Below are 106,903 nucleotides of genomic sequence, written 5' to 3'. Positions count from 1 at the left end.
GGCGGGCCGGCGGGGGGTGGGGGGGGAACGACGACGACAGCGTGGTGGGAGAAAAACACCCAGAGAGGACAAACAAAAGCACAACCGAGGGTGCCTGCGACCATGAGCGGCTCGCGCTATTCACCAGAGCCGCTGCCGCTCCGCCCGCGGACCATGGCGTGAGGCGTGGCTCGGAAACGCTCCGGGAAAAGCTGTCAGCCGAAACGACTCGCCGAGGAGGAGAAGGAGGAGGTGGTGGGGAGGTGGAGGTGGTGGTGGTGGTGGTGGTGGAAAAGATGTCCGCCTCGGTGGGGCCCCAGGGTGGCCCTCGCCCACCCACCGCGCCGCCATCCATGCCGGATCTGCCGGACCTTAGCCATCTCACCGAGGAGGAGAGGAAGATCATCATGGCAGTGATGGCTCGGCAAAAGGAGGAAGAGGATAAAGAACAAGCCATGCTAAAGTAAGGACAACATTTTCTTTTCTTCTTCTCCTTTTCTGTGGAAGTTATAATAACGCATAGCAAAGCCCCCGTTAGAAAGATGTCAGTCGAACGTTACCAACAGCCCAGTGTTACCACCGTAGTGGTCAACACCACACACCCATACCACCATCACACCCAGGAACCAGTAGCCGATGCACTTGTCGAGGTGGTTGGGTGCTCCCCAAAAAAAAACGTGGCCGGCAACATAAAGGCACAGCAGAGCAGGAAGAGCTCAGGATGGGTTTGTAAAAGAAGTCAGCAGCAGAGATACAGCCGGAAGCTGCTGCTGGAATCAATCAATACATTAGGCTAAACAATCTAGTCCCAGTGAATGGAGATGACCCGAAACAGGGTCAAACAGGGTTACAGGTGCAGATAGGACCGTGAGGATGGGGTGTGACAGTGCTGCTGCTGCTGCTGCTGCTGTGTGTGTGTGTATGTGTGTGTGTATGTATGTGTGTGTGTGTGTGTGTGGGAGGGGAGGGGGGAGAAGATGAATCATAGCATTTTCCACCCTTCACCCACTTGTTTTCATCAATGGGGACAGCACCCCATCCCTCAGTTTACACATCCAACACCGCTCTGATTTCCCTTTTACGCACGCTGGAGTGGCTTTATTGGTGTAGATTTTTGCAGCCGCGGAGTGAATGTGTGTGTGTTTGTGCGCGTCTATTTGTATGTGTGTGTGTGTGTGTGTGTGTGTGTGTGTGTATGTGTGTGTGTGAGAGAGAGAGAGAGAGAGAGAGAGATCGCTTTGACAATAATAGGAACAACAATGACATTATAGCTCACTGGGCCTGGAGCGACACAGACCGTTTCATAAGCCCGACAGACGGACGGTGGTGAGGCGGTGTGTGTTCGATCATTTGTGCTCCCCTCAGCGGAGAGAAGACGATGGGGTGTGGTTGGGATTCTTAGCAGCCTGGAACCAGACACGATACAGCTAGATGAGAAAAGAGACCGGATATATTGTACAGGAGCACCTTTGAAAACCCTCTGTATACTAGACCAAATGGCGATCCATCGTCAAATACTAAGAACCTGAGCTGTGTAGGAATAGGAAGAAAAAAAAAAAACAGTGATACATTTCAGAAGGATGCTATAGGCTATAACTGTAAAAGCCACTAAAGGAGCATTATGGGAAAATGATAAGTGATAGCTATAGGTCGCTGTAAACTTACTGTCTGTTAGACAGACATTACAGTGTTCCGTGATGAGGGCTGGGTGTGCTACAGCTGCCTCATACAAAGCCTTGGTTACATTGCAGTTTGATGCCTCAGGGGTTTCCACCACAAGCAATGGCAATTTGAACCTCCAGAGCCGACCCACACCTGCACTGGAACATGTGACGCCCCGTCTCTGGCTTCATTATGTAGGATGTTGCCGTAGCAGGCGTGCAGCATCCCATAGCACTCTGGCTCCTTGCTTCCATTCTAATGGCTGTTTTCATTTCCTGACTGCAGCCTAAAGGAAGCTGGCTGAGAGCCGCATGGGGAGAGGAAGTGATGTATTTAATGTTCCATGAGGCACAGGCTCAGGTTCAGTCAATAATGGCTTCATCATCTGGCTAAACCACTTCATGGTTCCAGCACGCTTTGGATAAAATGAAAAGTGGGATCTTAGAGAAACATGCAAATAATGTTTAGGGCGCAGTAGTGAAGCAGTCTTATAATAAATAATATTTACGACCGTGTGCAGAGGGAAGATGTTGTCACACCTCTGCAAAGCCAGGGTCATCATCATCATTACACACACACACACACACACACACACACACACACACACACACACACACACACACACACACACACACACACACACACACACACACACAACACAAAACACACACACACACCTCCCTCTATTTCTTAGATAACAATGTCTCAACATGATGGTGCGTTTTAGATGTTTGTGCATTTATATTTTCCATATATAGTATCTTTTTTTAAGGATGATTCTTTGGGCTTTTTGGCCTTTATTGATAGGACAGATGAAGACAGGAAAGGAGGTAGAGAGAAGGGAGGACATGCAGCAAAGGGCCTCGAACCCGGGCTGCTACGGTAAGGGCTGAGCCTTGGTACGTGGGGCGCAGGTGAGCTACCAGGGCGCCCCCCCCCCATGTACAGTATCTCGAGTGATGGACTCTAATGGCGCTGTGGTAAATGTCATCCAGTGGTTTAAGAGTATGCTCTGCAGCATTAGCATGCATGATAGCTCTGTCGAGTAGATAGTTATGGACGATTGTATAGCCTACCTATTTTTCTGTTTTAGAGAAGAAACAAGCTCAGCTGTGGTTTACGAAATATTAGTGTATGAGCAAAATGAATGTTGTTGAACAGTCTGCCACCAGAACAAATTCTTAAGTACTTCTAATGCTGTATGGCAGGTATCTTCAACGGTTTTTAGGCTAAGGACCCCTTAGCTGAAAGAGAAACAGAGCAGGGACCCCCTACTTATATTGTAAAATTGAGTTCAAAATAAAAACAACAGCTTACAATAGTGTGCAGGGTGGCCAACGGCCTTTACACACGATTACGCTTTTTATGGTGCAAGCTATTAAAATATTTTTTGACATATTCATACACATTTATATGTTTTAATGTTAAACATACATGTGGCACAGCGAATACTTAACTATATCTGGATTGCTACCTTAGTGGCTAGCTTACCTATTGGCCAGTAAGTCTGTCATCAAGGTTGTGTGTTTCTTTTTTCACAAATAGGCTGGTTTATCTTTGCTAATAATATGTTGGATTCATGTTAATGTATATTTCTTTCATCAACTATTTGAAAAATTATTAAGCAACAATTTGAGTGGGATTACATTAAGAACGTCCTACATACAGTAGTTATGTATCTAACTACATTACTGAAAATTAGCATAAAAAAATGGCAACAAACATGGATTAGATTGACACATTAATACAGGTTGTTGTTAGTTGACTTACAGAAATAACAACTCTTAAACTGCCATATTCTTTTTCAATTGTTGTAAAATATGCCAACAGCTCCTCCACCACAGCTTCTGTGTGGAACAGAAATGCTTTGTTTCTGGGTGTCCCCCCCAATGTGGAAACAAAACGCCCTTGACCAAAATAATTGTGATTATGATTTTTTTTCTATAATCGAGCAGCCCTACTTAGAGCCGTCCACTCATGATCAAATCACAGGACGGGTTTTAAAACCAGGTCAAAAAACAGGGCTGGTGAAACTTTTACAACAAATTCATCTTTATTGGAGGAGTGGGCCTACAGTAAATAACAGCCAACAATGCTTTCCCCTAGCAGTGAAAAGTCACCTGCAAAAGAACATTCTGTACCTTACGTCCTAAGACTATTCCCCTGGTCAGCACTGTCCAATCGGGTTGCAGCGTTGCCTGAGACCTGAGCAGCTGGCAGTGATAAGGTTATACTGATACTGGACTTTATCTGTCATGAGTTTAACCTCCAGCATGAGAGGAACTCAGGCGCCCCGATCTGTGCCAGAACACCTGGTTCTGGGCTAATAATGTGCTAGGTCAGGCTGTGATTCACAGCGCTAACCAACACTTTGTCCATGTCCAGTGGGGGATTGTAACTAAGTACATATACTCAAGAACTGTACTTAAGTGCAACTATGAGGTACTTGTACTTTGCTGGAGTCTTTTCTCTTTTCATGCCACTTTCTACTTCTACTCCACTACATTTCAGAGAGAAACACTGTAGTTTTTACTCCACGGCAGAGATGTGCACAGACATTTTGGGGGCAGGGGCTAAAAAAAGGGCACCTCTTATAAGTATTTATTTAAACAAAACGTTACATATATTAACACAACCCTGACTGCCTTACTAATTCAATTTTATTTGGAACTCAAAAAAGTCGGATCTAAATTTAGATTTTTTATTCAATAAATACATTTGTTTGACTGGAAAGCTGTGCACAAACAAGAATATATATATATATATATCTATCTATTCATTTATTTAAAAAAAAAAGGTCAGGTGCTCAAGCCCCCTTTGACGTCTATGCTCCACTACATTCATCTGACAGCTTTAGTTACTAGTTACTTTACAAATTTAGATTTTTGCACAGAAAACACATGTAGTTTATAAAATATGAGGTTTTATTATAAATTAAACTACCCAACAATATAACGGCCTACAAGTCCAGCTGAAATAATTAGCAGCTTAAACACTGAGTTGATTGACAGAACAGTTTGGATCGTTTCCAGTTTCTAAAATGGGAGGGTTTTTCTACATTGAGTACTTTGACTTTTAATACTTTAAGTACATTTTCTTGATGATACTTACATACTTTTACTTAGATAACATTTTCAATGCAGGACTGTTACGTGTAGCAGTGTATTTTTACAGTGCGGGATTAGCCCCTTTACTTAAGTAAAGTATCTGAATACTTCTTCCACCACTGTCCAAGTCTAATACACTATATACTTCAGAGACTCCCTCCTTTGACTTGCTAAACCTCCATTGACTTCCTAATCCAGAGGATGTTGGTGGAGGGGGCTGTCATGCTGTAGGGAGAGAGAGCCAAATGCTGAACGCAGCAGTGAGCAACCTCTCCGATGCTGTGAAGTCAAAAAATCCGGAAACCCAACACTCCCAACTTCCCATCCACCCCCTGGGAGCTTTGGAGGCTTCCAAAATGTAAATATAGAAATAATGTGTAAAATATTGATGCTCTCAGCAGAGAGGTTGTAGACATTTCAGATGGGGGTGGAGTCATGGACGCACAACACAGAGCCTTAAGGGTTGGAGTGGCGGGTTAATGGAGGTGTCCACTTGTGTTGATGTTAAGGCAGAGCTAAAGTACAAGTAAACACTATTAGTAGTAGCCTATAATTGGTTGAATTTACTGGGAAGTCACATCTGGCTTTAGTATTATTGTTAGTAACATGCTTTAAAACGTTTCGGGTCTGTCGCTCAATACAAGGTGCCGATTGGCTGGAGTTTATTCCTTCACACCAGATGGACAGAAGAAGAAATTAGAACCTAGGGCACAGAAGGAGGGAGAGAAGGGAGGATTTAGAGGTTTTAAAGATTAGAGCGGTGGAGAGAGAGAGAGAGAGAGAAGGGGGAGACAGGAAGGGGTCCCACACACACACACGCACACACACACACACACACACACACACACACACACACACACACACACACACACACACACACACACACACACACACACACACACGCACACACACACTGCTAATCTCTCTACCAGGGCTCCCCATGGTGGCAGGCTACAGGGTGCATATAGAGGACAGCGTAGCCCCCCCTCCCTGACTGCTGTCTGATCGGGCTGCTTCTGTCCACCAACAGGTCAATTTTAGTTTAGTAGCCAAGTTCAACAGTAGGTTTTAAAGTGCTCATATTAGGCTTTCTGGCTTTTCCCCTTTCCTTTATTGTGTTATATATCTTTTTGTGCACGTTATAGGTTTACAAAGTGAAAAAGTCCCCCCCAAAGGGACTTACCATCTCCAACAGAAAACACTGTTCACAAACAGCTCCAAACAGCTCTATTGTAGTCCAGCCTTTAGTTCAGTGACGAACATGGGTCACTTTGCAACACTTTGTGTCACTTTTCGTCACTTTGCGTCACTTTGCATCACTTTGCGTCACTTTGTAACACACGTTATAATGCTCGCCTCGCTACTAGTGTGGCACGCCCTCAAACCAAGCCAGTTAGAGCAGAGGCCCCAAGAGTTCAGATAGTTGTACATGTCCAAGAGACAGTGCAGAATTAAAACGTTACGTATGAAAGACTAATTTGTTAACATTTAAATAACTTACTCTGAAATGTCTTGCTCCAGACTAGGTTGCAAAGCTGGTTCGGGTTGTTCTGCCTGTGTTTCGGGATCAGACTCGGGTTCCAACATGTAAGGCTGAGCCAAAGCCATGGTTACGGTAGATGCTAGACGTGTTGACGTCAACGGACGTGCCTTGTGGCCCACCTTATTTTCGCCCCAGGGTAAACCTGATTGGCTTAACCTGTTATTCTTACCCTAACCCTAACCAATCCCCACTCCTCATGCCTAAACCTAACTACGTTGACACGTCTAGTTGATCTGATTTAGCATTTACCCCATGGTTACTGGCTGAAGCCGGTTTGTTTCGGATCACACTAGCTTGCTTGTCTGGGCCCGCCCTACTCTGCTTCTGACTGGCTAGTAGTCCTTACCTAGGTACTGTCAGGGCACGCCCTCATACTCTGCTTCTGACTGGCTAGTAGTCCTTACCTAGGTACTGTCAGGGCACGCCCTCATACTCTGCTTCTGACTGGCTAGTAGTCCTTACTTAGCTACTGAGCATATTTTTTATTAAACCATGTAAACCTATTCTTGTACAACCTCTAAATACAAATTATGAACCTGAAAATGAGCATAATATGAGCACTTTAAAGGCAGGGTTGGTAACTATTTCCAGTACTTTTTTTATATATTGTTTGAAATGGTCTTTACAGCCCGACAGCAAGAAATAACTTATGGGCTCTGAAAAAGGAGTGAAAAAGATCCATCATCTGTAGCTGCTGTAATCCTGTAAACATGCCTACCAATCACCAAAAACAGTAGCCATATTTGTTTTAAACATTGGGTATGATAATATTAGGTGTTAATGAGACATGAAGGGAGACTGCGGCCCTTTCTCCGCTCTGCTCTGAAGCAGCGACGCAACAACATTACCAACCCTGCCTTTAATTTATTGGAACAACAGATTTACTTTTGTTTTGATGTGGAACTTAAAAAAGATAGTTAAAGCCTAAAGCTGCACTATTCAATATTTACATACCAACAACAAATCAAATGACTACACGTAATGTGAAAGGAGGTGCTCATACTGTAGTATTGGACCCTGTGAAATATCACTTGACCCTGCAGTTCCTCCCAGCTCTGTGGAGCGTATTAGGCCTCCTGCACACTGGCTGTGTGGCGTGAGCGTGGCGTTTCTGTTGCGTGGCGGCTGCGTGGCGTTTTCTATGTCTTGACACACCAGAAACATGTCTGACGCAGCGCTGCTGCTGCTGCTAGCCTTGTCTGGACACATCTATGTTTCCCATTGATAAAATGAAATAATAGCGTGTTCTTCAACCCTATATACTGATCTGATTACAGCAAAGACAACGTCGGCAGTATTGACGGCAAAATAGGCTACAGAATATTTCCTTCTGTATTGACAGGTGCAATATCTGAGAAACGTATTTTTCGTAATCGTAATTTTTTAAATTACATTTATAATCTGCATTTATGTCAAAACCTAGAGACTTTCAAACATCAAAATGTCATTTATTAATATGTATTTGTGTCAAAATGACATATAAACATCTTTTCCTATTGGTGTGGCTTGAGCCGTGCGTGTCACGCAGGCAGTGTGTAAGCTCTAACCTGTTGACATGGGAGCCCAAATAAAAATGGACACGCCACGCAGCTGACACGCTCACGCCACGCAGCCAGTGTGAAAGAGGCCTTAGTGTCCTATAGCTCCCATTGGGTTTTTAAGGCCCTCAACGTTACTGTTTTAATTCATTATCACTGCTCTCATCAACCCCATTAAAACAACATTTCCCTCAACATCTTGTCTAATGTCTAATCCTGTCTTTTACTAGCCTCCAACTACCCATTGTGTCCTCCAAACATTGGTCCAATGATAACATTACTGACTTTTGTGTATTTTGTATGAATCGTTCTATCCTGTTTAAACAGATACCCTTCTTCTAACTCGGATAGATTTCACTTGTTTGCATAGTGGCTAGCTGAAAACAGTAGCAGTTAGCGTTACAGAATGTCACGTTACCAAATTTTGTCTCTGGAGTCGAACAAAAAGATTCCCACTTAACACAATTTGGTACTTTCAGCTGAGATAAAGAGAAACATTTTCCCGAGCAGACTTAAGAGTTTCAAGGTTTCTGCGAGAAAAATGCTAATGTTGAATTATGGATCAGGTCTGAAAATAGCACTCACTTGGAAGCAGTTCCTGAAATATTTAAATATTCAGTTCACTGGCTGCTGTTGATGTTCTGAACCTCTTCTTTTTCTTGTTAATCTGGTTCCGTTGTGGCCCACTGTTCAATTCCACTAATTACAGTGTGAAATGCAGATCTGTGTTTGTGTGTGTGTGTTTGTCTGGTGTGTGTGTGTGTGTGTGTGTGTGTGTGTGTGTGTGTGTGTGCATTTGATCATGTATTTTAATGTAAATGAGGAAACATGTTCATTCCAATCTTACATAGGTGAACATATGCACTTACACTAGCACTCTTCCTCGCACACATAATACTTACACACATTCAAAATCTACGCATACCCACCCTCACGTACACACAGCATCTAAACAGTACGTCTGAGAGCATGTGTACTGCAGTACTGATGACAGGCAGCGCACACAATGTACCACAGATGCACGGTGTTGCTGTTTTCTCGTTCTGTGGATGAAAGCTTGCAGGAGATAAGAATGCTCTTGCAAAGACAAAATGCCTCTACTGTTACTGTACTGTGCGTCCTGTTGCCTTGCAGCCAGCTTCCACTCTTTTTCCAGGCAGCTGGGTAGAGTGCGAATGCATGTGCTCCATATGTGTGTGTGTGTTCAGAGTGTGCTGGGTTGGATATTCACACTTTGCTCTTAATTAAAAGAACTCAAAAGCAGTCGGGTGTGTCTGCAACACCTGGAGGAATGGAAGCCAAGGGGGGGGGGGGTGCTAACGGTGTCTACGTGTGTGTGTACATGATTTGTGTTTCGTGTCACATCAGTGTGTGTGTGTGTTCAATGTGTGTGTGTTTGACGCTTTTGCGAGTTTGTCTACACATCTGTCATCTCTGCTGCATGTCACAAAAAGCTGCATCTTGTGTTTGCTTCTCAATTTTTCATTGTCAAATGAAAAAAACGGGAAAAGGACTCACTGGTTCACTTTTGGGTATACCTCAGCATGCATGTGCACCTGTATGTGTGTGTGTGTGTGTGTGTGTGTAATATGCATGCATGTGTACACTCTTACTTTAAATCTGGGCCAAAAAGTGAGTTTAAAAGCCTGAAATCTCAGCACCCTGGCAAGTATTAAAACTGCACCCTCTTTTTGAGCACCAGTCCAAATTACAGTCATGATCCTGGTCTCTTCTGAAAGGTCACTCTTTGGACTTTACTGCCAGAAAGTCAGAATGAGTCTTAAGTCATACTGTTACAAATATACAGAGGCGCAAACATATAAAGAATGAAAGATATTTTCTCACCTTTCTTCTTTTTACTTTGAATGTCTTGTATGCACCCATGTTACAAACTAAGCAACTGTTGGCACAATGAAATTAAGATTTTAAAATGGTCGACACCGATGGAATCATGAGGTTTTAGGTATGTTTAACATTAAAACATGATTTATAAAACCACGCCAACAATTAATATTCTAATTGCTTAGTATTCTATGCAAAAAAGGTATGTATATAGCCTTTAGGCTGCCCTACATGTAGGCCCAGTTTAATATGCAACTTTATTTTATACAATATATGTAGTAGGGGGTCCCTGCTCCGTCTCTCTTTCAGTTAAGGGGTCCTGCTTTAATACAACCCACAGGGACGGTACGTCCTCTTATCTAAACCAGAGGACGTCGGTCACAGTTTGGAACGTTAACGCTGAACATTTTAAACACGTCCTTAACGTTGTGAAATGGTCACAGTTGGGTTATGTTTAGGTACCAAAACTACTTAGTTAAGTTTAGAAAATGGTTGTGGTAAAATCAGACGTTTCTTCACTTCCTGAAGGCTACGCACGTGACGCTGTTTGTTAAGTTAAAAAAAACAACCTCTGGGGGCGTTTTTCGGGGGAAGACGATCTCCCACTGTAGCTACTTTTATGCATGAGGGACTAGATCCCTAACCAACTAAATAGTAGTGATCACTCACAACAATGTGTTCAACAATCACATATTTCAAATGTTTGGGTGTCCAGGTGCTTTTGGCCATTCACTGAATATATGTTAAAAATCAAACAATACATACCTGCATATTCTTGAACTGCTCCCCACACCCCCCTCCTTTATAAAAGAACACAGGTGCACATGTCCTTAAACCTCTGCGCTATCGTTGGCCTTTTGCTATCTTGTACAATTTGGGAAACATCCTTGCGTTTGTGTGTTTATACAGCTGGGCTGATTTGGTTAATCATTAGCTACAGCCGCAGAGACATAGGGGACACAGTGTGACAGAGAACCAGGACCGTGGCCTTTCTGTCACTCACAGAGGATGGGAAGAGATGGTGTGGCGGGCTGGGTGGGACTCTGACTGAGTGTGCTGAGAGTAAGAGACCCGAGCGAGCCACGGTGATCGGCCTCTTTAGTGCTCTCAGACCTCCCCAGCATTAAAGTTTAATGAGAAAGCATTCTACTCGGGCTGACCAGGCTATCAACATCTCTCCCCCTCTCTCCTTCTATCTCTGTCTGTTTGTGGTCAGAGGACGAGATGGGATTATATCATGGGTGGCCGCACACGACATTGTATGGGACTCAAATGTGTACCGTCTGGTAACACCAGTCAAAAATGTCTCTATATGCTTATTTAGATAATGTTAAATCATGTTGTGTCACGAAGAGTTGAGTGTGTTTGTGAGTGTGTGTGTGTGTGCGTGTGTGTGTGTATAAAAAGTATTAATTGGAGTGCTGCCCAAATTACCTTTATATATTATTATCCATATTAAATTGCCTGGATTCAACTTTATGCAAATGAGGAGCGACTCATTTGCGGCGCTACCACAATGCATTGCACGACTGCTTCCATAGAAATGAATGGGGAAGTGTGGAAATGACGCTGACAATGGACACGTACTGTACCATAAGTGTCAATGTGAGTTGAGCACGTTAAGTTTTTTTTTTTTTTTTTTACTCCCTTAAGGACCCCTGGTGGTCCCCAGAACCCACTTTGGGAACCACTGCCCTACTGCACCTGTTACCACACCCACCAGTGATGTCACAGCGAACTGACACAGCTGTTAAGATTTAAAACTAAAATGAAATAATCGCAATGACACCCTATACAACTACCTACTGAATGTTCAACAAATGCAAAGGAACAAAACAATCGCTAAACATGAAAATGAATGTTCAACATTTTGGACGCCAATAAACCACGATGCTAGCAGTGGATGTAGCGCATCAACAAAAATCCAACACAACAATTTTTTTTTATTAGATTTTTTCACTTTGTATGGAGGTTTGGTGAGGGTTAGAAGAAGAATAAGAAGGAGGGGTGGGCAATGGAGGAGTGGGCTGCTAGCCCAGGCTACTGGGACAGAGTGAGGTGATTAGAGATCGCCCATAATTACTCCACAACTACTGCACCAACTACATTCCTGGTTTACGTCACCCTGCAGGCTGTGTGAGGTCAGAGGCTTTGTGTTTGTGTGTGTGTGTGTGTGTGTGTGTGTATCTTAGTATTTAAGAGAGAAAGAAACAGAAGAAGAGGATAGTGCAAAGTCAATACAATTTTTTTTTTATCAATTCCTTGGCTGTGACAGAGTGGAATCCAATGTACAGTATTGAAGATATGAGAGGAAAAGAAATAAAGGCAACGGAGGAAGATAAAGGGAAATGAATGGAAAAGAAAGAAAAAATACATGAGGAGGAGAAAGATAGAGTGATAGACACACACTGATATACACACATACTGTACACACTGTGGAGTCCATGGCAAAAAGCACTCTGCTCCATAAATACGGGTAAAACACTCACGACATCAATACAAAAGAGTTATCACCGTCTAAGCACTGGCTGTGGGAGGGGCTGCTTAGTCTGACGCTATAGGCTGAAGACAGGCTAAAGCTACGAAGCTAAAGGACTTAGTCTGTGCTGGGATGGAGCAGGAACAGTGGCACTGTGTTCGAAACAATACTGAACTCACACAAGACTTAACATCAAGTTAATTTAACCTGTACAACCACACAGACCCTTCGGAGACTCATCATTACAAATGCACGTCGTGCGACAGTTTAGAAAACCTACATTTCTTTACAGTGTTTTCCCCAGGTATGTTTAGGGGTCATCCCTCAAGAAAATGTTACGCTTTTCAACAAAAGAAATGCAATCATCATTTTCGAACATTATTATTACCACATCTGTCTAAAACGTTGAAAAAAAGCTAAGGCAAGATAATAAATAACACTCAAAGTGTCACGATTTGGGATTCTGTTGTAGTTTTTCCTGTTTTATTTTGTAGTACTCTCTCTCTCTCTCTCTTCTCCCCTGTTATGTCTTCTTCTACTTCCTGCCTTCCTGATTGTCTGCCCCGCCCTGATGTGTTCCACCTGTCCCTTGTTTCACCCTAGTTACCTTGTGTATTTAGTTTCTGTGCTGTCTTTGACTCGTGTCAGTTCATCGTCTTCCCTCCATGTCTTCCCTTCCTGGTTTTCCCTGCGTCGCTCCTTCCTGGTTGTTTTTCCCCTGTCTTGTCTTCTGGTTATCTTTCTTTGTGCCTGCCTGCCTGCCTGCCTGCCTCTGGACACTTTTTGTTGTAAGTCTTTTGTTCAATAAATACCTCAACTCTGCATTTTGGGGTCCAAGCCTCGCAATTCCTGACACAAAGTGGCTAAAGAAGTCCCCTTGGGCCCAGACTACCATCACTAGATCTGAGAAAAGCCTTCTAGTTACATTATTTAAGCTTAGGTGGTGCCCAAATTGGCTTGGGTGCTGCACCCAAACTTTCTAAAGGTAGGGAAAACCCTGCTCCTGTTTGGTGCTGGAGGGAGCACAAGCATTGGTTGTTGACAATGTTTGCGTGATTTAACTTCACTACCAAGACTTTAAACTTACGATAATATTGGTCAAGATCCAATTTATTGTAGCCTGAACATATTCAATATGTCATACTGAATTCCATGGAAATGTGAATGGAGTGATGCACATGACATCCACGATTAGTTCTGAACCAAATGTTAAAGGTCCCATGGCATGAAAATGTCACTTTATGAGGTGTTTTAACATTAATATGCGTTCCCCCAGCCTGTCTATGGTCCCCCAGTGGCTAGAAATGGTGATAGGTGTAAACCGAGCCCTGGGTATCCTGCTCTGCCTTTGAGAAAATGAAAGCTCAGATGGGCCGATGTGGAACCGTCTCCTTATGAGGTCATAAGGAGAAAGGTTACCTCCCCTTTCTCTGCTTTGCCCGCCCAGAGAATTTGGCCCACCAATGAGAGAGAGACATCATGGCTTTCAAACGAGCAAAGTGGCAGTTGGTCGAGGCCACTTCAGATACAGTATTAGGGGACCACTAAGGCCTATATAAAAGAGACTTCAGATACAGTGTTATGGGACCACTAAGGCCTATATAAAAGAGACTTCAGATACAGTATTAGGGGACCACTAAGGTCTATATAAAAGAGACTTCAGATACAGTATTAGGGGACCACTAAGGCCTATATAAAAGAGACTTCAGATACAGTATTAGGGGACCACTAAGGCCTATATAAAAGCATCCAAAGAGCACCATGTCATGGGACCTTTAACGCCAGCATGCTAACATGCTCACCATGACAATTATAACGTGCAACTGTTTAGCAGGTAATGCCTGTCACTACCAGATTCTGAACGGAAACCCGATCCGTTCAGGTCCTAACCCCCTAACCAATGGGCTGTCCTGACCCTAACCATTCAGATCGTAGTTTAGCAGGTTAGCATAGTTCCATTTGCTAATAAGCACTAAACACAAAGTACAGCTGAGGCTTTTTGGGAGTGTCATTAGTAGGTGTGTGTGGTCCCTAAGCGACAGTATTAGACAAATTGAAACTGATTATGGTGCTAGATGTCAGGGGATCAATTCATCCAGAAGGAGCCATGGATACTGTACCAAATGGTATGATAATCCATTTGATTGATTTTGATTTTACCTAAAATAGCAAAAGTAAACCTCATAAGAAAAAGTCAGGGGATCACAAAATGCCTGTAAAAAAGGAAATTTGAATGATAATCCAACCAGTTATTTCAGTCTGGACCAAAGTCATGGACCAACCGTCCAACTGAACAACATTGTCATATCTAGAGCCCATCGTAATCAATTTCACCGTGAATGTATGAAAGAGACATTTGTACACTTGCCTTATCCACTCTGCTTTAATTTGCTTGCTACTTCAAATATAATCGATTGTTACATTTTTCCCACAATGGCTTTGGTGGATGCTAATCGTTGATTTAGATGAAGTTACAGAATATTTACGGTGAAACATAAAAAAGCAAATTGATCACTTTGTCACTAAAGTCTTACCCATCATCTAACAATCAAAGAAAAAACATATTTTTCAGCACATTGTTGTTGTTTCGGAGATATAAAAAGGGATTGGTATGGTGGTAGAAGGGATACTTTTCTCCCCAAACTTCATAAAGTCTAGTTTCTAGACACCATAAAGTCTAGATTATTCTCTAAAATAAATGATAGAGAACACAGCAGCTTAGATTTTGCTTCATTGAGCATTGCTCCCCTGAAGCTGTGTACTAAACCAGCAGGTTTATGTGACTACAGCAGTCAGATGTGGCTGTAACATTGGATCATGGAAAGAATGAATCAAACCCTATCAAGCCAGGGAGGATTGACCAGATTGTTTGAGAAATTGCTGCCCTATAGATAGATACACACTGGCCATCTGGTTGCTTTATTTCTGCTAGCATTATGACGTTGGTACTATTTTATAGCCTTTTGACAGTGGAGGAAGCCAAATGTGTAGAAGTCATCATGGATAACATCATGGCAGGCAAACAAGAAAACAAAGACGATGTTTGCATTTGGTTAAGCACCCATCTGTTGCTCTTTCTCTTTCCCTTCCCTGCCTCCTTTCTTCTTTTCATCACCTTCACACTCCACACTCCAGCAGGAATGTTTAGATTGAATTTAATTTTTTTTGACACATCACTCCATTCTTCATTTCCTAAAAATGACTCATGTTCCTGCTTTTATAAACTGTTCCTGGGCAAATCTATCTTTGCTTTTCCTTTCTCTCCTCTTCTTCTTTCTCCCTTTACTCTTTCCATCATCCTGTCTCCATCCTCTTTCCATCATCCACTCCTCTTCTCAAGTGGTATTTATAGAGTGGCTCCGGATGCATCAGCTTCTCTCCTCCGCTGGTCTCTGGCCCACGCTTGTTTCCGTCTTGGCTCTCTTTGTTCATCCTTTGCTTTTTTGTTCTCCTTCCATCTCCTCCTCCTCCTCCTCCTCCTCCTTCTCCTCCTCCCTGCAGACAGCCTTTTGTCTACCCATCTCTTTCTTGGAATTGTGTGTAAACCACTCCTCACCTGTTCTTTCTGTTTCCTTTTTTTTTTTACCCCACTGTGTCTCCTCCATAAATGTGTCTTTTTCCTTTTTATATACCCCTTTTGATCACTCCGCCTCCACCCCTGACTCCTCCTTTCCTTGCCTCCTCACAGCGTTTGCCAACATATCTGTTGTCTTCCCGGTCTCTAGCACCATCAGAAGCAGAGATGTTTTTTCCTTCAACGCCCTCAATTGTGTTGTCATGCAGTGCTGGGACTATTGATCCAGCATGCTTGTTTTTTTCTTCCAACTAAAACCTCCAAACCTCTGAAAAAAGCAAGTTTGTGTTGTTACAACCATTGGTGTCAATTGACTGTTAGCTAAACCCTGGCCCTGAGCAGCAATGGTCCAATCACAGCTTAAACACCTGAACTAGAAACCGCAGGTTTGTCAAGTTTTTAGGATTTCTCCACATCCACGTCAGTGGAGGTGCTATTATATCATAGTTTAAGAGTTGTAACCAGACAACGTGTGTTAGATAGTGTTACTTTTAAGCTCATTGTTTAGTCCTCATTCTTAAATCTTGAATTTGAAAATGAAACATAGGTTGTTTGGACATACAAATATCAAAACATAAATTTACTGTTGCATTTTAGCCAACCAAATCCATGGCCGTGGGTTTGAAATGGAAAGCCTGCCTTTGTTTACTTCTGTGTGAAATCGAAGACACATTGTGAATTGGGAGTGGTGAATTTGCATTGCTTGCTACAGGCGAAGCAACAGTATCCAAGGGCACAAGGCTTTGAAAAGCAGTTTATCACCACTTCCCAAGGCTGAAACATACAGGCTGCTTCTTTTCCAACTTCTTATGTTTCTTCTGACTGAGAAGGAGTCTTCTGCAAGGCGTCACCAGGAATCAGCTGATGAGACAGAAATAGTTTTGCCCTATACACATACACAAACACACAGCTTTCCCCTCTCCCCTCCCCATCCTTGGGCAATGTATTCATAGTGGTGCTAATTAACAACTCCACACCAGTAACTGGTGGAGACACAAGAGGGAGAGATAAAGAGAACATGAGAGAGAAAGGGAGAAAGAGGAATGGAGTCCTTGGACACGCGGGGCTGAATATAATGCCCTAGGCGAAGGCAAATCCATACGTGTGTACATGTGGGTTTTCTGTGTGTGTGTGTGTGTGTGTGTGTGTGTGTGTGTGTGTGTGTGTGTGTGTGTGTGTGTGTGTGTGCCCATTTGCACACTTATTTTGACATCTGGCTCTCTGGCTGGCCCATGGTGTTGACCTAGAGAGAGGAGACGCCCACAGTTCAGCTGGTTCACACCACTTGGACCCCCCCCTGGTCACTGTCTAGCACGGCGACATGCTAACAGTGTTGGATAGTAACACATTACAGTAGTGCCAATAGGTTACTTTTTTCCCAGTAATGAGTAGTGTACTGTCATGGATATCTTGTGTGCTCTGTCAAAACAGCAGTCCTGGTCAGGATATGTTAGCTTAGCGCTGGGTCTGGAGGCGGTGAGAGTATGCCTTACTTCTGCTAAAAGAGGACATTTACACCCTCCGGTAACTCCAAATTTGATATTTTTCACATGCTGTGTCTTCTTAGCTGTCTAGCTAGCAACCAATACATCCAGAAATCACCTGGGGTTTGTGTGGAGATGGCTGTATGTTTCTGCTAAGTTAGCTAGGTTATTTGAGCTTAGCTTTGGGGTTAGCTTAGGTTGGAAGTTGACTACTAAGTCTTCATGGATATATATATCCATGAAGACATAGTAGTGTATACATTGAAAAAACATTAGAGAAAGAACAACAATGGCAAAAAGTAAGAACCAGGGATTTATTTGCTTGGACCGTCTATGAGGTGGAACTGTTACTGAAAGGTATGTACAGTAAGCCTACCTAACCGATGAGACCGACTGACGTGCGTCGTCGTTTCCAAATGTCTCCGTTTCTGTCCATCCAGACTACAAAGCAACCCCGGAGTTTTCAATCCAAAGCGGTTAGAGTTGTTGCAAAGTATCTGACAGGGATGGTAATGAAGTTAAAATGTAACTGTAGCTCTAACTATGTTACTAGTTACTGCTACCGTTGAGTAATTTAGGAAGCGTAATTTTTAATAAAATTTATATTTTTCACGGTAGCCATTTTGACTTGTCACAGCAGGTGAAACAGATTGATTGGATGGTGGTACAATTTCATTTTTGTACATCCAGCAGTCATGTAGCAACATTAGCATTTATTGGAGTTGTGTTTCTGTCCAGTTATTCTATATCCACGGCGTTCCACTTCCGGGATTGCTCCGTTGCCAAAGGAAATTCTGCTGGATTTCACTCATTTAGGCCGGATATCCTTAGGCTTTCTTTGTGTTGACATTTTAAACTCCGGTCGATTTATGAGGTTTATGGTTAACCTTTTCTCAGATCTCTGCAGGGTAAATCCAGACAGCTAGCTAGACTATCTGTCCAATCTGAGTTTTCTGTTGCACGACTAAAACTACTTTTGAATGTACACACGTTCCACCAAAACAAGTTCCTTCACGAGACTATTATGCAGAGGCACCGTTGCTCCGTATGGCGCTTAGCACTGCCCAAGACGATTGTGATTGGTTAAAAGAGATGCCAATAAACAAGAGTATGATTTTCTCTCATCCCTTAATGCTGTGTGGACTTGCCAGACCCTCCTTTGCAGCGCTGTGGAGGTAGGTCTAGCAATGCAAGACTACTCTCCAGTTAATATAAGTCAAAATGTTACTGTCCTTTTAGCTCTGTTTTGGTCTTTACAGATTCCTGAGACAAATATCTGGCTCTTTAGATGCTAAATGTTCCACTATGATCATTAGCTACTTGCTAACTTTGTCATCTGCTGTCTGGTGCTGGTCAGGTGGCATACAGTGGGTTTATCAGAGCTTTTTCCACTGAAAACAGCGGCATGTGAAGTTAGTGTCAGCTGAGATGCTGAGTTAAAACATGCTTAAAGGCTACGTAGAGCTGAGGGGAAATGAGTTGTGTGATAATTTCCTGTGGGTTTGTCACTATGAGCAACCCCTTTCCTATTACGAATAGTAATTTGACCCATTGTTAATTATTGTTGCTTCAGTGAAATAAACAATGACTTTTACACAGTAGCAAAGGTTGTAGTTTTTGAGATATGTTAATACAGCTCCGTGGTAATATGTTTTAAGTAGGGATAGACTGATTATCGTCCCTGGCCGATTATCTACCTGTTTTTTGGCAGTTTGCAGATGATCTGTTTTGGCGTTGTATTTGCCTGATAACAGATAAAGTTAATGAATTAAAAAGAGTTATTTTTTGGCTCTGCTACATCTCTGTGTCTGTCCCTCTGCTTCAGTTGTCACTCACCACTGAGTCTTACTTAATGCCCCCCCCAACACTATCTGACTCTCTTTGACTGTGTGTTATGTTGAAAGTTTCTTATAAATTTATTAAATAATCGCACAAAGCATTTAAAAACAAAGTTTTGTGTTGGAGTTTGTAACATTCCAAAATCTTAATTTTGACTTAAAGATTTTCATTTTCAATGTGTATGCATATCGGTTCCAAATATCGTTCCTTGAGTGAAATTGACCAAAGAAAGAGTCTGTCTGCCCCTTGGGATCATAGTCATGGTGGCTGACCCCTGGGGAGGCAGCAGGCTCTGGCCTGTAATCGATGAACACACAGTAGAGTGAACACAGACAGCATGTCTCTACTTGAGAGGACGTCTTTTCCCTGTTGTCTTCACACAGTGGTTCCATTTTCATCTGTATGGCTGGGGTCACTCATGTGTCCCCTGCCGAGGCATGGTTAAGTTTAACATAAAGGTAGTGTTCACGATATGCAATTTAGGTAGAAATTACAACGGATATGGGAACTGTGTGCTGACTCAGAGGGCATTAATCTGGACTGTCACATTGTCTATTAATAGGGTGTGAAATTTAAATTTTTGATGGTGTCTGTGTTAGGGTGACCAGATGTTTGACCGGGACAGTCACGATTTTAGACTTGCGTGTCCCGTCCTGTCGGGATGCTAAAATGTCCCGGTTTACACCAACCACTATGAAATTGTCCCGGTTGTCAGCGATTACATAGCCGACGTGGTCTTATTATAGCCCGATCCTTAACTAAACGTATGTAGAAAGACTAATAAAGCGTCCAGCTTATGATTTTAACAGTGTGTGTGTGTGTGTGTGTGTGTGTTTGTGTGTGTGTGTGTGTGTGTGTGTGTGTGTGTGTGTGTGTGTGTGTGTGTGTTTTGTGTGTGTGTGTGTGTTTGTGTGTGTGTGTGTGTGTGTGTGTGTGTGTGTGTGTCAATCGTAGCGGTCTGCATAATCTGTGCAGCCAGCGTTACAATATTTGTATATATTCTTATCTGTCCTGTTTTAACCGGTGCCTCCAGGATTTCCAGGTCTTTTTTTGAGATTGTTTTTGAGCAGCCCCGTCTGCTGCAGAAAGCCGAAAGGATTGAAACAGCAGCAGCTTTCAGCAACTTTAGAGTGAAAAAAAAAATCTCTTTCGCCGTACGTTTTGTTGGTAAATGTGAGATGTTCGAGTCACACACGTCCCGTCCCATCTTCATATCAGAAACAAGGAAATGAATTTGGCAACAATACCAAATTCTGATTTGAACAGAACTTGTGCATAATGATGTAGGCTACCCACCTTACCTAATGCTTTAGCTGATGTGTTGTTCATGCATGAGGTCATGAATGAGAGGCTATGAACTAATGTCAATTCCTGATGATTCATAAGATATAAAGGAATGAAGTAGGCTAATGAACAAATCATGAATTAATTCATGCATGAATTCATAATTCATGTACCCTTACCATAAAGTGTTACCATAACTTTAGTTCAAGCCTGTGGCAGCAGTTCCAAATAATTCGTTTAGTGCCATGCAATGAAAAATACCTTCTCACAAGTTGCATTTTCCAAAAGAATGCTTTAATTCTGAAAAATAAAGTTGGTCCCACACGAAACTCACTCAGTGTCTTTTAATATTATTTACCAAGAAAATTCATGAATATTAACTTATATACCACATTGTGTTGTGAGCGGTAGGCCTACGTGTGCTGTTTGCAAAATTGTGTCTATTCTATCTATTATGTCTGACCTGGGCTGGCACATGGTCACAAAAGCGTGTGCGTGCACGAGCACTACGGTCACGCGCAAAGTGTCCTGGTTTTAGCTCCGGGAAATCTGGTCACCCTAGTCTGTGTGTATGTGTGACAGAAAGATTGCACATGTTTGGTGAATTTCTGTAGCTGTATACTGTATCTTTTGTATTCATTCTGCATACAGTAGATTGCTTCCGGTTGAGTGTGTCGGTTTCTCTTTGCTCTTTGTTTGTGAGAGCCTGGTACCTTCGCACAGTCTTTGCCATTTGCCATCGGTGACGATGCACTGAGCAACTCTGTCAGTTATCAAATTAGAAGAAAAAAACCTGGACTTGTAACGTTTGTTTTCAACTTGTTGTGCTGCCCCCTGGTGACCAACACATACATTAATATAGGTTTAAAGTCCCAATAGGTTTCCATATTGGTAGCTAAGAGTTGTGGGGAAGAGGTGATGATTTAAAAGAAAAATTGAGAAATCGTGCAGGTATCTTCACACAAAGTTATATGAGAAGATGATATAAACGATCTAACGTTGTGTGGTCCAGATTTCACTGAATGGCTATAGCTTTCTAACATTTAAGAGATATTTTTGTGTTTTTATCACTGATGGACAGAATATCGTCCAGACCTGACATTAGAATTTCACCTGGCTATACATAGATAGTTTTAAAGTGAAGGATGATGAGACCCTATACTAACTGCTGCAGTGCTCTTTTCTGATTTAGGCTGAGAACACAGATTTATTTTCATATTTAAAAAAAAAAGTCACCTCCTGCAGCTTTAACAGTGCATGTCTGCTTAATGTGTGGAAGTGGAGGAAATACTGATGAAACCGTGGCTCTAAGAACAGGAACAGCTGGTGCACTGACACCCGCTGACACCCAGCGCTTGACGCCACCACGTTACCAAGGCAACCGGCTGTGCACCCTCTGTTTCTGACAGCTGTTCCCATGGTGCCTGGGCTTGGCTCAGCCTCTGGACTCCCATTGGCAGGATAGATAGCTTCTCGGGGTCAGAGGTCATGTTTATGACGTTGCCGCGGCGGCGGTGTCACGTTGTTTTTTCCATTCGAAATGACGTACGGATCAGTTTAGCTGAGGTTTGTGTCAACTCCACTGTCCATTTGTCATTCTTTTTGACTATTAGCGAAAGCAAAGCCTACTTGAAACATTTGTGAGTGGAAACATGCACAATTCTAATTCTCTTGAGTATGAATGCATGTGCAGACACTGCGTCTGCCTGTCTGGATGACTGCAGTAATACAGGATGCTACTGGATGCTTTATCACAGTATGTATGTTATCTGTTCAAAGCTTAACCATGTCTCTCTCAGTCAAGCACAGACAAAACTGGTGAGGATAAAGAGATCAGAATGGCTGTAATGGTATAAAACGATGCTCTCATGATGCACTGATGATCGTCATTATGTTAACTTATTTGACGCAACTTTAAAGTGTCCTGGCTCTGCATTATAGATGGAACAGATGCTTTGATGTTGAGCCCCTAGGTTATTACGGCTTGTCGTAAAGTCCCCTTCAGGCTTTACAAAACGCCAGCATTGGAACTTCAACATTACGTACCAAATATTTGACAAAAATGCATATAAGATTTGATAATATTCCAAATATCAGCCTAAAGGTACCCAGTCTGTGTAGGACACAGATGGATATACAGTATTTTTTTCTTTTTCACATTTCATTCAACATTCCACGTCACAAAACCGTCGTCCCTGATCCAACCGTTCCCCCGTGTCAGCTGATTGGCCAAATGTGTCCCAGTCCAGCAGCCACCTCCCTGTTCCAGCTCTGTATGGTGGCACAGTCTGCTGCCTCTATTCAGAGACAGCTAGAAACGCACTAGTGAAGAGGAATGCACAATTAACTTTTGTCTACTCATTTCTTGGACAGTTTCTGTTTGGCATTTGAAAGATTCATTTCAGGGAGACTGTATACTTTGTTGTTTGTAACATAACTTTTCGTTTGGACAGCTTGTTTTTCAGTCAAGACAAAGACAGAGCCTTTTTTGTTCGTCTAAAAAGCATTCAGAAAAGACACAGCATCCTCCCTGGACTTATAGGTCATGTTATCGGGGGTTTTTTTCTTCTTTTTTTTCAACCACCAAAAGCTGCTGACGACAGATCAGGTGTTATGTTCTCTACCTGTTTCCTGCCCAGCGGCTGAGCATTACAGACGGGACGACATGTCTGGTTTGAACAGATCCAGGTGATCTAGTTTACAGTGTAACCTGAATGTCTGTGTCTGTTTTTTGGACTCTTGTTCGGACAAAACAAGGAATTTGAATCTTACTTTGGGATCTTTGAACATGTGATGGCCTTTTGTTACTATTAAATAAGAAGCACTTACAGTTCAGGAATTTTGCTAGTTTTCTCACTCCAGGTCTAAATCAGTGTGCGAGTAGTCTAGGTAAATCCAGACAGCTAGCTAGACTATCTGTCCAATCTGAGTTTTCTGTTACACGTCTAAAACTACTTTTGAACGTACACACGTTCCACCAAAACTAGTTCCTTCCTGAGGCTATTTTGCAGCGACACCGTTGCTCTGTCCGGCGCCTAGCGCCCCCAAAGACGATTGTGATTGGTTTAAAGAAATGGCAATAAACCAGAGCACGTTTTTTTTTTCCCCCATCCCAGAAATGCTGTGTGGACTCGCCAGACCCTCCAGGTCTGGCAAAGCGAGACAAGGGTGCGGGAGGCGTTCAATGTCCTGCTAATCACCGGGCCTTCCACTCATACATCTTTCTTTTCAACAGATTCAGCAGGCATTGCTCATTTTTACCTCGGCAAATGCGCAAAAGTGTGAATGCCAGCGCACGCCAATGTCTTGATGCGTTTCTTTTGACAAATAGCTCACAGACACGACTCTAAAGTCAGCGTGCTGACAGAGACTTAACTAAAGTTTGTCTGCTTTTACAAATAGGCAAATTGGCTGCAAAGCTGTGCATGAAGCCATCTTCTCTCCTCTCTATCTTTCTCCCTCACTCAGCATGGTAATCAAAATGCTGTCTGGGTCCCCCCTCAACGAGAGCCATGCTATGCTAATGCAGTATTCCTTTGACAGTTCTGTTGTTACAACACTGTGGGTGTTTTCACATGGCCTGATTTGCAATTCACACTCAGGTTTTTTTTCCTTCATCATAGGCATCCCAGAAAGCAGGGAGGGGGAAAAAAGGCTGTGAGCCGCAGAGAGCAAAACTGAGCTGAAGTTTCATCTAATTGCGTGGAGGGATTTTGTTTTGAAAGGCACCTTTCAAGTGGCGCTCTAATTGCCAGTTATTTTTGCTGGAACTGAAATGTTGTTCTCAAACTTGTGCGTGCATAACATCACTTTTGTGTCTGTTCGATTCATTTATTTGGAAAATTATTCAGTTATTCCGAAAATTCCACCACATCCTTTTTTTTTCTTCTGTTTTTGTTTTTCACGAATGTGAGGATAGTCACACAGGAAGAGTGTGTCTGAACAGCGCTGGAGGAGGTGAAAGTTGATCAAGTACAAAAGGTTTGTGAATGCATGATGTACCACTGATGGGCAAATCTTCCACTTTTACTCTCCCCCGCAGAACACTGCACCAGCAGTTTGAGAGCTACAAACAGGAGGTGCGTCGCATCGGCGTGGAGACGCGGCGTCAGCAGACCCAGCTGAAGGACGACGCGCCCACCTGCGGCATCTGCCGCAAGACCAAGTTCGCCGACGGCTGCGGCCACCTCTGCTCCTACTGCCAGACCAAATTCTGCGCTCGCTGTGGAGGGCGGGTCTCTCTGCGCTCCAACAATGTGAGAAACCTGAGCCATTAACCTCACCCCCCCCACCCTTTTTTGCTTTCTTTCTTTCCCCCTCTCACACTCACCTCATTCCCGCTATAGATGTACTGTTCTGGTCCTTCTGCTTCTGTGTTTGTTACTGTCTGCTTCGTCGCTTCCTGGTCACACTTTGGTGAGGCCAAAGTGTATTGGAAGAATGTCTTAGGCCCTTCAAGGCTCATTTTAGAAGTCTGAGGCCGTAGTGTTGTGGAATGGTTATAAATTGACGCACCTTAACTTACTTGGAATGTGACAGCACACCAGTTAACAGCATCTGTGTTGTCCTGTGTCTCCTGTGACTGCACCGCAGCCATCAAGCATCGTGTTGGACATCGCTGCGATTCGCCACTGGGCGCATGCATCTGTGCTGTGTTCCGCCCGCGTTCCAGTTTTGTTCCGTCCTCCGTCGCGCTCCATAACACCCCGGGAGCGTCTCAGAAGCGAACGTCTCAGAAGCGAAGCGTCTTGACCGCCCGACTCGCAGATTCTATTGACTCTACAAGTACTTTACAGAACAATCACGTGTTTATTAAGCTAGTGTCTACCCTCCACTCCAAGCACTCCTGCAGTTAAACTCCATGCCCTCTCTTTTCTGGCGTTGTCCATGAGAAAAGATCTGTGGTTTCTATTATGTTTTTCAACCTCCAAGAGGAATCTCTAATGAACCAAGCGGGCCTGGCTTGTTGCACCATCCAAATTTTCTTCAAACGTCTTGAAAAAAAAACACAGCTTCTATTTGTTGCAAGCAAGATTAGGTGTTTAACTTTGTCACAAGTAACTATGGTCAGTGTGCTGACAGTGGTTAAAAAAAATTTAACAAATATTTATGAAAATATGAGTTGTGGAACATACGGAGGCTACAGACAGACAGCAGAGCCATCATTAAAGCCCACAGGCAGATTGGTTTGATTCTGTTGCCGTTAAACATTCATATTGTACTGCTCATTAAATAACATAGTCGAGAGTGACAGCGAAGGTGGAACGGCTGGGATATAAACAAGAGTCTACAGCCATGCGAGCAGTGCTGTGAGGATCCACGTTTGTACGTTAAAGATAAATGCTACGTCAGCAAGCTAACATGCTCACAATGAAAATGCTACCATGCTGATATTTGGCAGATCATGTTTACAATCTTTGCCGAGCAGGCAATCATGTTAACATTTGCTAACCAAACACAAAGTAAAGCTGTGACTTATGGGAATGATTGGAATGAAGTATTGGAGGCGCAAGAAGAAAACTGTAAGAAATCAGACAAGTTATTTAAGATCAACCCATGGGGAACACAAATGTCCAATGTCTATGTGAGCAGCCATGCAAATAGATTCTGCTAGCTTTGCGACGACTTCCGAAGCGGGGCGTCGAGTTGCCCGCTCCTCATTTGCATAAAGTTGAGGTCCAGGTTATTTTATGCAAATCAGGGGCGTCCAGCTCGACTCGCCGCCTCTCGAAAACTCACGAAAATCTTTCAACCTGACCGATGTCGATCTAAAATGAAGACAGATAGCAGACAACTACATAACTTATTTCTCGCATAAAATGTTTTCAGAAACACATTTTGGTGAACTATTTCCGTAAGATAAGAGTCTCCAAACGAGCCGCCATGCTGGCCTGTTTTGAAATTCAGGACCTGACAGCCCACGTGAAGCGTTCATCCAATCACGTGCAGCCATCAGAGTTGTAGGAGGGTGGAGCCAGTTTTCGTTGCTTGTCAGTGATCATTGAAGAGAAACTGATGACTGCTAGTGGCGAGCCCACCAACAACCAATGCTGGGGAGCGGGCCGATCCCTGCCGTCAAAAAATGCCACAGTGGACGCGTACCATGAGCATCATAGGCGTAATTTACGGGGGGATGAGGGGATTAGAACCTTCCCAATAATCAAAACAAATGTTTTTGTCGCTTTTCATAAAATACATGCAGACATGTCCCGGGACCTGCCTAGATAGTTGGAGATCTCAACCCCCACCCCCCAATGTCGAACCCAAAGGTACGCCCTTGATGAGCAGCGTTACTTCTATGCTACAGGCTCCAGAGGCCACGCTATTATAAAACAGAAGGCCCACACTGTATCACTAATTTATAACCATTCATTTGATCCAGGTTGAATCAGTGTGGCATCCATCCATAAACACGTTTGCACTATTTTAAGACCCGGCCCTCCATCCAAGCATTTTATGGGCTACAACCCAAGAGAAAGGACCTCCTCCTGGGTATCGTACCTGACTATATGGGCCCTGCATCCTTGGCCTGCTGGTCCCCAATCTGTTCAGGATCCGCCTAGCCCAGCCGGGCCTGAACTCACACTGGCACATGCGTATGCAGAACTCAAAGACCAGTGAGAACTGGGGATAAAGATAGTATCCCTGTTGGTAAAGCCAGTGATATTGCTTTCACAGCAGACAGGCTGTTGCATGGAAATACAGAGATGAGACTAGCATGATGTAAATGCAGTCTATAAATAAAACAAATAAAGGATTTATTTGAAAGGAAATGTGCTCCAAATAACATCAATCAGCATGGCTTTTTTATATAATCATAATAAGGAGCGTTTAATATGGAATTTCTTTCCATGAGATGATACTTAGCGTCACTTAAAAGTGAAATTTCAGGGGCCTAAAAAAGTAAACACAGTCAAAAGAAAAGGCGATTTTAAGGTATATTTATGTTAAAGGGGTGATAGAATGCAAAACCGATTTTACCTTGTCATAGTTGAATAATGACAGTTTAGTGGGTAACTAGGACATACATAGAACCTCAAAATCCCATTGACACCTTTCCTCTACAAATCTCCCAATTTGAAACTGCCTCTGAAAATGGGCAAATCTCAACGAGCTGCCGAGTTGACGTCAACTCGGTGGCTCCTCCTCATTTGGCTCTAGTCTCTCTCTTTGTCATGCCCCAACATTTACATAGGCTACACAACTGACCTGAGATCAGGTAGTCTTCTGAATATAAGGCAGCACCGGCCGCTGAACTCCGACACACAGTCGGACAAAATTTGCAATTAGCCATACATTTTCGTAAAACGGCCCATATTTGAGCTTTATATAGTTGATTTCTCGCATAAAACAGTCTCAGAAGTGAATTTGGTGACGAAAAATTGCAGTGTCTGGAATATGAGAGCTGCTGTCTCGTCTCTAATGTGTGTGTATGGGGATTCGCTCAACCAATCAGCGCGTAGCTCATCTAAATATTCATGAGCATACCATATTTGGAAGAAAAGCTCTTGTTACAAATAGGGCCAAAACACAGGGATGCATAAGGGCCAATAAAATATCAACCAGGCCATTTTCAGCCCAACCAGTCTTACATACCCCATTAGGAGACCTTAAGGAACAGTGTGAAATACCCTATATAATCATTCTATCACCCCTTTAACACAAGTGCCGGATTTCCGTAACTACTAGAATTGCTGTGAGCGGTCATTTTGACCGTCATATTCCAAAGTCTATGATAATATAATAATAATATAATGCATTTATTGTGACAGGATATCGTTACAAAAACGAAATAACACAAAAATGTACATTTTAACAAGTTTAATTATACATTTGAGTAGTAATACCTTTATCAATGATTCCTATCGTGGCATAGTAAACTGTAATTATTATATCCATTCACACCACTATTTTTCCGTATGGAAAATAGGCAAATAACAATTAAAAGTATCTTATTATGAAACATTGTATAACTTAAATCATTGTTTTTAATGTGTGACAACATATACCTAGATTTTGTTGTCACTTTGACACAATGAATCAATGAATGTGTTAGTGTCCAGTCAAATCAACTGGGTTTACACCAATTACAAAACAGATCCAGTATCTGGTTCCCTCACATCATACAGTAGGACTCCATTGTTATCTACTTACGGCACGAGGACGTAATGCAATAAAAATGTTTCAATCATACTCCGTGTTTACTTTCAGCCCTTGTCCTTTCACAAGGATTTCTGATAATGATAACTACTTTATTCATTAATGTTACCTTTCACGATTTAGTGCATCACTCGACCAAAACGGATCTTAATTTCGACACTCACAGAGCAATTGAATTCATAAATTCTTACAAGGGATAAGAGAACACAACTGTGTGTGTGTGTGTGTGTGTGTGTGTGTGTGTGTGTGTGTGTGTGTGTGTGTGTGTGTGTGTGTGTGTGTGTGTGTGTGTGTGTGTGTGTGTGTGTGGGAGGGATGCATCAGAAGTGAAGCTCTTTTGGTCTCGGCGTTGCTTGCCTCTGTCCTTGTTCGTCAAAGCTGGCCAAGCAGAATAACAGGGTTAGGAATGTGTGAGCTTTGTTTTATTACATAAAAACCTTCTCCCGCCTACGGTGTGCTCATTTACCCCGCATCAGAAGCACACTGCTTTTCCTTCTAGTTTAACCCTTGTTTTCCTTCTGGGTCAAAATTGAAAACAATTTTTTTTTGTGCTTATTCTGGCTCTTTTTAAATTATTTTTGTCAAAAAAAACGTTGAAAACGGGTCAAATTTGACTCGTGGACAACACAAGGGTTAAAGACAAAAACGCAGTATTAAAATAAACGGTAAACGGCAAATTATTTGGAGTATAAATAAGCTGTATGTACAACAGCTATCATTACATAAATTACCAACAACGAAAAGCCCAACATATTTTGTACCCTTAAAATGTACCAAAACAAACAAAGGTCAATATGATTTTGGGCTTGTTCAAAAATAATTACCGCCCTTTGTAACCCTTTTAAACAAGCACATGGGAAATGTAACTTTAGTCATATGTTCAGAAAGCTCAGCTTTCAGCGTTGGGTAACCTTACTGTTGATTTGAATTTGTGCATAGTCTCGCTTTGCAAGACCTTCCTCCACAGCGCTGCGGAGGAAGGTCTGGCTAGTTCACTCAACATTCCGTGATGGGAGAAAAACGTACTCTGGTTAATTGGCAAATCACAATCGTCTATGCGCTGGACGGAGCCACGGTGCCTCTGCAAAATAGCCTCTAACTTGTTTTGGAGGAACGTGTGTACGCTCAAAGGTTGTTTTAGTCGTGCAACAGAAAACTCCGATTGGACAGATAGTCTAGCTAGCTGTCTGGATTTACCCTGCAGAGATCTGAGGAGCAGTTAACCATAGTCCTCACAAATCCAACGCAGTTTAAAATTACAACACAAAGGAAGCGGAAGGTGACGGACATCCAGCCTAAAAGAGGGACATCCGGCGGAATTTCTGGCGGCAACGTCGTAATCCCGGAAGTGGAACGTCGTGGATATAGACTAATTTGTGCACAACAACTGCAGCTACAAAGTTTTTCACAGGTTAGCAATGGGACCACATACTACCACAGGCTTTTCAGGATTTCTGAGTTTGTGAAATCAAACATCATTTCACAAACTCAGAAATCTTACTGAGCCTTATCTGAGCTTGTTAAATAGACTGAACTCCAATGAAAGCCTTTCTGAAAATAATAGTGTCGAGAGACGCTTTAATATCAATTCTCACATAACATGTTACAAATCACTATATACTGTACATAGCACTATAGGTAGCTCTGCAAAATTGCAAATTGATTGGCTAGAAATATTAGGCAATACACTGTTATTTGTTTCTAAGCAGCTTACTGTAATAATTCATCACTTCCTAATGCCAGAGCTGTGTAGTGCTGCCCTGTGCCCTGCAGAAGGCATCACAGCAACATGCTGTGCTAGTGCCATCCCAACACAAAGTTTTGCCCCTGCTTGACATTATAATGAACAAACTTTGTCATTATCATTATTATTAAAGAGGGATTAGAAATAATTGATGCATTCATTCATCACACTGTATTTCCATTTATTCACAGCATTGACGGAGCGGTTTGCATTCAAAATGAAGTAAAAACAACAACCTCTTTGAACCATTCGGTTTGTATCCCGAGCTCAAAACAAAATGATCGTAATATCGTAGCTTAATCATAATTCAAAAACGTTTTTATGTTGCCCTTTCACCAACATCGAAGAGCTTTCATCACATCATACGCCATGAACAAAGCACCCTTAACTGTAAACGTTTGAAGAGATTTTTATAGGAGTGTATCAGAATCAGAATCAGAAAGCATTTTATTGCCACATTAGTGGAACTACATTCCACTAATGTGGAATGTTTACAGAGGTTTGTTAACGGTAAGGGTTGTGGAAGAAAGTGCTCCATGTTGCTTTTGGCCTCCCAGTTTCCTCTTGGTGACACAGAGCTGTGACACATCCTGATGTTGTCACAGGTCACGAGTCATGCCAAGCGGGGTTAATGCATGTCGCTGCAGCCTAACAAGTCAGTGGTCACATACATTCCCATACTGCTCTCCCCACCGCCTCACTCTCTGTCCCTGAATATGAAGTGTGTGTGTGTATCAATTGTGCAGAATGTGATTAACAAATATTTTCACCACGTCCTCTTTCCCCCCTTTTCTCCTTTTGTTCTTTTCTTTATTCACCCGCTCTGCATCTCTATTTCTTATATCTGTTATGTTCTTCCATTTCTTACTCTCCTTTCCTCTCCTCTCCTGCTTTACTTCCACCATCACTTTTCTCAATGCTCACTGCTACCCGGACTGCATGCCACAAAGGAGGACAAAGTGGTTAGCATCTTTTTTTTTTTTTGTGTGTGTGTGTGTTTTCTCTTTGTGCTGTGAATGTGATGTTTGGGCCACCTGAAGGTAAAACAAAATGCTGGCTGTGTTCAAATCTGGAGCTGAGATCTCTCTTGTGTGTTTACAGCATGTTGACTTCTACCCTGGACAGGTGATGTAGAATATCTAAGTTTAGTTTTCTTTTCTCCATATTGGCCAGAGCTATTCATTTCCCCGCTGAAGGGAAAAATGGGTTGAAAAGCAACAATATCAGATGCAAGAGAGCAAGCTATCGGATTGGAACGGAGCCAGTGAGTGTACAAATCCACTTATGGATTACTGACTTAACTGAACAGAGGGAGTCCCTGATAGGTCATGGTTTTGTGTTAACTTTGATTTCTCAGAGCATTTACTGTACAGTGTGGGGCGGGAGCTACTGTGTCCTCAGAGGATTTCCTCTCCATTGTAAACCCTGACTAACTCTGTGTCCGTTGTCTGTCTCCTCCCCTTGCAAAGTGTCTCATAGTGAAGGACAGGGTAAGGCTTGCTGGGTGATGGATTTTTGCTGCATGGGTCACTACTATTGTCTCCCCTTTTCACACTTGGGTCTGTGCTCATTCACAGTATCAAAACAGGAAATCAGACCCACTATCAGTGTTCGCCTCAGAGATCATTGTGGTTAAGCGGTCCCAGGGCAGCTAGCTGGTGATCCTGCATCACTACTCTAATTCTGAGAATGAATGCAGACCCTGAAAAATCAACTGGCGGGCAGAGCGAGCATGAGCCATAATATAGGCCGTCTGGCCCTTCTGAACCATCCTGACCCCTCTTCCTATGGCTCTAGGCATGGCTGTGCTGCAAGGGGGGCCAATGGATACTGGTTGAAATCCTGGACAAAAATTGGGGTTTGGGAGATTGGCATTTCGGATAGCATGCATATAAGAACGCACTCTACCTACAGACCATTTATCTGAATGCATAATGAATGCACACTCATGCCTGTGCTGCATGCTTTCCCTGCCTGCGTGTTTGAGACCAGACCAGCCTTGCCATGGGGAGACGGGAGGGGCCCAGGTATATGTTCCACTTTGTCCACTTAACCAATTCCCCTCAATGCTTGGTCGCTGCAATATGTCACTGACGTGTTGTTACTGATGAGCCCTGTCAAAGCCAGGAATGGTGAAGATAATGGCAGTGAGTTTTTAGTTTGGGATGTCGCTGAGGCCTTGAACTGTCAGAAAGTGATGACTTGTTTGACTGCGCGGATGCATCCAGATTAGGCAGCACATAGTAAGTCGGAATAGAAAAGGGAAACAAGTTGATTCATGTTCTTCATACAGGCTTTTGATGTGCTGCTTATGCTTAGGCAGTGGCATTTTTAGGTGGAAAAATGGTGGGGCAACTACTTTGGACAGATACAAAATCAGAAGATTACACAGTACAACACAGGTGATTATCCAACTGGGAACATTCCTGTTCTCCTTAACTTGCTGCTATACTGCTCAGTATCCTGTTTGTAAGTGCTGTTAATGTAGGTAGCTATGTTTGCTCTGCAGAGCAAGCCCAATTTTACCACATTGTCCTGCTGCTTTTATCCTTGGTAATTCTTTCAGAAAGATGCTTCATATCCTGAAAGCCTGTTGCTTACCAGGTACCATCTAGTGATGAGAAGACCAGTTCTTTTAAGTAACCCGGTAAATGACTCATGGCTAGGGCTTGGTACCCAATTCAATACTTTTTAGGCACCGAACGAATTGCCTCTAAAGTATTGAGTATCGAAAAATACCTAGTCCTTCAATAGGCAATTTCAATACCTAAGGAGTAAATCTCAGCAGAGTCAGTGAGCCAATAAGCACGCAGCGTGCTTCTTCCAGTGTTGTAGTCAAGACCACCTAAACCGAGACCAAGTCGTAACCAAGACCAGTGTATCGAGCAGGGGCGACTCTAGGATCAGACCGTTAGGGGGGCTCAGCCCCTAATGAGAATGTGACACGGATACAGTGCCTTGTGAAAGTGTTAAATCCCCGGTGTTCTGCATTCAGCAATTTGAGTTGCCTATGTTTCAATTTGGGTTCTAATCTGCACCATGAAATGACCAACTTCTTCTCTGGGGACTACCAATGTTAAACTTCACAACCGTCTCCTGCTCTCCCTCTGACAGATCAGAGAGGGACTCAGCCAAAGGCGGGAGTCTGGCACAATCACCTCCGATTGGCCGAAACTAAGTTTCTATTAACCCTTTCCTTGACTGGGTTAAAGGTGCATAGCATTGGTGACAGACACACAGGATATTGAGCCTGTTTCAAGCCCTGTGAACCTGTAATTGTTTGTCCTCTGTCACTAACAGACAAGTTCACAAACTCTCACTTGAAGTAACAAAATTGAAAAAGAAAAAAAATTATTATAATTTTTACAGGGGCTGAGATGAAATTTAGGGGGGCCCCTAAAAAGGGTCTAAAATTGCCCATGGCATCGAGACCGAGACAAGACCAAGACTTTGAGGGGTTGAAGCCGAGACAACCAAGACCAAGACCAGACCAAACAACTGAAACATACAGTATACACAACTAGCTAATATGTATAGCTAATATTAGCTAAATCACTTTGGGTGAGGGGTAAAGAGATTTCTGGAGAGTTTTGGTACAGAGGCAGATTGATAACTTTAGCTAGCTTACCTTTCTTTATGCTTCCTTACTTAGTGCATATAACATTTTAGGTTGTCCAAGCTGTGTCTGTTACATTGCAGAATTTAGAATTCAGTTTTCTTTTAGATTTTGCAAATAAACTCTTTAAAAATAAAATGCATAATAAATAAAAAGTTATTACTGACGACTTGGCTGACATCTCCCAGACAGCCAGAGCTTCTTCTCTTGTGATATACATTCACTTTGGGAGTGTGTTAAGGGGGGGCGGGGAACGGGGGTTAACCGAAACACATTTCTAAACTAGAAATGAGTCAAGTTACTGGTTGCATTTGAAGCAGGAAGTTTTACATCCAGTCACAGTAATGATGTTAACACACAAATCCGACGATACACAGGCAATTTAGTGATATCCCTGCAGTTGTGGTCTTGACCGGTCTTAAAATAAAATCCTGATTATCCCTTTATCTGAGACCGAGACAAGGCTGACGGTCGATTCTGAGACGAGACCTTTAAAAAGTGGTCTTGAGACCGGTCTTGAAGGCTGGTGATTGGCTGTCTAACGTTACACGTCGCAGAGGCCGCTGCTTTGTGAACAGAACACATCATTAAGCATGTCACCGTGAGGCTAAGCTAGCTCTGAAGTGTGTGAAGAAGCTGTGTGCTGGTGTCTCTTTTGTAGACGAGCACTGCCTCCCAGTGGATAGCAGGCAGGTGCTGCATTCTAATACGCGCATGAACGCACACACACACACACACACACACACACACACACACACACACACACACACACACACACACACACACACACACACACACACACACAACCTTGATTTAATATTTTCAGAATGAGCCATACATGCTGAAATATCTCGTCTTTAAAAGGCAAAGATAAGAGACTCTGTTTCACTTTTATTCACTTCACAAGCCACAAATTACACCAGAACCCCTTTTTATAGTCTGTATAGTTTGACGAAAACATAGTATATACACACACACACACACACACACACACAACACACACACACACACACACACACACACACACACACACACACATTACAGTAGCTAAGTATTTTGCATATATAATGTAATTCCACTTGTTTGATTTGGGATTTTTAGTAGTCTGGTTGCAGCTGTTTTCTGCATTTAATTGTAAGTATTTGGTACCCTGTGGGTTTTAAATTAGTTTTTGGCCTTCAATTTACCACTAACACACAACACACAGGCTCATATTCACACTGATACAGCAACACAGGCCTTCAGCATCAAGCTGACACTGCACTTTTTACTTGGAAAGGAGGATGCACTGCATAATCTCAATCATGTTTCCCGGTACTAGATGACTAACTCGCTGCTCTTTCCTCCTCCTCCTCACACTCCTTCTCATACACCACTGAATCCGTAGTAGCCTCTGTAACACTCTTTGTTCCCTTCATCTGTCCACTCTACGTATCAGTCTGACCCTATGTCTTTTCTCTCTCCCCGTATATCCATCCTCACACCAACACACATTTCCTGGGCTACACACAAATGTGTTTATGAGCCTGAGAAACATTATAGCAGAGCCTGATTTCAGTGCTGACGATATCTCTTCACAGCTACGACCTGAATGTCTAATAATAGAAGCTCCCTGACTGGATCTGGCAAAAAGATCCAGCCAACAACATGCTCAATACTAGGGGTGGGACAAAGTATCAACACAGCAATATATCGTTTTCCTATTCTTGTGATACGAGAATCGATACGCTGGTGCCAAATAGCGATATTTTAATCAATAAAATAAGGTGCTCTAAAAGAACACATGAATGAGGGAAACTATTTTATTTAAATTTTTTAACAACATAAAAAAACTAACTTGCCACATGAACAACCCCCCCCCACCCCACCCCACCCCTTCCATCATCACCACCCACCCAGACAAAAATCAAGAAAAGATGACACAGTAACTACAATATTCCAGACCATTCAATCAACATTGTAACAAAATAGACAATAACCCATAAACCAAATAAACATATGTATAAATGACAACACCATAAGCCCATCATACTCGTCTCTTCTTAGGAGCCCTCCTGAAAGCTCAGCTACTTTCTCCATTTTCTAGTGTAGACATCCAACCTGTCAAACCGTTTCTATCACATCTTTTCAAACGCCACCACCCTAGCCCTCTCACAAGTCCACTCCTGGATTGAAGGCACCCCTTCATTCTTCCATCCTCTTAAAAGAATCTGTCTGGCTATCATTAAACTAGTCTGGACCCAGCTTCTCATGTGTTCATCCATCCTGCTTAGGATTGACCCATCTCCCAGAACAAATCATCTTGGGCTGACTGGAACCTGGGTCCCTGCAATCTGACATAGGTTATCATGTATATAACTTGAAGTTAACTAGCCGAAGAGGAAGAGATTTTCAACGGGATGGCAGCCAGCAGTTTAAGGAAAAAATAACCGATGTCCCAGCAACGTTTAAGTCCAAAGTCTAGACCCATAGTTGCCCCATAGTTCTGTCATTTTAATGTACAGACAACAAAAGTTGTGCTGCAGAATTGTACTGTTTGCTAACAGTTTGGACTTGCAGTGAATAAAAAGAGAAAACCTGCACTTCATCTTTTCAAGGGGCATTTTGTGTTCATAGTTAGACCAATAACGTGATGTATCATTATGGGATTGTCTAGGATTTATATTGATTATAGCAGAGTTCGCTGTATTGTGATATCATCGGTATCATTAGCCATGTATCGTATCGAAAGGTACCCTGTGATTCCCACCCCTACTCATGACAAGTCTTTAATTTGTTTGTAAAGTGCTTTGTAATACTGTTACAGGTGCTGCTTCTGCTATGATTATTATTATTATTATTATTATAATCACCCTCGCTGAAAACCCATGAGTGGAAAGTGAAAGCCCACGTGTGGGTTACAAGTTTGGGCCGTGATTCGTATGAGTAAAAATAACATTGTATTCACCAAGTTAATTGCTGAGATCTGGGAATGCGGCGACATCACCAAAAATGAGTCTGAGACAAAAAACATGCAGCTATGCAATACAAGTTTTCCCAGTTTAGCTTAATTTATAGAAAGTCTTGACGTCACCGTGATGGTGGTGTAACTCAACACAGTCTCTCATCAGCACTTCTTTTATTTCTTCCTCTGAAAGAAATGGTTTACTTTCCATATTCTAAAATAAAAGTTAAATGCTTCATTTGTTAGCATAAAAAAGACAGCTACTCATTAACAACAGCTCTCATTATTATTTACTAGTGTACCAGCACGGGTAATTACATAATCATAACTTGTTGTCCTCTATATCCAGGATATACACTAATGCTCTCTTCTAATATTGTTTTTTCAACTGTTTTTTATCTATATCTTTGATTATTTTTTTTTAAATGTCTGCACAGTTTGTCCCTCTCTGTAGAGACTGTCCTCCCAACAAAAAGCCATCAGTGCCAAGCATAACTGTATTTCCATTCTTTACAATACATGGTTAAATCTATGATAAGAGTAGCCTGGAAATCCAGACCCAAATCTGAAAGATTAAGGGTCTTGCAGTGAGTAATGAAAATGGCCCAACTCGAGCATGCATTTGAAAATCTCACTGCACACAATTGGATAACACTACGACCAATCACAACAATACACGGGGTGATGTATCCAGAGCCCCATATGCTTAGCTACCAGCGGAGCTAACTGGTAGATTAAACTCTTAGCTACCAGCGGAGCTAACTGGTAGATTAAACTCTTAGCTACCAGAGGAGCTAACTGGTAGATTAAACTTTTAGCTACCAGAGGAGCTAACTGGTGGATTAAACTCTTAGCTACCAGCGGAGCTAACTGGTGGATTAAACTCTTAGCTACCAGAGGAGCTAACTGGTAGATTAAACTCTTAGCTACCAGAGGAGCTAACTGGTGGATTAAACTCTTAGCTACCAGCGGAGCTAACTGGTGGATTAAACTCTTAGCTACCAGAGGAGCTAACTGGTAGATTAAACTCTTAGCTACCAGCGGAGCTAACTGGTAGGTTAAACTCTTAGCTACCAGCGGAGCTAACTGGTAGATTAAACTCTTGCTGTATCGGGTCGGCAAAACAGCAAAAACATCCTTCTTGCAAAGGAACGATTGGAGCGCCGTCTTCTGTTCCTCTTTTAGATAAAAAGCCAAGTCTAGCGAACTCATTCATTGTAGCGACCAAAGCCGTTTCAAACAACTGGTGTTCATCGGTAGCCATCTTGCAATGTTTACTAATGACTAATGCTTCTGGCCCGCCTATATCAGATACACCGATGTGATTGGTGCAGCTCGGCTAAAAGGGCATAGTTAATGAGCATCATTACTCAATAGAAGTCAAAGTCACACCCTCCTATTTCCGGCCAATGGGACCTATCTTTCGAAAAAGTATGAACTAGAGTCAATGGAGAGATAATAATTATTTTTTGATCCCGTTTGAATTGAGCCATGGATTACAAATATGATGTTCGTCAATTTAAAACATTATTTTTCAACCGAAGAAAGTCTCAGTTTATTGTTAAACTGTTCCAAGTATCAGACTGTGAAAATACGTAATTAGAAAGACTACACACTTCATGGATGATGTCTGGCTGAAGCTACAATGTCTGTGTGTATCGTACCGGGGATGTAACGTTACTCAAATGAGCAGAGGATCTCGCTTGTTCTTTTGCTTATCTGCTGAGAACACTTGACTGGATAAAACACAGCCGTTACGATAACGTTACATGTGCTGCGGAACAGAGCTAAGCTAGCTAGCTAGCGAACAAGCCGAGCATCAAGCTAGGTGAGGTAGATAGTGTGAGACGGGAGATGTAGTCCACTGAGCGGTTTCACACAAAACTAAGTGGTCATATGACAAACCTACGGCTAACTGAGACTTTCTTCGGTTGAAAAATTAACTTTTAAATTGACGAACATCATATTTGTAATCCATGGCTCAATTCAAACGGGATCAAAAAATTATTTGCTTCTCCCCGTTCACTACCGATATTTTTTCTGAGTTTAGGTCCCATGAGGTCCACCGAAAGGGGCGGGACTTCGGCACTCTATGCCAGAGTGACTTGCTGAGCAAATTTAAATTGTGCTCTCGCGAGAACTCTGGATTTCCAGGGTATGACAAGAGTGTTCCTGACTGAAATATAATATGGTCCCCTTATCTAATTGTAATCCAAACCAAGGTATTTCTTTTTCTTACCTTATCAAGGGACAAATTTTTTTTGTTGAAATATGTTTATTAATTTTCAATGAAAGAATAAAAAAAAAAAATTTATTAATTAATTAATTTATTTTCAATGAAAGAATAAAAAAAAAAAATTATTAATTAAAACTAAAAAACTAAAAAAAACCACTAACAAAGAGCACAACATACCGAACACAGCACATCTTGAATTACAACAATAATCCATGGTCATATTTAGGATGGGTACTAGGAAAAACATCAAAAAGTTGTAAAAATAAATGAATTTGACTTGTATAAAATCACATACTCATTTGCACAGTGAGGTTTTATACGATAACCAATGTCTAGGAGCTCACACTTTTAAGGTAATTCAGTATTGGGTCCCATGTTTTATCAAACTTGTCTCCTCTATCTTCGTTATAGAATCTCAATCTTTCCAGATGTAACGTATTTGACAATTCTCCCAACCACAAATTATATGAAGGCACAGAATCCAATTTCCATACACGTAAAATCAACTTTTTTTGCAATCACCATCCCAAATTGAATGGCTTTTCTTTCAAATTTATTGACGGAGGAGAGGATGCTTGCGGCCCCCAGGATCGATACCAAGGGGCTGGGTACCAACTTCTTACCAAAAGCCTCAGAAAAAAACTGAAAAATACACTTCCAATATGAATTAAGTTTTCTACATGCCCAGAAAGAATGTGCTAGAGTACCTATCTGGGATTTACATAGGTTACATCCTGGTGGGATCAAGGGACTAATTTTAAGATAGTCTCGCTTTGCCAGATCAGGAAACGCTTAGGCGTTTATTTGCGGTTTGATTTGGAGGACTTGTTGGGTAATGAGCACTGAGAGCAGCGAGAGAGTCTTCTCCTCCTTCTTTCCTTTCAGCCTTCCTAGCCACTGAAGGCATTTGGCCTGCTTGAAAAGTTGATCTACTACCTTATTAGAGGAAATGGAGCATTATGTCTTTTGCGGTCGTCTTTCTTTCCCACCATTCAGGATTTATCATTCCCTGAACGATGGGAGTTTACACCCAGCGCTGCCTCATATGTCATTCTGCCGAGGTGTGTGTGTGTGTGTGTGTTTGTGTGTGTGTGTGTGTGTGTGTGTGTGTGTGTGTGTGTGTGTGTGTGTGTGTGTGTGTGTGTGTTTGAGGGCAGGGTCCGTGCACACGCTCACTGAAAGCCAACCACACCCTCCCCACTGCCTCGCCGGCCCCAAGGCTCCCATTTATTCTGCCCATTTAAGGAAAAGGCTGATGTTCACACAATTCAGGCCTAAATGAATGCTGTTTTGGTCATGAGCTGTGGCTGTTGGCAGAGCTGCAGATGCACGCCTTCACCATTTTGTCAGCAGATGGATGGAGCAGCGCTGGGGGCGGGAGATGAAGGGAAGGGAGGATGGGACAGAGAAGTATGAGTGACAGGTGTGTGGTGTCTTCATTTGTCAAGTCAGCTAGGTGTGTCAGCTGTGCTAGAGGGTGAGGAGAGATGAAAGGAAATGAAAAAGTAAATTAATAGAGTAGAGTGAAGGAAATGGAAGGGAAAGGAAAGACAAAAGGAAAGGGAAGGTAAAAGACAGAAAGAGAAGAAAACAAAAGGAAAGGAAAAGAGGAAAAAAGGAGGGGAAAAAAGGAGAGTAAAGGAACTTAAAGGAAGAAAATGGAGTAGAGAAAAGAGAGGACAGAAAAGGAAATAAATAGCAAGGAAGGGGAAGGAAATCCATGCTTAGGTAATTTCAGATAGCAAATACAATGGTATATTGAGCAAGTCTAAATGGCAGTTTTTAGTTTACTCTGCTGTTATCGTCCTTCAGTATTGACGCACACTCTGTCTGTCTTTCTCAGTTTTATAGTTGCACACACTGTGTTGTCCCCCTTTCTCTCACTGGCTCTCCGTGATTTGGTTACCATGGAGAAATACATTTTTTTTAGGCAGAAGGAGGTTGACACATTATTACATGAGCAAGATGGCACTGCTTATTACACACACACACACACACACACACACACACAAACACATCTCGCCTACAGGGAGTCACCCACGCCACGCTCTTTTAGGCGAGAAGGTTTCAAAGAACGTCCTAAATATACATACTGTTCACATATCTGCACACACACACATACACACACATACACACACATACACACACACATACACACACACACACACACACACACATTCCGCTCCACAGTGAAGAGTTGAACTCAAGGTGACACAACAGTGGGCTGCCTCTGGACGGAGGGAGCCGATTGGTCGGCTTGGCTGAGGGTCTGACATCACGCTCCGCTGTGCACCACTGCAAATACATGTGTCACACACACCATACTGTAGGTTGGGACTTTTGCATCTCATAGACACACACACACACACACACACACACACACACACACACACACACACACACACACACACACACACACACACACACACACACAGACAGACAGACAGACAATTAATTCCCGCTACAATATCTGTCAGGCTATCCAGGAACATAGAGCATAATCACTCCAGTGAAGGATTATATTATATCCTGTGTGTGCGCCCATGCATTCTATAACTTCTTTATTGTCTACTACCCTCCCCCATCTGCAGTGGATAGGCTGTAAAGCACATAACAAACACATGCCATTAGAAAATGAGATCTGTTTTTTTTAATGTCTCTCTTTGGTTTGAGAACACACTGGGCCATGAACAGTCATCCCATGATGTGCGTCTTACTATATGATACTTTTATTCAAGGATTAGGCTCGTGGATTAGAGCATTCACTCATCTTCGTTGGCGGCGACTAGCACAGCAACCAACAGATACTCACAGGCCATCCGGGTGCTGATTGAACCTCAACACTAGGGCTGGCTGTGAACATCTTCAATACTAGTGCCAATATGCTACTAGAGTTTTGATAAGATAAAATGATATCTTACTTTGAAAACTATGTGTTTTTCTAAAAAAAGACACCTTTCAATTTAACAAAAAGAAGTCTGTGTTGTCCAATTTCTTGGAAAAAAGTCTTTTTTTGTGTGATCATTTGTTGCTTTTTTTAATTATGAATCTGTCCAGACATTTAACTTGTGGTACTTGACAGTAGTTTGATACAATCCCGACTCAATACTTTTTGAGCGCCATCTGAAATGTGTCCAAAGCACCAGCTGTTGAAAACGGCCACATATCAAACGTGGATAAAATGTCAAAGAAGGGTTTTGTAGAACAAAAACATGTTCACATCTTCAAAGCAAGGCATCATATTGGCAACAGAATATAAAAACGCCAATAGTCCGAGTCGTAGGTCTTGGCATTAGAGAGTTAAAAAGGTCTTCAGAAGTCTGTTTATCCACATGTGAAGACTGATTTGACTCTCTTTTGCTTTTGGCTGAAATTTGAGGTGTGAAATTGGTGCATTTGTTTCTGTACATTTCACTGTACATGATAAAGTAGTTTATATCCCATCATGCACTGGGAAAGAGGGAAGAGGGGGGGTTGGCGCATCTGGGGCTTAATCTCTACCCTGTGTAGTTCTGCCTGAGGGGGATGATGGAAGAGGAGGGGGGGGGGATATATTGTAGGTTAGAAGTTATGAATCGTGAGCTGGTATTGCCATCAAATGATGAGTTGAATAATGACGAGGGACTGAAAGGATTACTGGCTACTGCAAATCTGTGGCCACTCAGCTGAGGTAAAGAGGTGGAGAACAGACAGGCAGAGAAACAGAGAGACAGAGAAAGAGACTGTGGTGTGTGGCTGGGCGGCTGGCCGACAGCTGTGGGCCGTGCGGGCTGCTGATTTACTTTAGATTAGTCTGGACATGCGCCAACTAGGATTCAATCAGGCCATGATAAATGTGCTTTGGCGCGCTGAAAGCTAACTGCTAAACTGACTGCTAATCAAGGAGTAACATTTGGGGTTTTCTGGAGGTCCCAGAGGTGTTTTTTTTTTCCTTTTTTTTTTCTTCAACTTGTGCCAAGGTTTTGCTGTGGAATACAAGGGACGACTGTGTTTCCTCTTTGCTTTTGGATTTGTTTCTCTGAAAAATGAAACCACTGGGATTATAAATACTGAGGGAGATAAACCCTGTTTGTGTGCTGTCGAAGTGAGGCGATATTCAGTAGCCATGGCTACATGTGAGTATTTGATGTTGTCTATAGGGTTTGATTTACAGGATGAGGAATCAAATGTTATCATGGCTACTGTACATGGCTGTGGGCATCAATCTTACTTTGTGATGGTGCATCTCAGAGTATTAGGAGAGTCTAAATAACAGAAAAGCATTGCCTGCATGTGCACAGATGATCCACTGACTAGAATAGCTTTACTCGATCTCCTTTTGAATGAAAATGATACATACATACAGTAAAATACCATTTAGAGTTCATGTTCCCTTCCTCTTCTTCCACTACAGTATTGTAACAGTCTTTGTAGCCCTCTGAAGTGTGCTGTTATATCACCACCATGAGCATAACAGATCAATCTTTGAAAATAATACATTTTTATAATGGCTTACAATGCAAAAGGATAGGAGTCATAATATTTGCAGCAATAGAACCACATGGCAGGTGAAACTTGACCTCTTAAGGGGGTTCTCTAGTTTTAAAATATGCAGTTCAGAACTACCATAGCCTCCACCAGGATGTGTTCACAGATAATGGATATCTTTCATATCTGAGTACTTTCTAAAATTTGATTAGCTGTAGCAAAGGAAGGAGGGGAAAATATCTTCTTTTTTTTTTTTTAAAGGTGGCTTATTGATGTACTGTAAGATGCTATGAAAGGTGTTTGGGAAAGTTACAAAGATACAAGACTTTTAAATGTCTAGGAGAACGTGTATCTGCTCCCATACAGTTAACAATGCTGCATTTGTTTGGTGATAGAGCTACATGTTCAATTCAGTTAATTTGTAGATGTGTAATGTGTGCACATTTCTGTGTCACAGGCATGCCTAACCATTTTGTTGTTAGGTATTTCATTTGATTTAATGTTCTTCTGTAATGCTACTGAACCCAGCTTGCAAACACTTTTGTCCTCTCAACCCCTGTAGGTAATGTGGGTATGCAACCTGTGCCGTAAACAGCAGGAGATTCTTACCAAATCAGGAGAATGGTTTTCAGGGTCAGGGGCGCGACCTGGGAGCCTGGGCACCCCAGCCACTGGAGGTGAGGCCCAACGGGACAGGAAGCTGCTTCGCTCCAGGTCCCAAGCCCAGCCCTCCAGCACCAACGCCAACGCAGGGCCGCCTAACGGGACACAGCTTCCCGCCAGTGTCACTGCTGCCAAAGGGGCCGACGCCATGCCTGGCTCCCGCTCCCAAAGTGAACCCCCTAGAGAAAAGTAAGGCATTAAGATACACATGTTGGACACAACTTCTGTGATATATTTCATTTTTATGTGGCAGTAGCTGCCACTAAAGGATCTTTGACATTTTGGTTTTTCATTAACATGATGGAAAATGAAGAATTGGAGAATGGGAACCATATTTTTTTCAAAACCCAGAAAGCCAGGACTGCTTGCTGGCTAAAGCTCCGGTTGCTTTTTAATCCCTGGGGTAAAAAAATGGATCTGTGTCTGTTCTCACCAGTGCAGAAGTGAGGTCACAGGTTTTAAGTCTTGAGAGGTCTTTGATTCAATCCCTTTGTTTTCATCCAGCGGGTGAGTTAGGTAAGAGTTGTTGGCTAGTGGAAGTTTTAATCTGTTCGTATGGTTTCGCAAATACTGAAAGGATGTTCTTAGCACAGGATATTTCTGTACAAAAACAACTCTTCTCAGCCTTATTTTCATTTACAAATGCTTGTTATAATGGAAAAAGATGCACCTGTGTTTATATCTGTAGATTACATGACACATTGGTATAATGAATCCTCTTCTCATACAGGAAAAGGCCAGTTTCCCTCCATGAACAAAATGGTAAGGGAGGCATGGGCCGCGGTAGTGGCCGAAGAGCTGCTGGGAAGTTGCCATCTCAGTCATCCCTGGATGAGCGAGTGGTTCCAGGGGACAGAGGAGAGAGACGCTTAGGAGATGGACGGAGGCTGGAGAAGATCCATTCTCAGGACTACGAGGACGGGGAGGGGAACTTGGGTCGTTCAGAAACCCACCGGAGACGCCCAGACGACGAGGAGCAGAGGGAGCGCCAGCGCCGTGAGGAGGAGTTCCAGAATCGTTACCGTAGTGATCCCAACCTGGCACGATACCCGGTGAAACCGCAGAAGGAGGAGCAGGAGATGCGCATGCACGCCAGGGTGTCCAAGGTTCGCCATGAACGACGACACAGCGATCTGGCGATCAACGAGGTGGGACTGGGGCCTGGCGACGGAGGAGGGGGTGGGGGAGGTGGTGAGGTACCTGAAAACCGTCTGGCCAGGAGGGGTGGAGGTGGAGGAGGGGCGGGAGACCACAAGGCCCTTTTGGAGAACCACCAAGCCTACTCTGGGGATAGGACCGTGGGGGTTGGAGGGGGCGCTCCACCTGCAGGAGGTGGAGTGAGATCAGGAACCCAACCTGGGGGACCGGTGCCTCCGGATTGGGGCCAGAACAAAGGCCGCCCGGAGCACGGTCCGGCACGGACACCAAGGGACAAGGGTGGGGACAACCTGCTGAGGAAGGACTCTCAGAGCTCGGACCAGTCGGAGTCTCTGCGGCCACCCCCTCCACGGTCATACAAGAGCAAGCGCGGAGTCAACAAGAGGCAGATGTCCATCAGCAGCTCAGAGGAGGAGGGCGGCTCCACGCCCGAGTACACCAGCTGTGAGGACGTGGACATGGAAAGCGTCAGCGAGAAAGGTCAGTCAGACAGATGTGCTCACTCCACTAGCTTACTAAGCTAAATCTACCCGCACTTGCATACCTTGCACTGTTTGCGGTCATTCCTTTTCCTTACATTAGACACTGTTCCTCTAAGTTATTTGTTGAAGCTAGCCAAAGAAAATAGTCTCTAGTGTCTTTTTCTTCTTACCAAAACGTCTTTATGAGCAGCTGTAGCTCACATGCTCATTCTTGATCTGCACACATGCTCCTCAGTCTGTCTACCTGAATCATAACGAACCTTAATTTTGATCTCTGCATAAAAGCTTTCAAACTTTGCCTGCATCACCTCCTGCACTGTATACCCAGTGTACTGTGGTGTGGATTAGAGTCACAAGTTTGATGGCTAATTGTAGCTGCTAATTGACCTGCAGCTAATACTCTGCGAGATAAAAAGATCCCGATTGGATGATTGGACAAATTATCCAACCCCTTTTTGCTTTTACCTGGGAAAGGAGTGTTGCAAAATGTGTAAGGATTAAATTATCCTAAAACAGCTGAGTAAAATAAGAATGCCACAACAAAGCTCCTTATCATCGCAGCGTCTTTCCTCTTCCCACACTTCATGACCATATTTCCCTAGCCATAGCATCAGAAATAGTCTTGGTAGTAGGATTACAAAAAAAAAGCAGAGAGATACTTTGCTAATTTCAGAGTGTAAAACTATACGATAAGTGATAGGATGAAGCACCCACCCAGCATACAGTGAATTACGATCCCTGTGTGTCATCTACACCTCTGTGCTGTGGCTAAACCCTGCCGCTCCCAGGACAGCTCTCATTTATTTGGAGAGTCCCTGTGATTTAGGCCAGCAGATTTGTGGAATTAGGTCAGTGGCTCGCATGCTACGTAATGCTTCGCAAACAGCCAGCTGCACCAGCCAGCTGCAGCAGCCAGCCACGGACCACCACCCAAAATCCAGCCAGGCTGTGGTTGCGAGGTGTATGCTAACCGCTGGCTTCGCGACACCAACGCATTCCGCCGCTCACTGCTGTTAGAGAAGCGATGCTAGGCTGCGCTATAAGCCACTGGAGAGCGTCTAAATTCAAGAGGCAGTAGGCAGAGTTAGCTGTGCTCTGTCAGCTTATCTGTCTCACCGGTCACAGAAGGGGCCTGTTCCAGATGTTTTAATCCAGATTACTATAACTCAGGGACTGGTAATGGGTAGATGGTGTGGATTGAGTTTATTAGCTGTTTTAAACACTCTTTAGCTAGCTGGGCCTCAAAACGGGATGTTTCCTTTTACTCTCATCTGTGACATAAGCAATTTTTTTGGCGGATAATGCGCAGTATGCTTCCTTATATAGATGCATTAAGCTAAGTGAGATGGTAACACAGGGTCAAGTCTTCTCTTTCTGCTTTTAGAAGAAATGGCGTTTGATCGAATGCTGTTGCGTTGAATACGACCTATCCTCTTCAGTGGTTTAATAGCACCAGACTTGAGAATTAGCGCCACCAGTTGTTTATCTCAATGTGCCCATGCGTCCTTATACTCGCATAACAGTTAGTGGAAGGAGTTATCTGGAAATTTGTTTAAAATGTGCGCCATTTTTGGATAGAAACTTGGTTATTGACATATGATCACCTTCAAATTTATATAGTGAACTTGTTAGCAATACGTTCTTATTTACACATCCAGCAGTCACAGAGCAACATCAGCCTTCATTTGGAGTCGTGTTTTTGGCCACCTGGCAAATCCATGTCCAACGTCTAATCTTTTAGTCTTGCTTTTGGTCTCTACCGACTCCTGAAGGGAAAATACCTGGCTCTTTAGCAGCATAATGCTCCACTATGTTCATCCTGTTTGGTGTTGAACAGGTAGTGGGGAAACAGCTGCCTGCAGCTGCCAGATTCTGTGCTATGAGATAGGGCTGAACGATTAATCATTTTCAAATGCTGAGTAATCGACTGTGCAATATTTATTTGCTGTTGAACTGAGGCATATAAAAAAAAAAATGTTGTTATAACTTTAGCTTTTGTGCTAAATGTGTGTTTGACTGGCCAATGTTCCATTTCTATTAAAAGAAAAACACTTATTGCTGCAAACTCATATCCATGTTCTCATCCTTCAGCATCAGCAGTTTTGATGGTGTCTCATGTTATAATGCTCCATGACATGTTTTATCTGTTACACAGTGAATATATATATATATATATATATATATATATATATATACTATGAGAGCGGTGAGAGTGAACCAAAAAAGTAAAGTTATGGCCTATGTAATAATAATAATAATAAATCGAATTTATATAGCGCTTTTCATGGACTCAAAGTCGCTTTACAGGGCAGGGTAGATTATAAAAACATAACAAAACAAAACGAGCAAACAAAACAAGTAGAACAAAACAAGATACAGATGAAAAAGGGAGGGGGGCAGGTGGACTATGGGTAGGCTGAGGTGAAGAGATGGGTCTTGAGGCGGGACTGGAAGATGGTGAGGGACTCAGAGGTGCGGATCTCTTGGGGGAGGGAGTTCCAGAGCCTGGGAGCTGCTCTGGAGAAGGCTCTGTCCCCAAAACAGCGCAGGTTGGACTTTTGGATGGAGAGGAGACCGGCTGAGGTGGATCTGAGGGACCGTGAGGGTTGGTAGGGGGAGAGGAGGTCAGTGAGGTATGAGGGGGCCAGATGGTGGAGGGCTTTGTAGGTGAGGACCAGGATTTTGTAGGTGATCCGGTGGGAAATAGGAAGCCAGTGGAGTTGTTTTAGGACTGGAGTGATGTGGTGCCAGGATTTGGAGCAGGTAATGAGGCGGGCGGCTGAGTTCTGGACCAGTTGCGGGCGTTGATGTTGGTAGAGCTGATGCCGAGGAGAAGTGAGTTGCAGTAGTCCAGTCGGGAGGAGATGAAGGCGTGAATGAGTCTTTCAGCAGCGGGGGGTGTGAGAGAGGTCTGATTTTGGCGATGTTGCGGAGGTGAAAGAAGGAGGTTTTAATGACTTGACGGATGTGAGGCCCAAGGGAGAGGGTGGAATCAAAGATAACGCCGCGGTTGGGGGGGCCTGGGGAGAGGAGAGACAATGGTGCCATCGATGGTGATAGTGGGGTTATTGGTTTTGCTGAGTGTGGATTTGGAGCCGATCAGAAGGAATTCTGTTTTGTCGCTGTTGAGTTTGAGGAAGTTGTGTTGCATCCAGGTTTTAATAGCTGACAGACAGGAGTTGATGTGGGAGAGGGGAGGATTGTGGGGGGATTTGGTGCTGAGGTAGATCTGGGTGTCGTCAGCATAGCAGTGGAAGTCCAGGTTGAAGTGGCGGAGTATCTGACCAAGAGGGAGGATGTAGATGATGAAGAGGAGGGGGCCAAGTACGGAGCCTTGGGGAACACCTTGAGTGACTGTGGCTGTGGCAGAGGTGTGGTTGTGGAGAGAGGTCCTATAGATTCCCATATTTAGTCCCATTTATTCATCTCTGATCACCAGTGGCTTGGAAAGGGGGGTTCTTTAACAAAGCATTATACATAACACCGCTACCAAACTAAAACATTTTTGTATTGAATGCAGAAAGATTTTTTTTCACCCCTTTCATTGTATTACATGTCGAGAGGCTCACTGGCCTGGGACTAGCCTCCGTTAGCCAACCTTTGGCCAGTGAAGAGGATTCAGAGAAAATAATACAACCAACCATCAATCTGAAAAAAGGAGGGGCAACAGAGGGCACTGATTATGCACTGCCTTCAATGGTGCAATCTTTTGCCAGGTGGCCCGCCTTTCCGCAGTTGTAGCAGTTAGTCTCGCTGGCTTTACTGCAATGCACAGCAACGTGGCCAATATCGCCACATGTGTAACATTTCACCTTATCGCAAAGTTTCTGGATGTGGCCAAACCTAAACTAAACTAAACCTAACTGTTAAACCAAACTATGTAGCTACTATGAAGCTATGGAAAGCTGAGAGGAGCTGCACATACAGCAGAGACCCCTTTCATATTGTCACATTGTCATCACTACACTATTAATGTAAAAATATTATAGCCACTCTAAGTAATATTCCAGATATTAATATTAAGTCAGATGACTTGTTGTTTTGTGAAAGGCCTGTATGATTGCCCTGTCGGGCCGTGTTTAAACCACATTATCAAGACATCCTATATAAAAAAAGCCAGTAAATTATCTATATTGGATCTATTGAGTAAGTACCTGTCTAACATGCAAACATTAGCTTTATTGATTTAAAGATATAAATCAGGGGATGAGAATTCACAAACAGTAGAATGGACTGTTTGCACATTCCACTGGATTACATTCTCTGATTTAGTGGTTAACATAAAAATAAGCTAAACGGCTCCACTCCCTCTAGTGATCATCAGAGGGTCAAAACAATAGTAGTAAATAGCCCAGCCATATTTCCAGGAAAGTATTAATTTATCTTTATATTTTCTTGCAAACAACCTAATAGTAACGTACAAGTATGCCATTACCTAACATAATCTGAATTCATTTAGACCTGGTAAACATTCTGTCAACTACAGCGTATTTGACAAGTAAGAAAAGTTTAATGCAGAGCACGAGCATTGAGGCAATGCGTGCACATATCTGGGATTACAAGCTTTGTTTTTTTTTGTTTTTTTCACTCAAAAAACAGACATGATGGATGCTGTTATGTAATTTTCATGCAGAAACAGTCCAAGAATCCTCTTAGCAGGATTATTGTAAACCGTGTTTACATTGAGGTTTCCCATCCTGCCCAATGAATTGCATCCCACCGGATATACAAGTCTCGGAGACTGAGGCTTTAATGTATAGGGATAGGCGGTGGTGCCCTGCCCTGCCTGAAGGATATTTACACCAGGCGTCTCAAGAAAAAGTCTCGTCTGTTGAGGTCGGGAAGCAGGTTTGACTCAATGTTTGAAGTAAAATGGAAGCAGGGAGAGATTTAATGTAACTGGGTTACTTCCTTGGCGTAAAGTAGAACACCAAGGTGATAATGGTGCCGAGGAAATGGAAGAGGAAGCCTGCTGTTGGGATGACACTGTGTCCCAGTGCACCTCAGTCGTGTGTGTGTGTGTGTGTGTGTGTGTGTGTGTGTGTGTGTGTGTGTGTGTGTGTGTGTGTGTGTGTGCGTGTGTGTGTGTGTGTGTGTGTGGGGTATTCCTACATTTACCAGAATTACTTCAAAGGTGCCCAGAGGATGAGCATGAATATGAACTTGTTGTAATATACTGTACTACTATATATGTTGGTGCAGGAAAGTGATTTTCTTTGATTTTTGAAATCATAACGCTTTATGTCTTTAATTTGTCGCCTGTCTTTTCCACTATGTAGAGCATCAGTGCAAATTTGAAGTCGAAAAAGAAGCCATTGCTTTAACTCTGATGCCAAATTCTGATATTTAGCACTGATGATTCAGATCTGTTTCTGATGTCAGTCTCTGTTGTACTTAGTGCTGGAAGCAGCCTTGATCCAGAACCATCATTGGAAGTCAGAAATTGGACATTTGAGTCAGTTAGGGCTTTCCTAAAATTTGCTACAGTAAGAATGCCGAAAATACAAACTCACTGAATAGTAGCCAATGTTCTCAGTAAACATTTTGGTGGTAAAACATTATATTAGTAGGGTGCAAAGTAACAAAAAAAACACAATTTACTGTGATCAATAAAGTTATTTCAAACCATGTAAAATCAAAGAGTGCATGGTTTGTACCTATAGATGTATACATTTTTTTGTTTTTAAAATAAAACTTTCCCCCGATTTGCTTTCCTTTAAAATTGAAACGATACAAACAGCACTCCATAAATCCCAAGGAAAAAATATAATAAAAAAGGAACTCAAAATGAAATAGCACAACGTGGTGTGAACATTAAACACAGCACTTTCAAGCCTGAGAGCGGGTTTTCACTTTGTGACGAAAACAAAATACCTTAACCCAGGAAACCCTAACCCTAACCCTAATTCTTTCATCTGGAATGTTTTAATACAAACCACCATCTTTTTCCTAAATTTCACAAGTCATTTTAGTGCCTAAACTTAACTGTCATGTTGACTGTGTGATGCTCACTTTTTCTGGCTAAACTCCACTACATGGCCCCTGAAAGGAGCGTCATTTTGCGGTGCCTGTAGCCGGCTCACAGTCACCTATTGGCGGCTAAACAACTGCTGCTGGTAGCCGGCGTCCCGGAGCTCTGTAGCGGTGAAATACAACCAGCAACTGCTGCTCGGATTTTATCGTTCTATGGGACTACAGACTGTTCACGTTACAGCGCTTTACTTAGTTTAAAATACTTCTATTAGGTATATAATATATGGTCTATTGGTGAAGAAGCATTGAGCACTTTGAGGGGGGGGAATTCAGCAGAGGCAGGGATATGTAGACCAGAAAGGGAGAAATCACACACATCCCCCTTGGAATCTAGATCTATAGGTTAAATTATCCCATGCTGTTATGTAGGTAGTTTGTGTAGACCATGTGCTGGAGGTGGGCGTTAAACAGGTTGATGGGATGTAGAGAATTTTTATACATCATGTTGGAGGGATTTTGTTGCGCTTGTTCATTTTAGTGCAATTGGTAAAATAGCAGATGGAGCGGAAGACACACACACACACACACACACAGTTTATCAAGAACAATACTATGTTAATACCTGCAAAGAGCGGATGCTTTGATGTAGCATCAGTTAGAAGAGCAGCCCAGATTTTGTAATCTGCCCAGCATGTTCCCTATCCCAAACCAAAAACCCCTACTCAGCAGTTCAAACTGTGGAGTCAGCATTTATCCTCTCAAGCATTCTCAGTGGACTTTCAGTTTTCAGATTAGCAGCACTGGAGTCATGTCTACACAGACTTTTTTTTTCTTTCTGATTTCCAGAGCAGTCATTTTTTTTCATTTGATTCTCAATGTATGCTCCTAAAAATGTGGGTGCATGTGTTGCATATGTATTTTCCATACAGTTGAAGGTTGAGTCTCTCCCTTCCTGCTCTCTTTTCCCAGAACCTTCCACTGTATCTTTCACTTACCTTGAAACTGAAGCTCTTTAAAGTCTTTTTAAATCCCCATCTGATGTCATCTTGCTGTTGTTTTATGCCTGTGGTGGAAAAGTGGCCACAAACCTGACAGGCTTCTCTGATTTTGGTGCTGGACCAGTTAGTTCTACTCAAGCTGACCATCTGTCAGTGTTAATGAGAGCTGGACTACTCTGACAGGCACTGGTGTCTTTGTCCCTGGCCAGGCTCTGGCATGAGCTCTGGACAGGCCAGCACAATGAATCAGTTTGATTAAGAGTCAAGTTTTTTTTTAGCTGTGGTTCTGTAATGCTATTTTAATTGGCTTTTCTCACTACCATTATTATGTAACTTGTACGTCTTTGTGATTCTTTTTTTACTTCCATTTAATTTCTAAAAGAGCATTGTGAGGAGGTATATTACAAAACTATATATTTGTCAAGGTGGACATGGTCCATACGTGGATCCTGCCAAAAGAAGTATACATTTGAGCATTCCCATAGTATGTCTATAAAAGTGACCAGTGTTTCAGGTTGGGAAAGATGTATAAGAAAGAATGGGAATACTATGACAGAGAGAGGCCCTGACAACAGTGCCCCAAACTGTGTCAAAATCTTTCTTTTTACCTTTAGCCAAGGAGTTTATGCTTTCTGCTTGGTTTGTCTGTTTGTTGGTTCGTTTGTTCGCCTGTCTGTCAGCAGGGTTACAGAATAACTATTGGTCTGATTTTCATAAAACTTAGCAGAAAGGTATAGCACAGGCCAAGGAAGAACCTATACAATTTCGGAGTGGCTCTAAGTTAGAGGGCGGATACACAAAATATTTTTCACCTTTTGTTAACGTTGTGAGATGGGGCATTTTATGCTGCATACATGTGGTGTCGGAATAATCGGAAAAATTAGTTCCTGACTGGTAAAATTCACACTGCATTAACATTGTAAGATAGGACATGCCTTGGCGGAGGACTGCAGTCTCCGAGTGCCCTTCTAGTTTAATATATAAAACCTAAAATCTTTTTCCCAGTCTCTCCTACCTGGAACTATATGATATACATTGCATAAGAGATACATTTCTGCTGGGTACTGACTGAGTCCTCTTTCTCTTTCTCTCTTTCCGTGCAGGTGATTGGGACTGTCATTCTCTAGATCCTACAGTGTGGCATGTAAGTTTCAACAAAACATGACAGATTCAGAGCATTATTATGCTGCGTCTTCCCCGATTACTTACAGTAACTCACATACACATGCAAACACACACAAATTATTTAAGGACCGGTATGTAGGATTTAATGGCATCTAGCTGTGAGGTTGCAGATTGCAACCAACTGAATCCCTCCCTTTCCAAGCGTGAAATGGTCAAACGTAACGTGAAAACGCTAAAGGCCCTCTCTAGAGCCAGTGTTTGGTTTGTCCGTTCTGGGCTACTGTAAAAATGGCAGGCTCTATGGAAGAGGACCAGCTCCCAGTGTAGATATGAAGGGCTCATTCTAAGCTCAGGAAAACATTTGTCTTCATCCTTTCAGGTTTCAGGTGATTATACACAAATTAAAACATTATTATTCCCTTATAAGATCCAATATGTATCTAGATACATGGGCTACGATACGGTTCAGGGAGGATACATTTTAATCTGGAACGATTCAGTGCAATTCGATGTTGAAACCATTTAGTGCGATACAATAAGATCCGATTCAATCTGATAGATACAGTTCATATTTGTTTAATGTACACACATTCATTATAATTTAAAAAAGCCAATTCTTTCAAAAGAAGCATTGTCTATCTTCAAATGAATATGTATTTTCTAAAAGGGGCCAGAGAATAGTAAAGCCAACGTTCGATGCTGTTCGAATACACTGTAACTTCAACTTCATTAGCTAGCCTCTTATGACCAAAATAACATCCACATCAGCTCCATGTTAAATGAAACTGCCTCCTTGCTGCTGTAGTCAGTAGAGACAGTAACTCAAACACACGTCCACGTTACACAGCCATTGTGAGCACTCCAATACTAATCATATGCAGTATTACGTGAGTATACACGTGAGCACAACAATACTGTTGTGAGCGTTAGCATGCGGGTAGCGGACTTTTGTGCTAATGTAACTGAACATCTTAGAACATATGAACGCCATTATAATCTTAACACACCCAAATACATATTATACCAGTCTGCTCACATATTTAAGAACACACACATGGATTGATGACTCACAGACCGCAAGTACAATTTATATCATCAACAATGTATTCTTCTCAGCCACTTTTCGCCGCCAACGAATCTTGGTCCATTTAGAACGATGCAGGGGTCCGGATACCGATTTGTATCGGTGAATCTTTACACCCCTAATAATTAGAATATTATATTCCATTTCTGTCATTAGATCCCCCCTAAATCCTACACACTGGTAATGCATTAATTAATTTGCGCCTCATTTTTACATACAATTACATAGTGTATAATGAACTGAGGAAATTTACAATTTCCTTCCCTCTTCTCTGTTTTCCCTACATTCTTCCCTAACCTCCTTCACCATGCCTCATAACTTTTCCTATAGCATCCAGTTACATGGCAGCCGTCCAAAGAGGGCGACCACCTAATCGGACGCATCACGCTAAGCAAGAGGTCGGCAATGCCCCGCGAGGCTGGCTCCCTCCTCGGCCTAAAAGTAAGCAGACAATCACCCACATTCAGACCTGGATCACACCTAGCCCGTAAATAATCTGTTAGTATTTGTTTTAACTTCAGTTGAGTACTAAATGAGCTCAAACTGGAAATAGTGATGTTTTGTAAATCCTGGGAAAGCTGCATGGTTTACTGGGTAATGGACATTGAAATTGATACAAATATGTAGAATAGTGCCTGTTGGGCAATGACTTGTCTCGCATTGCCAGACCTTCCTCCACAGCGCCGCGGAGGAGGGTCGGGCTAGTCCACACAGCATTCCGGGATGGGAGGAAAATCGTGCTCTGGTTTATTGGCATTTCTTTAAACCAATCACAATTGTCTCCGGCCGGAGCAACGGTGCCTCTGCAAAATCGTCTCAGGAAGGAACTTGTTTTGGTGGAAGATAATGTATGTTAAAAAATTGTTTTTAGTCGTGCAACAGAAAACTCAGATTGGACAGATAGTCTAGCTAGCTGTCTGGATTTACCCTGCAGAGATCTGAGGAGCAGTTAACCATAGTCCTCACAAATCCACCGTAGTTTAGAATGCCAACAAAAGGGAAAGCGGAAGGTGACGGACATCCGGCCGAAAATGGGGGACATCTGGCAGAATTTCCGGCGGCATCTGAATAATCCCCTAAATGAAACGTCGTCATTGATTCATTCATTCTCCTTTCTATCCTTTGTGTGCAGGTGGTAGGAGGGAAGATGACAGAGACGGGGAGACTCGGGGCCTTCATCACCAAAGTCAAGAAAGGCAGCCTTGCAGATGTTGTGGGACACCTACGAGCAGGTGCAAACATTGTTTCTATAGTGTGCAGGAGCTGCAGATGACTCAGCAGGTGTTGCAATAGCCTGAACAAAGAGTAACATCTAGTGGGAATCAGTGCTAACATTGGCAAGCTAGGAACTAGCTTCAAGTGAAGCTATTTAGCCTAGCTTGTTAGCTTGCACTTTCTGAGTGGAATAGAAACTTAGCAGCTTACATATGTTGAATGTTATAAAGGTGAGATGGCTTGACTTGCTTTCAGCTGATAGCCAACACATGGCCAAAAGTGTCTTGTATCAACGTTTGTAGGTTAAACAAAGTGTGACAATCTCCAGAAAACAGTGCACTGTTGATAGCAACGTCAGCTTTCAGATGTTAGCCAACCGCTGCGAAAAGAAGCACCCACTCAGACTTAAAGTTATTAATTTCCACAAATATGTCCAAAAACAGTTTTATCCTCTTGAAAAATATGCATAATAGCTGCATTAGCATTGTAGTTTCCTCACAACAAAAGTGAAGTGAATTCAAATTTCAGTTTGACTTCAGGATGTACAAGTCTGTGTTAGTTTTTCTAATCAAATGAACTGCGAGATGAGCCTCAGGCTGGATCATCATTATGTATGTCGGCCATCTTGGTTCCAGGTGACGAGGTGCTGCAGTGGAATGGGAAGTCGTTGCCGGGGGCAACTAAGAAAGAAGTGTACAACATTATCCTTGAATCCAAGGCTGAACCTCAAGTGGAAATAGTTGTTTCAAGACCTATAGGGTAAGATTAACGTCATCAATATGCAATAATTATCATTAAAGTACTTGAACATTGGCATTGACAGACACTTTTGATATGTCTCCTTCCTTTATCTCAAAGCTCTATCCACCGAATTATGTCCAAAAACTTCTTGAGAAAAGTGTATAGAGCATATCAGTAAGTAGTGTTGATGTAATGGGTGGAGCCCCTTCCCCTCATGCCTTCCCTGAAATCCTGAGATCCAAAAGATGAATCCCTTTTTCCAGTTATCCTTTTCTCCTCTACTACCCAACCCGTTTAACATGTAAACGTGTATTTGATTGACTGCTCGCCCTTCTTCTACCATACAACTGTTTGTCGACATGAGTCTTTCACTCATTCATTCAGATGAATGTTAAGTCCTGTCTGCCCATCCTGAAAGTATCTTTAAGTATATTCTGTACTCACTGACTCTCTTTCGCCTTTTTACAGAGACATCCCAAGAATCCCAGAGTCATCCCACCCTCCTCTAGAATCTAGTAAGTAAATATGTGTAGCTTTATTGGCTATATATGGCTCTAAGTAAAGCTTCCGGAGAGAAATACACTCTTCAAAGTGTACTCTAAGTCTAAATTTTGGGGTTGATTGTGTTTTCTAACAACTGTTGTTCTCTGTAACAGCAGGCTCCAGTTCCTTTGAGTCGCAAAAGATGGACCGTCCCTCGATATCAGTGATGTCCCCTACCAGCCCCGGGACCCTCCGAGACCTTCCTCTGGTACTGCCTGGACAGCTCTCTGTGAGTATCTGAAAGAGGAGCCATGTGGTCCATGTGAATGGATATAAACATGCTTAGAGGCTAACGATCTCCACACATTTTTACAGGTGAAGCTGTGGTACGACAAAGTGGGCCATCAGTTGATAGTCAACGTCCTTCAAGCCATAGACCTGCCACCCCGACCAGACGGACGACCCCGGAACCCCTATGTCAAGATGTACTTCCTGCCTGATAGGAGGTAAGGTCATTGTATTCATTTTCTTGTATTTAGTCTCACATGTACAGTACATCAGTAATTACTACATGATAAATGAGTATCATACCAGCAGTAAGGACTATAATCAAAGGGATATCTATCTGCTTAATCTTATAGTTTTAATTTGCTGTATGAAGAATTTAAAAGTATTTAATGCCAACAACTTGCCATCATCCACCCTTGTTATTTTAAAGGTCCCATTTTGTAAAAAGGGAGATTTCCATGTATTTTGTGATTATAAAGCAGGTCAAGGTGCTATATAAATACTGTGAAAGTATCAAACGATCAATTCACAGAGAAATGCACACAGCCTGTATTCAGAAACTGTGCCTTTAAACAAGCTGTCAGGACTTCTGTACAGTTGTGATGTGTGATATCACAACTATACTATACTATACTATCTATATATATATATATATATATATATATATATATATATATATAGGTAGAAAGTGCCGCTACAGTGCGGTTACAGTTATTCCCTGGCTGCAATGACGAGATGAGCACAGATGCGGAAGACCTGGAAACGCTAACCGATCAGAGCAGACTGGGCTTTTTTCGGGAAGGGGGCTTAAAGAGACGGGGTGTTTTGATAGCTCACCAGGTTGAGCGTTGTACTAAGGCTCAGTCCTTACCACGGTGGCCCAGGTTTGAGTCTGACACATTGCCCTTTGCTTCATGTCATTCCCTCTCTCTCTCTCTCTCTCCCACCATTTCCTGTCTTCAGCTGTCCTATCAAATAAAGGCCAAAAATGCCCCAGAAATAATCTTAAAAATAAAATAAATTAGAGACAAGTGCTAAATCGGACAGAGGGTGAATGCAGGTATATTCACACTGACAGTATGAGAAAAAGCATGTGCTTTTTGAACATTAAAGTGTGTAAACATGTTCTAGTAGAAACTCAAAATACCAGTATGAACCTGAAAATCTGTAAGGGAACTTTTTACAGTTATTTTTTTTTTTTTTAAAAAAAAAAAAAAAAAAGTTTTTTTAAAAAAAAAGAAAAGAACCCAAGTGGAACCAGACCTTCTTATATTCCCACGTTCACCGGCGGGACTTCAGAGAGCGCATGCTAGAGATCACAGTGTGGGACCAGCCCAGAGTCCAGGAGGAGGAGAGTGAATTCCTGGGAGAGGTGGGACACACATGATATCTATATACTTCTAGATTTTTTTACACTGCAATAATTTGCAGGTAGAGCCGTTGCTGCTACATTACCTGCATTTCTTAATGCTGTTATCATATGTGTTTTTCTTATGGACAGTAAACAGGAATATAGTGTCTATACTATAATGTTACATATACAGTATATGCTGTATCATAATCTGCAAACAGTACAAATGTAAACAGTGCAAGTTATGAATGTGCAAACTGGAGATATGTAAACAGTTATGAGTACAGTTTTGAGGTAGACCATGAGTATAAACTCCTATTTGCTGTTAGGAGTGTGATGGCAATAGGAAAGAAAGAGTTCTTTAGTCTGGTGGTCCTGCATTTAACACTTCTGTACCTCTGGCTGAGCCTTCTTTACCAGCTGTGTGGCATTAAGTGTCCAAATGAGGTCCTCACTTATGCAGACGCCTAGGTATATGAAGCTGCTTAGGTCTCCTCTTCTTCCTCATGTCCACTATCATCTCTTTCGTCTTCTCCATTTGAGGGTGAGGTTGTTGTCCTCACACCATGATACCAGACTGGCCACCTCCCTCCTGTAGGCCGCTTCGTCCCCGTCAGTGATGCATCCTGTCACTGCGCTCTCCAGTGACTTGTATTGCGTGAAGGAGCTTCCTTGTCAATTTCGTCTGCTAGCAAACAACAGAAAAATGCCTAAAAGTTGCTGTGGTATTATTCACTACCAACAGGGTAAATAACCCATGACTTAAGTTTTTATAAGCTGCCGACCCGAAAAACTGAGCTTTTATGAAGACAAAAGTGGATACAGACGTGAGGAATCGGCAGAGAGAATGGGGAGACTGTGGGATCCGGACATTAAAGCTAACGTTATGTCCAACATTACGTTTGCAGCAAGCATTTTGTTACCAAGTCAAATATCCAAATGTCAATTTCAGCCTAGCTATGTCTGTAAATTAAGCTAACACACGTTCCCATTCTCTCTGCTGATTCCTCACGTCTGTATCCACTTTTGTCTTCATAAAAGCTCAGTCTTTTGGTTTGGCAGCTCATACAAACTTTAGTTACATTGCACATATGACCACACAGCAGCTTTTAGGGATGTTTCTGTTGTTTGCTAGCAGACGGAATTGACGAGGAGGCTCCTTCACGCAATACAAGTCACTGGAGAAGTGGTTCCACAGACACACAGTCCCAGCTGCCCAAACCACTCTGACAAAGTGGATCCACCCAACTGTTTCTCTTTTGCTCACTCATCTGCCTCTTCCACCCTTTATCTCCCTGTCCTCTCTCTCTCAGATCCTGATAGAGTTGGAGACGGCCCTGCTGGACGACATTCCTCATTGGTATAAACTCCAAACACATGACATGTCCTCTATACCTCTGCCCCAGCCTTCCCCGTACCTCCCGCGCAGACACGTCCATGGAGACAGCCCCAGCAAGAAACTACAGAGTATGTCTGCTTTTATACAGTATTTTAAGTCTGTGTGTGTATACATATGTGTGTGTTTATGTTAGGGCTGCACAAAACATTTTTTTTTATTTTTTTTTATCGTTATTGCGATATCAACTGGCGAGAGAAAGGCTGCGACATATCGCAAAAGACACTTAGAGGTTTTTTGAGTTAGTTGTTCAAAGTTCAAGTTCGATAGTTCTGGAACAATTAAATAAATATAAATAAGTCTAATAATAATAATAATAATAATAATAAAATACATGTAAGTTTATCTAGAATCACATATACTGTATTATAAAATAACAACATGAGATAATAATATATAATGAGCTGAAAATGTTAGATAAAAGTACTGAAATATATATAAATGTATCTAATATTTATATATGAAGAAAAGCTAACATTATATAAGTAGGAGCATCAGGATACCTTATCGCCACATGGTTATATTGGACAGTAGAAATAAATAAGCAGCGATATTTGTATTGCACATTGCCCTCCTGATTATTGTTACATGCCATTTCCAGAGTTCAGTTGTGTTATGGCAGTTGGGAAATTTGGGCAAGCTATTTTTCTTTGCCTGTTGGTGCGTATTCTGGGTTGAAAGAAAATATCAGCAGAAAGCTGCACTTTAAAATCTGTCATTCTTTTTTTTGTGGTGCTTTTATGTTCAATTCAATGTTCAATTTGTTCAGTAGCAGAATGTTAGAAATTATTTCCTTTCGTTTGTTTTAAATCCAATAGCAATTTGTTGTATTTTAGCAGAATACTTAAAGCAGCAGAAATGCAGAACTGAGTACACTTAATGATCTGTTTATTTATCGCAAGTAATATCATTATCGCGATATTCAACAACGTTATCACCAAGGGTGTAACTTTGGAGGGGGGGGGGGGCGGAGGTTGAGATCTCCACCTATGTAGCGAAAACGTTTGTTTCAACATTAGGGGGGACAAATTATAACCGGGGTGTCTAGGTCTTCCCCCAGGAAATTTTGAGCATCAAACGCTTCATTTCCTGCATTGTGGTGAATTCTTCTGCAACAGTTTGTGCCTTTTCTCCATCCAGTTATGGTGTAAATGCCTTTATTCATGTGAATATTATTATTATTATTAAAGCTATAGTGCGTAGTTTCTGTCACCCCCATTGAGGAATTCTAAGTAATGACAACAACACTGTCTGCGCGTCCACATGATACAAGCCTTCTGTGATCGCGCACCACGCCCACCCCTCCTCCACACAGCTGCTAGTAGCCAAGGAGGACACGGAGGATTAAAACAACATGATGGACTCTTCAGAAGAGGTCATTATCTTCACTCGAGTTTTTGCACGGGAAAGTCACCGGACGCCCCAATCCTCTGAACATAGTCCTACTGAGAAATCCAGAGAGAGTTGTGTGGAGCTGATAGTCTTAATTAGCTTCGTAGCAACTCATTTGGCAATGGCTTGAATGTAACGGACATTTATTAATATCAAAAAGTTACACACTAAAGCTCTAATTAACTAATCTGCTGAATTGTTCAAAACTTTCTGCAGATTGAAAACATTACATGTTTCGAGATGTTTATTTTTTAAGGAATTATGGACATCTTAACAACAAATTTAGACTTTTTGACTACATTACCCCTGGACAGTTTTTATTATTGGGGGATGGTGGGGGGGGGTTGTAACCTCATATCGTGCAGCTCTAGTACACGTGTGATTTAATCCCTGTTTTGTGACCCTACAGTGCGTCTGAGTGTGTGCTTGCTAACCTTTCCTTTACTGAGCTTTCTCTCAGTGACAACAGAAACCTCTCAACCTTACCCTGTCCTCTCTCTATGCGTGTGTGTGTGTGTGTGTGTGTGTGTGTGTGTGTGTGTGTGGTTTGTGTGGTGTGTATGTGTGTGCAGGGTCTCATCGCATCATTGATTCAGAGTTTGATGATGGTTTGATGGTAGTGACTAAAGGTGGGTGGGGGACATGGTTACCGAGCATTTTCCTTGTAGTAGCCTGTAGGCGTCCAGCACTGGGTGAGAGAGCTTCTTCTTTGCATCCTCGCTCCATCTGTTTTCTTAAACCTTCCAGCCCTCCTCTTTTTTTTTTTTTTTTTTTTTTTTTGGGCTCCACTGTATGTTTTAATTGTTTTAGAACAAAATGTACCCAAATTTAAAGTAATTAATCTGTGCTGTGTCAGCGAAAGGCAAAACTTTTGCAATTTCATCATATTGCTACAGGACTGCAGTTGTTTCTGAACAGCAGTGTTGTAGTGCTGCAGTTTAGAAGTGCACTGTACTTCTCTGAGGCTGCAGTGAACGGCTTCTCCTCTTCTGCTGGCCCGTAGACACACTGAAGCACTGACTGCATGTTAGACTGTAGAGTACGGCTGAACGATTTCGGGAAACAAAAATCAAATGCCAGATATTGCAATTACGATTCGATTTGCGATTATTTCTTAAATAAATGAAAATTAGGACATCTCTTTAAACAATCTGTGATATGTAACATTATTCCAGCATTTATCTTATGAAAAAATAATCATAAAAAGAGGAATTTTAAATGTTAAACCAAATGTTACACCAGACATTCAACTAAATATTGCACATTTATTGCACACAATCGCGGTCTTCACGATTAGCTAATCGCATTCTTTGAAATCTTGATTCCGATTTGAAAACGATTAATCGCTCAGCCCTACTGTAGAGCTACAGTTGTTCACGGAGTTTCCTGCCATTCTCCTGCATGCTTCCAGTCCTGCCCAGACTTCACTGCAAGGACAATGAACAAGTACACTAGAATCTTTGCGCTATTTTTGGCCAATAGAATCACAAAACTGCTTTGCTGTTTGACTGTTTCTGCTGTGGCACCTGTCAGATGAAATGTGGACCTGGCTTTAAATATTTATAACTTTTTTATGGTTAATTTTAGCATTTACAAATGCCAGATAGTTTGCCACATGAGGGAGTTAAACGAGTGTTAGAGAGAGTTACATAATCTCCGATTTATTTGAACGTCGCTATGCTTATTTTTATTCTTATGCAAACACTGAGCTTACATTGTAATCTTGTAAAACATATATTTTATATTTTCTTGACACATTTGTGCTTATGCACTATGCTATGATAGATAGATAGATAGATAGATAGATAGATAGATAGATAGATAGATAGATAGATAGATAGATAGATAGATAGATAGATAGATAGATATGATAGCGTTTTATTATTATTAGACTCAAGGTCCATTTAGAAAAACAAAACTAAACAATTTGGGACCAGGCAATTCCCGGGAGCAAAAGCGTTCATTCCGAAAGTTACATCGCTGGTTGAGTTTGCTACTTTCTTCAGCTGGTCCTGAACGTTCTGTAGCGAGCAACACAGAGCGTGATCAGCGGGGTAACCGTTAATAGGGGTCCCCTCTCAATCAGGCCCCCAGGAAGTGCACCGGGCTTTGAAGCAAATTCGACATAGTGGCCAAACCATGGAATTACAACGTCACGTTATTCCCTCTGGCCCAAAATGACTTTTTTTTCCTATTGACTTACATGGCGAAAGCAGAGATGGGGACTCGAGTTTGAGTCGTCCACACAGTGACTCCAGACTTGACTTGAGACTTGTCCTCAAAAGACTTCAGACTCGACTTGGACTCGAGATGCAGGACTCGTGAACTTCCTTTTATATTTTTAGTCAGTGACTGATGAGCTGAATGTTATTCCCCTCCCTGCGTAACCTATAACCTACCTACGTAACACGTAACGTATATCTGTTGCGCGGCCACACGTGAGAGAGGACGACAAAGATGTCGACCACACAGGCAGCTGCTGTGCCATTCATCAGAAGCTTTGGCTTTTGTTTGGGCCAAGACAACAAGGCCCAAACAAAAGAAGCGCTGAATGCTAAATATGTGGTATTAAGATAAAGGATTCTGGCTCAACCACATCTGATTTGAACAGGCACCTGAAACTATGCAGTGTTCTAAGCAGCCTGGATGAAACGCAGCGGTGACACAACACTCATTATAACCACGAGAGACTTGAGACATGAGTTGGACTCTAGCCCAAAGACTTGAGACTTGACTTGGACTCTAGCTCAGAGACTTGTGAGCATCTATAGGCGAAAGAGACGTCTGTAAACCAGTGGACAAATGTTTTTGTACATCATAACCCCCGCAAAATGACTCGTTTCAATATCAGAATGTGATCCATTCGGTCCGATGACATTTGGAAACTCTAGAAGAGCCGCACAATCAAATCATTTATTCCTCACGTAAGTTAGCGTAGGCTCGGAGGTCTCTAGTGCGCCTGCTCTATGGGCTGCATAGTGCGGAAGCATGCCAAAATTGTTATTCACAGTTTTCACAAAGGCTTCATGCGGCACTGAGCAGCTCTCATAGGAATCAACCATGAATGCAGTTCTTAGTGTACATCCCTCTCAATACACTACACAGTGTGTACATAATGCACTACTTATAAAAATGTCCTGCGCCGGAGAGCGATCTGTACCCAGCATGCTGTTTGGCGGTATAATAGTTAATAGGGGTCCCCTCTCCAAACACTGCCCAGTGTGTACATAACACACTACTAATAGTTATGTCCCATAGTTCACAAGAGCTCACACCTGACACTGCACTAGAAAATAATCGAAGGACAGATGTACAGAGACTCCTTCCATTTTAGTTCGATTGTTACGTACCTTGTGGATCACATGTGTATGACCTATTCTTTGTAGCCGTAGTTGTTAAGTTTCTCCGAGGGGTTAAAAGCCTGAACTATTATCTCATCTGGCACTCCATGCAGTGTGAAACAAGAACTGAGAGATGCAAATCTCACTGATCTCAGGTCTGACAGAGACATTGCAGAAACAGTCTACTACTCAGGCTAGCTCACATGACTAGCTAACCTGTTAGCTGGTCATTTGCCTGTAAAACATCCTGATGTGATGTTCTACAGTCTGTAAGAGAATGGCATCTGTAGTGGTAGTCAGTAGCACAAGGCTGACAACTGGTGCATCCTTATCAGACGACACACAAATAATGCCTGGATGTATGTGTGTGTTTCTGTGTGTTTCCATGTGTGAATTCTGTTTTTTTGCCCCTGTGTGTGTGTGTTGTGTGTGTGTGTGTGTGTGTGTGTGTGTGTGTGTGTGTATTTGTTTGTGTGTGTGTGTGTGTAGATGCAGAGCGTAACTCCAGGGAGAGAGAGCGGGGCAGTACGTTGGCAGTGCCGGAGCAGCAGCGGCCCGTCCAGCACCGCTCCCGTTCAGTGTCTCCACACAGAGAGGACTCCTGCAGGGCTCGGTCGCGGCCCGCACACATGCCCATGCAAAGGTCAGCAACACCTGCCACAATTACCTGATGAACTAGTGGAGTGTGTGCCGTCTGTGGTGACCATATTCCAGATTCAGCCAGCATCCAAACGGTAGTCAGTAGGTTAGTTAGGCTAGCCCTCATTTTCGGCCGGATGTCCGCCACCTTCCGTTTCAGCCTGACGCACAGAATTCCGTGAAATGATCATGAATCGTTAACACCACATTACCTGGTGGTGGCACGGAATATGTGAAAATTCCGTGTGGCCACCACGGAAAACAATGCCAATGTAAAGTCAATGAGAAGATGACGTAGCATTAAGAGCGACTACGGTAACGAGTACCATGTAAAGCCGAAATTCCGCGTAGAGAGGTTGGTTGGGGTGGTGGATGGGTCAAACACAGCACTTTCACCCAGGAGACCAGGGTTCGTGTCCCGCATGTCACGTTTCCTAAAGTCGCTTTCTTCTTTTCCGTCCCGTTCTTCTCGCGTGTCACAGAACCGTAAGCCCACCCACGACCTTTTCCTGAACCCAACCGTCCCGCTCTTCCCGCGTGTCATGGAATCGTAAGCCCACCCGTGACCTTTTCCTTAACTTAAGGGGCCATGTCGGGAATTTTCGGCGGTCCGTGTTCATTTCACGGAATTCTGTGAGATTTCCGTTTTCTTTGTGTTATAATTCTAATATCCGGTGGATTTGTGAGGACTATGGTTAACTGCTCCTCAGATCTCTGCAGGGTAAATCCAGACAGCTAGCTAGACTATCTGTCCAATCTGAGTTTTCTGTTGCACGACTAAAACTACTTTTGAACGTACACATGTTCCACCAAAACAAGTTCCTTCCTGAGACTATTTTGCAGCGGCACCGTTGCTCTGTCTGGCGCTTAGCGTCGTCAATGACGATTGGGATTGGTTTAAAGAAATGCCAAATAAACCAGAGCACGGTTTTCTCCCATCCCGGAATGCTGTGTGGACTAGCCAGACCCTCCTCCGCAGCGCTGTGGAATAGGGTCTGGCTATATGAGACTAGATCAAAACCAAAAGTAAGAGGGGACATTGATTAATATCACACCTAAATAAAAACCATAAAATAAATTCATCAGATATTTTTTTATTTCACCAGGAGCCTGGATGAGATCCACCAGAACCGCCACCACTCCCACTCCCCTTCCCGTTACCAAGACTCGCACTTAGAGCACCAACGCTCCGGGGACTCGGACTACGAGTACTCTGAGGACAGGTAACCTGTTGTTGGGATCTGTGGGGATCATCATGGATGTGGGGAGGGGTTATGACTGCGTGTTTTAGGTGACGCTTTACGGTAACACTTTATAATAACCATCATAAATAACTGGTAAATTGATAGTTCATTATTATTAGTTTCTAATTTATTTTTACCTTTATTTTACCAGTAATATTCCCATTGAGAGTCAGATTCTCTCTTACAAGCGGGTCCTGGCTAGGGTTGGGTACCAAAACCGGTTCCAACATAAACGGTAGTAACGAGACCGAATAAGAACAAACATTTTGGTGCCTCATTTCGGTGCCTGCTTCTTTTTTTTTTTTTTGCTGCACAGGAAGCTACCTTAGCGTTAGCTAGTAGCTGGATTGAACAGCTTACGTTAAGCGGTGTAAAGTGTGACTGTATTTCCCTGGAGGGGGACCTAACAGTCTGACTTCAGCTGCTGTTGACGGAAAAACAACACAGACGGTGCGTTCACTGGAAACTCGACAGCCTCGTGGTGCATTCATAGTTATTGGAAAATACCCTTTTCCCATCTGGTGCTTGTTTTTGTCGTTTACCAGCAATTTACTGGTGAAATAAGTCATTGTTATTATTGTTATTACAGTATTAATCAATCATTTAATTTTGACCATATGGCCTTAGCCATAAACAAGCCGTTCTTTAATGTCGCCAACTGTCGTTTTGTGCTCCTTTTTTATATTTTATATAATATACAATATATATAATATTATATATATTTAGATTCAGGCACCGTTTTAAAAGTATCGTTTTAGCACCGGTATCGGAAAAAACCCAAATGATACCCAACCGTAGTCCTGGCCAAAGCAGCATAAAAAGTTAAACAAACACCTCTAGTTAATAGTTATTATACTGTTAACAAACACTTACATTATGATTTACAAAGTTTGCTAATTATTAGTAATATTACAATGTATGTTAGTTTCATCATTAGTTTAGTGTCGCATGAAATAATAAGTTCATAAATTAAGCTAGATAGTTAATACTTTGTCAGTGGTTAACAATTGTTTTTTTAAAGGAACACGCCAAGTTATTGGGACTTTAGCTTATTCACTGTAACCCCCAGAGTTAGATAAGTCCATACATACCATTCTCATCTCAGTGCGTGCTGTAACGCTGTCTGACAGCTCCAGCATTAGCTTAGCCTAGCACAGAACATGCAGGTGAATGGTTCCAGTAATCCTACTGCTCCGAATTGTGACAAAAGTGACAAAATAACGCCAACATGTTCCTGTTTACAAGCAAATCATTCCGCCCAAGTACTATATTCTTCCACCTGAGAATATAGTTCCCGGTTTGTTTACTGGTTAGAAGATGGCTGTGTCTCATGTTACGTTGTTTTTTGTACACACTGTCGTTCTACAAATCACAACATGTAAATAGGAACATGTTGGCGTTATTTTGTCACTTATTGGGAGCAGTAGGATTACTGGAACCATTCACCTGCCTGTTCTGTGCAGGGCTGATGCCGTCAGACAGCCTTAACACGCACTGAGATGAGAAGGGTATGTATGGACTTGTCTAACTCTGGGGGTTACGGTGAATAAGCTAAATTCCCAATAAGTCGGCGTGTTCTTTTAAAACATGTATAAACATTATTTGAATGGCTATTATAAAGTTGCAACTAATGCTTATTCTAATTAGTTAATGAGTAAAATATGGTTTATAAAGCATCAAGTAACACAAATTTGGCCCCCATTAAATCTTTTTTTGGCAATCTAGAAGAGATGATTATTGGATTATTGGTTCACTGATAATGACTTTCTAAATAATGTTTATAGATGCTTTTCAAAGTCTTAATTAACTGTTAACAAGGTATTATATTCATCAGGTGCAACTTTTAGAATAGCCGTCCAAACAGTGTTTTATTGACGGTTTATAAACAATGTCTTAATCATTAACAAATCTTTATAAAATATATAAACTGGTATGATGTGAGCGACAATAAACTCTTAAAACAGAAATTATAGCAAAACTAATAATTAGTAAACGTTATTAATTGTCATTTTGTTGCTAGTTAACAGTAAAATAGTTCTCCTCCAAAGCGTGCTGAAGGAGGGTCTGGCTACTCCACACAGCATTCGGGGATGGGAGGAAAACGTGCTCTGGTTCGATAGCTTTTCTTTAAACCAATCAGAATCGTCGTTGGCGGTGAAAAGCGCCGTACAGAGCCGCTGCTAAATAGCCATGCAAGAGAAAAACTCAGATTGGACAGATAGTCTAGCTAGCTGTCTCAATTTACCATGCAGATATCTGAGGAGCAGTTAACAATAGTCCATAAATCCACCGAATTTAAAATTCCAACACAAAGAAAGCGGAAGGAAACAGTAAAGACATGCATCTGGCGGAATTTCCTGCAGCGCGGAGCAATCCTGGAAGTTGAACGTCAAGGATATGGACCAAAAGTAAAATAACTATTATGGTGGTTATTATAAAGTGTTACCCATTTTACTTTTGAATTATGTAAAAGAACAAGATGCACACACATTGGATCAGTGCTGCAAGAGGCTCATTCAGCAATGATTGGACCGAAGCTCTGGTCCAAAATGTACTCCCAGTATGGAGCCTTGACATGCTGATATTTACTTAGATTCTATAAAGGTTGAATCCTGTTTGGGTTGATCAATGTGTGTAATGTGATATTACCAAACTACTTTCTACTAATACCACTAACCGTGTGAAACTAGTCATTGCAACATGAATGCAACTGAACTGAAATCTCAGAGTTACGATTTCCTGGTTTCTCTCATTCATTAACTCACTTTGCCTGTCTGAGTTGCCATCCTCTTCTGTTGTGTTTTCTCGGGGATTGTTTCTCATTTGTTCACCCATCGTCATGGCAATGGCCAGTGAGGTCCTGGAGATGCACAGGTCTATCCGGGGCGGGAGTGCCGAGTGCCTGCACACAAACAGGTAAAAAATATAAATAAAAGAACGGCAACCACCGCTCAGCTTTATTTTAATAAAATATGCCATCTTTGTCATCATTTCCATCCTCACTATACTTTAACAACTCCATCTTAACACACTTCATGTTAATATTGTCAATGCAAACAGAGTGTGTGGGTTGTCCTAAATGCACTGTAGATACTGTAGTGTGTGTGTGTCTGCAGTTTTGCAACCGCATGAACACAAAATGTCTCAAGTGTCACTTCAGGATCAAGCAGTAGGAGCACACTCATAAATTCATGCCTGACTATTTTCTATCACCACAACTGTCTCATGAAAACACACACACACACACACACACACACACACACACACACACACACACACACACACACACACACACACACACACACACACACGCACACACCACACTGATGACTGTGTGAGGGGATTAGAGACCTGCTCAGTGGCTGACCTCAAAGAAGGCAAAGCTCTTTTGATTAATTTTCTTTTATTTATCTTTTAATTGCATTTGATGTGTTCACTCACAGCAGTTGTATACTTTATTTTTCTTGTCTTGCTTTACGATGCATGATCTCCAATCGTACAACCAGGGGCATAGGTAGATACAGCAACACACTACCCCCCAAAATGCCCCTGTTAGTAAACGGTATCCATAAAGACATTTACAGGTAAGCGTTTAGCGTGAAAGGCAGTGTTGCGTACCCCTTTTCTGTGCCTGTGTCCAGCTTTCCCAGACTCATTTGTGGGCTTGGTGGGTCATGTAGTTGCAGCAGTGTTCTCTCAAAGCAATACATGTCCATATGTCTCCCAGACCACTGTGCTGCTTGTGCTTGCTTTGGTCGGAGTGTGTGTCACGTAGCTTTTGTCATGGTGCCGCTTTAGCTAACTAAATGATCTGTGTTGCTTTTCCCCTCTGTATTATGCAATCCTTTAAAGGACCCTGTTGGTGCTCGCACATGCTGTAGACCTTTACCTACATACTGTACATATACTTCACTTCTGACCATTTTTCCAAAGCATTTCAGAAGTTTTAAGACTGATTTCCTATGTTCTATGTAGCGGTTTTTGAACAGGAAGTCATCATCATTTTGAAATGTGCAGTCATGGGAGCTTTGCCATCTGGATTTTGATAGAGGAGTGTCAATAAAGTGTTGCGTTCACAAGCTATGTTGTCAGATAATCAAACCTGCGAGCTAAACAATAAGGACATAATAATGAGTATATTTTCTTTTGCACTGTTAGCTGAATCTCAAGCCTGAGATGTCAAGCGAGCTAGGCACCAATATTTTTTAAAAAGCCTTTATTTAAATGGCTATGTCATCTAGAAATCATAGTACATTAAAAATAGATGGATAGCAACCGACGCGTAGCGACACAAAATGTCCTTCTTCAGGGTTTATCCCTCAAAACGCGGCTAAAACAACTTTTGAACGTACATGTTCCACCAAAACAAGTTCTTCCTCTTTCTTTGTGTTGTTATTCTAACCTCCGGTGGATTTGTGAGGACTATGGTTAACTGCTCCTCAGATCTCTGCAGGGTAAATCCAGACAGCTAGTTAGACTATCTGTCCAATCTGAGTTTTCTGTTACACGACTAAAACTGCTTTTGAACGTACACATGTTCCACCAAAACGAGTTCCTTCCTGAGACTATTTAGCAGAGGCACCGTTGCTCTGTCCGGCGCTTAGCGCCACCCAAGATGATTGTGATTGGTTTAAAGAAATGCCAATAAACCAGAGCACGTTTTTCTCCCATCCCGGAATGCTGTGTGGACTAGCCAGACCCTAATCAGAAGGTCTGGCTATGTGAGACTATGAACACAGTAAACATTATACCTGCAAAACATCAGCATATTAATATTGTCACTGTTAGCATGTTGCTGACGATAGCATTAGCTCCACCACAAGCACCACGCAAACACCTAAGTACAGCCTCATAACGCTGCTAGCATGTAGACTCTTAATTTACTACACATCTTGTAAAGTTCAATGTCTCCTGTGTCTCCGGAGGAGCTTTGTAAGATCTGAGAACATAACCTCAAATGATGTCAGCAGGGTTATCTTGGCTTGTGTTTGGAGACTACAAATTATTTATTTATGGGTTAACGTTTATTTGTATAACTAGTTGCATTATGGGAAGTGTAGGATCTAGAGTTTTGGGAGTTTTCCATATGTTTAGAAGATCTCGGCCTCTTCTGCACCAAGCGAATGCCCTTAATGCATTATGTAAATGCAATACTAAGGCCGGCCACACACTGGCTGCGTGGCGTGAGCGTGTCAGCTGCGTGGCGTGTCTGCGTTTTTATTTGGGCTCCCATGTTAACATGTTAGAGCTTTCACACTGCCTCCGTGACACGCACGTCTCAGGCGCGGCTCGAGCCACGCCGAAAACATGCCTGCTAGAAATAGGACCGGCGCCTATTTTTCATGCGACATGCAAGCGTGTTGGAAGCGTTTCCAGGCAAAATAGAATAGGATAAGATGTTTATATGTCATTTTGACACAAATACATATTAATAAATGACATTTTGATGTTTTGAAAGTCTCTAGGTTTTGACATAAATGCAGATATAAATATAATTTACAAAAATAATAATAAGTATCGATTTTCAAATATTGCACCTGTCAATACAGAAGGAAATATTCTGTAGCCTATTTTGCCGTCAATACAGCCGACGTTGTCTTTGCTGTAATCAGATCAGTATATATTTATGTTTAACATGGTATTTCATTTTGTCAATGGGAAACATCCATGTGTATAGACAAGGCTAGCAGCAGCAGCGCCACATCAGACGCGTTTCTGGTGTGCAAAGACACAGAAAACGCAACGCAGCCGCCACGCAACAGAAACGCCACGCTCACGCCATGCAGCCCGTGTGTGGCCGGCCTAAGTTGCTGGTGTACCTTGTAGTAATGGCTGCCTGGAAATTAGTCAAAAACATCTGGAATGGTTTGGAAATGTTCAGCATAATGTAAAGAATATGTGAGTTGCAGTTAATAGCTAAAACATGCAAAAGCACCAATACGGTCCTTTAATGCATTTATCAGATGTTGATCCTAGAATATTAGTGCATATTAAAATTTTGCATAATTTTTCTCTACCTCTGAACCGGCATTAAAAACACATAATCATTAGTCATATTTACTGTAATGCCTCATTCTCGGCCGTGTAGCTAACGGACAGACAGACCTTCTGTATAAGTCATTTCCTCCATTTCTCTCTGTTGGGCTCTAATCCTTTTCATGCCACTCCTATACATTTTATAGATCTACTGTAGCTTGGTTTTTCCTCGCCACGTGCCGCCTCGGCAGCTTTATAACTGTAGATTGTGTTATATAATCAGTATTACATGTAATCTCCCCATATATCTGTGTGGGGTCAATCCACAGAGAGGGCAAGAGGAACTATCTCTACACTCTTATGTAATGAATTCCTCCCTCTGAAATCACAGACAGGAAGATGCAGTTTATCTCAAGTCTTCCTTAAGTCAGTTTCTGTTTGTGGCGTGTTTTTCCGGTCATCACCAGCAACACGGAGCAGCCACATTTCTATTCTATGGCTATCTAATCTTAGGTTGTGTTTTTTTTAGAATACTCCCTTTTTTTCTGAGCTACAATGTTAACTGGCAACCACATTTTGTGTTGCGTCATTGTGTGACAATGTAAATGTTGCTTCTCTGTCTCTCCTAATCATTTGCAAGAAGCCTGCGCCGTTTCATGCTTGTGTTTTCTTCCCCCTTCACTTACTTTGCTCTGCTTCTTTCAGTCAGCTGCATGTGTCAGTTTTTCTTTTTCTTTGCCTTTCCCCTTTGCACGCCGGCCTTTCGGGGGCTCTGGCGTACAGCTCCACCCTCCCCGCATGCCTAAAGAGCAAGCCGTACCACCGGCGCGAAGGGGGCAGCACCATGCCTCGTAGCATCCTTACACACCGTGTGCTCAGGTTCACTGATGAGGTCACGGTTAGGTAAGAACTTACACGCTTCACGCACCATCTCCTCCCTCGTCCTCCCTCCCCCCTGGAACCTTTTCTTTCTCCCTTTTTTTCCCGGGCGACAACGCATAGCAGAGGCTTAAGCATGTCCTGGCAGAGCATTAAACAAACACTAAACTCCTAAGCCCTTGTTGCCATCCGTTTAAAGGCATTTGGGCCTGAAAACATTATGTGCAATGTCATGCGATGACACAGAGCCAACCATCTGTTGGAAGTAAGCGTTGTCACGGCGCAGCATGACGCGACAAACATACAGCTGTGAGCGTATGCAAGCGCAGAGTAAACTCGAACACTGGCTGCTTCTCTGCTCATTCACCCCCTCCTCGCACACTTACGAGCAGCCCCACCCTCTCCCACTTAGACCTGGTTCCCATGGCAACTCACCAACCTTGCATCTGAGTGGTCTCGCAGTGTATGGCCACGAGGAATGACTGGCTCTGATAAATGTAGTTACAGCATCAGAGCCATTACATGTTACTGCACTGTCTGATGGCCTTCCTTATTCTCTCTGTGTCTCTCCCTCCTTCCCTCCATCTCCTCTCTGCCTCTTTTTTTCTCAATTTGACTTCACACTGTCCTCCCTTTTCTCACTTCTCTCTCCGTTTTCTTTTGTCTACCTCCTATTTGTTCCCCCACACTATTCACCATCTCTTCTTCCTGACACCTCTGCTTGCATCCTCTGTCCTTGTACATCTCCTGTCTCCATCTCTGTGTCTCTGTGTCTCTCTGTCTCTCTCTCTCTCTCTCTCTCTCTCTCTCTCTCTCTCTCTCTGCTGCCATGTTGTGGCGGTGCAGCGACCTGCAGCCATCGTTGGACAGAGCGAGGAGTGCCAGCACCACCTGTCTGAGACCAGACACCAACTTTCACTCCCCTGACAGAGACAGGTATAAAAAAAGAAAGAAAATGAACACACGTTAATCCACACATTGTTTTTAATGCGGGGTCGTGAGTCAAGTGAATTTAGTTTGCACACGGTTCTGATATTTTATTTGAAAGATGAATACAGAAACAATGATCATAGACTCTGCTGAACGCTCTGCTTTCACATCTGGGCTGCACGATTGATGAATCCTCCAACATTTTAGGGTTTAGGATGCTGCGCGTCTTCACGCCAGTCAGTCATGTCATGTGTCCCTCTCATCCATGAATGAATTTGCCATTGCACACTTTTTATTTTATTTTTTATTTTTTTTACAGAAAAATCTGCTGTTTGAATTTGGATTTCTTTTTAAATATCTATCATTTCAGTAGTGTTCTGTACAGAATACTTATCAGAGGCAGTCTGAATAATGGCGGACCCGGTTATAGAGCTAACAAATGTGTGTAAAGTTAGATTAGGAGATTGATACCACTCCTAAATTTGTATATCAAGCTGCAGGCAACAGCCGGTTAGCTTAGATTCACACAAAGACTGGCATCAGAGGGAAACAGCTAGCCTGGGTGTGTCCAAAGGTAACAAAAAACACAAATTATCGTATTTACACTTTGGTTTTTGTTAAACAAATTAAATATGACATGGCAATTTGTGATAGTGCTGATAGGTGGATTCTGACCTGCAGACAGACACCAGCCCCCTCCCCCCTTTAAAACAAAAAAAAGTATGCTAAGCTAAGCTTACCATTTCCTGGCTATTGATGATTTCATCAGACTCTCAGCGAGAAAGCAGTTAAGTATATTTTCCAAACGTGTCAAACTATTCCTTAAAATAAATAGTTAAACAGCATTATCTAAGTTCCATTATGTTTACAGCTTGTGTACAGTAAGTGCTTGGAATGCTCAGATTTCTAACGGGACTTGAAATGCTGTCTCTTTTGACTGATATTGTGTCATAACATTTAAAGAGAATTCACAGTTTCAAAGCCTTGACTGTCCCTCTTAACTCACTAACAACCTCTCCCTACCTTTGGGATGCTCCTCCTCCCACCCTTCCACCCCTCTAGGTTCTCCAACTCTTTGCCCCGCAAGATTCCCCCAAGCCCCAGGATCTTAGTAGAACATGTGGGCCCTGAGGAAGACAGGTACACCAGGCCTGCCCCCTCCTGCTGTCCCCAACTCTTAAAACACTAGGCTACAGCTCTGCTTGCCTGCTTGTGCCTCCAAAGCCTATCCTGTAGCCTAAAGCTCATTCTGTAGATGATAGCGTTGCACAGATCCTCTGCCTTTTCCTCTTTTCCTGTAAATATTTGTGGTCTCTAAAGCTGTGTAATCCCCGCACCTGCCCTTTCTGCTGAGCGCCTCTGAATCCCCCCACCTCTCTGGCTTGAAAGTGCTTTCTTTTCTGTTGCTGGTGGGAAAAAAAGAATATGCAATTGTCAACTATACTGTTTTTACAAACCACAAAAATACAAACCATACAGTCTCAGCTTGAGCCTTTTACATTATATCCAACACATCAGTCAATATTCAGTTTTGCCATTCTGTGGGTCATCACTCTCCATACCGTGTGTCTTTTTCTTCCCCTCTCTCTCTGTCTCTCTGTCTCTCTCTCTCTCTCTCTGTGGTTGCTGTTTGCCGAAAACAGGCAGTGTAGCAATTCATCAGGTCCAAACTGTCAAAGGGGCAGCAAAAAAAGCCTGGAGGGGGACAGGTGAGATCATTCACTCATTCACTCACTCACTCTCCCACTCACTCTCTCACCTTATTTAATCTCTTCTCATTACTGCCAGTTCTTCTCTGCTCCATGGGGAGGGATGATATCTACAATACAATATTTGTGCTTTGATTTTTTTACTCTAAAAAAGACCTTTCCCCGATGTTGGACATTTGCTGCTTTGTAGGTTTCTAGGTGCTTGGACATTGTGGTTTACATCTGGTTAGCTTAGCTTAGCATTATGACTAGAAACAGCTAACCTGACTCTGTCCAAAGGTTAAAACAATGTACATGTGTATCAGCACCCCTAAAGCTCACTAATGAAAGGAACACGCCGACTTATTGGGACTTTGTCTTATTCCCTGTGTCCCCCAGAGTTAGATAAGTCCATACATACCCTTCTCACTATGCTTTTACTATCTAGTAATTGTTGACTTTATTACGCCAACTCTGAGTGAACTCCAGGTGAACTCTCTGCTCCTCATCACGGGGCTTCAGGTGCTGCGCGCAAATCACTCCGCCCAAGTAACAGAGAGTAGCAGTGCTTCGCCTTCTGAGAATATAGTTCCCAGTATGTATACGGTTAGAAGATGGCTGTGTGTCATATGACCTTGTTATTTGGACAAGCTGTGACTATACAAATCACAACATGTAAACAGGAACATGTTGGCGTTATTTTGTCACTTATTGGGAGCAGTAGGCTAGTTGGAGCCGGTTACCTCCAGGATCTGTGCTAAGTTAGGCTAGATGGAGCTGGTTACCTCCAAGATCTGTGCTAAGTTAGGCTAGATGGAGCCGGTTACCTCCAAGATCTGTGCTAAGTTAGGCTAGATGGAGCCGGTTACCTCCAAGATCTGTGCTAAGCTAGGCTAGATGGAGCCGGTTACCTCCAGGATCTGTGCTAAGCTAGGCTAGATGGAGCCGGTTACCTCCAGGATCTGTGCTAAGCTAGGCTAGATGGAGCCGGTTACCTCCAGGATCTGTAGGCTAGCGGTGGGTGCGTCAGACAGAGTTACAACACGCACGGAGATGAGAAGGGTATGTATGGACTTATCTAATGCCACGTTCTATTTACCTCGGAACTCGTTTTTTACGAGGTCAAAGTCGGAAACACGCCCCTCGGACCTCGTACAACCTCGCAGTAGCCACAGTTCAAAATCCAACATGGCTGCCCCCTGTATCAACAGTTGTGAAAGCTGCAGTAACATAAAGTTATGAGCACTTCTGTCTTATTTGTGTCACTAAATCAGTCGTTCACACAGGCATGTCCAACTTCTATCTGTGGACATGTTGTTACGCTGTTTGCATGCACAAAAAACGGCGTAATGCATTGTTATCAAGTGGTTGCTAACAATAGCTAACCGGGCTCGGGCTAGAGCTAATGAAAACAATGAAAATCCGACTTTTAAATAGAACGCATTCAACTCGGGTATGACATCATTCCCAGTTCCGGCTTCCGAGTTCCGAGGTAAATAGAACGCAGCATTACTCTGGGTACGGTGAATAAGACAAAGTCCCAATAAGTCGGCGTGTTCCTTTAACACATTATGGTGTTGATTTGTGGTTTTATTAGGGTTATCTTCTGCATAAATTTTTTAACACTTACTGGATATTTTCCAGTTTGCATATAAGCGGAATCATAGCACTGAACATGCAGGTGTAACATTAAAACACCTGATATCAAATCATTTAGACAAGCCTTAAACATTCAAATGCATTCAACACAAGATGATCCTAGTATTCGTCAGTATTGTACGGACAGATCAGTGCAGTGCTTCACTAATTATTAATCCATAGAAGACACAAGAAAATGTTTAGTTTTGGTAAACTTTATCCTCCACCTGTTATGGTGCGTGTCCATTCTCAGCATCCTTTCCCAACTTCCCGTTCATTTCTATGGGAGCAGCCGCGCAATGCATTGTGGTAGTGTCGCGGGGACTTGCCCTCTCCTCATTTGCATAAAGTTGTATCCAGCCAACTTTATCGGCTGGCGAAAATCTTTTAAACTGACCTTTGTTGATCTGAAATGAACACCGATTCATCGACTGCATGGCCTATTTCTCGCTTAAAATGTTTACAGAAACACGTTTCGCTGGACTATTTTCATAAAATACGAGATCGTGCCGTACGAGCCGCCATTATGGTCGGTTTAGAAATTCGGGAGCAGACAGACCCACGCGTCGCGTTCGTCTAATTAGCTACAGCCATCGCGGTTGTAGGAGGGTGGAGACTGTTTTCTTTGCCTGTCAGTGGTCAGTGAAGAGAAACTGGTGGCGAGCTCGCTAGCGTGCAATGTTGGGAAGCGGGGGGAATCCCATCCGTGAAAACAACGCGCATATGGACACCCACCTTTACTGTTGCATAATACACAAATGCAGTTTCCTCTTATATATATTTTAGGCATCTATGGGGACGCTGCTTTATCTTGGAGTGCACATACAGGTTATATCCGTTGCAAGTGCAACAACATTTGCTTTCTTAGGAGACTGAGGTCATTTGGAGCATACAAACAGATCCTGTAATTATTTTTCCAATCAAAATTACAGAATGTTCTGCAGCATAGAATCAGTGCATGGCACAGTTGTCTCTCTGTTCATCTTAAAGCTAGACTGGCTCCTCTGCTCCGGAGGATCTGCTCTAAGATTAGGGGTCAAACACTTGAGTCAAACCAGAGTTTGTGTTTTAAGTAGGCCTTCCTGTGCACACGTAGACTAAGCACTGAATGTAAAAAAGAGTGATTCAATTAATGAAGGCTGTGCAATTTAATCGAATTTTGATCATTTTGACAATCGCAAAAATTAATGTAATCGAGAAAAACAATTAATTTGCACATTACGTTTAGCGAGTAAACGCTTATTTTGTCTTGTGTTCAAAATGGAAAAAAAAACAACTATGAAGGGGGATTTCACAGTTGAAGGTGTTTTCACTGTTATTTGTTTAACTGTTTCACGTTTTTTTTTAGTTCAATAAATGCAACAAATTTTCAAAAGTCGATGAGTAATCGTGTTAAATAATAGTGATTTCAGTTTTCACCAAAATAATTGTGATTATGACTTTTTCCCATAACTGTGCAGCCATACAATTGATTGCACAGCAGCCACTTATTCATACTGTCTGATGTAAGAGACGTTTGTATTGTTTTGCTGTTTGGTTAAATGTAGTTTAAATGTGGTTAAATAGCCTAGTAACATTTAACTTAAGAAACAACATCTATGAAATAATGACTATATTTTGCTCAGCTTGGCCACTGCACTGAAGATATAGTCCCAGTACTGTATGCTGCTGCAGAGTGCACCGGCTGTATGAAATGGATGATTGTACTCTGATGGTGTACGCTGTTTGCACACTCTTTTCATTACAGCGCTCTGCACAGTCAAAATAGCATTACAATCCAACATGGGTTTTAGATGGTGGTATAGAGGAAGGCTTGTTCTTACATTGCACTTGATCATGTACAAGACTTATTACATTCTGGCATGACTTTAGTGACATTATGACCAAGCTCACTGGATTTACCTTCCCACTAGATCCACAGATATGCTTGTTAGGGAACTTTACAACCAGTAATGCACATTTAAGAAACCTACAAAAGAAGTTTCTTACAGTAGCCCTCTGCATTGCCAGGAAGTGCATAGCCATCCCATGGAAGTCAGATTCCCATCTCCCCATTGCTAGATGGCTTTATGAAATGAAAACATGTATTCCACTTGAAAGCATCACGTATGCTCTTAGAAATGAATATAACATCTTGCTCAAGATTTGGCAGCTCTGTTTGGCCTATGGGTACTTTGCTGACTCATATAGCAGACCAAACCTGAATCAATATGCCACTGGTCATCAGGACAAGTTATATTGTCTCTTCACATTGCCTCTCTTTTCTTTTTGTTTTATTTATTAATTTTATTTTACTCCTTTTGAGTAGGGTCCACCTCCGTTTGTAAGTGGGTGGGTCAGGGAAGGGATTTGGAGTTGTCTTTGTGAGTTTATCTATGTTATTCTCAGAGCCCCAAAATGAGTAACATATGTTGCATTATTATCATTTGAATTCATTTTGCTGTATTTATAAGGATTTATATTTTCATTTCTTTTTATTTGCTGATGGCAGTCGTATCCAGCCCACCTCTATCCTGAGGGGCAGTAGGGGGAGAGGGGGCCCGCTGAGGCCCTTTGGCCAGACAGCCTTGGCCAGGTCGTGCCTAAACTCGCCACAGCTAGACAGGTGCATGCTACTGCCAGCACTACGCCTCCACTCCCCTCTGTGCTGGTGTCCTCTATGTCGCACTGAGTGTGGTAAAACAGTATGCGCAAAAACCACATATACTGCTACTTTAACAACAACAGTGCCATGTTAGCTACGGAAGCCCCGAAAGGCAAGGTAGGAAAAAAAAATTTCATAGCCTATATGTGCAATAAAACCTTTGTGAGTAACAAGCCGATATTTTGGCTATACTGTTCAACAGGCATAAACATGTAGAACACTGATATTTCAGTCTGCTCTCATCCGCGGCTGCTGTTGTGTGTTATACAGTACAAAAAGCAAATTGCTACAAACATGCTAAAACGAAAGTTTTCTGATATTTAGTCAAACTGTTTGTCTTAGTAAGCAAATTCTTGTAAACTAAGCTGCTTTTTGAGGCGAACCAGCCTCTTTTTTTTCTTTCTCCCTGCGGTCCACGTGGCTAATTAATATTCATGTAAATGTCACCTGAGTAAATATATTAATTAGCCATGTGGACCGCTGGTAAAGAAAAAAAAACGAGGCTGGTTCGTCTCAGCAGTTGAGTGTACAACACGCGGTCTCCTCACAATATGATTTCATATGCATCGCATATCTACACTGTTTAACCCGAGTCGGCGCCTTTGTGTTTTACAGTAGACATTTGTTGTTAACTAAGGAGGTAAAACCTTGTGTTTATGCTGCATTTGGCTAAACTTTCAATTCCCTTTGTATAATCCACTAAGCGCTTCAGCACGGCTTTCTCGCCCTCAAAACAGCCTAATTAAGAAGTAAATGTTTAAATACGAGACAATATCCATGGCCAAAACAATGGCCAAAGTTTTTTTTTTTTTTTTTTTTCACCTTGCCTTACAGGGCTTCCGTAGTCACCCGAGGTGGGCGTATATATATCTTGTACTGTTCAACAGTGGTTTATGTATAAAAATTTCAAGGTACTACAAGGTGTACTAAATTCAAGGTGCAATCAGGTACAAAGCTGTGGATAGTAAAGTTTATTGTATAAATGTACCATCTCAACATTGTGATACAGTAACAGGGATCTATACAGAGATACTGTGCATACTGTCTGTAAACACACTCAGTGCCACTTCCTTTACTTCTCCTGCTCCTTTAATGCTGATTCTGATCCATTTCTCTCCTAACGTCACCTTTGACCCTTAATACTGGCCATCACTTTATTGTCCCTGTGATTCAGTGTTGGGATTCACTTCACTACAGTGATGAACGCGGTTCTAATAATGTTTTTTTCGATGTGCTTTATGTTCCTGTCTGTCAGAGCACACCCTCATGGCAGCCCCTCCTCTCCAACGGGGACTCCCTCATCAGGTCGCAGGGGCAGGCAGCTGCCTCAGCTCCCCGCAAAAAGCAGCAGTATAGAGCAAGGTATGTTGTCTGTGAGGATGGATGTTTTGATTGCCGAATCATCATGGGTGGTGGGTCATGTAAGCACATTAGAGCTTAGATCGGACCCAAAAAATCAAGCCCGACCCTACCCGAGCCCGTGCATGTTGTGTCCGAGCCCGGCCGGCCCGGCCCGGCACATTAACTGGAATTATGAGCCCGAGCCCGATTTAAACCGGACAATTTGTTTATATGTGGGCCGTTAGAACTGACGTTCTCAACTACAATTCCAAGTATGAATAATGCAACAAGGGCGAAGCATGTAAACTGCGTTGTTTGTTTATTCAGAATGTAAGGGATCGCAAATGGATCCGAATGAAGAAACGTAAAAAAAACAAAAAAACTCAACCCTATCTCCCTCTGCCCGAATAGTGTGGGTAACAGATCAAGGCAGCAACACAATCAAAGCCCTGGAACCATATAAGAGACTTTCTGGTCTCGATCACCTAGTTAATACTGTCCTTCTCCACGGTCTGGTAAATCCAGACAGCTAGCTAGACTATCTGTCCAATCTGAGTTTTCTGTTGCACGACTAAAACTACTTTTGTACGTACACACGTTCCACCAAAACAAGTTCCTTCCTGAGACTATTTTGCAGAGGCACCATTTCTCTGTCTGGCGCTTAGCACCGCCCAAGACGATTGTGATTGGTTTAAAGAAATGCCAATAAACCAGAGCATGTTTTTCTACCATCCCAGAATGCTGTGTGGACTAGCCAGACCCTCCTTCGCAGCGCTGTGGAGGAAGGTCTGGCAAAGCGACACTAGTTAGCACATTATAATGCCAAATTACATTTAGTTCTTCTGGTAGAGACACAAACACACACCTGAGAAATAGGTACAGCGTGCAAAGACAAATTTAGTTTAAACATTAGTGCTAACTGCTGCTCATGAGGCTGTGAGCTCAAGGTAACATTTGGAACGGTGGAAGAGGCAAATCTGTATCCACAGAAATATCATTTGATAGTTCTTTACTCATGCAACAGTAATACATGGGCCTCACAACCAAAACCCCAAACTCTTCACAGTTGTCCTGAGTCAAACAGCATTTAAAAAGAATATGCATTGCTCGTTTTAGCTGACGTATAGCTACCAGATGGGCGGCGTTTAATGTAGAGAATCTTAATGTACCGTCAATCACAGGTGTAGATAGACAGCTTATCATCCCAAACACAACTCAGAAGCTAATTATATTTGTTCCCAGGTTGACTGTAAGCATTTGTGTCTGACTCTCCTACTGTAGCATTCGTCACGAGGGCACTTGTGTGCCATCAGTGCACATCATGCTCCATCTAGTGTCAGAAACCAGATCCTGCATCTACAAGATACTCCCTGTAGTCTCTCTTATTGGGAACAAACTGCTGTACATGATTTCTTTTTCCTGGTTTTCTTTCTCTATATCTTTCTTTTTTTATTTTATTTTTATTTTTATTAATAAATAACAACATCAAACAATGACAAGGGACACAAATCATAGGGGTCATAGTGGTATAAAAAACAGACAGTAACACTGAAGAATTAAGTTGAATTATAGAATTATTGGGATTGGGAGGGGAAGACAGTGAAAGATGTAGAAGAGAAAATAAAAAAAAAATAACAATACATAGGATCAATTGGTTAAATAAAGAGAAGAAAATAAGGCATAGTACTTACTAATTATAGTTTAAGTCAATGTAAATGACTACCGTAATGTGGATACTGAACTTAAAAAAATATTTCAATAATAATAATAGTAGTGATAAAAAAGGGGTGGAGGGGGGACTAGGGAGGGCTCCCAGGAGGTGAGCAATAGTCGCCCCGCAAGCGCCCATAACCAGCACAACCATGTGGGGCCGGCATGCAGGATAAATCTCTTTTGTGATTTATTTATTTGTTTGTTAATTATTTTCCCCATGTGAAGGTTTTTCCCTTTGTCTCAGCCCTTGCAGTAGAGGAGCGAGCCCGGCAGCTGCAGATGAAAGTACATTCCTACCGGCCTTCAGCCTCCCACGACCCAGAGACGGACCTCAAGACCAAACGGGAGGTCAGCATCTAAACCTTTTCCAGTCCTGCTTCGGATCCCCTCCTCCTCCTCCTCCTCCTCCTCCTCCTCCTCCACCTCCGCTTGATAAATGATATACTGTATGTCTATTTTTCATCATAATTTTGAGCTCAATCAACTCATTTCTCTCCCACCCCCTGCCCCTTCGTTTCTGCCCCTAGATGTACGCAGAACAGAGGCGAAGCAGCGACAACATGTCGGCCAGATCGTCAGACAGCGATATGAGCGACGTGTCGGCCCTCTCCCGTGCCAGCAGTGCCTCTCGCCTCAGTAGCACCAGCTACATGTCCATCCAATCAGAACGCCCCGGAGGACGACTCAGGTCAGTCGTCATTAGCTACTGGTCAGGTGTTCAGTTTTAGATGTTAAAGCTTCTGTGGATTTCAGTCGTCCGTCCACATACAGTCAGTTTTTAAATGTTTGGGTGACTGGTTGTTATATCTTATGTCAGAGCTGGCCCCAACCAATTTGGTGCCCTAGGCAAAATTTCAGCTGTTTTTGTTTTTGTTTAGTTTTTTTCTTCGGCGTCTTTGGCTACGTTCAGACTGCAGGCAAAAGTGGCCCAAATCTTTTCTCTTGGGGTCAAGTGACCAGGTCAGACTTCTTCAGAAGTAGTGTGAACACTCAAATCTTGCCCAGATCAGATTTTTTTCACATCAGATTCAGGCCACTTCCATATGTGGTCCTGAATCAGACCCAGATCAGATTTTTTTCAATGCAGCCGCATCCAAGGAGGATTTGATGCGACTTTTACGTCAATCTACATCAACATGTCTCACAATTATGCACCGGCGGCAGTTAGCCCTGGACACAGACAGTAACATTAAAAACTTGACAGTGATGGAGCAAGTCAATGGAGGGAGAGGGAGGTGTTAGACCTAATTAGTGTATGGGGAGATATTTAAATTCAATCAAAACTAGAAGGATCATAGCGTAACCGTCTCCTCCTCAGCACCTGCTCATTAATGGCTGCCATTACACAAACATTTTGAAATAAAAGCGAAAATACTTCCTCCATAACCTCCCTAACTTTAGTGTCATTGTTGTTGGTCTTTTGGGCATGCGGGTCAGTTCGAAACCGCAAACAGTTCACACTGGAATCTGATATAGGCCACATTTTAAAAGGTCATGTGAACAGCCCCCCAAAAAAAATCTGATCTGAGCAAAAAATCCAAATTAGGCATTAAGACTTGCGGTGTGAACGTAGCCTAAGTTGCTTTTTCCATTTATATATACTGCCTTTGCCACGGGCCGGCCCTGTTTTATATGCATGCTAATCACAATGTGTGTCTTTCTGTTTTAATTATGCATGCTGCATGTTTCTGTCCTCCTGCGTGCTCTATCTCCTCTCTCCTCACACACACACACACACACACGCACGTAAAAACACACACTGAATGGTGAAAATCCAAACAAACTGAACTCAGATCCAAGTCATTAGAGGAGGAGAAAAAAGACAGGAGGATCTCGTGGGGGGTGAATGGAGAGGAGGAGAGGAGGAGGTCGACAGGAAAGAGACGTTTCTCTGCCGAGTTGAACCGCAGGAGACACACTGTAGCCGGGGACACCAGGGAGTCCAGGTAAAGAGCCACAGATCCCAAATGGGGAATTGACAGATGCTGGCAGACCATCCATCTTCTTACTGTACAACCAGTTCACTTCTCGCAAGATAGAATCCCCTAAATCCCCCAAAACTCGACGGAAGTTTTTTAATGGCAGCAATTATCTTTGTATGAAAGTTATTTATTTTTTTGCTTGCATCCTCCAAGGAAGGTCAGAGGTCAGCTCCAACTTGTATTGCATTGTATGCAATCATTTTGCATTATGGAAACTGTAGGATGCAGTTGTTTTTAACTTAACCATTTCATTTTAACCACTGATTTATTCTCCCAAAAGTCCCCCGGCTTGATGAAGGTGGAACTCTGAATGGCCATATACATTAGGTGTTAAACAGCATTTCTGAAATAAAAATGTTAACACGACTTAGTTAAGATCAAATTAAATAAACTCTTCTTATGAATAAAAAATACTTTATTTTAAATCTGCATGAATTATTTTCAGCTTGATAGCTTTTCTTTATGCAGCATTAAACATTTTCTGAGGAATATATCAATAAATTACTGTAGATTTTTTTTTTTAAGCAAAAAATCGCTAACAATGCAACACTAACAAATGTAAAACCATAATTCAAAATGAAATAACACCTAAACTAAACATTTGCAGAAAAAATCTATCAAGAAATCAATAACTAAAGGGTAGATACAAATAAAAACTCCTGTTCTCTTTCTGTGCGCACACACACACACACACACACACACACACACACACACACACACACACACACACACACACACACACACACACCCCTGACCAGTAGCAGTGCGCTGACAGGGACAAATGAGCCTATCCCAGCAGTCCTCAGCTGGCCCAGAGGTGATGGAGTGCAGCTTATTAGCTGGCTAATGTATGGAGGTCTGGGACGAGGAGAGAGAGAGCCCCCCCTCTTTATGGCCTCACCACAGATCAATCCAAACGGAGCGTAAGAAAAGCACAGCCCCACGGCCTTTGGCACACTTTCTAGAGTCGGAGGTGAGAGAGAGGGACAGAGAGTATGTGGGAAAACGAGAGACAGAGAGAGGGAGAGAGAGATATTTTAGTTTACTCAATGAATTGTATGTATGTATTTTTTCTCATCTAATCATTATTGAATTGTATTATCCTTGATCCTTTGGCAATATTGTTTTTCTGACATCCATGCCAATAAAGCAATTTGAAATTTGAGACAGACAGAGAGAGAGAGAGAGAGGGAGCAGGACAGAGAGAGAGAGAGAAAGTGAAAAAGAGAGAGTGAAAGAGAGAGGGAGCAGGACAGAGAGAGCGATAGAGTGAAAGAGAGAGGGAGACAGGGAGGAACACAGAGAGAGACAGAGGGAGCAGGACAGAGAGAGAGACAGAGTGAAAGAGAGAGGGAGACAGGGAGGAACACAGAGAGAGAGAGAGAGAGAGAGAGAGAAACAGAAGGAGCAGGACAGAGAGAGCGACAGAGTGAAAGAGAGAGGGAGACAGGGAGGAACACAGAGAGAGAGAGAGAGACAGAGGGAGCAGGACAGAGAGAGAGACAGAGTGAAAGAGAGAGAGAGGGAGACAGAGAGCGAGAGAGAGAGAGAGAGAAGAGAAAGAGACAGAGTGAAAGAGACAGTGGGGACTTGTTTGACAGAAAAAAAGAGATTTTCTTCTTTATTGAACATTAATTTGAAAAAAACAAGCACTATCACAAACATATGGCCAAAAGTATGTGGACACTCAAACATACAGTAACGGGATCAGTGAACAGTAAAATGCAAATTTGAATTTAAAATAAAAAAAAGCTTCAGTTTCAGAAGGCCTGTAATGCTCTTTCTCTCTACAGTAATTCAGACAGGAGGTCAGTTTTTAGAGAGACAGGGGGAAGGATTTAATAATCCAAGGATGTACAAGGACGTCTGCCCTCAGGTTAGTTCTCCCTCAGAGTGGGATATTAATATCTGTATTCAGTGGATACGTTCCCATCTGCTTCAGGCCAGTTTGGTGATAGGTTATGGAAGTGACTGAGAACAAACAGATGAATGGAAACAGAGGTGGCATTGACAGTGCGACCCTTCTTACGTGTTCTTCTGTTCCCTATGTTCTTCACCCTTAAATCACCCTTAAATCCCGCCTGCTTGATATGCCTTTATGTCTGATACACTGCTCCTTGTCAATTTCATATAATTCACTGGACGATGCTCACGTCAGCTTTTTTACTTAAATCATTGTAATCGTTGTATTTGTTTGCATAATATAATTAGAATCACTTGCCGTTGGGTGAAAATGGGATTTCAAAAGGTTGACCTTTTCAGAATATAACCCCACAAAAGGTACTTTTTCTTGCTGATATCTTTAAAAAAAATGTAATGACAAAATATTGCTGGGCATTAGTTTAGTTGCAGTCCATCTTTTAAAAAAAGTCAAAAACAACAAATATTCAAAAACTGATATTTTTATATATGTTACACACATTTTACGCATTTTGTACACTATTGTTTGGCATTTTTTGGTTACATTTGACCCCTGTTTTCTGTGCCTATGTATGTTTGTGCAATCCCCTCTGCATGTCTCAGATCCCTGCGACCCCTCCTTGCATGCATCCTGTGTTGTGACTGCCGGGACCCCCTTCGTCCTGCAGACCCGGATCCTCCCCTCCCATCCCCTCCCTCTGCTGCACGCCCTTCCTTAACCCCCCTGCAGGGGGCGGTGGAGAGGCCTCAAACCAGCCTCCCCCTTCCCAGTCGCTTACCGGATCCCCTGGGCCACAGGACTTTGGCTGTCAGGGGCCCACTGGGAGCGGGGGCTCTGGGTGATAGGGGCAGCATAGCTGGGCTCTCCTGCAGCACTTTGACCCCCTCTGAGGGGATGGACATGCGGCAGCTCCTCCGAACCCCTAGGAGGCAGCATCCCGCCCTGGGCAGCTTCTGTCCGCGTGGACTGGCTTGTTTGAGAAGAATGAACTTTAATAAATGATAATGATCATCAACTTTGGACTGCTAGAACATTTAACCACAACCAGGATGCTCTCTGTAGAACTAAATATCTTTCTCTAGAGAGTCGTAGCCCAAATGACAGCACAATTATGTTACATCAAACCACAAAACACTAATGTTTGTGTTTGAGTCATTTGATAGGATATGTCCCTTGTCTGTCATCATCATTTCCCTTCTTTGGGATCCCAGGTGTATACTCTGTTATTAAATGCACACGTTGTGTGATTAATGGACACCTATTAGGCTTTTCTGTATTTCCTGTCATATCTAGTATAATGTTACAATGTGGGATGTTCATGTTAAATGTGGCCAAAGCTTCAAATAATGAGGTAAACGTATTTAAAAGAAATCCCTGTGAGCCCAAACCTCAGATTTCCCACTGTTCTGAATGCTCCGGTTTCAACAGTTTTTTTCTACTCCGTATCGTGTCATACCGAGCCGGGTTTCTATTTTTTATTCCTGCTGGAACTTGTCCGGTCGTGTAATATCTGGTTTAGAAGACTTTATCGCTGCTATATACTCAGTACGGACCGTACAGAGGCAGCGACAGCAGAGCACAGATGCTGAGACTCCGGAGATCAGGAAAAACTGACCAATCAGAGCTAACTGTCTCAGACAAAGGGGGGATACAGGTGCAGCAGCCATGGGCAGTATGAGAACAATAAAGTGTTTTTTAGAGCATGTAAACATGTTCTAGTTGAAACAATGAAAGAATACAAGGAAGAACCTGAAAACGGTAAATAACAGGTCTCCTTTAAACATACATTTTTCAAGTCAGTTTGAAATGTTACAATTATCATCATCTACCGCTTCTTGTCAACAACTCTGTATATAAAGGTACAGTATAGAGGGAGGTACAGAGCCCATGATAACATCCCTGCTCCATTACACCAGATCACAATGTCACTCAGTGTCTTCTCTCTCCAGTCGGCAGCTGCGATCGGCGGGCCGCAGCATGCTGAAGAGCTCCAGTGTGAGTGGCGAGATCTACACCCAGGAGCGCACCGACGGCAGCCAATCAGACACCGCTCTGGGCACAGTGGGTGGCGGCAGCAAGAAGAGACGCTCCAGCCTCAGCGCGCGCGTGGTGGCCATCGTCGGCAACCGTCGCAGCCGCAGCACTTCACAGATCAGTGGCCCTGGTGAGTTGCCATGGCAACCCTGACATAGCCAGTGGTGACTGTATATATGTTAACACTAGTTATGTGTGACATGAATGTGACAAATCTCTTCCCTAAAAAAAATAGGACAGATGCTAAATATTATCATGTACTTGTCAAATACTTCATTTATTGGAAGAAAAGGTAAATGTTCACTGCGATACTGCGAGGACATCTCAGCAGATACTTTGACCTTTACTAGTCTCAGTGGCGATTTACACGCTTGGTCAGGTGCCTTTAGTGTTGTTATTGATTGTAAAAGTCTCCTTTAGCGTCATATCTGTAAGAACTTTATCTAAACTGTGCTGGCTCGAGGACTATTGGCGTCACTTTAGACGCAGTTAGGTTTAGGAAAAGATCGTGGGTGGGCTTATAAAAGGTACATTACAATGACACGGGGGACAAGGACAGAGCACGAACCCCGCGGTCTCCTGGGTGAAAGTCCTGTGTAGTTAGACCGATCCACCACCCCAGCCAGCCTCCCCTGCGTGGAATTTCAGTCTTATATACTACTCGCTACCGTTGTGGCTCTTCACGCACCGCGGAGCTGCTGCTCTGCTCGGTACGTTCCATACAGACGCTGAGGGTTGCTTATCGCGTCGTATCAGACGCTGAGAGACACTGACCAAGCGTCCGTATTTTACGAGTTGGGAGTGAGAACGGGTTGAAAGGACCATCCAAGGTAGATTACCACGAGCTCCGCGATTGTGACACTAAGGTTTATGCCCCTTTTAGAAGCCACAAGTCCATATGAAAGCAGTATGAGAAAGATAGTGTTTTTTGAAGATTAAAGCATGTAAACATGTTCTGGTACAAACACATAATACAAGCTTGAACCTTAAAAAAATGCTATATAATAGGTCATCTTTAAGTCTGGCCTGCACACTTTAAAATGTCTCTCTTGTTTTTTAGCAAGGCTGCTGATAAATAGCATAAGAATGCCAGATGCAAACTGCAGACGTTGCAGTTAACGGCCAGCGCCTCAACCCCTTGGCCACAAAGGTGCTCCCAAAATGTCCTTTCTAACCTTAAAAGAAAGATTGACCCATAGCACAGACCAAAGAGTTGGGAAGCTGATGTTAATTTAAGGCAACTGCTAGCTGTCTCATCTGCAGGGACAAGGTTGCTGTTGTGTCATATATGTGAGGATATCTCGGCCCTTGCTGCACAGATTTGACCATTCTTTTTTTTTATGTGTTTCTTTTGAGTCCTCCCAACTTAAAGCATTAGTGTGTAATTTTTTATATTAATGAACATCCATTACATTCAAGCCATTGCCAAATGAGTTGATACAAAGCTTATTAAGACTCCACACAACTCTCTCTGTATTTCTCAGTATGGCTATGTTCAGAAGATTGTGCAACAGATTCTCACTTCCATCTGGTAAAATACGGACGCTTGGTCAGGTGCCTTTGGCGTTGTTATTGACTGGCGTTGTTAAAGTCTCCTTTAGCATCATATCTAAACGCGCTTATCTAAACGCGCTTGGTCGGGACTATTGGCGTCACTTTTGATGCAGTTAGATTAAGGAAAAGGTCGTGGGTGGGCTTATGTTTCCATGACACGGGGAAAGAACGGACGGTTGGGTTTAGGAAAAGAAGAACGGGATGGTTGGGTTTAGGAAAAGAAGAACGGGACAGTTGGGTTTAGGAAAAGAAGAACGGGATGGTTAGGTTTTGGAAAAGAAGAAGGGGACGGTTGGGTTTAGGAAAAGAAGAACGGGACGGTTGGGTTTAGGAAAAGAAGAACGGGATGGTTGGGTTTTGGAAAAGAAGAACGGGACGGTTGGGTTTAGGAAAAGAAGAACGGGACGTTTGGGTTTAGGAAAAGAAGAACAGGATGGTTGGGTTTATGAAAAGAAGAACGGGACAGTTGAGTTTAGGAAAAGAAGAACAGGACAGTTGGGTTTAGGAAAAGAAGAACGGACGGTTGGGTTTAGGAAAAGAAGAACGGTACGGTTGGGTTTAGGAAAAGAAGGACGGTTGGGTTTAGGAAAAGAAGAACAGACGGTTGGGTTTAGGAAAAGAAGAACAGACGGTTGAGTTTAGGAAAAGAAGAACGGACGGTTGGGTTTAGGAAAAGAAGAACAGACGGTTGGGTTTAGGAAAAGAAGAACAGACGGTTGGGTTTAGGAAAAGAAGAACAGACGGTTGGGTTTAGGAAACGTGACACGCGGGACACGACCCTCGGTCTCCTGAGTGAAAGTCCTGTGTTGTTTGACCCATCCACCCCCCCAACCAGCCTCCCTATGCAGCCTTTCGGCCTTTCCTACTACCCGCTACCGTAGTTGCTCTTACTGCTACGTCATCTTCAAACCCCGTGGAGCTGCTGCTCTCCCTGGTGCGTTCTACAAGCCACTGTCTAAACGTACGTATTTTACGAGTTCGGAGTGAGAACGGGTTGGATTGTGGCGTCCGGTTACTTTCGCGCCCAGAAACTCAAGTGAAGATAATGACTTGGCTACTAGCAACTGTGTGGAGGAGGGGTCAGGGCGGTACGTGATGGAAGACTTGTATCATGTGTGCTGACAGTTTTGTTGTCATTACTTAGAATTCCTCATGGGGGAGACAGAAACTACACATTATAGCTATTATTTAATTGAAGGGCCATACTAAATCACTGGAGATATTTGAATACGTTTGGTCATTTTCAACATGGCAACCAGAGCAGAGATTTCATATCCGTGAAGGTTTACAGGTGCTGGAGGAAAAATGGTGATGGCTGATGTATGCACAACCTCACCATGGAGCGTTACTTGGCACCATTATGATGAGTGTTGATTTTGGATTAGGCAGGTTGCAAACTGTTACTGTAACTTATCACAGAGCTTCAGCTACCTTTAGTTGGCCTGGATCACTCCTCCCCAGAACACAATCAAAGGCCCAGCACAAACACCATGCTACATGCAAACCCAAAAGCATTTACTTAACCCTCGTGTTGTCTTCCAGTCGAAATTGAAAATGTACCTTTTTTTTTACTCTTTTTCCCCCCAATGTTTTTGACGCTTTTTCCGATGCTTTGACGCTTTTTGTCACATTTTAAAGCTTATTTTTAATTCATAGTCAATAAACCTCATTTATATGACATTATACCTAACTTTTGAGTTAAACAAAAGCAGAAATTATAAATTATTTTGACTAATAGTTGAGTGGATCGCAGACCGGTATATGTCAAAGTTTAGTCTGGATACTGTTTTAAACATTGTTTTTCAAATGCTATAAAATTGAATAAAACACCCAAAGTGCAATGAAAGTAATCATTCATTTTACCTGCGAAGCACGTCCATGCACCCATGTTATTTTTGGGCAATTTGGTTGAAAGAAACCCATATTTCTGATATAAAAAAAACTTTGAAAGCGGGTCAAATTTGACCTGTGGACAACACAACGGTTGAAGTACTGCACTAAAATATGAGACTGTGTTTCACATAGAAACAATCCTTACACATGCAGAAGATTTGTCCTAAGGAGCAGACTGTCCCGAAGAACCACGGGTTGCAAGTGCCCTTTTGTTCTGTACAAAAACAAACCTCTGCTGTCCTAGCGCCCTTTATAAAAGACAAATAACAAAAGAATATGTCTGGGAGAGTTTCAGAACATGGTGGCCCGCTGAGAGCCCCTCGCAGCTCAGCTCCCGGGCACACAACAGAGTCTGAGTCCAGCATGCACTTTTACCACAGGGGGGGGGTGTAAGACGCATGATGAAAGCCAAACACTGTACTCCTCCTTCTTTGTAGTGGACATAAAAAGCTATTAGAGAATATAAAGCCTAAGGGAGAGGAGGAGGGGAGGAGGTGCTCTTTCCCTCTCTGCCTGATGTAGACAGGAGCGAGAGGAAGTAGAGAGTGCAGAGATAAACCTTAATTTCCTCTTCATGATAGATGAGAGCAAATGCAGGTAAGGGAGACTTGTGTTTGAGTTTTTTAACTTTGGGATTTTAGTGTGGTTAAAAGAGAATTACTACTTAACATTGTATGGTAGGTTGTACTGTTGACCACCTCACCTGCTAGATTTACAACTACATCTCATGCGCAGCATATACAATGACGGCAGGCTCAATGACGTAGCTACATTTCTCTCTTTGCACCATATATGCCAATATTTTTAGTCAGAAGGTGGACGCACCCCCCCGTCCAAGATGCCACACACTGTTGTTTGGGTTGTTTTTCTGCCCAACAATTTCCTGTTTACTACTGATTACCAGATTCAGCACGACATGGGGGGGAGACTTTGGCCGTGCTTCAGAAAGAGAGATCACCGAGTCCCTAACCGCATCTGTAGGCTGTCCTGTAATGTTCTACTTTTTCGTTCCCCCAGTGAATTGTTTGATACTGTATGAAAAAGGCTTTAGCTCATTGATAAATGTGCTCTGTTTCTCTGTAATGTTTGTTGTTTCCTAACCACAACATGGGTTCAAGGGAATCTTTTCTTAATGTTTGATTTGCCATTTTCTAAATGAAATATTATGTGGGGCAGCAAAGGTTTAAAGGGCACTGCACCGATTTTACACATGAAGTTCAGTTTACTGGTAATTGGGTTGGGGTTAACCTGTGAAAGTGATTGCTATAATCCATAATGTCTTCTGTGGCTCTGGAGGAACTTTCTAAATTCGATTTTGAGAGTACACATTTATACCAGAAAGGCTGTGTCACAAACCGGAGGGGGTGTGAAGTTTGAAGGACATGGGTATTTGTTACAAGGCAGAGAGGGTGTGACAAAAGATGCTTTTTAGTTGAATTATGGGAAATGTAGGATCTGGCATTCCAGCTGGACCCATACTAGTGACTAAAAGTCAGGATTTCTTGTTTCCTAACCACAACAAGGGTCAAAAGAAAATCGTTCTCTTAATCCTCTGTGGTTTTCTGTTCTGAATGAAACCCTTTTAAAACATTTTCGGCTGACTTAGTTAAGCATAAAATAATAAATAAAAGACAGTGCCAATTGATCTTCTCATCAAATTATTGGCAAGAAAAGTCGTATTTATCTAACTTTCAGAACTATTCCTTTGAAGAAAGTAACTTGAATCGTAATTTTTGGATTTATAGATTATTAAAGCGGGGGGAGGCAGTTCTCTGGAAAAGGCCCAAAAAAATACAGCCCTCCCCCTATCGCTCACCCCTCTCTGTCCTAAGCCCCTCCCACCAGACGAGCATGGGCATGGGAATATCAAAATGCTAATACAGTAACCTGTACGAGTATTTCAATCGTCCCGATCGCAATTGTGATCCCGATGCAGACAATTCTATGAGAATTACCATTCTGTTTTCTTTGCAAACTTTACCGACTGCGATTCGAGGCTCTGAAGCTACATAAACATGAACTTGTGTTAGCCGCAGCCGTGGGCCTTTGACTACTGTTGGCAGAAGGCTAAACTATTAGCAATATTTTCCATCAGCTCTGAAACTCCTCGCCGATATTGACACATCTTTGACTGCATTTATTGTCAGACTCTTTTTGATAAGTTTTGATAAGTTGTTTTAGGTTGCTTTGCAGAGCAGCAACTTTTTCTGCAGGCTTTTCTGCCATTGAATCAGGCTTTACCCTTGAAGGGACGTGCATGTGACTCTGCATTTGTAGAACGGCCAATGCAATGTAGAACAGCACCCCGTTTCTGAAATGACCTGTGAATGTCCAAAGTCTCCAATCACAGGCTAGATTGTCTAAAGCCTGGAAACAGAGCTAAGAGAAGTGCAGAAGTCTAGTTTTCTCTCAAATCTCAAAATTAATAAAATTACAATATGCTGAAAGGATGTTATGGAATTGTTGCCCAACAACGCCCAAAATGCCATCAGACAGGACAAAAACAGTGAGAGAGCACATATGCACATTTTGTCTGGTTAAATAAAGGTGGAAAAAATGCCATCATCTCTGACTACAACATTGTGATGTTTTCTGTGTCTCCCGTTTCATCCAGAGGGGAAGAGTAAGAAGGAGAAGGGTGCACCTATCCAAAGGAGCACAGAGACCGGCATGGCAGTAGAGCTGACCAGGAACATGAGCCGCCAGCCCAGCAAAGAGTCCAACAATGGCAGCATGAACAGCTGCAACTCTGAGGGGAAGTCAGTAAACCACACACTTCCTGCTGTGATCACTTTCCATCAACCATCTGCACACTCTCTACATCTACATAACCTTTATCATTGCTTTCTCTCTCAGGGCCTTTTCACAACTGCCGTGTTTAGTTCGGTTGAATCGAACCCTGGAGCGTATACCCCAAGGGGGTAAGCTTCGCTTCAGAACTCGAACCTCGAGCCATTTTGTTGCTACCTGGCCATCACCTCCCGTTAGCATTCCACTGACTAGCATACATTTTGGCGCCACTTGACAGCGAATAACTTTACATCTGAAGCATTTAAAGACTCTATTTGTCCGTTCTTTATTTCTAAAGAAACACGACAATGTATGAAAGGCTCCATTACCTTGTACCTCACGTTATGGCTCCGTAGCAGACGTTTTTGTAAAAATAGGCTAACGATTGTGTCACATAGTAGAGAAATTACCGTATAGTACAGGATAAGCTTGCAGGCAGTTTCGACTTACATGAGCTGTTTAGGATTAATTACTAATGTTAACTAACATTTTAATTAGCAATAATTAGCCTGTGCCCATGTTATCTCCTTACATATACCTACACTCTCCATCTCTGTAAGATTGGGAATGATTGAGATTTCTCTTGGCACAGCTACCAGAAGACTTCCAACTTTCAGACAGGTTGCTCACGTCACATTTACGCTGTCTCTCTCAGTTGGAGGCTGCGCAGTAAAGCTGGCTATCCCCGGAAAAGTGCTTCTAATATCCTTCACTGGTCTCCGTCCAGAGCAACGGGGTCTGTTGGTCCATTATATACTGTCTATGTTTTACCCCCTCGGGAAAGTTTGTTTGGGCAGGTGTAAACACAGCAATCAGACTCAGGGCCAGGTGTACTAACGCTTTTGCGCCCACTTCAGGCGTATTTGTTTTGCAATGTGCACGTAAAAGCATGGCGAGGTATGTACAAACAGGCCGCACTGAGGTAAAAGAGCAGACTGCCTGTCACGGGAACTGAAAATGGCAAATTGCGCTTTTCCGTGTCGTGCATATGCATTCACGGTTAGGTCAAGGGGAAAGTGGGAGTTTCCCATAAAGAGATGGGAGGAGAAGCGTAAAGTGCGCCTAATTATGTATTCTGCGCTATGTACAAAAAACGCCTGTGACAGCGCGCCTCTATTTTGCGGTGAAAATTCTCCACCTCTTAAAAGCAGGTGTAAACCAGCCGCAAGCGGGTTTCCTGGCGTATGCCTCCTGGTGAAATGGCAGCAGTAATCCCAGCAAGACGAAGACATAGGCCAAGGAGACGAGCTGAAAATATTTTTGCCACAAAGATCACACTTTTTCAGTTGAGTGAAGACGAAATTATTTAGCGTTACAGATTAAGCAGCCATGCAATATTACTGTTACTGGAAGAAATCAAAGATGACATTGAATCTCCGACTCAGCGTTCACATTCCATTCCAGCAGTTGTTAAACTTCTGGCTACATTACAAATATTGGCATCAGGATCATTTCAAACAGTCCTAGCATCAGCAGTGGGAATATGGCAGTCTGCGCTCAGCCCTATCATAGCACCAGTACCAAACACTTTGCTACAGCGCGGTATAGTGGGCGGAGAAAGGCGCTGATTACCCAATGAACTGCAGGTTTGGTAAATACGACGTAAACTGAAGTATCACAGCGTGCACTTTCCGCGGGTTGGCCATGGTGCTAATAACGCTACTTTCGCAAATGTACGTATATCTGGCCCTCAGTGCAGACCAAAACAACCGGACCGAGAATACCTCTTTAAAGCGCTCTCTGTCCAGTTACAAACAAACTCTGGTACGCTTCGGTGCGCTTCGTTTGTGGTGCGAACGCGATCCGACCTCGATCCGACCCGACTACCAGGTGTACGCCACAAGTTGGAGCTAAACGGCTCCTGTAGTCGGTTACATGCTGCCAGTCCAACATGCCGCCACTCCAACATGCTTCTATTCAGACATGCCGCTATTCCGACATGCTGCTATTCCCTAACCCTAACCCTAATGGAAACAAAAATTGTCAGAGTGGTTGGACGTTTGAAAACAATGGAAGTGCCGCCACTCCGACAATTAGACGTCAGTGTCGGAGTGGGGGTATGTCGGAATGGATGGCAGAACCCCCTGTAGTCAGGTGTGCTTTGCAAACTGCGGCAGAGTATGCAAACTGTAGCAGCTTGCAATGTTTCTCTCACAGAAATACACTGCGGTCAAGTTCAAAAGCCACGTTCAAACCAACCACCACTGAAGTTAGAGACATACATCGGTGTGGAAACGCCCTTAAAGGAGAATGCCAAATGATAGTCCATTTATTTCTGTCAATGTCTACTTTACATTTCCAACTGTGTTTTCAGGCTGTAATTAGGTTCCGGGCAATATATCAATATAATATCGATACCAATATATGAGGCTAGATGTTTAAATTTGAATGTTCTTACATTTTTTAAGTGTTTCTGGTTTTAAAGGCTGCATTACAGTAAAGTGATGTATGTTTCTGAATTTAGCAGACTGTTCTAGCTGTTCTATTATTTGCCGTTACCCACGTAGTCATTATGTCCATGGTACTGATGATTATTTATCTAAAATCTTATTGTGAAAATATTTTGTGAAAGCACCAATAGTCAACCCTACAAAATCGCCGCAATGTCGATATTGAGGTATTTGGTCAAACATGTTGTGATATTTGATTTTCTCCGTATCGCCCAGCTCGAGCTGCAGTGTTTTATATATTTTCTATTTCCTTGGTTTCAAACTGCAAATGTTACACTGTTGAAGCTACTGTAGCTGCTGTCCCACCCGACTTAATGTGGATGTGGCAGTGAAGTTTGTATGCCAACATGTTCTCAGGGGTTATATCCAGGCGTACACTTCCATCTCTGCATGTATGTGTCAAGTGGCTGACAGTAAACAGAGTGTAATGTAATGAGTACGCTGCAAAAAAAACAAATTGGGCTCAGTGAGGCGATGATAGAACACAAACTTTGACTGAATCAAATTACAGCCTGGTGTTTTCTGTGATGGATTTGCTCGCTTGGCCGGTTTTCGAGATGTTTTTCATGCTGTAAATAATGAGTGGCAGCAAATGAGTTCTCCTGAAGGAAGCAACATGAGCTCTGAAGTCATAGAGCAGAGATCTTCAACAGGGCGTCGGGACCCCTAGGGGGTCCTCAGAGTTAGTGCAGGGGGTTCGCCAAATTATGTACAAAAAAGCTTATATTTTTTTGAAATTGTCTTATTTCAAAAATTAAAATAAGTCTGAAAATATGTATTTATATGAATGCAACATTTTAATAGCAAAGATAAGTTGGCCTATTTGTGAAAAATACGATTTACACATTGAAGATAAGCTTAGGTAACTACGGTAGCCATACAGTTAAGCTTAAGGAGTCACTGTGCCTTCCAGATGGATGTTTAACATTATAACATAAATAAATAATATCCATTTCCCTTTCATCCATTCTGCGCAGTTTAATATGCAGCTGAATTGTATACAATATATGCGGTAGGGGGTCCCTACTCGGTCTCTCTTTCAGCTTAGGGGTCCCTGGCCTAAAAGACGTTGAAGACCCCTGTCCTAGAGTATGCCGACTGTGTGGTGCTCGGGGATTATTGTCATAACTAATTCATGTTGTATGTGTTTTCTGAGTTAGTTTGATCTTCTCCGGAGTCAATCTGGGTGCCAGCAGTCAGTTCAGTGACTTCCTGGACGGCCTGGGCCCGGCTCAGTTAGTGGGAAGGCAAACCCTGGCTACTCCTGCCATAGGTAACACACTCATTACACTCCTCTCCTCTCTTTTAATCATTTTAGTATTTTTGTTTTTCTCTTATGTGTTGTATTTGTTCATATATATGTTTTAATAATGAATGAACTTTTCTTTTTTCTAATCATTTATATTGATCTATTCACTTACATGTACGTATACTATGTATTGGATATTACCTTTACATAAATTTACATATGTCGCTTATATTTTATTTCTCATTTAATTTTATTATTATTTATTCAGCAATTTTCTGAATTATTTCTAGTCTTTGTGAAGTTACAGTAAAATAAGATAAGATAGGCCTTAATTTGATCCCCAGTGAGGACATTTGAGTGAATTCAAATAGAATGAGAATAACAAGAAAATAGAAATAAAAATAAAAAACTACACAGGAGCAACTAAAGTCAAAATGACAAGGCAAGCAATATACATACAGTACCCCCTAATAGTGAGGTATCGTCTCTTATCGAAGTGACACAGTGGTGTGATAGAGGCAGCCATACCCCCATATGTAGTGTGATATGATAGAGGATCATATATAAGATAGTATATTATAGTATGTTATATATTGTGATATTGTATTTATGTCATTTTAAAGGTACTATGATGCTCGATGGTGCTTTAAGTCCCTGACGTCTCCTTCCAGGCAGCGCTGCGACCGTTGACTTCAAGGCACCTAACCCTAACCCTTAACCATAACCCTAACCATAACCATTGCCTAATCCTAGTGCCTTCCAGGCAGCGCTGCCTGGAAGGAGACGTTGGGGGCTTAAAACACAGATAAACTACTATGATACTAGCTACAGTATCTCACAAAAGTGAGTACACCCCTCACATTTTAGTAAATATTTCATTATATCTTTTAATGGGACTGAAGAAATTACACTTTGCTACAATGTAAAGTATTAAGTGTACAGCTTGTATAACAGTGTAAATGTGCTGTCCCCTCAAAATAACTCAACACACAGCCATTAATGTCTAAAACGCTGGCAACATAAGTCAGTACACCCCTATATTAAATTCCCATAGAGGCAGGCAGATTTTTATTTTTAAAGGCCAGTTATTTCATGGATCCAGGATACTATGCATTCTGATAAAGTTCCCTTGGCCCTTGGAATTAAAATAGCCCCACATCATCACATACACTTCACCATACCTAGAGAGTGGCATGGTTTTATGTCAGTTAGCCTAATAGCTAGTTTGATTTGCATTGAGAAATCATTTTATGGAAAGTACCCCATGCCAATCTCTAGGTATGGTGAAGGGCATGTGATGATGTTGAGTTATTTTGAGAGGACAGCACATTTACACTGTTATACAAGCTGTACACTTAGTACTTTACATTGTAGCAAAGTGTCATTTCTTCAGTGTTGTCCCATTAAAAGATATAATGAAATATTTACTAAAATGTGAGGGGTGTACTCACTTTTGTGAGATACTGTATTATAACAGAGTACAATATAATTTAATATGATATGATAAGTAATAATACATAACTTTAACTATGTTAATATTAGTGTTTATTCAAATATTAAATTGCATAAGTTGTTGGAAATTTGAAGCGTAAAATTCAGAGGCAAAACATTCAGATACATAATTTCAATGCATACATTTTCAGTGCTAGAAATTCAATAGCTTTTTAATTTCAAAATCCGTTGAAACAGATTACAGATGTACTTCCATAAGCCCTCATCAGTTTTCATTCCATTGAAATCACGGAGGTTTCTGCAGGGCTCCTTTCTGTTTGTTTTCCACCGGAACACCTCATATATTTTACAGAAAATACAGAGCTAGGTGACCGCGAGGAGATAGTCGCTGAATTTGACAAAAAGTGTATTGGATTAACATCGCATACTACACCTTTTAAAAGGGATTTGCATTAACTCTTTATTATGGTGTTAATTATGACAGTCTTAGTAGTAATAGTATCATGAACTATCATATATAATATAATAATATAGTATAACATAATAAATATAATGAGAAATTAAAGGGTAACTACCGTTTTTTTCAGCCTGGACCTTATGTTCCTATGTTTCTGTGTCTAAGTGACTGATGGGAACAACAATCTTTGACATTGGTCCAGTATTAAGTGAGATCGCTGCAGTCGGCAGTCAGCGAAACAAGCTACAATGTAAGTTAACAGGGCAACTGTCCAGCTTGTATTTACCGTCACAGAAGTGTTCATTTTGCCACTGACAGACTTAGATTAATATTCTAAGTGTCTGACAACATTATGGAAAGGATTTCTAAGGAGGTCGACCTTTCTGTTAAAGCGTAAGATCCTTTTTATAAACATAAAAACATCTGCAAAATTGCATTCGCTAAACCCACCAGACTCCGTAAGATACACTTCATTTAAAGTCAACAGAAACAAAATAAAAGTATGTAAAGCCGTTTGGGGTAGTCTTTCCACTTTTCCAACCATCACAACTCTAGTTTTGGTTGAAATAAACACATAGTGTACCGATATACATGTGAAAATATGTTGGCTTATACACACTAAAAGTATTGCTTTTTTAAATGGAGTCTGGTGGGTTTAGCGCTAGCGACCTCAGTGCTGTTTCTGGTTAAACAGAAAGGTCTCAGAGAGGTTTTAAAGGTCTATCTCTGAAGGGATCCTTTCCATAATGAGGATATTCTAGAATATTAATCTGAATCTGTCAGTCGCAAAACGAGCACTTCTGTGAAGGTAAATACAAGATGGACTATTGTCCTATTAACTTACATTGTAGCTTGTTTCTGCCGACTGCAGCGATCTCGCTTAATACTGGACCAATGTCAAAGATTGTTGTTCCCATCAGTCACTTAGACACAGAAACATAGGAACATAAGGTCCAGGTTGAAAAGAACGGTATTTACCCTTCAAGTATGCGATATACAGCTCTGATCAGTGTCAATAAAAAATCCCTACTGTTATATCTTTATGGGCTCTGCTACTAGTCACTACTATTCTTGTGGTTTATTTTTTCAGACAACATGTTCATCTTGCAACTGCCAGGACCTTCAGCTCTGCAGCACACACTGTCATCGATTGCTTCCTGTCTTATTAAAACCAATCACCTTTTCACTTTACTGTGTTTCCCAGGCGACATCCAGATCGGTATGATGGAGAAAAAGGGTCAGCTGGAGGTGGAAGTTATCAGAGCTCGAGGACTGGTACAAAAGCCAGGATCCAAATCCCTCCCTGGTGAGAACCTGAACCAAAATTGAGATACCGAAGAACAACTAATCTCTCCCTCCCTCTCCAGACATCAGTCATACGCTAGTCTCGCATTGCCAGACCTTCCTCCACAGCGCTGCTGAGGAGGGTCTGGCTAGTCCACACAGAAGTAAAAATACAATGTAATTTCTCCACATTAAAACCAGCTACAACATGACTAAGTGATTGTATATGCTCATATAGATGCCAAAAGTTCATGGGGCACCAACCTTGTTTTGAGATAAATTTCTTTTATTCACGATGTTTTGGATAAGTACTTCATTACACACAATGCTGGGGAGGAGGGGGAGCTGCCTGCAGGGGTTAGGACCTACCTCATTTGAGGGTTGTCACAAAAACATGCTGTGTATTGTAAATAATGTAATAATATATAATTCAAATAATTGTGTAAGTAGTAGAACAATACAAAAGGTGCAAAAATTGCATTTTAAATTTAAAAACATCTTGAGCCCCCTCTTCCTTGCCTCACAGTGGTTTGGTCTGTTCAATGGGAGTATCGCTGTTAAGAGAAACGGCGCTGGGTGGGAGAAAACCAAGGGGGTAAGCTTCGCTTCAGAACGCGTAGCTCCTATGGCGCCATTTTGATGCTACAAAGCGATCACCTCCTGTTAGCATCCCACTGACTGCCATTCATTTTGACGTCACTTTGACAGCGAATAACTTTACATCTGAAGCGTTTAAAGACTCTATTTGTCCATTGTTTATTTCTAAAGAAACACGACAATGTATAAAAGGCTCCATTACCTTGTACCTCACGTTATGGCTCTGTAGTAGACGTTTTTGTAAAAATAGGCTAACGATTGTGTCATAACCAAGCGACTTACTGTGGCATAGTAGAGGAATTACCGTATAGTACAGGAGAAGCTCGCAGGCAGTTTTGACTTACATGAGCTGTTTAGGTTTAATTACTAATGTTAACTATCATTTTAGTTAGCAATAATTAGCCTGTGCCTATGTTATCTCCTTACATATACCTACGCTCTCCATCTCTGCTAGATTGGGAATGATTTCTCTTGGCACAGCTACCAGAAGACTTCCAACTTTCAGACATGTTGCTCATGTCACATTTACATTGTCTCTCTCAGTTGGAGGCTGCACAGTAACCCTTAGCGCTCACCCAAAAGTGCTTCTAATATCCTTCACTGGTCTCCGTCCAGAGCAACGGGCTCTGTTGGTCCATTTGGAGAAAACACAGTTTGAATCACTTCAGTAACGTTAGCTAGTTGTGGAACTCCAGTAAGTAGACAAGGCTATTTTATTTACCTTAAACATCGGATGAAGTGATTATTTTCTCTAATACAGATGATACTGTGTTGTTTATCATATGTTCGCTTGTTTAATAGCTTGTTGGGTAGTAAGTTAGCTAACTTGCTAATTCCACCCGACATGCTTTCACTGGTTACAGAAAATGAGCCGGCTGGCTAACATTAGTTATCTAGCTAGCTTTCCAGGGGGCTCAGTTCTCAGTTCAGCATTACCTGTATTAGAGAAAAGAATCACTTCATCAGATGTTTAAAGTGAATAAAATAGCCTGCCAGCCTACTTACTGGAGATCCACAACTACACATATCAACAGTACTCTTTTGGCTGTACTGTTTGTGTCCTCCTTCAAAAATTGCTCTTGAGAAATGTCAAATTTGAAATGCCAAACTGTTAAATGAAAGTTACGCCCATGCATAGTCCTCAAAAATCCACCGGAGTTTAGAATGCCAGCACAAAGAAAGCGGAAGGTGACGGACATCCAGCTGAAAATGAGCGACATCCGGCAGAATTTCTGGCGGCAACAGAGCAATCCCGTAAATAAAACTTTGTCGATATAGACTTGTCATACACTGACTCTTCACAATATTGTGTGATATGCACCTCACATCCAGTGAAATCCAGTAGATAAACCCAGCCGAAGCTTTGTCTGTGCTTTCCCTTCCCATAAAGATAGAAGCAGCTGTGAGATCTGATCTAGATTATAGTGGTAGAGTCGCTGTGTTCCTCACTAATGGCTATTTTATTGCTTTGTCTCTGCCTTCAGCTCCATATGTCAAGGTCTATCTGCTGAATAATGGAGCGTACGTAGCCAAAAAGAAAACCAAGATTGCACGGAAAACACTTGATCCACTGTACCAGCAAGTACTGCTATTTGAGGAAAGCCCACAGGGTAAAGTCTTACAGGTGAGCCCAAGATTTATTTCTCGTCATCGCAAAGGTTTTCAAAATTCATCATGAGAAAATGTGTTCTAGCAGGAGGAATTAGACTGCTCTGTAATTTGACAGAAAATGGTTTTGAGGTAACACTTCGTAATAACTACACACTGTGGAGCATTAGTTAAGTATCAGTATGTACATAATTCATCATTTATATAAAGCATTGTTCCTACATTATTACACATTCGTATGGTATTCATAAACACAGTTGTACATGTTTTATTCTTGATTAATCACCTTATCTATAATGTGATTGATGATTGTATTTTCATACTTAGGTTAGATACTTAGGTTTTTTTTAAAGATTATTTTTTGGGGGCTTTTCCCTTCATTAGAAAGTGGATAGATATGAAAGGGAGAGAGAGATGGGGGATGACACGCAGCAAAGGGCAGCAGGTTGGATTCTAACCTACGCCGCTGCAGGACTCGCTCTTACTGGGTGAGCTAGAGGCCACCCCACTTAATTTAGGTTTAACAAAAATTACAAATCAGTTATTTAGGAATTGTCAATAATCACAGTCAAAAGATCATTAAAAAAGTGTAAGTAAATGATTACCAAACTATTTAGATGTACATTTATGCATGTATTTACACATAATGATTTAGACATGCACTAATGGTCAGTTAGTGTGTTAATATATGTTTTATAAATATTTTATAAATTTTGTAATATCGCTTTTTGAGAAGGAGTGTTGTCAAACATCGCTTGGACAAGCCGGTGCGTCTTTTGTCCTCAGAGGGTTAACTAACGCTAAACATAGTGTGTAGTTATTATAAAGTGTAACCCAATGATTTTCCTTCAGGTGATTGTATGGGGAGACTACGGCCGCATGGACCATAAAAGCTTCATGGGAGTTGCACAAATCCTAATGGAGGAACTGGACTTATCAAGCACAGTCATTGGTTGGTACAAGTTGTTCCCACCGTCCTCCTTGGTGGATCCGACACTTGCCTCCATAACGCGGCGGGCTTCCCAGTCGTCACTCGACAGTTCCTCCGGGCCTCCTGGGGTCCGATCCTAGTGGACCAACAGCTCTACACCGCTTCAACCAGTAACAAACTCATGAAACGTACTGTAGAGAGAAATAAACAAACACACACACAAAAAAAAAAAAAAAAGATGGCAGAAATGCAGAACAACTACAATCAGAAACAGTCGCAACGAGAAAGCTTTGTTGAGATCTGACAATCACTCCTGTCGCGGTTCATTTTAGTCTGTTGTAGGGAGCGCCACATTTCAGTGTTTCATATCCATTCAGAAAAGTCGCATCGTTTTTTCTCTGTGTATGCTGAGGAAGCAGGGCCGTCGAAAGACAACAAGCAGTAGCTCTCGACACGGGAGACGGGGAAAAAAAAGTGTCAGAGAATCAAATGAAGCAGGGTGATTTTTAACTGAATCAACAATAAGCAAAGAAATGTACGTAAGCATCGGAATGTATGGACTCGAGACAGAGGTAATCACCCTCCACACCTGCAGGGGGCGCAGTCCTCTCTGCACTGGCCTCCTCCAGAACCCCGACAGACTGCCGGCACTCCTGCCCCCAGGCCATGTTTCTTTTCCTAGGACGGTGAAGGCATGACCCGCCCTACTCTGCCTCTGATTGGCTTACCCTGGTATTCTTATAGTGCGTTATATTTGTACTCGAAAGTCAGATTTTTCCGAGGTCAAAGTTGGAAACACGACCCCTGACCTCGGAACTCGG

The 106,903-nt window shown here is 42.3% G+C and overlaps 1 protein-coding gene across 1 annotated transcript; it reads left to right on the top strand.

Moving 5' to 3' along the window:
- Nucleotides 1-261: 261 nt before the first annotated feature.
- rims1b (regulating synaptic membrane exocytosis 1b) lies at nucleotides 262-106,324 on the top strand. The gene is given in 33 exon segments (XM_039796546.1): nucleotides 262-442; nucleotides 24,374-24,587; nucleotides 31,186-31,197; nucleotides 31,705-31,725; nucleotides 44,061-44,350; nucleotides 44,892-45,799; nucleotides 53,876-53,916; nucleotides 55,312-55,422; nucleotides 56,114-56,213; nucleotides 56,832-56,955; nucleotides 57,406-57,452; nucleotides 57,594-57,709; nucleotides 57,796-57,926; nucleotides 58,909-59,080; nucleotides 60,373-60,526; nucleotides 62,420-62,476; nucleotides 65,678-65,831; nucleotides 66,934-67,050; nucleotides 69,925-69,987; nucleotides 73,831-73,950; nucleotides 74,773-74,862; nucleotides 75,919-75,996; nucleotides 76,500-76,565; nucleotides 80,674-80,787; nucleotides 82,082-82,188; nucleotides 84,125-84,228; nucleotides 84,408-84,568; nucleotides 89,733-89,947; nucleotides 95,879-96,023; nucleotides 99,665-99,777; nucleotides 102,867-102,968; nucleotides 105,028-105,167; nucleotides 106,004-106,324. Coding segments are annotated over 33 exon segments (4,773 nt in total). The 5' UTR covers nucleotides 262-275; the 3' UTR covers nucleotides 106,223-106,324.
- The last annotated feature ends 579 nt before the right edge of the window (nucleotides 106,325-106,903 follow it).

The sequence above is a fragment of the Perca fluviatilis genome, chromosome 1 (assembly GCF_010015445.1).
Source record: "Perca fluviatilis chromosome 1, GENO_Pfluv_1.0, whole genome shotgun sequence".
NCBI classification, from domain to species: domain Eukaryota; kingdom Metazoa; phylum Chordata; class Actinopteri; order Perciformes; family Percidae; genus Perca; species Perca fluviatilis.
This window is presented reverse-complemented; position numbering and strand designations above follow the sequence as displayed.